This window comes from Procambarus clarkii, chromosome 78 (genome assembly GCF_040958095.1).
Source record: "Procambarus clarkii isolate CNS0578487 chromosome 78, FALCON_Pclarkii_2.0, whole genome shotgun sequence".
NCBI lineage: Eukaryota > Metazoa > Arthropoda > Malacostraca > Decapoda > Cambaridae > Procambarus > Procambarus clarkii.
The window spans coordinates 746,265-890,443 of record NC_091227.1 but is presented as its reverse complement, the minus strand read 5'-3'; positions in this window follow the sequence as shown (position 1 = coordinate 890,443).

The window sequence follows — 144,179 nt, the reverse complement described above, 5'->3', positions numbered from 1 at the left end:
ATAAACGGAAAATCAAGAACATTTTAGTTAATTCTAATGAAAACACATTGATTTTTATAATTTGCATTGGAAACAACATTGTCATATGTCTGTTCTTGGATCTAAATAATACGAAACCTCGCTCTATGATTTGAAGTTAAAATCCTCATATATGGTTAAATATTGACTTTTTTCACGTTTTTCATGTAGTTTGATATAACGTAAATATATTCATTTTTACCAATATTTCGATACTATTTCATGTAGTATCACGATATGTGATTTGGCCTTCAAATCTCAGAATTTCGCATAATATTGCATTTTAAGCAAGTTTTCTTGACTTTTGTTTCGTACGAAAAATCATCGAATTTAGCAATATTTTGACGTTTATCATCCCATTTTCCTTTATGTGACTTAAACAAAATATCATCGAATTAGGCAATATTTTGCCGTTTTCTACGCTTTTGTGAATTTTCAGTCTATGGGTATTAATTCATATATATACGATAAAAATTATGCAAACATATAATTGATTAGATAATAACCTTAAATACTTCATTTTCAATCAACTATTTGTTTCTCGTTAAAATACTGAGTAAGATATTGAAAAGGGGAGTAGTTCGGTTTTTATTACATATATCGACGTTTCAGCCGGAATAGAGCGATTTTCGTGTACATCTTCCATCGGTAATATAAACGGAAATTCAGGAACATTTTAGTTAATACCAATGAAAACACATTGATTTTTATCATTTGTATTGGTAACAACACTGTCATATGTCTTTTCTTGGATCTAAATAATGCGAAACCTCGCTCTATGATTTGAAGTTAAAATCCACATTTATGGTTAAATATTGAATTTTTCACGTTTTTCATGTAGTTTGATATAACGTAAATATATTCATTTTTACCAATATTTCGATACTATTTCATGTAGTATCACGATATGTGATTTGGACTTTAAATCTCAGAATTTCGCATAATATTGCATTTTAAGCAAGTTTTCTTGCCTTTTGTTTCGTACGAAAAATCATCGAATTTAGCAATATTTTGACGTTTATCATCCTCTTTTCCTTTATGTGACTTAAACAAAATATCATCGAATTAGGCAATATTTTGCCGTTTTCCACGTTTTTGTGAATTTTAACTCTATGGGTATTAATTCATATATATACGATAAAAATTATGCAAACACATAATTGATTAGATAATAACCTTAAATACTTCATTTTCAATCAACTATTTGTTTCTCGTTAAAATACTGAGTAAGATATTGAAAAGGGGAGAAGTTCGGTTTTTATTGCATATATCGACGTTTCAGCCGGAATAGAGCGATTTTCGTGTACATCTTCCATCGGTAATATAAACGGAAAATCAGGAACATTTTAGTTAATACCAATGAAAACACATTGATTTTTATCATTTGTATTGGTAACAACACTGTCATATGTCTTTTCTTGGATCTAAATAATGCGAAACCTCGCTCTATGATTTGAAGTTAATATCCTCATATATGGTTAAATATTGACTTTTTTCACGTTTTTCATGTAGTTTGATATAACATAAATATTTCATTTTTACCAATATTTCGATACTATTTCATGTAGTATCACGATATGTGAATTGGCCTTCAAATATCAGAATTTCGCATAATATTGCATTTTAAGCAAGTTTTCTTGCCTTTTGTTTCGTACGAAAAATCATCGAATTTAGCAATATTTTGACGTTTATCATCCCCTTTTCCTTTATGTGACTTAAACAAAATATCATCGAATTAGGCAATATTTTGCCGTTTTCCACGTTTTTGTGAATTTTCAGTCTATGGGTATTAATTCATATATATACGATAAAAATGATGCAAACACATAATTGATTAGATAATAACCTTAAATACTTCATTTTTAATCATCTATTTGTTTCTCGTTAAAATACTGAGTAAGATAATGAAAAGGGGAGAAGTTCGGTTTTTATTGCATATATCGACGTTTCAGCCGGATTAGAGCGGTTTTACGTGTACATCTTCCCTCGGTAATATAAACGGAAAATCAAGAACATTTTAGTTAATTCTAATGAAAACACATTGATTTTTATAATTTGCATTGGAAACAACATTGTCATATGTCTGTTCTTGGATCTAAATAATACGAAACCTCGCTCTATGATTTGAAGTTAAAATCCTCATATATGGTTAAATATTGACTTTTTTCACGTTTTTCATGTAGTTTGATATAACGTAAATATATTCATTTTTACCAATATTTCGATACTATTTCATGTAGTATCACGATATGTGATTTGGCCTTCAAATCTCAGAATTTCGCATAATATTGCATTTTAAGCAAGTTTTCTTGACTTTTGTTTCGTACGAAAAATCATCGAATTTAGCAATATTTTGACGTTTATCATCCCATTTTCCTTTATGTGACTTAAACAAAATATCATCGAATTAGGCAATATTTTGCCGTTTTCTACGCTTTTGTGAATTTTCAGTCTATGGGTATTAATTCATATATATACGATAAAAATTATGCAAACATATAATTGATTAGATAATAACCTTAAATACTTCATTTTCAATCAACTATTTGTTTCTCGTTAAAATACTGAGTAAGATATTGAAAAGGGGAGTAGTTCGGTTTTTATTACATATATCGACGTTTCAGCCGGAATAGAGCGATTTTCGTGTACATCTTCCATCGGTAATATAAACGGAAATTCAGGAACATTTTAGTTAATACCAATGAAAACACATTGATTTTTATCATTTGTATTGGTAACAACACTGTCATATGTCTTTTCTTGGATCTAAATAATGCGAAACCTCGCTCTATGATTTGAAGTTAAAATCCACATTTATGGTTAAATATTGAATTTTTCACGTTTTTCATGTAGTTTGATATAACGTAAATATATTCATTTTTACCAATATTTCGATACTATTTCATGTAGTATCACGATATGTGATTTGGACTTTAAATCTCAGAATTTCGCATAATATTGCATTTTAAGCAAGTTTTCTTGCCTTTTGTTTCGTACGAAAAATCATCGAATTTAGCAATATTTTGACGTTTATCATCCTCTTTTCCTTTATGTGACTTAAACAAAATATCATCGAATTAGGCAATATTTTGCCGTTTTCCACGTTTTTGTGAATTTTAACTCTATGGGTATTAATTCATATATATACGATAAAAATGATGCAAACACATAATTGATTAGATAATAACCTTAAATACTTCATTTTCAATCAACTATTTGTTTCTCGTTAAAATACTGAGTAAGATATTGAAAAGGGGAGAAGTTCTGTTTTTATTGCATATATCGACGTTTCAGCCGGAATAGAGCGATTTTCGTGTACATCTTCCATCGGTAATATAAACGGAAATTCAGGAACATTTTAGTTAATACCAATGAAAACACATTGATTTTTATCATTTGTATTGGTAACAACACTGTCATATGTCTTTTCTTGGATCTAAATAATGCGAAACCTCGCTCTATGATTTGAAGTTAAAATCCTCATATATGGTTAAATATTGACTTTTTTCACGTTTTTCATGTAGTTTGATATAACGTAAATATATTCATTTTTACCAATATTTCGATACTATTTCATGTAGTATCACGATATGTGATTTGGCCTTCAAATCTCAGAATTTCGAATAATATTGCATTTTAAGCAAGTTTTCTTGCCTTTTGTTTCGTACGAAAAATCATCGAATTTAGCAATATTTTGACGTTTATCATCCCCTTTTCCTTTATGTGACTTAAACAAAATATCATCGAATTAGGCAATATTTTGTCGTTTTCCACGTTTTTGTGAATTTTCAGTCTATGGGTATTAATTCATATATATACGATAAAAATGATGCAAACACATAATTGATTAGATAATAACCTTAAATACTTCATTTTCAATCATCTATTTGTTTCTCGTTAAAATACTGAGTAAGATAATGAAAAGGGGGAGAAGTTCGGTTTTTATTGCATATATCGACGTTTCAGCCGGATTAGAGCGGTTTTACGTGTACATCTTCCCTCGGTAATATAAACGGAAAATCAAGAACATTTTAGTTAATTCTAATGAAAACACATTGATTTTTATAATTTGCATTGGAAACAACATTGTCATATGTCTGTTCTTGGATCTAAATAATACGAAACCTCGCTCTATGATTTGAAGTTAAAATCCTCAAATATGGTTAAATATTGACTTTTTTCAAGTTTTTCATGTAGTTTGATATTACGTAAATATATTCATTTTTACCAATATTTCGATACTATTTCATGTAGTATCACGATATGTGATTTGGCCTTCAAATCTCAGAATTTCGCATAATATTGCATTTTAAGCAAGTTTTCTTGACTTTTGTTTCGTACGAAAAATCATCGAATTTAGCAATATTTTGACGTTTATCATCCCATTTTCCTTTATGTGACTTAAACAAAATATCATCGAATTAGGCAATATTTTGCCATTTTCTACGCTTTTGTGAATTTTCAGTCTATGGGTATTAATTCATATATATACGATAAAAATTATGCAAACACATAATTGATTAGATAATAACCTTAAATACTTCATTTTCAATCAACTATTTGTTTCTCGTTAAAATACTGAGTAAGATATTGAAAAGGGGAGTAGTTCGGTTTTTATTACATATATCGACGTTTCAGCCGGAATAGAGCGATTTTCGTGTACATCTTCCATCGGTAATATAAACGGAAATTCAGGAACATTTTAGTTAATACCAATGAAAACACATTGATTTTTATCATTTGTATTGGTAACAACACTGTCATATGTCTTTTCTTGGATCTAAATAATGCGAAACCTCGCTCTATGATTTGAAGTTAAAATCCACATTTATGGTTAAATATTGAATTTTTCACGTTTTTCATGTAGTTTGATATAACGTAAATATATTCATTTTTACCAATATTTCGATACTATTTCATGTAGTATCACGATATGTGATTTGGAGTTTAAATCTCAGAATTTCGCATAATATTGCATTTTAAGCAAGTTTTCTTGCCTTTTGTTTCGTACGAAAAATCATCGAATTTAGCAATATTTTGACGTTTATCATCCTCTTTTCCTTTATGTGACTTAAACAAAATATCATCGAATTAGGCAATATTTTGCCGTTTTCCACGTTTTTGTGAATTTTAACTCTATGGGTATTAATTCATATATATACGATAAAAATGATGCAAACACATAATTGATTAGATAATAACCTTAAATACTTCATTTTCAATCAACTATTTGTTTCTCGTTAAAATACTGAGTAAGATATTGAAAAGGGGAGAAGTTCTGTTTTTATTGCATATATCGACGTTTCAGCCGGAATAGAGCGATTTTCGTGTACATCTTCCATCGGTAATATAAACGGAAATTCAGGAACATTTTAGTTAATACCAATGAAAACACATTGATTTTTATCATTTGTATTGGTAACAACACTGTCATATGTCTTTTCTTGGATCTAAATAATGCGAAACCTCGCTCTATGATTTGAAGTTAAAATCCTCATATATGGTTAAATATTGACTTTTTTCACGTTTTTCATGTAGTTTGATATAACGTAAATATATTCATTTTTACCAATATTTCGATACTATTTCATGTAGTATCACGATATGTGATTTGGCCTTCAAATCTCAGAATTTCGAATAATATTGCATTTTAAGCAAGTTTTCTTGCCTTTTGTTTCGTACGAAAAATCATCGAATTTAGCAATATTTTGACGTTTATCATCCCCTTTTCCTTTATGTGACTTAAACAAAATATCATCGAATTAGGCAATATTTTGTCGTTTTCCACGTTTTTGTGAATTTTCAGTCTATGGGTATTAATTCATATATATACGATAAAAATGATGCAAACACATAATTGATTAGATAATAACCTTAAATACTTCATTTTCAATCATCTATTTGTTTCTCGTTAAAATACTGAGTAAGATAATGAAAAGGGGGAGAAGTTCGGTTTTTATTGCATATATCGACGTTTCAGCCGGATTAGAGCGTTTTTACGTGTACATCTTCCCTCGGTAATATAAACGGAAAATCAAGAACATTTTAGTTAATTCTAATGAAAACACATTGATTTTTATAATTTGCATTGGAAACAACATTGTCATATGTCTGTTCTTGGATCTAAATAATACGAAACCTCGCTCTATGATTTGAAGTTAAAATCCTCAAATATGGTTAAATATTGACTTTTTTCAAGTTTTTCATGTAGTTTGATATTACGTAAATATATTCATTTTTACCAATATTTCGATACTATTTCATGTAGTATCACGATATGTGATTTGGCCTTCAAATCTCAGAATTTCGCATAATATTGCATTTTAAGCAAGTTTTCTTGACTTTTGTTTCGTACGAAAAATCATCGAATTTAGCAATATTTTGACGTTTATCATCCCATTTTCCTTTATGTGACTTAAACAAAATATCATCGAATTAGGCAATATTTTGCCGTTTTCTACGCTTTTGTGAATTTTCAGTCTATGGGTATTAATTCATTATATATACGATAAAAATTATGCAAACACATAATTGATTAGATAATAACCTTAAATACTTCATTTTCAATCATCTATTTGTTTCTCGTTAAAATACTGAGTAAGATAATGAAAAGGGGAGAAGTTCTGTTTTTATTGCATATATCGACGTTTCAGCCGGAATAGAGCGATTTTCGTGTACATCTTCCATCGGTAATATAAACGGAAAATCAGGAACATTTTAGTTAATACTAATGAAAAAACATTGATTTTTATCTTTTGTATTGGAAACAACATTGTCATATGTCTTTTCTTGGATCTAAATAATACGAAACCTCGCTCTATGATTTGAAGTTAAAATCCTCAAATATGGTTAAATAGTGACTTTTTTCACGTTTTTCATGTAGTTTGATACTACGTAAATATATTCATTTTTACCAATATTTAGATTCTATTTCATGTAGTATCACGATATGTGATTTGGCCTTCAAATCTCAGAATTTCGCATAATATTGCATTTTAAGAAAGTTTTCTTGCCTTTTGTTTCGTACGAAAAATCATCGAATTTAGCAATATTTTGACGTTTATCATCCCCTTTTCCTTTATTTGATTTAAACAAAATATCATCGAAATAGGCAATATTTTGCGGTTTTTCCACGTTTTTGTGAATTTTAACTCTATGGGTATTATTTCATATATATACGATAAAAATTATGCAAACACATAATTGATTAGATAATAACCTTAAATACTTCATTTTCAATCAACTATTTGTTTCTCGTTAAAATACTGAGTAAGATATTGAAAAGGGGAGTAGTTCGGTTTTTATTACATATATCGACGTTTCAGCCGGAATAGAGCGATTTTCGTGTACATCTTCCATCGGTAATATAAACGGAAATTCAGGAACATTTTAGTTAATACCAATGAAAACACATTGATTTTTATCATTTGTATTGGTAACAACACTGTCATATGTCTTTTCTTGGATCTAAATAATGCGAAACCTCGCTCTATGATTTGAAGTTAAAATCCACATTTATGGTTAAATATTGAATTTTTCACGTTTTTCATGTAGTTTGATATAACGTAAATATATTCATTTTTACCAATATTTCGATACTATTTCATGTAGTATCACGATATGTGATTTGGACTTTAAATCTCAGAATTTCGCATAATATTGCATTTTAAGCAAGTTTTCTTGCCTTTTGTTTCGTACGAAAAATCATCGAATTTAGCAATATTTTGACGTTTATCATCCTCTTTTCCTTTATGTGACTTAAACAAAATATCATCGAATTAGGCAATATTTTGCCGTTTTCCACGTTTTTGTGAATTTTCAGTCTATGGGTATTAATTCATATATATACGATAAAAATGATGCAAACACATAATTGATTAGATAATAACCTTAAATACTTCATTTTCAATCAACTATTTGTTTCTCGTTAAAATACTGAGTAAGATATTGAAAAGGGGAGAAGTTCTGTTTTTATTGCATATATCGACGTTTCAGCCGGAATAGAGCGATTTTCGTGTACATCTTCCATCGGTAATATAAACGGAAATTCAGGAACATTTTAGTTAATACCAATGAAAACACATTGATTTTTATCATTTGTATTGGTAACAACATTGTCATATGTCTTTTCTTGGATCTAAATAATGCGAAACCTCGCTCTATGATTTGAAGTTAAAATCCTCATATATGGTTAAATATTGACTTTTTCACGTTTTTCATGTAGTTTGATATAACGTAAATATATTCATTTTTACCAATATTTCGATACTATTTCATGTAGTATCACGATATGTGATTTGGCCTTCAAATCTCAGAATTTCGAATAATATTGCATTTTAAGCAAGTTTTCTTGCCTTTTGTTTCGTACGAAAAATCATCGAATTTAGCAATATTTTGACGTTTATCATCCCCTTTTCCTTTATGTGACTTAAACAAAATATCATCGAATTAGGCAATATTTTGTCGTTTTCCACGTTTTTGTGAATTTTCAGTCTATGGGGATTAATTCATATATATACGATAAAAATGATGCAAACACATAATTGATTAGATAATAACCTTAAATACTTCATTTTCAATCATCTATTTGTTTCTCGTTAAAATACTGAGTAAGATAATGAAAAGGGGGAGAAGTTCGGTTTTTATTGCATATATCGACGTTTCAGCCGGATTAGAGCGGTTTTACGTGTACATCTTCCCTCGGTAATATAAACGGAAAATCAAGAACATTTTAGTTAATTCTAATGAAAACACATTGATTTTTATAATTTGCATTGGAAACAACATTGTCATATGTCTGTTCTTGGATCTAAATAATACGAAACCTCGCTCTATGATTTGAAGTTAAAATCCTCAAATATGGTTAAATATTGACTTTTTTCAAGTTTTTCATGTAGTTTGATATTACGTATATATATTCATTTTTACCAATATTTCGATACTATTTCATGTAGTATCACGATATGTGATTTGGCCTTCAAATCTCAGAATTTCGCATAATATTGCATTTTAAGCAAGATTTCTTGCCTTTTGTTTCGTACGAAAAATCATCGAATTTAGCAATATTTTGACGTTTATCATCCCCTTTTCCTTTATGTGACTTAAACAAAATATCATCGAATTAGGCAATATTTTGCCGTTTTCCACGTTTTTGTGAATTTTCAGTCTATGGGTATTAATTCATATATATACGATAAAAATGATGCAAACACATAATTGATTAGATAATAACCTTAAATACTTCATTTTCAATCAACTATTTGTTTCTCGTTAAAATACTGAGTAAGATATTGAAAAGGAGAGAAGTTCTGTTTTTATTGCATATATCGACGTTTCAGCCGGAATAGAGCGATTTTCGTGTACATCTTCCATCGGTAATATAAACGGAAAATCAGGAACATTTTAGTTAATACCAATGAAAACACATTGATTTTTATCATTTGTATTGGTAACAACACTGTCATATGTCTTTTCTTGGATCTAAATAATGCGAAACCTCGCTCTATGATTTGAAGTTAAAATCCTCATATATGGTTAAATATTGACTTTTTTCACGTTTTTCATGTAGTTTGATATAACATAAATATTTTCATTTTTACCAATATTTCGATACTATTTCATGTAGTATCACGATATGTGAATTGGCCTTCAAATCTCAGAATTTCGCATAATATTGCATTTTAAGCAAGTTTTCTTGCCTTTTGTATCGTACGAAAAATCATCGAATTTAGCAATATTTTGACGTTTATCATCCCCTTTTCCTTTATGTGACTTAAACAAAATATCATCGAATTAGGCAATATTTTGCCGTTTTCCACGTTTTTGTGAATTTTCAGTCTATGGGTATTAATTCATATATATACGATAAAAATGATGCAAACACATAATTGATTAGATAATAACCTTAAATACTTCATTTTCAATCATCTATTTGTTTCTCGTTAAAATACTGAGTAAGATAATGAAAAGGGGAGAAGTTCGGCTTTTATTGCATATATCGACGTTTCAGCCGGATTAGAGCGGTTTTACGTGTACATCTTCCCTCGGTAATATAAACGGAAAATCAAGAACATTTTAGTTAATTCTAATGAAAACACATTGATTTTTATAATTTGCATTGGAAACAACATTGTCATATGTCTGTTCTTGGATCTAAATAATACGAAACCTCGCTCTATGATTTGAAGTTAAAATCCTCATATATGGTTAAATATTGACTTTTTTCACGTTTTTCATGTAGTTTGATATAACGTAAATATATTCATTTTTACCAATATTTCGATACTATTTCATGTAGTATCACGATATGTGATTTGGCCTTCAAATCTCAGAATTTCGCATAATATTGCATTTTAAGCAAGTTTTCTTGACTTTTGTTTCGTACGAAAAATCATCGAATTTAGCAATATTTTGACGTTTATCATCCCATTTTCCTTTATGTGACTTAAACAAAATATCATCGAATTAGGCAATATTTTGCCGTTTTCTACGCTTTTGTGAATTTTCAGTCTATGGGTATTAATTCATTATATATACGATAAAAATTATGCAAACACATAATTGATTAGATAATAACCTTAAATACTTCATTTTCAATCATCTATTTGTTTCTCGTTAAAATACTGAGTAAGATAATGAAAAGGGGAGAAGTTCTGTTTTTATTGCATATATCGACGTTTCAGCCGGAATAGAGCGATTTTCGTGTACATCTTCCATCGGTAATATAAACGGAAAATCAGGAACATTTTAGTTAATACTAATGAAAAAACATTGATTTTTATCTTTTGTATTGGAAACAACATTGTCATATGTCTTTTCTTGGATCTAAATAATACGAAACCTCGCTCTATGATTTGAAGTTAAAATCCTCAAATATGGTTAAATAGTGACTTTTTTCACGTTTTTCATGTAGTTTGATACTACGTAAATATATTCATTTTTACCAATATTTAGATTCTATTTCATGTAGTATCACGATATGTGATTTGGCCTTCAAATCTCAGAATTTCGCATAATATTGCATTTTAAGAAAGTTTTCTTGCCTTTTGTTTCGTACGAAAAATCATCGAATTTAGCAATATTTTGACGTTTATCATCCCCTTTTCCTTTATTTGATTTAAACAAAATATCATCGAAATAGGCAATATTTTGCGGTTTTTCCACGTTTTTGTGAATTTTAACTCTATGGGTATTAATTCATATATATACGATAAAAATTATGCAAACACATAATTGATTAGATAATAACCTTAAATACTTCATTTTCAATCAACTATTTGTTTCTCGTTAAAATACTGAGTAAGATATTGAAAAGGGGAGTAGTTCGGTTTTTATTACATATATCGACGTTTCAGCCGGAATAGAGCGATTTTCGTGTACATCTTCCATCGGTAATATAAACGGAAATTCAGGAACATTTTAGTTAATACCAATGAAAACACATTGATTTTTATCATTTGTATTGGTAACAACACTGTCATATGTCTTTTCTTGGATCTAAATAATGCGAAACCTCGCTCTATGATTTGAAGTTAAAATCCACATTTATGGTTAAATATTGAATTTTTCACGTTTTTCATGTAGTTTGATATAACGTAAATATATTCATTTTTACCAATATTTCGATACTATTTCATGTAGTATCACGATATGTGATTTGGACTTTAAATCTCAGAATTTCGCATAATATTGCATTTTAAGCAAGTTTTCTTGCCTTTTGTTTCGTACGAAAAATCATCGAATTTAGCAATATTTTGACGTTTATCATCCCCTTTTCCTTTATGTGACTTAAACAAAATATCATCGAATTAGGCAATATTTTGCCGTTTTCCACGTTTTTGTGAATTTTCAGTCTATGGGTATTAATTCATATATATACGATAAAAATGATGCAAACACATAATTGATTAGATAATAACCTTAAATACTTCATTTTCAATCATCTATTTGTTTCTCGTTAAAATACTGAGTAAGATAATGAAAAGGGGAGAAGTTCGGTTTTTATTGCATATATCGACGTTTCAGCCGGATTAGAGCGGTTTTACGTGTACATCTTCCCTCGGTAATATAAACGGAAAATCAAGAACATTTTAGTTAATTCTAATGAAAACACATTGATTTTTATAATTTGCATTGGAAACAACATTGTCATATGTCTGTTCTTGGATCTAAATAATACGAAACCTCGCTCTATGATTTGAAGTTAAAATCCTCAAATATGGTTAAATATTGACTTTTTTCAAGTTTTTCATGTAGTTTGATATTACGTAAATATATTAATTTTTACCAATATTTCGATACTATTTCATGTAGTATCACGATATGTGATTTGGCCTTCAAATCTCAGAATTTCGCATAATATTGCATTTTAAGCAAGATTTCTTGCCTTTTGTTTCGTACGAAAAATCATCGAATTTAGCAATATTTTGACGTTTATCATCCTCTTTTCCTTTATGTGACTTAAACAAAATATCATCGAATTAGGCAATATTTTGCCGTTTTCCACGTTTTTGTGAATTTTCAGTCTATGGGTATTAATTCATATATATACGATAAAAATGATGCAAACACATAATTGATTAGATAATAACCTTAAATACTTCATTTTCAATCAACTATTTGTTTCTCGTTAAAATACTGAGTAAGATATTGAAAAGGGGAGAAGTTCTGTTTTTATTGCATATATCGACGTTTCAGCCGGAATAGAGCGATTTTCGTGTACATCTTCCATTGGTAATATAAACGGAAATTCAGGAACATTTTAGTTAATACCAATGAAAACACATTGATTTTTATCATTTGTATTGGTAACAACACTGTCATATGTCTTTTCTTGGATCTAAATAATGCGAAACCTCGCTCTATGATTTGAAGTTAAAATCCTCATATATGGTTAAATATTGACTTTTTTCACGTTTTTCATGTAGTTTGATATAACGTAAATATATTCATTTTTACCAATATTTCGATACTATTTCATGTAGTATCACGATATGTGATTTGGCCTTCAAATCTCTGAATTTCGAATAATATTGCATTTTAAGCAAGTTTTCTTGCCTTTTGTTTCGTACGAAAAATCATCGAATTTAGCAATATTTTGACGTTTATCATCCCCTTTTCCTTTATGTGACTTAAACAAAATATCATCGAATTAGGCAATATTTTGCCGTTTTCCACGTTTTTGTGAATTTTCAGTCTATGGGTATTAATTCATATATATACGATAAAAATGATGCAAACACATAATTGATTAGATAATAACCTTAAATACTTCATTTTCAATCATCTATTTGTTTCTCGTTAAAATACTGAGTAAGATAATGAAAAGGGGGAGAAGTTCGGTTTTTATTGCATATATCGACGTTTCAGCCGGATTAGAGCGGTTTTACGTGTACATCTTCCCTCGGTAATATAAACGGAAAATCAAGAACATTTTAGTTAATTCTAATGAAAACACATTGATTTTTATAATTTGCATTGGAAACAACATTGTCATATGTCTGTTCTTGGATCTAAATAATACGAAACCTCGCTCTATGATTTGAAGTTAAAATCCTCAAATATGGTTAAATAGTGACTTTTTTCACGTTTTTCATGTAGTTTGATACTACGTAAATATATTCATTTTTACCAATATTTAGATTCTATTTCATGTAGTATCACGATATGTGATTTGGCCTTCAAATCTCAGAATTTCGCATAATATTGCATTTTAAGAAAGTTTTCTTGCCTTTTGTTTCGTACGAAAAATCATCGAATTTAGCAATATTTTGACGTTTATCATCCCCTTTTCCTTTATTTGATTTAAACAAAATATCATCGAAATAGGCAATATTTTGCGGTTTTTCCACGTTTTTGTGAATTTTAACTCTATGGGTATTAATTCATATATATACGATAAAAATTATGCAAACACATAATTGATTAGATAATAACCTTAAATACTTCATTTTCAATCAACTATTTGTTTCTCGTTAAAATACTGAGTAAGATATTGAAAAGGGGAGTAGTTCGGTTTTTATTACATATATCGACGTTTCAGCCGGAATAGAGCGATTTTCGTGTACATCTTCCATCGGTAATATAAACGGAAATTCAGGAACATTTTAGTTAATACCAATGAAAACACATTGATTTTTATCATTTGTATTGGTAACAACACTGTCATATGTCTTTTCTTGGATCTAAATAATGCGAAACCTCGCTCTATGATTTGAAGTTAAAATCCACATTTATGGTTAAATATTGAATTTTTCACGTTTTTCATGTAGTTTGATATAACGTAAATATATTCATTTTTACCAATATTTCGATACTATTTCATGTAGTATCACGATATGTGATTTGGACTTTAAATCTCAGAATTTCGCATAATATTGCATTTTAAGCAAGTTTTCTTGCCTTTTGTTTCGTACGAAAAATCATCGAATTTAGCAATATTTTGACGTTTATCATCCCCTTTTCCTTTATGTGACTTAAACAAAATATCATCGAATTATGCAATATTTTGCCGTTTTCCACGTTTTTGTGAATTTTCAGTCTATGGGTATTAATTCATATATATACGATAAAAATGATGCAAACACATAATTGATTAGATAATAACCTTAAATACTTCATTTTCAATCAACTATTTGTTTCTCGTTAAAATACTGAGTAAGATATTGAAAAGGAGAGAAGTTCTGTATTTATTGCATATATCGACGTTTCAGCCGGAATAGAGCGATTTTCGTGTACATCTTCCATCGGTAATATAAACGGAAAATCAGGAACATTTTAGTTAATACCAATGAAAACACATTGATTTTTATCATTTGTATTGGTAACAACACTGTCATATGTCTTTTCTTGGATCTAAATAATGCGAAACCTCGCTCTATGATTTGAAGTTAAAATCCTCATATATGGTTAAATATTGACTTTTTTCACGTTTTTCATGTAGTTTGATATAATGTAAATATATTCATTTTTACCAATATTTCGATACTATTTCATGTAGTATCACGATATGTGATTTGGCCTTCAAATCTCAGAATTTCGAATAATATTGCATTTTAAGCAAGTTTTCTTGCCTTTTGTTTCGTACGAAAAATCATCGAATTTAGCAATATTTTGACGTTTATCATCCCCTTTTCCTTTATGTGACTTAAACAAAATATCATCGAATTAGGCAATATTTTGCCGTTTTCCACGTTTTTGTGAATTTTCAGTCTATGGGTATTAATTCATATATATACGATAAAAATGATGCAAACACATAATTGATTAGATAATAACCTTAAATACTTCATTTTCAATCATCTATTTGTTTCTCGTTAAAATACTGAGTAAGATAATGAAAAGGGGAGAAGTTCGGTTTTTATTGCATATATCGACGTTTCAGCCGGATTAGAGCGGTTTTACGTGTACATCTTCCCTCGGTAATATAAACGGAAAATCAAGAACATTTTAGTTAATTCTAATGAAAACACATTGATTTTTATAATTTGCATTGGAAACAACATTGTCATATGTCTGTTCTTGGATCTAAATAATACGAAACCTCGCTCTATGATTTGAAGTTAAAATCCTCAAATATGGTTAAATATTGACTTTTTTCAAGTTTTTCATGTAGTTTGATATTACGTAAATATATTAATTTTTACCAATATTTCGATACTATTTCATGTAGTATCACGATATGTGATTTGGCCTTCAAATCTCAGAATTTCGCATAATATTGCATTTTAAGCAAGATTTCTTGCCCTTTGTTTCGTACGAAAAATCATCGAATTTAGCAATATTTTGACGTTTATCATCCCCTTTTCCTTTATGTGACTTAAACAAAATATCATCGAATTAGGCAATATTTTGCCGTTTTCCACGTTTTTGTGAATTTTCAGTCTATGGGTATTAATTCATATATATACGATAAAAATGATGCAAACACATAATTGATTAGATAATAACCTTAAATACTTCATTTTCAATCAACTATTTGTTTCTCGTTAAAATACTGAGTAAGATATTGAAAAGGGGAGAAGTTCTGTTTTTATTGCATATATCGACGTTTCAGCCGGAATAGAGCGATTTTCGTGTACATCTTCCATTGGTAATATAAACGGAAATTCAGGAACATTTTAGTTAATACCAATGAAAACACATTGATTTTTATCATTTGTATTGGTAACAACACTGTCATATGTCTTTTCTTGGATCTAAATAATGCGAAACCTAGCTCTATGATTTGAAGTTAAAATCCTCATATATGGTTAAATATTGACTTTTTTCACGTTTTTCATGTAGTTTGATATAACGTAAATATATTCATTTTTACCAATATTTCGATACTATTTCATGTAGTATCACGATATGTGATTTGGCCTTCAAATCTCTGAATTTCGAATAATATTGCATTTTAAGCAAGTTTTCTTGCCTTTTGTTTCGTACGAAAAATCATCGAATTTAGCAATATTTTGACGTTTATCATCCCCTTTTCCTTTATGTGACTTAAACAAAATATCATCGAATTAGGCAATATTTTGCCGTTTTCCACGTTTTTGTGAATTTTCAGTCTATGGGTATTAATTCATATATATACGATAAAAATGATGCAAACACATAATTGATTAGATAATAACCTTAAATACTTCATTTTCAATCATCTATTTGTTTCTCGTTAAAATACTGAGTAAGATAATGAAAAGGGGGAGAAGTTCGGTTTTTATTGCATATATCGACGTTTCAGCCGGATTAGAGCGGTTTTACGTGTACATCTTCCCTCGGTAATATAAACGGAAAATCAAGAACATTTTAGTTAATTCTAATGAAAACACATTGATTTTTATAATTTGCATTGGAAACAACATTGTCATATGTCTGTTCTTGGATCTAAATAATACGAAACCTCGCTCTATGATTTGAAGTTAAAATCCTCAAATATGGTTAAATATTGACTTTTTTCAAGTTTTTCATGTAGTTTGATATTACGTAAATATATTCATTTTTACCAATATTTCGATACTATTTCATGTAGTATCACGATATGTGATTTGGCCTTCAAATCTCAGAATTTCGCATAATATTGCATTTTAAGCAAGATTTCTTGCCTTTTGTTTCGTACGAAAAATCATCGAATTTAGCAATATTTTGACGTTTATCATCCCCTTTTCCTTTATGTGACTTAAACAAAATATCATCGAATTAGGCAATATTTTGCCGTTTTCCACGTTTTTGTGAATTTTCAGTCTATGGGTATTAATTCATATATATACGATAAAAATGATGCAAACACATAATTGATTAGATAATAACCTTAAATACTTCATTTTCAATCAACTATTTGTTTCTCGTTAAAATACTGAGTAAGATATTGAAAAGGAGAGAAGTTCTGTTTTTATTGCATATATCGACGTTTCAGCCGGAATACAGCGATTTTCGTGTACATCTTCCATCGGTAATATAAACGGAAAATCAGGAACATTTTAGTTAATACCAATGAAAACACATTGATTTTTATCATTTGTATTGGTAACAACACTGTCATATGTCTTTTCTTGGATCTAAATAATGCGAAACCTCGCTCTATGATTTGAAGTTAAAATCCTCATATATGGTTAAATATTGACTTTTTTCACGTTTTTCATGTAGTTTGATATAACATAAATATTTTCATTTTTACCAATGTTTCGATACTATTTCATGTAGTATCACGATATGTGAATTGGCCTTCAAATCTCAGAATTTCGCATAATATTGCATTTTAAGCAAGTTTTCTTGCCTTTTGTTTCGTACGAAAAATCAACGAATTTAGCAATATTTTGACGTTTATCATCCCCTTTTCCTTTATGTGACTTAAACAAAATATCATCGAATTAGGCAATATTTTGCCGTTTTCCACGTTTTTGTGAATTTTCAGTCTATGGGTATTAATTCATATATATACGATAAAAATGATGCAAACACATAATTGATTAGATAATAACTTTAAATACTTCATTTTCAATCATCTATTTGTTTCTCGTTAAAATACTGAGTAAGATAATGAAATGGGGAGAAGTTCGGTTTTTATTGCATATATCGACGTTTCAGCCGGATTAGAGCGGTTTTACGTGTACATCTTCTCTCGGTAATATAAACGGAAAATCAAGAACATTTTAGTTAATTCTAATGAAAACACATTGATTTTTATAATTTGTATTGGAAACAACATTGTCATATGTCTATTCTTGGATCTAAATAATACGAAACCTCGCTCTATGATTTGAAGTTAAAATCCTCAAATATGGTTAAATATTGACTTTTTTCACGTTTTTCATGTAGTTTGATATTACGTAAATATATTCATTTTTACCAATATTTCGATACTATTTCATGTAGTATCACGATATGTGATTTGGCCTTCAAATCTCAGAATTTCGCATAATATTGCATTTTAAGCAAGTTTTCTTGCCTTTTGTTTCGTACGAAAAATCATCGAATTAAGCAATATTTTGACGTTTATAATCCCCTTTTCCTTTATGTGACTTAAACAAAATATCATCGAATTAGGCAATATTTTGCCGTTTTCCACGTTTTTGTGAATTTTCAGTCTATGGGTATTAATTCATATATATACGATAAAAATGATGCAAACACATAATTGATTAGATAATAACCTTAAATACTTCATTTTCAATCATCTATTTGTTTCTCGTTAAAATACTGAGTAAGATAATGAAAAGGGGAGAAGTTCGGTTTTTATTGCATATATCGACGTTTCAGCCGGATTAGAGCGGTTTTACGTGTACATCTTCCCTCGGTAATATAAACGGAAAATCAAGAACATTTTAGTTAATTCTAATGAAAACACATTGATTTTTATAATTGCATTGGAAACAACATTGTCATATGTCTGTTCTTGGATCTAAATAATACGAAACCTCGCTCTATGATTTGAAGTTAAAATCCTCATATATGGTTAAATATTGACTTTTTTCACGTGTTTCATGTAGTTTGATATAACGTAAATATATTCATTTTTACCAATATTTCGATACTATTTCATGTAGTATCACGATATGTGATTTGGCCTTCAAATCTCAGAATTTCGCATAATATTGCATTTTAAGCAAGTTTTCTTGACTTTTGTTTCGTACGAAAAATCATCGAATTTAGCAATATTTTGACGTTTATCATCCCATTTTCCTTTATGTGACTTAAACAAAATATCATCGAATTAGGCAATATTTTGCCGTTTTCTACGCTTTTGTGAATTTTCAGTCTATGGGTATTAATTCATTATATATACTATAAAAATTATGCAAACACATAATTGATTAGATAATAACCTTAAATACTTCATTTTCAATCATCTATTTGTTTCTCGTTAAAATACTGAGTAAGATAATGAAAAGGGGAGAAGTTCTGTTTTTATTGCATATATCGACGTTTCAGCCGGAATAGAGCGATTTTCGTGTAAATCTTCCATCGGTAATATAAACGGAAAATCAGGAACATTTTAGTTAATACTAATGAAAAAACATTGATTTTTATCATTTGTATTGGAAACAACATTGTCATATGTCTTTTCTTGGATCTAAATAATACGAAACCTCGCTCTATGATTTGAAGTTAAAATCCTCAAATATGGTTAAATAGTGACTTTTTTCACGTTTTTCATGTAGTTTGATACTACGTAAATATATTCATTTTTTACCAATATTTAGATTCTATTTCATGTAGTATCACGATATGTGACTTGGCCTTCAAATCTCAGAATTTCGCATAATATTGCATTTTAAGAAAGTTTTCTTGCCTTTGGTTTCGTACGAAAAATCATCGAATTTAGCAATATTTTGACGTTTATCATCCCCTTTTCCTTTATTTGATTTAAACAAAATATCATCGAAATAGGCAATATTTTGCGGTTTTTTCCACGTTTTTGTGAATTTTCACTCTATGGGTATTATTTCATATATATACGATAAAAATTATGCAAACACATAATTGATTAGATAATAACCTTAAATACTTCATTTTCAATCATCTATTTGTTTCTCGTAAAATAGTGAGTAAGATATTGAAAAGGGGAGAAGTTCGGTTTTTATTGCATATATCGACGTTTCAGCCGGATTAGAGCGGTTTTACGTGTACATCTTCCCTCGGTAATATAAACGGAAAATCAGGAACATTTTAGTTAATTCTAATGAAAACACATTCATTTTTATCATTTGTATTGGAAACAACATTGTCATATGTCTTTTCTTGGATCTAAATAATACGAAACCTCTCTCTATGATTTGAAGTTTAAATCCTCAAATATGGTTAAATATTGACTTTTTTCAAGTTTTTCATGTAGTTTGATATTACGTAAATATATTCATTTTTACCAAAATTTCGATACTATTTCATGTAGTATCACGATATGTGATTTGGCCTTCAAATCTCAGAATTTCGCATAATATTGCATTTTAAGCAAGTTTTCTTGCCTTTTGTTTCGTACGAAAAATCATCGAATTTAGCAATATTTTGACGTTTATCATCCCCTTTTCCTTTATGTGACTTAAACAAAATATCATCGAATTAGGCAATATTTTGCCGTTTTCCACGTTTTTGTGAATTTTCAGTCTATGGGTATTAATTCATATATATACGATAAAAATGATGCAAACACATAATTGATTAGATAATAACCTTAAATACTTCATTTTCAATCATCTATTTGTTTCTCGTAAAATAGTGAGTAAGATATTGAAAAGGGGAGAAGTTCGGTTTTTATTGCATATATCGACGTTTCAGCCGGATTAGAGCGGTTTTACGTGTACATCTTCCCTCGGTAATATAAACGGAAAATCAGGAACATTTTAGTTAATTCTAATGAAAACACATTCATTTTTATCATTTGTATTGGAAACAACATTGTCATATGTCTTTTCTTGGATCTAAATAATACGAAACCTCTCTCTATGATTTGAAGTTAAAATCCTCAAATATGGTTAAATAGTGACTTTTTTCACGTTTTTCATGTAGTTTGATACTACGTAAATATATTGAGTTATACCAATATTTCGATTCTATTTCATGTAGTATCACGATATGTGATTTGGCCTTCAAATCTAAGAATTTCGCATAATATTGCATTTTAAGCAAGTTTTCTTGCATTTTGTTTCGTACGAAAAATCATCGAATTTAGCAATATTTTGACGTTTATCATCCTCTTTTCCTTTATGTGACTTAAACAAAATATCATCAAATTAGGCAATATTTTGCCGTTTTCCATGTTTTTGTGAATTTTCAGTCTATGGGTATTAATTCATATATATACGATAAAAATTATGCAAACACATAATTGATTAGATAATAACCTTAAATACTTCATTTTCAATCAACTATTTGTTTCTCGTTAAAATACTGAGTAAGATATTAAAAAGGGGAGAAGTTCGGTTTTTATTGCATATATCGACGTTTCAGCCGGAATAGAGCGATTTTCGTGTACATCTTCCATCGGTAATATAAACGGAAATTCTGGAACATTTTAGTTAATACCAATGAAAACACATTGATTTTTATCATTTGTATTGGTAACAACACTGTCATATGTCTTTTCTTGGATCTAAATAATGCGAAACCTCGCTCTATGATTTGAAGTTAAAATCCTCAAATATGGTTAAATATTGACTTTTTTCACGTTTTTCATGTAGTTTGATATAACGTAAATATATTCATTTTTACCAATATTTCGATACTATTTCATTTAGTATCACGATATGTGATTTGGCCTTCAAATCTCAGAATTTCGCATAATATTGCATTTTAAGCAAGTTTTCTTGCCTTTTGTTTCGTACGAAAAATCATCGAATTTAGCAATATTTTGACGTTTATCATCCCCTTTTTCCTTTATGTGACTTAAACAAAATATCATCGAATTAGGCAATATTTTGCCGTTTTCCACGTTTTTGTGAATTTTCAGTCTATGGGTATTAATTCATATATATACGATAAAAATGATGCAAACACATAATTGATTAGATAATAACCTTAAATACTTCATTTTCAATCATCTATTTGTTTCTCGTTAAAATACTGAGTAAGATAATGAAAAGGGGAGAAGTTCGGTTTTTATTGCATATATCGACGTTTCAGCCGGATTAGAGCGGTTTTACGTGTACATCTTCCCTCGGTAATATAAACGGAAAATCAAGAACATTTTAGTTAATTCTAATGAAAACACATTGATTTTTATAATTTGCATTTTAAACAACATTGTCATATGTCTGTTCTTGGATCTAAATAATACGAAACCTCGCTCTATGATTTGAAGTTAAAATCCTCAAATATGGTTAAATATTGACTTTTTTCAAGTTTTTCATGTAGTTTGATATTACGTAAATATATTCATTTTTACCAATATTTCGATACTATTTCATGTAGTATCACGATATGTGATTTGACCTTCAAATCTCAGAATTTCGCATAATATTGCATTTTAAGCAAGATTTCTTGCCTTTTGTTTCGTACGAAAAATCATCGAATTTAGCAATATTTTGACGTTTATCATCCCCTTTTCCTTTATGTGACTTAAACAAAATATCATCGAATTAGGCAATATTTTGCCGTTTTCCACGTTTTTGTGAATTTTCAGTCTATGGGTATTAATTCATATATATACGATAAAAATGATGCAAACACATAATTGATTAGATAATAACTTTAAATACTTCATTTTCAATCATCTATTTGTTTCTCGTTAAAATACTGAGTAAGATATTGAAAAGGGGAGAAGTTCTGTTTTTATTGCATATATCGACGTTTCAGCCGGAATAGAGCGATTTTCGTGTACATCTTCCATCGGTAATATAAACGGAAAATCAGGAACATTTTAGTTAATACCAATGAAAACACATTGATTTTTATCATTTGTATTGGTAACAACACTGTCATATGTCTTTTCTTGGATCTAAATAATGCGAAACCTCGCTCTATGATTTGAAGTTAAAATCCTCATATATGGTTAAATATTGACTTTTTTCACGTTTTTCATGTAGTTTGATATAACATAAATATATTCATTTTTACCAATATTTCGATACTATTTCATGTAGTATCACGATATGTGATTTGGCCTTCAAATCTCAGAATTTCACATAATATTGCATTTTAAGCAAGTTTTCTTGCCTTTTGTTTCGTACGAAAAATCATCGAATTTAGCAATATTTTGACGTTTATCATCCCCTTTTCCTTTATGTGACTTAAACAAAATATCATCGAATTAGGCAATATTTTGCCGTTTTCCACGTTTTTGTGAATTTTCAGTCTATGGGTATTAATTCATATATATACGATAAAAATGATGCAAACACATAATTGATTAGATAATAACTTTAAATACTTCATTTTCAATCATCTATTTGTTTCTCGTTAAAATACTGAGTAAGATAATGAAATGGGGAGAAGTTCGGTTTTTATTGCATATATCGACGTTTCAGCCGGATTAGAGCGGTTTTACGTGTACATCTTCTCTCGGTAATATAAACGGAAAATCAAGAACATTTTAGTTAATTCTAATGAAAACACATTGATTTTTATAATTTGTATTGGAAACAACATTGTCATATGTCTATTCTTGGATCTAAATAATACGAAACCTCGCTCTATGATTTGAAGTTAAAATCCTCAAATATGGTTAAATATTGACTTTTTTCACGTTTTTCATGTAGTTTGATATTACGTAAATATATTCATTTTTACCAATATTTCGATACTATTTCATGTAGTATCACGATATGTGATTTGGCCTTCAAATCTCAGAATTTCGCATAATATTGCATTTTAAGCAAGTTTTCTTGCCTTTTGTTTCGTTCGAAAAATCATCGAATTAAGCAATATTTTGACGTTTATAATCCCCTTTTCCTTTATGTGACTTAAACAAAATATCATCGAATTAGGCAATATTTTGCCGTTTTCCACGTTTTTGTGAATTTTCAGTCTATGGGTATTAATTCATATATATACGATAAAAATGATGCAAACACATAATTGATTAGATAATAACCTTAAATACTTCATTTTCAATCATCTATTTGTTTCTCGTAAAATAGTGAGTAAGATATTGAAAAGGGGAGAAGTTCGGTTTTTATTGCATATATCGACGTTTCAGCCGGATTAGAGCGGTTTTACGTGTACATCTTCCCTCGGTAATATAAACGGAAAATCAGGAACATTTTAGTTAATTCTAATGAAAACACATTCATTTTTATCATTTGTATTGGAAACAACATTGTCATATGTCTTTTCTTGGATCTAAATAATACGAAACCTCTCTCTATGATTTGAAGTTAAAATCCTCAAATATGGTTAAATAGTGACTTTTTTCACGTTTTTCATGTAGTTTGATACTACGTAAATATATTGAGTTATACCAATATTTCGATTCTATTTCATGTAGTATCACGATATGTGATTTGGCCTTCAAATCTCAGAATTTCGCATAATATTGCATTTTAAGCAAGTTTTCTTGCATTTTGTTTCGTACGAAAAATCATCGAATTTAGCAATATTTTGACGTTTATCATCCTCTTTTCCTTTATGTGACTTAAACAAAATATCATCAAATTAGGCAATATTTTGCCGTTTTCCACGTTTTTGTGAATTTTCAGTCTATGGGTATTAATTCATATATATACGATAAAAATTATGCAAACACATAATTGATTAGATAATAACCTTAAATACTTCATTTTCAATCAACTATTTGTTTCTCGTTAAAATACTGAGTAAGATATTAAAAAGGGGAGAAGTTCGGTTTTTATTGCATATATCGACGTTTCAGCCGGAATAGAGCGATTTTCGTGTACATCTTCCATCGGTAATATAAACGGAAATTCTGGAACATTTTAGTTAATACCAATGAAAACACATTGATTTTTATCATTTGTATTGGTAACAACACTGTCATATGTCTTTTCTTGGATCTAAATAATGCGAAACCTCGCTCTATGATTTGAAGTTAAAATCCTCAAATATGGTTAAATATTGACTTTTTTCACGTTTTTCATGTAGTTTGATATAACGTAAATATATTCATTTTTACCAATATTTCGATACTATTTCATTTAGTATCACGATATGTGATTTGGCCTTCAAATCTCAGAATTTCGCATAATATTGCATTTTAAGCAAGTTTTCTTGCCTTTTGTTTCGTACGAAAAATCATCGAATTTAGCAATATTTTGACGTTTATCATCCCCTTTTCCTTTATGTGACTTAAACAAAATATCATCGAATTAGGCAATATTTTGCCGTTTTCCACGTTTTTGTGAATATTCAGTCTATGGGTATTAATTCATATATATACGATAAAAATGATGCAAACACATAATTGATTAGATAATAACTTTAAATACTTCATTTTCAATCATCTATTTGTTTCTCGTTAAAATACTGAGTAAGATAATGAAATGGGGAGAAGTTCGGTTTTTATTGCATATATCGACGTTTCAGCCGGATTAGAGCGGTTTTACGTGTACATCTTCTCTCGGTAATATAAACGGAAAATCAAGAACATTTTAGTTAATTCTAATGAAAACACATTGATTTTTATAATTTGTATTGAAAACAACATTGTCATATGTCTATTCTTGGATCTAAATAATACGAAACCTCGCTCTATGATTTGAAGTTAAAATCCTCAAATATGGTTAAATATTGACTTTTTTCACGTTTTTCATGTAGTTTGATATTACGTAAATATATTCATTTTTACCAATATTTCGATACTATTTCATGTAGTATCACGATATGTGATTTGGCCTTCAAATCTCAGAATTTCGCATAATATTGCATTTTAAGCAAGTTTTCTTGCCTTTTGTTTCGTACGAAAAATCATCGAATTTAGCAATATTTTGACGTTTATCATCCTCTTTTCCTTTATGTGACTTAAACAAAATATCATCGAATTAGGCAATATTTTGCCGTTTTCCACGTTTTTGTGAATTTTCAGTCTATGGGTATTAATTCATATATATACGATAAAAATGATGCAAACACATAATTGATTAGATAATAACCTTAAATACTTCATTTTCAATCAACTATTTGTTTCTCGTTAAAATACTGAGTAAGATATTGAAAAGGGGAGAAGTTCTGTTTTTATTGCATATATCGACGTTTCAGCCGGAATAGAGCGATTTTCGTGTACATCTTCCATCGGTAATATAAACGGAAATTCAGGAACATTTTAGTTAATACCAATGAAAACACATTGATTTTTATCATTTGTATTGGTAACAACACTGTCATATGTCTTTTCTTGGATCTAAATAATGCGAAACCTCGCTCTATGATTTGAAGTTAAAATCCTCATATATGGTTAAATATTGACTTTTTTCACGTTTTTCATGTAGTTTGATATAACGTAAATATATTCATTTTTACCAATATTTCGATACTATTTCATGTAGTATCACGATATGTGATTTGGCCTTCAAATCTCAGAATTTCGAATAATATTGCATTTTAAGCAAGTTTTCTTGCCTTTTGTTTCGTACGAAAAATCATCGAATTTAGCAATATTTTGACGTTTATCATCCCCTTTTCCTTTATGTGACTTAAACAAAATATCATCGAATTAGGCAATATTTTGCCGTTTTCCACGTTTTTGTGAATTTTCAGTCTATGGGTATTAATTCATATATATACGATAAAAATGATGCAAACACATAATTGATTAGATAATAACCTTAAATACTTCATTTTCAATCATCTATTTGTTTCTCGTTAAAATACTGAGTAAGATAATGAAAAGGGGAGAAGTTCGGTTTTTATTGCATATATCGACGTTTCAGCCGGATTAGAGCGGTTTTACGTGTACATCTTCCCTCGGTAATATAAACGGAAAATCAAGAACATTTTAGTTAATTCTAATGAAAACACATTGATTTTTATAATTTGCATTGGAAACAACATTGTCATATGTCTGTTCTTGGATCTAAATAATACGAAACCTCGCTCTATGATTTGAAGTTAAAATCCTCAAATATGGTTAAATATTGACTTTTTTCAAGTTTTTCATGTAGTTTGATATTACGTAAATATATTCATTTTTACCAATATTTCGATACTATTTCATGTAGTATCACGATATGTGATTTGACCTTCAAATCTCAGAATTTCGCATAATATTGCATTTTAAGCAAGATTTCTTGCCTTTTGTTTCGTACGAAAAATCATCGAATTTAGCAATATTTTGACGTTTATCATCCCCTTTTCCTTTATGTGACTTAAACAAAATATCATCGAATTAGGCAATATTTTGCCGTTTTCCACGTTTTTGTGAATTTTCAGTCTATGGGTATTAATTCATATATATACGATAAAAATGATGCAAACACATAATTGATTAGATAATAACCTTAAATACTTCATTTTCAATCAACTATTTGTTTCTCATTAAAATACTGAGTAAGATATTGAAAAGGGGAGAAGTTCTGTTTTTATTGCATATATCGACGTTTCAGCCGGAATAGAGCGATTTTCGTGTACATCTTCCATCGGTAATATAAACGGAAAATCAGGAACATTTTAGTTAATACCAATGAAAACACATTGATTTTTATCATTTGTATTGGTAACAACACTGTCATATGTCTTTTCTTGGATCTAAATAATGCGAAACCTCGCTCTATGATTTGAAGTTAAAATCCTCATATATGGTTAAATATTGACTTTTTTCACGTTTTTCATGTAGTTTGATATAACATAAATATATTCATTTTTACCAATATTTCGATACTATTTCATGTAGTATCACGATATGTGATTTGGCCTTCAAATCTCAGAATTTCGCATAATATTGCATTTTAAGCAAGTTTTCTTGCCTTTTGTTTCGTACGAAAAATCATCGAATTTAGCAATATTTTGACGTTTATCATCCCCTTTTCCTTTATGTGACTTAAACAAAATATCATCGAATTAGGCAATATTTTGCCGTTTTCCACGTTTTTGTGAATTTTCAGTCTATGGGTATTAATTCATATATATACGATAAAAATGATGCAAACACATAATTGATTAGATAATAACTTTAAATACTTCATTTTCAATCATCTATTTGTTTCTCGTTAAAATACTGAGTAAGATAATGAAATGGGGAGAAGTTCGGTTTTTATTGCATATATCGACGTTTCAGCCGGATTAGAGCGGTTTTACGTGTACATCTTCTCTCGGTAATATAAACGGAAAATCAAGAACATTTTAGTTAATTCTAATGAAAACACATTGATTTTTATAATTTGTATTGGAAACAACATTGTCATATGTCTATTCTTGGATCTAAATAATACGAAACCTCGCTCTATGATTTGAAGTTAAAATCCTCAAATATGGTTAAATATTGACTTTTTTCACGTTTTTCATGTAGTTTGATATTACGTAAATATATTCATTTTTACCAATATTTCGATACTATTTCATGTAGTATCACGATATGTGATTTGGCCTTCAAATCTCAGAATTTCGCATAATATTGCATTTTAAGCAAGTTTTCTTGCCTTTTGTTTCGTTCGAAAAATCATCGAATTAAGCAATATTTTGACGTTTATAATCCCCTTTTCCTTTATGTGACTTAAACAAAATATCATCGAATTAGGCAATATTTTGCCGTTTTCCACGTTTTTGTGAATTTTCAGTCTATGGGTATTAATTCATATATATACGATAAAAATGATGCAAACACATAATTGATTAGATAATAACCTTAAATACTTCATTTTCAATCATCTATTTGTTTCTCGTTAAAATACTGAGTAAGATAATGAAAAGGGGAGAAGTTCTGTTTTTATTGCATATATCGACGTTTCAGCCGGAATAGAGCGATTTTCGTGTAAATCTTCCATCGGTAATATAAACGGAAAATCAGGAACATTTTAGTTAATACTAATGAAAAAACATTGATTTTTATCATTTGTATTGGAAACAACATTGTCATATGTCTTTTCTTGGATCTAAATATTACGAAACCTCTCTCTATGATTTGAAGTTAAAATCCTCAAATATGGTTAAATAGTGACTTTTTTCACGTTTTTCATGTAGTTTGATACTACGTAAATATATTCATTTTTACCAATATTTAGATTCTATTTCATGTAGTATCACGATATGTGACTTGGCCTTCAAATCTCAGAATTTCGCATAATATTGCATTTTAAGAAAGTTTTCTTGCCTTTTGTTTCGTTCGAAAAATCATCGAATTAAGCAATATTTTGACGTTTATAATCCCCTTTTCCTTTATGTGACTTAAACAAAATATCATCGAATTAGGCAATATTTTGCCGTTTTCCACGTTTTTGTGAATTTTCAGTCTATGGGTATTAATTCATATATATACGATAAAAATGATGCAAACACATAATTGATTAGATAATAACCTTAAATACTTCATTTTCAATCATCTATTTGTTTCTCGTTAAAATACTGAGTAAGATAATGAAAAGGGGAGAAGTTCTGTTTTTATTGCATATATCGACGTTTCAGCCGGAATAGAGCGATTTTCGTGTAAATCTTCCATCGGTAATATAAACGGAAAATCAGGAACATTTTAGTTAATACTAATGAAAAAACATTGATTTTTATCATTTGTATTGGAAACAACATTGTCATATGTCTTTTCTTGGATCTAAATATTACGAAACCTCTCTCTATGATTTGAAGTTAAAATCCTCAAATATGGTTATATAGTGACTTTTTTCACGTTTTTCATGTAGTTTGATACTACGTAAATATATTCATTTTTACCAATATTTAGATTCTATTTCATGTAGTATCACGATATGTGACTTGGCCTTCAAATCTCAGAATTTCGCATAATATTGCATTTTAAGAAAGTTTTCTTGCCTTTGGTTTCGTACGAAAAATCATCGAATTTAGCAATATTTTGACGTTTATCATCCCCTTTTCCTTTATTTGATTTAAACAAAATATCATCGAAATAGGCAATATTTTGCGGTTTTTCCACGTTTTTGTGAATTTTCACTCTATGGGTATTATTTCATATATATACGATAAAAATTATGCAAACACATAATTGATTTGATAATAACCTTAAATACTTCATTTTCAATCATCTATTTGTTTCTCGTAAAATAGTGAGTAAGATATTGAAAAGGGGAGAAGTTCGGTTTTTATTGCATATATCGACGTTTCAGCCGGATTAGAGCGGTTTTACGTGTACATCTTCCCTCGGTAATATAAACGGAAAATCAGGAACATTTTAGTTAATTCTAATGAAAACACATTCATTTTTATCATTTGTATTGGAAACAACATTGTCATATGTCTTTTCTTGGATCTAAATAATACGAAACCTCTCTCTATGATTTGAAGTTAAAATCCTCAAATATGGTTAAATAGTGACTTTTTTCACGTTTTTCATGTAGTTTGATACTACGTAAATATATTGAGTTATACCAATATTTCGATTCTATTTCATGTAGTATCACGATATGTGATTTGGCCTTCAAATCTCAGAATTTCGCATAATATTACATTTTAAGCAAGTTTTCTTGCATTTTGTTTCGTACGAAAAATCATCGAATTTAGCAATATTTTGACGTTTATCATCCTCTTTTCCTTTATGTGACTTAAACAAAATATCATCAAATTAGGCAATATTTTGCCGTTTTCCACGTTTTTGTGAATTTTCAGTCTATGGGTATTAATTCATATATATACGATAAAAATTATGCAAACACATAATTGATTAGATAATAACCTTAAATACTTCATTTTCAATCAACTATTTGTTTCTCGTTAAAATACTGAGTAAGATATTAAAAAGGGGAGAAGTTCGGTTTTTATTGCATATATCGACGTTTCAGCCGGAATAGAGCGATTTTCGTGTACATCTTCCATCGGTAATATAAACGGAAATTCAGGAACATTTTAGTTAATACCAATGAAAACACATTGATTTTTATCATTTGTATTGGTAACAACACTGTCATATGTCTTTTCTTGGATCTAAATAATGCGAAACCTCGCTCTATGATTTGAAGTTAAAATCCTCATATATGGTTAAATATTGACTTTTTTCACGTTTTTCATGTAGTTTGATATAACGTAAATATATTCATTTTTACCAATATTTCGATACTATTTCATTTAGTATCACGATATGTGATTTGGCCTTCAAATCTCAGAATTTCGCATAATATTGCATTTTAAGCAAGTTTTCTTGCCTTTTGTTTCGTACGAAAAATCATCGAATTTAGCAATATTTTGACGTTTATCATCCCCTTTTCCTTTATGTGACTTAAACAAAATATCATCGAATTAGGCAATATTTTGCCGTTTTCCACGTTTTTGTGAATATTCAGTCTATGGGTATTAATTCATATATATACGATAAAAATGATGCAAACACATAATTGATTAGATAATAACTTTAATACTTCATTTTCAATCATCTATTTGTTTCTCGTTAAAATACTGAGTAAGATAATGAAATGGGGAGAAGTTCGGTTTTTATTGCATATATCGACGTTTCAGCCGGATTAGAGCGGTTTTAAGTGTACATCTTCTCTCGGTAATATAAACGGAAAATCAAGAACATTTTAGTTAATTCTAATGAAAACACATTGATTTTTATAATTTGCATTGGAAACAACATTGTCATATGTCTGTTCTTGGATCTAAATAATACGAAACCTCGCTCTATGATTTGAAGTTAAAATCCTCATATATGGTTAAATATTGACTTTTTTCACGTGTTTCATGTAGTTTGATATAACGTAAATATATTCATTTTTACCAATATTTCGATACTATTTCATGTAGTATCACGATATGTGATTTGGCCTTCAAATCTCAGAATTTCGCATAATATTGCATTTTAAGCAAGTTTTCTTGACTTTTGTTTCGTACGAAAAATCATCGAATTTAGCAATATTTTGACGTTTATCATCCTCTTTTCCTTTATGTGACTTAAACAAAATATCATCGAATTAGGCAATATTTTGCCGTTTTCCACGTTTTTGTGAATTTTCAGTCTATGGGTATTAATTCATATATATACGATAAAAATGATGCAAACACATAATTGATTAGATAATAACCTTAAATACTTCATTTTCAATCAACTATTTGTTTCTCGTTAAAATACTGAGTAAGATATTGAAAAGGGGAGAAGTTCTGTTTTTATTGCATATATCGACGTTTCAGCCGGAATAGAGCGATTTTCGTGTACATCTTCCATCGGTAATATAAACGGAAATTCAGGAACATTTTAGTTAATACCAATGAAAACACATTGATTTTTATCATTTGTATTGGTAACAACACTGTCATATGTCTTTTCTTGGATCTAAATAATGCGAAACCTCGCTCTATGATTTGAAGTTAAAATCCTCATATATGGTTAAATATTGACTTTTTTCACGTTTTTCATGTAGTTTGATATAACGTAAATATATTCATTTTTACCAATATTTCGATACTATTTCATGTAGTATCACGATATGTGATTTGGCCTTCAAATCTCAGAATTTCGAATAATATTGCATTTTAAGCAAGTTTTCTTGCCTTTTGTTTCGTACGAAAAATCATCGAATTTAGCAATATTTTGACGTTTATCATCCCCTTTTTCTTTATGTGACTTAAACAAAATATCATCGAATTAGGCAATATTTTGCCGTTTTCCACGTTTTTGTGAATTTTCAGTCTATGGGTATTAATTCATATATATACGATAAAAATGATGCAAACACATAATTGATTAGATAATAACCTTAAATACTTCATTTTCAATCATCTATTTGTTTCTCGTTAAAATACTGAGTAAGATAATGAAAAGGGGAGAAGTTCGGTTTTTATTGCATATATCGACGTTTCAGCCGGATTAGAGCGGTTTTACGTGTACATCTTCCCTCGGTAATATAAACGGAAAATCAAGAACATTTTAGTTAATTCTAATGAAAACACATTGATTTTTATAATTTGCATTGGAAACAACATTGTCATATGTCTGTTCTTGGATCTAAATAATACGAAACCTCGCTCTATGATTTGAAGTTAAAATCCTCAAATATGGTTAAATATTGACTTTTTTCAAGTTTTTCATGTAGTTTGATATTACGTAAATATATTCATTTTTACCAATATTTCGATACTATTTCATGTAGTATCACGATATGTGATTTGACCTTCAAATCTCAGAATTTCGCATAATATTGCATTTTAAGCAAGATTTCTTGCCTTTTGTTTCGTACGAAAAATCATCGAATTTAGCAATATTTTGACGTTTATCATCCCCTTTTCCTTTATGTGACTTAAACAAAATATCATCGAATTAGGCAATATTTTGCCGTTTTCCACGTTTTTGTGAATATTCAGTCTATGGGTATTAATTCATATATATACGATAAAAATGATGCAAACACATAATTGATTAGATAATAACTTTAAATACTTCATTTTCAATCATCTATTTGTTTCTCGTTAAAATACTGAGTAAGATAATGAAATGGGGAGAAGTTCGGTTTTTATTGCATATATCGACGTTTCAGCCGGATTAGAGCGGTTTTACGTGTACATCTTCTCTCGGTAATATAAACGGAAAATCAAGAACATTTTAGTTAATTCTAATGAAAACACATTGATTTTTATAATTTGTATTGGAAACAACATTGTCATATGTCTATTCTTGGATCTAAATAATACGAAACCTCGCTCTATGATTTGAAGTTAAAATCCTCAAATATGGTTAAATATTGACTTTTTTCACGTTTTTCATGTAGTTTGATATTACGTAAATATATTCATTTTTACCAATATTTCGTAATAATATTTCCAATATTTTCATTTTCATGTAGTATCACGATATGTGATTTGGCCTTCAAATCTCAGAATTTCGCATAATATTGCATTTTAAGCAAGTTTTCTTGACTTTTGTTTCGTACGAAAAATCATCGAATTTAGCAATATTTTGACGTTTATCATCCTCTTTTCCTTTATGTGACTTAAACAAAATATCATCGAATTAGGCAATATTTTGCCGTTTTCCACGTTTTTGTGAATTTTCTGTCTATGGGTATTAATTCATATATATACGATAAAAATGATGCAAACACATAATTGATTAGATAATAACCTTAAATACTTAATTTTCAATCAACTATTTGTTTCTCGTTAAAATACTGAGTAAGATATTGAAAAGGGGAGAAGTTCTGTTTTTATTGCATATATCGACGTTTCAGCCGGAATAGAGCGATTTTCGTGTACATCTTCCATCGGTAATATAAACGGAAATTCAGGAACATTTTAGTTAATACTAATGAAAACACATTGATTTTTATCATTTGTATTGGTAACAACACTGTCATATGTCTGTTCTTGGATCTAAATAATGCGAAACCTCGCTCTATGATTTGAAGTTAAAATCCTCATATATGGTTAAATATTGACTTTTTTCACGTTTTTCATGTAGTTTGATATAACGTAAATATATTCATTTTTACCAATATTTCGATACTATTTCATGTAGTATCACGATATGTGATTTGGCCTTCAAATCTCAGAATTTCGAATAATATTGCATTTTAAGCAAGATTTCTTGCCTTTTGTTTCGTACGAGAAATCATCGAATTTAGCAATATTTTGACGTTTATCATCCCCTTTTCCTTTATGTGACTTAAACAAAATATCATCGAATTAGGCAATATTTTGCCGTTTTCCACGTTTTTGTGAATTTTCAGTCTATGGGTATTAATTCATATATATACGATAAAAATGATGCAAACACATAATTGATTAGATAATAACCTTAAATACTTCATTTTCAATCATCTATTTGTTTCTCGTTAAAATACTGAGTAAGATAATGAAAAGGGGAGAAGTTCGGTTTTTATTGCATATATCGACGTTTCAGCCGGATTAGAGCGGTTTTACGTGTACATCTTCCCTCGGTAATATAAACGGAAAATCAAGAACATTTTAGTTAATTCTAATGAAAACACATTGATTTTTATAATTTGCATTGGAAACAACATTGTCATATGTCTGTTCTTGGATCTAAATAATACGAAACCTCGCTCTATGATTTGAAGTTAAAATCCTCAAATATGGTTAAATATTGACTTTTTTCAAGTTTTTCATGTAGTTTGATATTACGTAAATATATTCATTTTTACCAATATTTCGATACTATTTCATGTAGTATCACGATATGTGATTTGACCTTCAAATCTCAGAATTTCGCATAATATTGCATTTTAAGCAAGATTTCTTGCCTTTTGTTTCGTACGAAAAATCATCGAATTTAGCAATATTTTGACGTTTATCATCCCCTTTTCCTTTATGTGACTTAAACAAAATATCATCGAATTAGGCAATATTTTGCCGTTTTCCACGTTTTTGTGAATTTTCAGTCTATGGGTATTAATTCATATATATACGATAAAAATGATGCAAACACATAATTGATTAGATAATAACCTTAAATACTTCATTTTCAATCAACTATTTGTTTCTCGTTAAAATACTGAGTAAGATATTGAAAAGGGGAGAAGTTCTGTTTTTATTGCATATATCGACGTTTCAGCCGGAATAGAGCGATTTTCGTGTACATCTTCCATCGGTAATATAAACGGAAAATCAGGAACATTTTAGTTAATACCAATGAAAACACATTGATTTTTATCATTTGTATTGGTAACAACACTGTCATATGTCTTTTCTTGGATCTAAATAATGCGAAACCTCGCTCTATGATTTGAAGTTAAAATCCTCATATATGGTTAAATATTGACTTTTTTCACGTTTTTCATGTAGTTTGATATAACATAAATATATTCATTTTTACCAATATTTCGATACTATTTCATGTAGTATCACGATATGTGATTTGGCCTTCAAATCTCAGAATTTCGCATAATATTGCATTTTAAGCAAGTTTTCTTGCCTTTTGTTTCGTACGAAAAATCATCGAATTTAGCAATATTTTGACGTTTATCATCCCCTTTTCCTTTATGTGACTTAAACAAAATATCATCGAATTAGGCAATATTTTGCCGTTTTCCACGTTTTTGTGAATTTTCAGTCTATGGGTATTAATTCATATATATACGATAAAAATGATGCAAACACATAATTGATTAGATAATAACTTTAAATACTTCATTTTCAATCATCTATTTGTTTCTCGTTAAAATACTGAGTAAGATAATGAAATGGGGAGAAGTTCGGTTTTTATTGCATATATCGACGTTTCAGCCGGATTAGAGCGGTTTTACGTGTACATCTTCTCTCGGTAATATAAACGGAAAATCAAGAACATTTTAGTTAATTCTAATGAAAACACATTGATTTTTATAATTTGTATTGGAAACAACATTGTCATATGTCTATTCTTGGATCTAAATAATACGAAACCTCGCTCTATGATTTGAAGTTAAAATCCTCAAATATGGTTAAATATTGACTTTTTTCACGTTTTTCATGTAGTTTGATATTACGTAAATATATTCATTTTTACCAATATTTCGATACTATTTCATGTAGTATCACGATATGTGATTTGGCCTTCAAATCTCAGAATTTCGCATAATATTGCATTTTAAGCAAGTTTTCTTGCCTTTTGTTTCGTACGAAAAATCATCGAATTAAGCAATATTTTGACGTTTATAATCCCCTTTTCCTTTATGTGACTTAAACAAAATATCATCGAATTAGGCAATATTTTGCCGTTTTCCACGTTTTTGTGAATATTCAGTCTATGGGTATTAATTCATATATATACGATAAAAATGATGCAAACACATAATTGATTAGATAATAACTTTAAATACTTCATTTTCAATCATCTATTTGTTTCTCGTTAAAATACTGAGTAAGATAATGAAATGGGGAGAAGTTCGGTTTTTATTGCATATATCGACGTTTCAGCCGGATTAGAGCGGTTTTACGTGTACATCTTCTCTCGGTAATATAAACGGAAAATCAAGAACATTTTAGTTAATTCTAATGAAAACACATTGATTTTTATAATTTGTATTGAAAACAACATTGTCATATGTCTATTCTTGGATCTAAATAATACGAAACCTCGCTCTATGATTTGAAGTTAAAATCCTCAAATATGGTTAAATATTGACTTTTTTCACGTTTTTCATGTAGTTTGATATTACGTAAATATATTCATTTTTACCAATATTTCGATACTATTTCATGTAGTATCACGATATGTGATTTGGCCTTCAAATCTCAGAATTTCGCATAATATTGCATTTTAAGCAAGTTTTCTTGCCTTTTGTTTCGTACGAAAAATCATCGAATTTAGCAATATTTTGACGTTTATCATCCTCTTTTCCTTTATGTGACTTAAACAAAATATCATCGAATTAGGCAATATTTTGCCGTTTTCCACGTTTTTGTGAATTTTCAGTCTATGGGTATTAATTCATATATATACGATAAAAATGATGCAAACACATAATTGATTAGATAATAACCTTAAATACTTCATTTTCAATCAACTATTTGTTTCTCGTTAAAATACTGAGTAAGATATTGAAAAGGGGAGAAGTTCTGTTTTTATTGCATATATCGACGTTTCAGCCGGAATAGAGCTATTTTCGTGTACATCTTCCATCGGTAATATAAACGGAAATTCAGGAACATTTTAGTTAATACCAATGAAAACACATTGATTTTTATCATTTGTATTGGTAACAACACTGTCATATGTCTTTTCTTGGATCTAAATAATGCGAAACCTCGCTCTATGATTTGAAGTTAAAATCCTCATATATGGTTAAATATTGACTTTTTTCACGTTTTTCATGTAGTTTGATATAACGTAAATATATTCATTTTTACCAATATTTCGATACTATTTCATGTAGTATCACGATATGTGATTTGGCCTTCAAATCTCAGAATTTCGAATAATATTGCATTTTAAGCAAGTTTTCTTGCCTTTTGTTTCGTACGAAAAATCATCGAATTTAGCAATATTTTGACGTTTATCATCCCCTTTTCCTTTATGTGACTTAAACAAAATATCATCGAATTAGGCAATATTTTGCCGTTTTCCACGTTTTTGTGAATTTTCAGTCTATGGGTATTAATTCATATATATACGATAAAAATGATGCAAACACATAATTGATTAGATAATAACCTTAAATACTTCATTTTCAATAATCTATTTGTTTCTCGTTAAAATACTGAGTAAGATAATGAAAAGGGGAGAAGTTCGGTTTTTATTGCATATATCGACGTTTCAGCCGGATTAGAGCGGTTTTACGTGTACATCTTCCCTCGGTAATATAAACGGAAAATCAAGAACATTTTAGTTAATTCTAATGAAAACACATTGATTTTTATAATTTGCATTGGAAACAACATTGTCATATGTCTGTTCTTGGATCTAAATAATACGAAACCTCGCTCTATGATTTGAAGTTAAAATCCTCAAATATGGTTAAATATTGACTTTTTTCAAGTTTTTCATGTAGTTTGATATTACGTAAATATATTCATTTTTACCAATATTTCGATACTATTTCATGTAGTATCACGATATGTGATTTGACCTTCAAATCTCAGAATTTCGCATAATATTGCATTTTAAGCAAGATTTCTTGCCTTTTGTTTCGTACGAAAAATCATCGAATTTAGCAATATTTTGACGTTTATCATCCCCTTTTCCTTTATGTGACTTAAACAAAATATCATCGAATTAGGCAATATTTTGCCGTTTTCCACGTTTTTGTGAATTTTCAGTCTATGGGTATTAATTCATATATATACGATAAAAATGATGCAAACACATAATTGATTAGATAATAACCTTAAATACTTCATTTTCAATCAACTATTTGTTTCTCGTTAAAATACTGAGTAAGATATTGAAAAGGGGAGAAGTTCTGTTTTTATTGCATATATCGACGTTTCAGCCGGAATAGAGCGATTTTCGTGTACATCTTCCATCGGTAATATAAACGGAAAATCAGGAACATTTTAGTTAATACCAATGAAAACACATTGATTTTTATCATTTGTATTGGTAACAACACTGTCATATGTCTTTTCTTGGATCTAAATAATGCGAAACCTCGCTCTATGATTTGAAGTTAAAATCCTCATATATGGTTAAATATTGACTTTTTTCACGTTTTTCATGTAGTTTGATATAACATAAATATATTCATTTTTACCAATATTTCGATACTATTTCATGTAGTATCACGATATGTGATTTGGCCTTCAAATCTCAGAATTTCGCATAATATTGCATTTTAAGCAAGTTTTCTTGCCTTTTGTTTCGTACGAAAAATCATCGAATTTAGCAATATTTTGACCTTTATCATCCCCTTTTCCTTTATGTGACTTAAACAAAATATCATCGAATTAGGCAATATTTTGCCGTTTTCCACGTTTTTGTGAATTTTCAGTCTATGGGTATTAATTCATATATATACGATAAAAATGATGCAAACACATAATTGATTAGATAATAACTTTAAATACTTCATTTTCAATCATCTATTTGTTTCTCGTTAAAATACTGAGTAAGATAATGAAATGGGGAGAAGTTCGGTTTTTATTGCATATATCGACGTTTCAGCCGGAATAGAGCGATTTTCGTGTAAATCTTCCATCGGTAATATAAACGGAAAATCAGGAACATTTTAGTTAATACTAATGAAAAAACATTGATTTTTATCATTTGTATTGGAAACAACATTGTCATATGTCTTTTCTTGGATCTAAATAATACGAAACCTCGCTCTATGATTTGAAGTTAAAATCCTCAAATATGGTTAAATAGTGACTTTTTTCACGTTTTTCATGTAGTTTGATACTACGTAAATATATTCATTTTTACCAATATTTAGATTCTATTTCATGTAGTATCACGATATGTGACTTGGCCTTCAAATCTCAGAATTTCGCATAATATTGCATTTTAAGAAAGTTTTCTTGCCTTTGGTTTCGTACGAAAAATCATCGAATTTAGCAATATTTTGACGTTTATCATCCCCTTTTCCTTTATTTGATTTAAACAAAATATCATCGAAATAGGCAATATTTTGCGGTTTTTCCACGTTTTTGTGAATTTTCACTCTATGGGTATTATTTCATATATATACGATAAAAATTATGCAAACACATAATTGATTAGATAATAACCTTAAATACTTCATTTTCAATCATCTATTTGTTTCTCGTAAAATAGTGAGTAAGATATTGAAAAGGGGAGAAGTTCGGTTTTTATTGCATATATCGACGTTTCAGCCGGATTAGAGCGGTTTTACGTGTACATCTTCCCTCGGTAATATAAACGGAAAATCAGGAACATTTTAGTTAATTCTAATGAAAACACATTCATTTTTATCATTTGTATTGGAAACAACATTGTCATATGTCTTTTCTTGGATCTAAATAATACGAAACCTCTCTCTATGATTTGAAGTTAAAATCCTCAAATATGGTTAAATAGTGACTTTTTTCACGTTTTTCATGTAGTTTGATACTACGTAAATATATTGAGTTATACCAATATTTCGATTCTATTTCATGTAGTATCACGATATGTGATTTGGCCTTCAAATCTCAGAATTTCGCATAATATTGCATTTTAAGCAAGTTTTCTTGCATTTTGTTTCGTACGAAAAATCATCGAATTTAGCAATATTTTGACGTTTATCATCCTCTTTTCCTTTATGTGACTTAAACAAAATATCATCAAATTAGGCAATATTTTGCCGTTTTCCACGTTTTTGTGAATTTTCAGTCTATGGGTATTAATTCATATATATACGATAAAAAATTATGCAAACACATAATTGATTAGATAATAACCTTAAATACTTCATTTTCAATCAACTATTTGTTTCTCGTTAAAATACTGAGTAAGATATTAAAAAGGGGAGAAGTTCGGTTTTTATTGCATATATCGACGTTTCAGCCGGAATAGAGCGATTTTCGTGTACATCTTCCATCGGTAATATAAACGGAAATTCAGGAACATTTTAGTTAATACCAATGAAAACACATTGATTTTTATCATTTGTATTGGTAACAACACTGTCATATGTCTTTTCTTGGATCTAAATAATGCGAAACCTCGCTCTATGATTTGAAGTTAAAATCCTCATATATGGTTAAATATTGACTTTTTTCACGTTTTTCATGTAGTTTGATATAACGTAAATATATTCATTTTTACCAATATTTCGATACTATTTCATTTAGTATCACGATATGTGATTTGGCCTTCAAATCTCAGAATTTCGCATAATATTGCATTTTAAGCAAGTTTTCTTGCCTTTTGTTTCGTACGAAAAATCATCGAATTTAGCAATATTTTGACGTTTATCATCCCCTTTTCCTTTATGTGACTTAAACAAAATATCATCGAATTAGGCAATATTTTGCCGTTTTCCACGTTTTTGTGAATATTCAGTCTATGGGAATTAATTCATATATATACGATAAAAATGATGCAAACACATAATTGATTAGATAATAACTTTAAATACTTCATTTTCAATCATCTATTTGTTTCTCGTTAAAATACTGAGTAAGATAATGAAATGGGGAGAAGTTCGGTTTTTATTGCATATATCGACGTTTCAGCCGGATTAGAGCGGTTTTACGTGTACATCTTCTCTCGGTAATATAAACGGAAAATCAAGAACATTTTAGTTAATTCTAATGAAAACACATTGATTTTTATAATTTGCATTGGAAACAACATTGTCATATGTCTGTTCTTGGATCTAAATAATACGAAACCTCGCTCTATGATTTGAAGTTAAAATCCTCAAATATGGTTAAATATTGACTTTTTTCAAGTTTTTCATGTAGTTTGATATTACGTAAATATATTCATTTTTACCAATATTTCGATACTATTTCATGTAGTATCACGATATGTGATTTGACCTTCAAATCTCAGAATTTCGCATAATATTGCATTTTAAGCAAGATTTCTTGCCTTTTGTTTCGTACGAAAAATCATCGAATTTAGCAATATTTTGACGTTTATCATCCCCTTTTCCTTTATGTGACTTAAACAAAATATCATCGAATTAGGCAATATTTTGCCGTTTTCCACGTTTTTGTGAATTTTCAGTCTATGGGTATTAATTCATATATATACGATAAAAATGATGCAAACACATAATTGATTAGATAATAACCTTAAATACTTCATTTTCAATCAACTATTTGTTTCTCGTTAAAATACTGAGTAAGATATTGAAAAGGGGAGAAGTTCTGTTTTTATTGCATATATCGACGTTTCAGCCGGAATAGAGCGATTTTCGTGTACATCTTCCATCGGTAATATAAACGGAAAATCAGGAACATTTTAGTTAATACCAATGAAAACACATTGATTTTTATCATTTGTATTGGTAACAACACTGTCATATGTCTTTTCTTGGATCTAAATAATGCGAAACCTCGCTCTATGATTTGAAGTTAAAATCCTCATATATGGTTAAATATTGACTTTTTTCACGTTTTTCATGTAGTTTGATATAACATAAATATATTCATTTTTACCAATATTTCGATACTATTTCATGTAGTATCACGATATGTGATTTGGCCTTCAAATCTCAGAATTTCGCATAATATTGCATTTTAAGCAAGTTTTCTTGCCTTTTGTTTCGTACGAAAAATCATCGAATTTAGCAATATTTTGACGTTTATCATCCCCTTTTCCTTTATGTGACTTAAACAAAATATCATCGAATTAGGCAATATTTTGCCGTTTTCCACGTTTTTGTGAATTTTCAGTCTATGGGTATTAATTCATATATATACGATAAAAATGATGCAAACACATAATTGATTAGATAATAACTTTAAATACTTCATTTTCAATCATCTATTTGTTTCTCGTTAAAATACTGAGTAAGATAATGAAATGGGGAGAAGTTCGGTTTTTATTGCATATATCGACGTTTCAGCCGGATTAGAGCGGTTTTACGTGTACATCTTCTCTCGGTAATATAAACGGAAAATCAAGAACATTTTAGTTAATTCTAATGAAAACACATTGATTTTTATAATTTGTATTGGAAACAACATTGTCATATGTCTATTCTTGGATCTAAATAATACGAAACCTCGCTCTATGATTTGAAGTTAAAATCCTCAAATATGGTTAAATATTGACTTTTTTCACGTTTTTCATGTAGTTTGATATTACGTAAATATATTCATTTTTACCAATATTTCGATACTATTTCATGTAGTATCACGATATGTGATTTGGCCTTCAAATCTCAGAATTTCGCATAATATTGCATTTTAAGCAAGTTTTCTTGCCTTTTGTTTCGTACGAAAAATCATCGAATTAAGCAATATTTTGACGTTTATAATCCCCTTTTCCTTTATGTGACTTAAACAAAATATCATCGAATTAGGCAATATTTTGCCGTTTTCCACGTTTTTGTGAATATTCAGTCTATGGGTATTAATTCATATATATACGATAAAAATGATGCAAACACATAATTGATTAGATAATAACTTTAAATACTTCATTTTCAATCATCTATTTGTTTCTCGTTAAAATACTGAGTAAGATAATGAAATGGGGAGAAGTTCGGTTTTTATTGCATATATCGACGTTTCAGCCGGATTAGAGCGGTTTTACGTGTACATCTTCTCTCGGTAATATAAACGGAAAATCAAGAACATTTTAGTTAATTCTAATGAAAACACATTGATTTTTATAATTTGTATTGAAAACAACATTGTCATATGTCTATTCTTGGATCTAAATAATACGAAACCTCGCTCTATGATTTGAAGTTAAAATCCTCAAATATGGTTAAATATTGACTTTTTTCACGTTTTTCATGTAGTTTGATATTACGTAAATATATTCATTTTTACCAATATTTCGATACTATTTCATGTAGTATCACGATATGTGATTTGGCCTTCAAATCTCAGAATTTCGCATAATATTGCATTTTAAGCAAGTTTTCTTGCCTTTTGTTTCGTACGAAAAATCATCGAATTTAGCAATATTTTGACGTTTATCATCCTCTTTTCCTTTATGTGACTTAAACAAAATATCATCGAATTAGGCAATATTTTGCCGTTTTCCACGTTTTTGTGAATTTTCAGTCTATGGGTATTAATTCATATATATACGATAAAAATGATGCAAACACATAATTGATTAGATAATAACCTTAAATACTTCATTTTCAATCAACTATTTGTTTCTCGTTAAAATACTGAGTAAGATATTGAAAAGGGGAGAAGTTCTGTTTTTATTGCATATATCGACGTTTCAGCCGGAATAGAGCTATTTTCGTGTACATCTTCCATCGGTAATATAAACGGAAATTCAGGAACATTTTAGTTAATACCAATGAAAACACATTGATTTTTATCATTTGTATTGGTAACAACACTGTCATATGTCTTTTCTTGGATCTAAATAATGCGAAACCTCGCTCTATGATTTGAAGTTAAAATCCTCATATATGGTTAAATATTGACTTTTTTCACGTTTTTCATGTAGTTTGATATAACGTAAATATATTCATTTTTACCAATATTTCGATACTATTTCATGTAGTATCACGATATGTGATTTGGCCTTCAAATCTCAGAATTTCGAATAATATTGCATTTTAAGCAAGTTTTCTTGCCTTTTGTTTCGTACGAAAAATCATCGAATTTAGCAATATTTTGACGTTTATCATCCCCTTTTCCTTTATGTGACTTAAACAAAATATCATCGAATTAGGCAATATTTTGCCGTTTTCCACGTTTTTGTGAATTTTCAGTCTATGGGTATTAATTCATATATATACGATAAAAATGATGCAAACACATAATTGATTAGATAATAACCTTAAATACTTCATTTTCAATAATCTATTTGTTTCTCGTTAAAATACTGAGTAAGATAATGAAAAGGGGAGAAGTTCGGTTTTTATTGCATATATCGACGTTTCAGCCGGATTAGAGCGGTTTTACGTGTACATCTTCCCTCGGTAATATAAACGGAAAATCAAGAACATTTTAGTTAATTCTAATGAAAACACATTGATTTTTATAATTTGCATTGGAAACAACATTGTCATATGTCTGTTCTTGGATCTAAATAATACGAAACCTCGCTCTATGATTTGAAGTTAAAATCCTCAAATATGGTTAAATATTGACTTTTTTCAAGTTTTTCATGTAGTTTGATATTACGTAAATATATTCATTTTTACCAATATTTCGATACTATTTCATGTAGTATCACGATATGTGATTTGACCTTCAAATCTCAGAATTTCGCATAATATTGCATTTTAAGCAAGATTTCTTGCCTTTTGTTTCGTACGAAAAATCATCGAATTTAGCAATATTTTGACGTTTATCATCCTCTTTTCCTTTATGTGACTTAAACAAAATATCATCGAATTAGGCAATATTTTGCCGTTTTCCACGTTTTTGTGAATTTTCAGTCTATGGGTATTAATTCATATATATACGATAAAAATGATGCAAACACATAATTGATTAGATAATAACCTTAAATACTTCATTTTCAATCAACTATTTGTTTCTCGTTAAAATACTGAGTAAGATATTGAAAAGGGGAGAAGTTCTGTTTTTATTGCATATATCGACGTTTCAGCCGGAATAGAGCTATTTTCGTGTACATCTTCCATCGGTAATATAAACGGAAATTCAGGAACATTTTAGTTAATACCAATGAAAACACATTGATTTTTATCATTTGTATTGGTAACAACACTGTCATATGTCTTTTCTTGGATCTAAATAATGCGAAACCTCGCTCTATGATTTGAAGTTAAAATCCTCATATATGGTTAAATATTGACTTTTTTCACGTTTTTCATGTAGTTTGATATAACGTAAATATATTCATTTTTACCAATATTTCGATACTATTTCATGTAGTATCACGATATGTGATTTGGCCTTCAAATCTCAGAATTTCGAATAATATTGCATTTTAAGCAAGTTTTCTTGCCTTTTGTTTCGTACGAAAAATCATCGAATTTAGCAATATTTTGACGTTTATCATCCCCTTTTCCTTTATGTGACTTAAACAAAATATCATCGAATTAGGCAATATTTTGCCGTTTTCCACGTTTTTGTGAATTTTCAGTCTATGGGTATTAATTCATATATATACGATAAAAATGATGCAAACACATAATTGATTAGATAATAACCTTAAATACTTCATTTTCAATAATCTATTTGTTTCTCGTTAAAATACTGAGTAAGATAATGAAAAGGGGAGAAGTTCGGTTTTTATTGCATATATCGACGTTTCAGCCGGATTAGAGCGGTTTTACGTGTACATCTTCCCTCGGTAATATAAACGGAAAATCAAGAACATTTTAGTTAATTCTAATGAAAACACATTGATTTTTATAATTTGCATTGGAAACAACATTGTCATATGTCTGTTCTTGGATCTAAATAATACGAAACCTCGCTCTATGATTTGAAGTTAAAATCCTCAAATATGGTTAAATATTGACTTTTTTCAAGTTTTTCATGTAGTTTGATATTACGTAAATATATTCATTTTTACCAATATTTCGATACTATTTCATGTAGTATCACGATATGTGATTTGACCTTCAAATCTCAGAATTTCGCATAATATTGCATTTTAAGCAAGATTTCTTGCCTTTTGTTTCGTACGAAAAATCATCGAATTTAGCAATATTTTGACGTTTATCATCCCCTTTTCCTTTATGTGACTTAAACAAAATATCATCGAATTAGGCAATATTTTGCCGTTTTCCACGTTTTTGTGAATTTTCAGTCTATGGGTATTAATTCATATATATACGATAAAAATGATGCAAACACATAATTGATTAGATAATAACCTTAAATACTTCATTTTCAATCAACTATTTGTTTCTCGTTAAAATACTGAGTAAGATATTGAAAAGGGGAGAAGTTCTGTTTTTATTGCATATATCGACGTTTCAGCCGGAATAGAGCGATTTTCGTGTACATCTTCCATCGGTAATATAAACGGAAAATTAGGAACATTTTAGTTAATACCAATGAAAACACATTGATTTTTATCATTTGTATTGGTAACAACACTGTCATATGTCTTTTCTTGGATCTAAATAATGCGAAACCTCGCTCTATGATTTGAAGTTAAAATCCTCATATATGGTTAAATATTGACTTTTTTCACGTTTTTCATGTAGTTTGATATAACATAAATATATTCATTTTTACCAATATTTCGATACTATTTCATGTAGTATCACGATATGTGATTTGGCCTTCAAATCTCAGAATTTCGCATAATATTGCATTTTAAGCAAGTTTTCTTGCCTTTTGTTTCGTACGAAAAATCATCGAATTTAGCAATATTTTGACGTTTATCATCCCCTTTTCCTTTATGTGACTTAAACAAAATATCATCGAATTAGGCAATATTTTGCCGTTTTCCACGTTTTTGTGAATTTTCAGTCTATGGGTATTAATTCATATATATACGATAAAAATGATGCAAACACATAATTGATTAGATAATAACTTTAAATACTTCATTTTCAATCATCTATTTGTTTCTCGTTAAAATACTGAGTAAGATAATGAAATGGGGAGAAGTTCGGTTTTTATTGCATATATCGACGTTTCAGCCGGAATAGAGCGATTTTCGTGTAAATCTTCCATCGGTAATATAAACGGAAAATCAGGAACATTTTAGTTAATACTAATGAAAAAACATTGATTTTTATCATTTGTATTGGAAACAACATTGTCATATGTCTTTTCTTGGATCTAAATAATACGAAACCTCGCTCTATGATTTGAAGTTAAAATCCTCAAATATGGTTAAATAGTGACTTTTTTCACGTTTTTCATGTAGTTTGATACTACGTAAATATATTCATTTTTACCAATATTTAGATTCTATTTCATGTAGTATCACGATATGTGACTTGGCCTTCAAATCTCAGAATTTCGCATAATATTGCATTTTAAGAAAGTTTTCTTGCCTTTGGTTTCGTACGAAAAATCATCGAATTTAGCAATATTTTGACGTTTATCATCCCCTTTTCCTTTATTTGATTTAAACAAAATATCATCGAAATAGGCAATATTTTGCGGTTTTTCCACGTTTTTGTGAATTTTCACTCTATGGGTATTATTTCATATATATACGATAAAAATTATGCAAACACATAATTGATTAGATAATAACCTTAAATACTTCATTTTCAATCATCTATTTGTTTCTCGTAAAATAGTGAGTAAGATATTGAAAAGGGGAGAAGTTCGGTTTTTATTGCATATATCGACGTTTCAGCCGGATTAGAGCGGTTTTACGTGTACATCTTCCCTCGGTAATATAAACGGAAAATCAGGAACATTTTAGTTAATTCTAATGAAAACACATTCATTTTTATCATTTGTATTGGAAACAACATTGTCATATGTCTTTTCTTGGATCTAAATAATACGAAACCTCTCTCTATGATTTGAAGTTAAAATCCTCAAATATGGTTAAATAGTGACTTTTTTCACGTTTTTCATGTAGTTTGATACTACGTAAATATATTGAGTTATACCAATATTTCGATTCTATTTCATGTAGTATCACGATATGTGATTTGGCCTTCAAATCTCAGAATTTCGCATAATATTGCATTTTAAGCAAGTTTTCTTGCATTTTGTTTCGTACGAAAAATCATCGAATTTAGCAATATTTTGACGTTTATCATCCTCTTTTCCTTTATGTGACTTAAACAAAATATCATCAAATTAGGCAATATTTTGCCGTTTTCCACGTTTTTGTGAATTTTCAGTCTATGGGTATTAATTCATATATATACGATAAAAAATTATGCAAACACATAATTGATTAGATAATAACCTTAAATACTTCATTTTCAATCAACTATTTGTTTCTCGTTAAAATACTGAGTAAGATATTAAAAAGGGGAGAAGTTCGGTTTTTATTGCATATATCGACGTTTCAGCCGGAATAGAGCGATTTTCGTGTACATCTTCCATCGGTAATATAAACGGAAATTCAGGAACATTTTAGTTAATACCAATGAAAACACATTGATTTTTATCATTTGTATTGGTAACAACACTGTCATATGTCTTTTCTTGGATCTAAATAATGCGAAACCTCGCTCTATGATTTGAAGTTAAAATCCTCATATATGGTTAAATATTGACTTTTTTCACGTTTTTCATGTAGTTTGATATAACGTAAATATATTCATTTTTACCAATATTTCGATACTATTTCATTTAGTATCACGATATGTGATTTGGCCTTCAAATCTCAGAATTTCGCATAATATTGCATTTTAAGCAAGTTTTCTTGCCTTTTGTTTCGTACGAAAAATCATCGAATTTAGCAATATTTTGACGTTTATCATCCCCTTTTCCTTTATGTGACTTAAACAAAATATCATCGAATTAGGCAATATTTTGCCGTTTTCCACGTTTTTGTGAATATTCAGTCTATGGGTATTAATTCATATATATACGATAAAAATGATGCAAACACATAATTGATTAGATAATAACTTTAAATACTTCATTTTCAATCATCTATTTGTTTCTCGTTAAAATACTGAGTAAGATAATGAAATGGGGAGAAGTTCGGTTTTTATTGCATATATCGACGTTTCAGCCGGATTAGAGCGGTTTTACGTGTACATCTTCTCTCGGTAATATAAACGGAAAATCAAGAACATTTTAGTTAATTCTAATGAAAACACATTGATTTTTATAATTTGTATTGGAAACAACATTGTCATATGTCTATTCTTGGATCTAAATAATACGAAACCTCGCTCTATGATTTGAAGTTAAAATCCTCAAATATGGTTAAATATTGACTTTTTTCACGTTTTTCATGTAGTTTGATATTACGTAAATATATTCATTTTTACCAATATTTCGATACTATTTCATGTAGTATCACGATATGTGATTTGGCCTTCAAATCTCAGAATTTCGCATAATATTGCATTTTAAGCAAGTTTTCTTGCCTTTTGTTTCGTACGAAAAATCATCGAATTAAGCAATATTTTGACGTTTATAATCCCCTTTTCCTTTATGTGACTTAAACAAAATATCATAGAATTAGGCAATATTTTGCCGTTTTCCACGTTTTTGTGAATTTTCAGTCTATGGGTATTAATACATATATATACGATAAAAATGATGCAAACACATAATTGATTAGATAATAACCTTAAATACTTCATTTTCAATCATCTATTTGTTTCTCGTTAAAATACTGAGTAAGATAATGAAAAGGGGAGAAGTTCGGTTTTTATTGCATATATCGACGTTTCAGCCGGATTAGAGCGGTTTTACGTGTACATCTTCCCTCGGTAATATAAACGGAAAATCAAGAACATTTTAGTTAATTCTAATGAAAACACGTTGATTTTTATAATTTGCATTGGAAACAACATTGTCATATGTCTGTTCTTGGATCTAAATAATACGAAACCTCGCTCTATGATTTGAAGTTAAAATCCTCATATATGGTTAAATATTGACTTTTTTCACGTGTTTCATGTAGTTTGATATAACGTAAATATATTCATTTTTACCAATATTTCGATACTATTTCATGTAGTATCACGATATGTGATTTGGCCTTCAAATCTCAGAATTTCGCATAATATTGCATTTTAAGCAAGTTTTCTTGACTTTTGTTTCGTACGAAAAATCATCGAATTTAGCAATATTTTGACGTTTATCATCCTCTTTTCCTTTATGTGACTTAAACAAAATATCATCGAATTAGGCAATATTTTGCCGTTTTCCACGTTTTTGTGAATTTTCAGTCTATGGGTATTAATTCATATATATACGATAAAAATGATGCAAACACATAATTGATTAGATAATAACCTTAAATACTTCTTTTTCAATCAACTATTTGTTTCTCGTTAAAATACTGAGTAAGATATTGAAAAGGGGAGAAGTTCTGTTTTTATTGCATATATCGACGTTTCAGCCGGAATAGAGCGATTTTCGTGTACATCTTCCATCGGTAATATAAACGGAAATTCAGGAACATTTTAGTTAATACCAATGAAAACACATTGATTTTTATCATTTGTATTGGTAACAACACTGTCATATGTCTTTTCTTGGATCTAAATAATGCGAAACCTCGCTCTATGATTTGAAGCTAAAATCCTCATATATGGTTAAATATTGACTTTTTTCACGTTTTTCATGTAGTTTGATATAACGTAAATATATTCATTTTTACCAATATTTCGATACTATTTCATGTAGTATCACGATATGTGATTTGGCCTTCAAATCTCAGAATTTCGAATAATATTGCATTTTAAGCAAGTTTTCTTGCCTTTTGTTTCGTACGAAAAATCATCGAATTTAGCAATATTTTGACGTTTATCATCCCCTTTTCCTTCATGTGACTTAAACAAAATATCATCGAATTAGGCAATATTTTGCCGTTTTCCACGTTTTTGTGAATTTTCAGTCTATGGGTATTAATTCATATATATACGATAAAAATGATGCAAACACATAATTGATTAGATAATAACCTTAAATACTTCATTTTCAATCATCTATTTGTTTCTCGTTAAAATACTGAGTAAGATAATGAAAAGGGGAGAAGTTCGGTTTTTATTGCATATATCGACGTTTCAGCCGGATTAGAGCGGTTTTACGTGTACATCTTCCCTCGGTAATATAAACGGAAAATCAAGAACATTTTAGTTAATTCTAATGAAAACACATTGATTTTTATAATTTGCATTGGAAACAACATTGTCATATGTCTGTTCTTGGATCTAAATAATACGAAACCTCGCTCTATGATTTGAAGTTAAAATCCTCAAATATGGTTAAATATTGACTTTTTTCAAGTTTTTCATGTAGTTTGATATTACGTAAATATATTCATTTTTACCAATATTTCGATACTATTTCATGTAGTATCACGATATGTGATTTGAACTTCAAATCTCAGAATTTCGCATAATATTGCATTTTAAGCAAGATTTCTTGCCTTTTGTTTCGTACGAAAAATCATCGAATTTAGCAATATTTTGACGTTTATCATCCCCTTTTCCTTTATGTGACTTAAACAAAATATCATCGAATTAGGCAATATTTTGCCGTTTTCCACGTTTTTGTGAATTTTCAGTCTATGGGTATTAATTCATATATATACGATAAAAATGATGCAAACACATAATTGATTAGATAATAACCTTAAATACTTCATTTTCAATCAACTATTTGTTTCTCGTTAAAATACTGAGTAAGATATTTAAAAGGGGAGAAGTTCTGTTTTTATTGCATATATCGACGTTTCAGCCGGAATAGAGCGATTTTCGTGTACATCTTCCATCGGTAATATAAACGGAAAATCAGGAACATTTTAGTTAATACCAATGAAAACACATTGATTTTTATCATTTGTATTGGTAACAACACTGTCATATGTCTTTTCTTGGATCTAAATAATGTGAAACCTCGCTCTATGATTTGAAGTTAAAATCCTCATATATGGTTAAATATTGACTTTTTTCACGTTTTTCATGTAGTTTGATATAACATAAATATATTCATTTTTACCAATATTTCGATACTATTTCATGTAGTATCACGATATGTGATTTGGCCTTCAAATCTCAGAATTTCGCATAATATTGCATTTTAAGCAAGTTTTCTTGCCTTTTGTTTCGTACGAAAAATCATCGAATTTAGCAATATTTTGACGTTTATCATCCCCTTTTCCTTTATGTGACTTAAACAAAATATCATCGAATTAGGCAATATTTTGCCGTTTTCCACGTTTTTGTGAATTTTCAGTCTATGGGCATTAATTCATATATATACGATAAAAATGATGCAAACACATAATTGATTAGATAATAACTTTAAATACTTCATTTTCAATCATCTATTTGTTTCTCGTTAAAATACTGAGTAAGATAATGAAATGGGGAGAAGTTCGGTTTTTATTGCATATATCGACGTTTCAGCCGGATTAGAGCGGTTTTACGTGTACATCTTCTCTCGGTAATATAAACGGAAAATCAAGAACATTTTAGTTAATTCTAATGAAAACACATTGATTTTTATAATTTGTATTGGAAACAACATTGTCATATGTCTATTCTTGGATCTAAATAATACGAAACCTCGCTCTATGATTTGAAGTTAAAATCCTCAAATATGGTTAAATATTGACTTTTTTCACGTTTTTCATGTAGTTTGATATTACGTAAATATATTCATTTTTACCAATATTTCGATACTATTTCATGTAGTATCACGATATGTGATTTGGCCTTCAAATCTCAGAATTTCGCATAATATTGCATTTTAAGCAAGTTTTCTTGCCTTTTGTTTCGTACGAAAAATCATCGAATTAAGCAATATTTTGACGTTTATAATCCCCTTTTCCTTTATGTGACTTAAACAAAATATCATCGAATTAGGCAATATTTTGCCGTTTTCCACGTTTTTGTGAATTTTCAGTCTATGGGTATTAATTCATATATATACGATAAAAATGATGCAAACACATAATTGATTAGATAATAACCTTAAATACTTCATTTTCAATCATCTATTTGTTTCTCGTTAAAATACTGAGTAAGATAATGAAAAGGGGAGAAGTTCTGTTTTTATTGCATATATCGACGTTTCAGCCGGAATAGAGCGATTTTCGTGTAAATCTTCCATCGGTAATATAAACGGAAAATCAGGAACATTTTAGTTAATACTAATGAAAAAACATTGATTTTTATCATTTGTATTGGAAACAACATTGTCATATGTCTTTTCTTGGATCTAAATAATACGAAACCTCGCTCTATGATTTGAAGTTAAAATCCTCAAATATGGTTAAATAGTGACTTTTTTCACGTTTTTCATGTAGTTTGATACTACGTAAATATATTCATTTTTACCAATATTTAGATTCTATTTCATGTAGTATCACGATATGTGACTTGGCCTTCAAATCTCAGAATTTCGCATAATATTGCATTTTAAGAAAGTTTTCTTGCCTTTGGTTTCGTACGAAAAATCATCGAATTTAGCAATATTTTGACGTTTATCATCCCCTTTTCCTTTATTTGATTTAAACAAAATATCATCGAAATAGGCAATATTTTGCGGTTTTTCCACGTTTTTGTGAATTTTCACTCTATGGGTATTATTTCATATATATACGATAAAAATTATGCAAACACATAATTGATTAGATAATAACCTTAAATACTTCATTTTCAATCATCTATTTGTTTCTCGTAAAATAGTGAGTAAGATATTGAAAAGGGGAGAAGTTCGGTTTTTATTGCATATATCGACGTTTCAGCCGGATTAGAGCGGTTTTACGTGTACATCTTCCCTCGGTAATATAAACGGAAAATCAGGAACATTTTAGTTAATTCTAATGAAAACACATTCATTTTTATCATTTGTATTGGAAACAACATTGTCATATGTCTTTTCTTGGATCTAAATAATACGAAACCTCTCTCTATGATTTGAAGTTAAAATCCTCAAATATGGTTAAATAGTGACTTTTTTCACGTTTTTCATGTAGTTTGATACTACGTAAATATATTGAGTTATACCAATATTTCCATTCTATTTCATGTAGTATCACGATATGTGATTTGGCCTTCAAATCTCAGAATTTCGCATAATATTGCATTTTAAGCAAGTTTTCTTGCATTTTGTTTCGTACGAAAAATCATCGAATTTAGCAATATTTTGACGTTTATCATCCTCTTTTCCTTTATGTGACTTAAACAAAATATCATCAAATTAGGCAATATTTTGCCGTTTTCCACGTTTTTGTGAATTTTCAGTCTATGGGTATTAATTCATATATATACGATAAAAATTATGCAAACACATAATTGATTAGATAATAACCTTAAATACTTCATTTTCAATCAACTATTTGTTTCTCGTTAAAATACTGAGTAAGATATTAAAAAGGGGAGAAGTTCGGGTTTTATTGCATATATCGACGTTTCAGCCGGAATAGAGCGATTTTCGTGTACATCTTCCATCGGTAATATAAACGGAAATTCAGGAACATTTTAGTTAATACCAATGAAAACACATTGATTTTTATCATTTGTATTGGTAACAACACTGTCATATGTCTTTTCTTGGATCTAAATAATGCGAAACCTCGCTCTATGATTTGAAGTTAAAATCCTCATATATGGTTAAATATTGACTTTTTTCACGTTTTTCATGTAGTTTGATATAACGTAAATATATTCATTTTTACCAATATTTCGATACTATTTCATTTAGTATCACGATATGTGATTTGGCCTTCAAATCTCAGAATTTCGCATAATATTGCATTTTAAGCAAGTTTTCTTGCCTTTTGTTTCGTACGAAAAATCATCGAATTTAGCAATATTTTGACGTTTATCATCCCCTTTTCCTTTATGTGACTTAAACAAAATATCATCGAATTAGGCAATATTTTGCCGTTTTCCACGTTTTTGTGAATATTCAGTCTATGGGTATTAATTCATATATATACGATAAAAATGATGCAAACACATAATTGATTAGATAATAACTTTAAATACTTCATTTTCAATCATCTATTTGTTTCTCGTTAAAATACTGAGTAAGATAATGAAATGGGGAGAAGTTCGGTTTTTATTGCATATATCGACGTTTCAGCCGGATTAGAGCGGTTTTACGTGTACATCTTCTCTCGGTAATATAAACGGAAAATCAAGAACATTTTAGTTAATTCTAATGAAAACACATTGATTTTTATAATTTGTATTGGAAACAACATTGTCATATGTCTATTCTTGGATCTAAATAATACGAAACCTCGCTCTATGATTTGAAGTTAAAATCCTCAAATATGGTTAAATATTGACTTTTTTCACGTTTTTCATGTAGTTTGATATTACGTAAATATATTCATTTTTACCAATATTTCGATACTATTTCATGTAGTATCATGATATGTGATTTGGCCTTCAAATCTCAGAATTTCGCATAATATTGCATTTTAAGCAAGTTTTCTTGCCTTTTGTTTCGTACGAAAAATCATCGAATTAAGCAATATTTTGACGTTTATAATCCCCTTTTCCTTTATGTGACTTAAACAAAATATCATAGAATTAGGCAATATTTTGCCGTTTTCCACGTTTTTGTGAATTTTCAGTCTATGGGTATTAATACATATATATACGATAAAAATGATGCAAACACATAATTGATTAGATAATAACCTTAAATACTTCATTTTCAATCATCTATTTGTTTCTCGTTAAAATACTGAGTAAGATAATGAAAAGGGGAGAAGTTCGGTTTTTATTGCATATATCGACGTTTCAGCCGGATTAGAGCGGTTTTACGTGTACATCTTCCCTCGGTAATATAAACGGAAAATCAAGAACATTTTAGTTAATTCTAAGGAAAACACATTGATTTTTATAATTTGCATTGGAAACAACATTGTCATATGTCTGTTCTTGGATCTAAATAATACGAAACCTCGCTCTATGATTTGAAGTTAAAATCCTCATATATGGTTAAATATTGACTTTTTTCACGTGTTTCATGTAGTTTGATATAACGTAAATATATTCATTTTTACCAATATTTCGATACTATTTCATGTAGTATCACGATATGTGATTTGGCCTTCAAATCTCAGAATTTCGCATAATATTGCATTTTAAGCAAGTTTTCTTGCCTTTTGTTTCGTACGAAAAATCATCGAATTTAGCAATATTTTGACGTTTATCATCCCCTTTTCCTTTATGTGACTTAAACAAAATATCATCGAATTAGGCAATATTTTGCCGTTTTCCACGTTTTTGTGAATTTTCAGTCTATGGGTATTAATTCATATATATACGATAAAAATGATGCAAACACATAATTGATTAGATAATAACCTTAAATACTTCATTTTCAATCAACTATTTGTTTCTCGTTAAAATACTGAGTAAGATAATGAAAAGGGGAGAAGTTCGGTTTTTATTGCATATATCGACGTTTCAGCCGGAATAGAGCGATTTTCGTGTACATCTTCCATCGGTAATATAAACGGAAATTCAGGAACATTTTAGTTAATACCAATGAAAACACATTGATTTTTATCATTTGTATTGGTAACAACACTGTCATATGTCTTTTCTTGGATCTAAATAATGCGAAACCTCGCTCTATGATTTGAAGTTAAAATCCTCATATATGGTTAAATATTGACTTTTTTCACGTTTTTCATGTAGTTTGATATAACGTAAATATATTCATTTTTACCAATATTTCGATACTATTTCATGTAGTATCACGATATGTGATTTGGCCTTCAAATCTCAGAATTTCGAATAATATTGCATTTTAAGCAAGTTTTCTTGCCTTTTGTTTCGTACGAAAAATCATCGAATTTAGCAATATTTTGACGTTTATCATCCCCTTTTCCTTTATGTGACTTAAACAAAATATCATCGAATTAGGCAATATTTTGCCGTTTTCCACGTTTTTGTGAATTTTCAGTCTATGGGTATTAATTCATATATATACGATAAAAATGATGCAAACACATAATTGATTAGATAATAACCTTAAATACTTCATTTTCAATCATCTATTTGTTTCTCGTTAAAATACTGAGTAAGATAATGAAAAGGGGAGAAGTTCGGTTTTTATTGCATATATCGACGTTTCAGCCGGATTAGAGCGGTTTTACGTGTACATCTTCCCTCGGTAATATAAACGGAAAATCAAGAACATTTTAGTTAATTCTAATGAAAACACATTGATTTTTATAATTTGCATTGGAAACAACATTGTCATATGTCTGTTCTTGGATCTAAATAATACGAAACCTCGCTCTATGATTTGAAGTTAAAATCCTCAAATATGGTTAAATATTGACTTTTTTCAAGTTTTTCATGTAGTTTGATATTACGTAAATATATTCATTTTTACCAATATTTCGATACTATTTCATGTAGTATCACGATATGTGATTTGGCCTTCAAATCTCAGAATTTCGCATAATATTGCATTTTAAGCAAGATTTCTTGCCTTTTGTTTCGTACGAAAAATCATCGAATTTAGCAATATTTTGACGTTTATCATCCCCTTTTCCTTTATGTGACTTAAACAAAATATCATCGAATTAGGCAATATTTTGCCGTTTTCCACGTTTTTGTGAATTTTCAGTCTATGGGTATTAATTCATATATATACGATAAAAATGATGCAAACACATAATTGATTAGATAATAACCTTAAATACTTCATTTTCAATCAACTATTTGTTTCTCGTTAAAATACTGAGTAAGATATTGAAAAGGAGAGAAGTTCTGTTTTTATTGCATATATCGACGTTTCAGCCGGAATAGAGCGATTTTCGTGTACATCTTCCATCGGTAATATAAACGGAAAATCAGGAACATTTTAGTTAATACCAATGAAAACACATTGATTTTTATCATTTGTATTGGTAACAACACTGTCATATGTCTTTTCTTGGATCTAAATAATGCGAAACCTCGCTCTATGATTTGAAGTTAAAATCCTCATATATGGTTAAATATTGACTTTTTTCACGTTTTTCATGTAGTTTGATATAACATAAATATTTTCATTTTTACCAATATTTCGATACTATTTCATGTAGTATCACGATATGTGAATTGGCCTTCAAATCTCAGAATTTCGCATAATATTGCATTTTAAGCAAGTTTTCTTGCCTTTTGTTTCGTACGAAAAATCATCGAATTTAGCAATATTTTGACGTTTATCATCCCCTTTTCCTTTATGTGACTTAAACAAAATATCATCGAATTAGGCAATATTTTGCCGTTTTCCACGTTTTTGTGAATATTCAGTCTATGGGTATTAATTCATATATATACGATAAAAATGATGCAAACACATAATTGATTAGATAATAACTTTAAATACTTCATTTTCAATCATCTATTTGTTTCTCGTTAAAATACTGAGTAAGATAATGAAATGGGGAGAAGTTCGGTTTTTATTGCATATATCGACGTTTCAGCCGGATTAGAGCGGTTTTACGTGTACATCTTCTCTCGGTAATATAAACGGAAAATCAAGAACATTTTAGTTAATTCTAATGAAAACACATTGATTTTTATAATTTGTATTGGAAACAACATTGTCATATGTCTATTCTTGGATCTAAATAATACGAAACCTCGCTCTATGATTTGAAGTTAAAATCCTCAAATATGGTTAAATATTGACTTTTTTCACGTTTTTCATGTAGTTTGATATTACGTAAATATATTCATTTTTACCAATATTTCGATACTATTTCATGTAGTATCACGATATGTGATTTGGCCTTCAAATCTCAGAATTTCGCATAATATTGCATTTTAAGCAAGTTTTCTTGCCTTTTGTTTCGTACGAAAAATCATCGAATTAAGCAATATTTTGACGTTTATAATCCCCTTTTCCTTTATGTGACTTAAACAAAATATCATAGAATTAGGCAATATTTTGCCGTTTTCCACGTTTTTGTGAATTTTCAGTCTATGGGTATTAATACATATATATACGATAAAAATGATGCAAACACATAATTGATTAGATAATAACCTTAAATACTTCATTTTCAATCATCTATTTGTTTCTCGTTAAAATACTGAGTAAGATAATGAAAAGGGGAGAAGTTCGGTTTTTATTGCATATATCGACGTTTCAGCCGGATTAGAGCGGTTTTACGTGTACATCTTCCCTCGGTAATATAAACGGAAAATCAAGAACATTTTAGTTAATTCTAATGAAAACACATTGATTTTTATAATTTGCATTGGAAACAACATTGTCATATGTCTGTTCTTGGATCTAAATAATACGAAACCTCGCTCTATGATTTGAAGTTAAAATCCTCATATATGGTTAAATATTGACTTTTTTCACGTGTTTCATGTAGTTTGATATAACGTAAATATATTCATTTTTACCAATATTTCGATACTATTTCATGTAGTATCACGATATGTGATTTGGCCTTCAAATCTCAGAATTTCGCATAATATTGCATTTTAAGCAAGTTTTCTTGCCTTTTGTTTCGTACGAAAAATCATCGAATTTAGCAATATTTTGACGTTTATCATCCCCTTTTCCTTTATGTGACTTAAACAAAATATCATCGAATTAGGCAATATTTTGCCGTTTTCCACGTTTTTGTGAATTTTCAGTCTATGGGTATTAATTCATATATATACGATAAAAATGATGCAAACACATAATTGATTAGATAATAACCTTAAATACTTCATTTTCAATCAACTATTTGTTTCTCGTTAAAATACTGAGTAAGATAATGAAAAGGGGAGAAGTTCGGTTTTTATTGCATATATCGACGTTTCAGCCGGAATAGAGCGATTTTCGTGTACATCTTCCATCGGTAATATAAACGGAAATTCAGGAACATTTTAGTTAATACCAATGAAAACACATTGATTTTTATCATTTGTATTGGTAACAACACTGTCATATGTCTTTTCTTGGATCTAAATAATGCGAAACCTCGCTCTATGATTTGAAGTTAAAATCCTCATATATGGTTAAATATTGACTTTTTTCACGTTTTTCATGTAGTTTGATATAACGTAAATATATTCATTTTTACCAATATTTCGATACTATTTCATGTAGTATCACGATATGTGATTTGGCCTTCAAATCTCAGAATTTCGAATAATATTGCATTTTAAGCAAGTTTTCTTGCCTTTTGTTTCGTACGAAAAATCATCGAATTTAGCAATATTTTGACGTTTATCATCCCCTTTTCCTTTATGTGACTTAAACAAAATATCATCGAATTAGGCAATATTTTGCCGTTTTCCACGTTTTTGTGAATTTTCAGTCTATGGGTATTAATTCATATATATACGATAAAAATGATGCAAACACATAATTGATTAGATAATAACCTTAAATACTTCATTTTCAATCATCTATTTGTTTCTCGTTAAAATACTGAGTAAGATAATGAAAAGGGGAGAAGTTCGGTTTTTATTGCATATATCGACGTTTCAGCCGGATTAGAGCGGTTTTACGTGTACATCTTCCCTCGGTAATATAAACGGAAAATCAAGAACATTTTAGTTAATTCTAATGAAAACACATTGATTTTTATAATTTGCATTGGAAACAACATTGTCATATGTCTGTTCTTGGATCTAAATAATACGAAACCTCGCTCTATGATTTGAAGTTAAAATCCTCAAATATGGTTAAATATTGACTTTTTTCAAGTTTTTCATGTAGTTTGATATTACGTAAATATATTCATTTTTACCAATATTTCGATACTATTTCATGTAGTATCACGATATGTGATTTGGCCTTCAAATCTCAGAATTTCGCATAATATTGCATTTTAAGCAAGATTTCTTGCCTTTTGTTTCGTACGAAAAATCATCGAATTTAGCAATATTTTGACGTTTATCATCCCCTTTTCCTTTATGTGACTTAAACAAAATATCATCGAATTAGGCAATATTTTGCCGTTTTCCACGTTTTTGTGAATTTTCAGTCTATGGGTATTAATTCATATATATACGATAAAAATGATGCAAACACATAATTGATTAGATAATAACCTTAAATACTTCATTTTCAATCAACTATTTGTTTCTCGTTAAAATACTGAGTAAGATATTGAAAAGGAGAGAAGTTCTGTTTTTATTGCATATATCGACGTTTCAGCCGGAATAGAGCGATTTTCGTGTACATCTTCCATCGGTAATATAAACGGAAAATCAGGAACATTTTAGTTAATACCAATGAAAACACATTGATTTTTATCATTTGTATTGGTAACAACACTGTCATATGTCTTTTCTTGGATCTAAATAATGCGAAACCTCGCTCTATGATTTGAAGTTAAAATCCTCATATATGGTTAAATATTGACTTTTTTCACGTCTTTCATGTAGTTTGATATAACATAAATATTTTCATTTTTACCAATATTTCGATACTATTTCATGTAGTATCACGATATGTGAATTGGCCTTCAAATCTCAGAATTTCGCATAATATTGCATTTTAAGCAAGTTTTCTTGCCTTTTGTTTCGTACGAAAAATCATCGAATTTAGCAATATTTTGACGTTTATCATCCCCTTTTCCTTTATGTGACTTAAACAAAATATCATCGAATTAGGCAATATTTTGCCGTTTTCCACGTTTTTGTGAATTTTCAGTCTATGGGTATTAATTCATATATATACGATAAAAATGATGCAAACACATAATTGATTAGATAATAACTTTAAATACTTCATTTTCAATCATCTATTTGTTTCTCGTTAAAATACTGAGTAAGATAATGAAATGGGGAGAAGTTCGTTTTTTATTGCATATATCGACGTTTCAGCCGGATTAGAGCGGTTTTACGTGTACATCTTCTCTCGGTAATATAAACGGAAAATCAAGAACATTTTAGTTAATTCTAATGAAAACACATTGATTTTTATAATTTGTATTGGAAACAACATTGTCATATGTCTATTCTTGGATCTAAATAATACGAAACCTCGCTCTATGATTTGAAGTTAAAATCCTCAAATATGGTTAAATATTGACTTTTTTCACGTTTTTCATGTAGTTTGATATTACGTAAATATATTCATTTTTACCAATATTTCGATACTATTTCATGTAGTATCACGATATGTGATTTGGCCTTCAAATCTCAGAATTTCGCATAATATTGCATTTTAAGCAAGTTTTCTTGCCTTTTGTTTCGTACGAAAAATCATCGAATTAAGCAATATTTTGACGTTTATAATCCCCTTTTCCCTTATGTGACTTAAACAAAATATCATCGAATTAGGCAATATTTTGCCGTTTTCCACGTTTTTGTGAATTTTCAGTCTATGGGTATTAATTCATATATATACGATAAAAATGATGCAAACACATAATTGATTAGATAATAACCTTAAATACTTCATTTTCAATCATCTATTTGTTTCTCGTTAAAATACTGAGTAAGATAATGAAAAGGGGAGAAGTTCGGTTTTTATTGCATATATCGACGTTTCAGCCGGATTAGAGCGGTTTTACGTGTACATCTTCCCTCGGTAATATAAACGGAAAATCAAGAACATTTTAGTTAATTCTAATGAAAACACATTGATTTTTATAATTTGCATTGGAAACAACATTGTCATATGTCTGTTCTTGGATCTAAATAATACGAAACCTCGCTCTATGATTTGAAGTTAAAATCCTCATATATGGTTAAATATTGACTTTTTTCACGTGTTTCATGTAGTTTGATATAACGTAAATATATTCATTTTTACCAATATTTCGATACTATTTCATGTAGTATCACGATATGTGATTTGGCCTTCAAATCTCAGAATTTCGCATAATATTGCATTTTAAGCAAGTTTTCTTGACTTTTGTTTCGTACGAAAAATCATCGAATTTAGCAATATTTTGACGTTTATCATCCCATTTTCCTTTATGTGACTTAAACAAAATATCATCGAATTAGGCAATATTTTGCCGTTTTCTACGCTTTTGTGAATTTTCAGTCTATGGGTATTAATTCATTATATATACTATAAAAATTATGCAAACACATAATTGATTAGATAATAACCTTAAATACTTCATTTTCAATCATCTATTTGTTTCTCGTTAAAATACTGAGTAAGATAATGAAAAGGGGAGAAGTTCTGTTTTTATTGCATATATCGACATTTCAGCCGGAATAGAGCGATTTTCGTGTAAATCTTCCATCGGTAATATAAACGGAAAATCAGGAACATTTTAGTTAATACTAATGAAAAAACATTGATTTTTATCATTTGTATTGGAAACAACATTGTCATATGTCTTTTCTTGGATCTAAATAATACGAAACCTCGCTCTATGATTTGAAGTTAAAATCCTCAAATATGGTTAAATAGTGACTTTTTTCACGTTTTTCATGTAGTTTGATACTCCGTAAATATATTCATTTTTTACCAATATTTAGATTCTATTTCATGTAGTATCACGATATGTGACTTGGCCTTCAAATCTCAGAATTTCGCATAATATTGCATTTTAAGAAAGTTTTCTTGCCTTTGGTTTCGTACGAAAAATCATCGAATTTAGCAATATTTTGACGTTTACCCTTTTCCTTTATGTGACTTAAACAAAATATCACCGAAATAGGCAATATTTTGCGGTTTTTCCACGTTTTTGTGAATTTTCACTCTATGGGTATTATTTCATATATATACGATAAAAATTATGCAAACACATAATTGATTAGATAATAACCTTAAATACTTCATTTTCAATCATCTATTTGTTTCTCGTAAAATAGTGAGTAAGATATTGAAAAGGGGAGAAGTTCGGTTTTTATTGCATATATCGACGTTTCAGCCGGATTAGAGCGGTTTTACGTGTACATCTTCCCTCGGTAATATAAACGGAAAATCAGGAACATTTTAGTTAATTCTAATGAAAACACATTCATTTTTATCATTTGTATTGGAAACAACATTGTCATATGTCTTTTCTTGGATCTAAATAATACGAAACCTCTCTCTATGATTTGAAGTTAAAATCCTCAAATATGGTTAAATAGTGACTTTTTTCACGTTTTTCATGTAGTTTGATACTACGTAAATATATTGAGTTATACCAATATTTCGATTCTATTTCATGTAGTATCCCGATATGTGATTTGGCCTTCAAATCTCAGAATTTCGCATAATATTGCATTTTAAGCAAGTTTTCTTGCATTTTGTTTCGTACGTAAAATCATCGAATTTAGCAATATTTTGACGTTTATCATCCTCTTTTCCTTTATGTGACTTAAACAAAATATCATCATATTAGGCAATATTTTGCCGTTTTCCACGTTTTTGTGAATTTTCAGTCTATGGGTATTAATTCATATATATACGATAAAAATTATGCAAACACATAATTGATTAGATAATAACCTTAAATACTTCATTTTCAATCAACTATTTGTTTCTCGTTAAAATACTGAGTAAGATATTGAAAAGGGGAGAAGTTCGGTTTTTATTGCATATATCGACGTTTCAGCCAGAAAAGAGCGATTTTCGTGTACATCTTCCATCGGTAATATAAACGGAAATTCAGGAACATTTTAGTTAATACCAATGAAAACACATTGATTTTTATCATTTGTATTGGTAACAACACTGTCATATGTCTTTTCTTGGATCTAAATAATGCGAAACCTCGCTCTATGGTTTGAAGTTAAAATCCTTAAATATGGTTAAATAGTGACTTTTTTCACGTTTTTCATGTAGTTTGATACAACGTAAATATATTCATTTTTACCAATATTTCGATTCTATTTCATGTAGTATCACGATATGTGATTTGGCGTTCAAATCTCAGAATTTTGCATAATATTGCATTTTAAGCAAGTTTTCTTGCATTTTGTTTCGTACGAAAAATCATCGAATTTAGCAATATTTTGACGTTTATCATCTCATTTTCCTTTATGTGACTTAAACAAAATATCATCGAAATAGGCAATATTTTGCGGTTTTTTAACGTTTTTGTGAATTTTCACTCTATGGGTATTATTTCATATATATACGATAAAAATTATGCAAACACATAATTGATTAGATAATAACCTTAAATACTTCATTTTCAATCATCTATTTGTTTCTCGTAAAATAGTGAGTAAGGTATTGAAAAGGGGAGAAGTTCGGTTTTTATTGCATATATCGACGTTTCAGCCGGATTAGAGCGGTTTTACGTGTACATCTTCCCTCGGTAATATAAACGGAAAATCAGGAACATTTTAGTTAATTCTAATGAAAACACATTCATTTTTATCATTTGTATTGGAAACAACATTGTCATATGTCTTTTCTTGGATCTAAATAATACGAAACCTCTCTCTATGATTTGAAGTTAAAATCCTCAAATATGGTTAAATAGTGACTTTTTTCACGTTTTTCATGTAGTTTGATACTACGTAAATATATTGAGTTTTACCAATATTTCGATTCTATTTCATGTAGTATCACGATATGTGATTTGGCCTTCAAATCTCAGAATTTCGCATAATATTGCCTTTTAAGCAAGTTTTCTTGCATTTTGTTTCGTACGAAAAATCATCGAATTTAGCAATATTTTGACGTTTATCATCCTCTTTTCCTTTATGTGACTTAAACAAAATATCATCGAATTAGGCAATATTTTGCCGTTTTCCACGTTTTTGTGAATTTTCAGTCTATGGGTATTAATTCATATATATACGATAAAAATTATGCAAACACATAATTGATTAGATAATAACCTTAAATACTTCATTTTCAATCAACTATTTGTTTCTCGTTAAAATACTGAGTAAGATATTGAAAAGGGGAGAAGTTCGGTTTTTATTGCATATATCGACGTTTCAGCCGGAATAGAGCGATTTTCGTGTACATCTTCCATCGGTAATATAAACGGAAATTCAGGAACATTTTAGTTAATACCAATGAAAACACATTGATTTTTATCATTTGTATTGGTAACAACACTGTCATATGTCTTTTCTTGGATCTAAATAATGCGAAACCTCGCACTATGATTTGAAGTTAAAATCCTCGTATATGGTTAAATATTGACTTTTTCACGTTTTTCATGTAGTTTGATATAACGTAAATATATTCATTTTTACCAATATTTCGATACTATTTCATGTAGTATCACGATATGTGATTTGGCCTTCAAATCTCAGAATTTCGAATAATATTGCATTTTAAGCAAGTTTTCTTGCCTTTTGTTTCGTACGAAAAATCATCGAATTATGCAATATTTTGACGTTTATAATCCCCTTTTCCTTTATGTGACTTAAACAAAATATCATCGAATTAGGCAATATTTTGCCGTTTTCCACGTTTTTGTGAATTTTCAGTCTATGGGTATTAATTCATATATATACGATAAAAATGATGCAAACACATAATTTATTAGATAATAACCTTAAATACTTCATTTTCAATCATCTATTTGTTTCTCGTTAAAATACTGAGTAAGATAATGAAAAGGGGAGAAGTTCGGTTTTTATTGCATATATCGACGTTTCAGCCGGATTAGAGCGGTTTTACGTGTACATCTTCCCTCGGTAATATAAACGGAAAATCAAGAACATTTTAGTTAATTCTAATGAAAACACATTGATTTTTATAATTTGTATTGGAAACAACATTGTCATATGTCTGTTCTTGGATCTAAATAATACGAAACCTCGCTCTATGATTTGAAGTTAAAATCCTCATATATGGTTAAATATTGACTTTTTTCACGTTTTTCATGTAGTTTGATATAACGTAAATATATTCATTTTTACCAATATTTCGATACTATTTCATGTAGTATCACGATATGTGATTTGGCCTTCAAATCTCAGAATTTCGCATAATATTGCATTTTAAGCAAGTTTTCTTGACTTTTGTTTCGTACGAAAAATCATCGAATTTAGCAATATTTTGACGTTTATCATCCCCTTTTCCTTTATGTGACTTAAACAAAATATCATCGAATTAGGCAATATTTTGCCGTTTTCCACGTTTTTGTGAATTTTCAGTCTATGGGTATTAATTCATATATATACGATAAAAATGATGCAAACACATAATTGATTAGATAATAACCTTAAATACTTCATTTTCAATCATCCATTTGTTTCTCGTTAAAATACTGAGTAAGATAATGAAAAGGGGAGAAGTTCGGTTTTTATTGCATATATCGACGTTTCAGCCGGAATAGAGCGGTTTTACGTGTACATCTTCCCTCGGTAATATAAACGAAAAATCAGAAACATTTTAGTTAATTCTAATGAAAACACATTGATTTTTATAATTTGTATTGGAAACAACATTGTCATATGTCTTTTCTTGGATCTAAATAATACGAAACCTCGCTCTATGATTTTAAGGTAAAATCCTCAAATATGGTTAAATAGTGACTTTTTCACGTTTTTCATGTAGTTTGATACTACGTAAATATATTCATTTTTACCAATATTTCGATACTATTTCATGTAGTATCACGATATGTGATTTGGCCTTCAAATCTCAGAATTTCGCATAATATTGCATTTTAAGCAAGATTTCTTGCCTTTTGTTTCGTACGAAAAATCATCGAATTTAGCAATATTTTGACGTTTATCATCCCCTTTTCCTTTATGTGACTTAAACAAAATACCATCGAATTAGGCAATATTTTGCCGTTTTCCACGTTTTTGTGAATTTTCAGTCTATGGGTATTAATTCATATATATACGATAAAAATGATGCAAACACATAATTGATTAGATAATAACCTTAAATACTTCATTTTCAATCAACTATTTGTTTCTCGTTAAAATACTGAGTAAGATAATGAAAAGGGGAGAAGTTCTGTTTTTATTGCATATATCGACGTTTCAGCCGGAATAGAGCGATTTTCGTGTACATCTTCCATCGGTAATATAAACGGAAAATCAGGAACATTTTAGTTAATACTAATGAAAAAACAATGATTTTTATCATTTGTATTGGAAACAACATTGTCATATGTCTTTTCTTGGATCTAAATAATACGAAACCTCGCTCTATGATTTGAAGTTAAAATCCTCAAATATGGTTAAATAGTGACTTTTTTCACGTTTTTCATGTAGTTTGATACTACGTAAATATATTCATTTTTACCAATATTTAGATTCTATTTCATGTAGTATCACGATATGTGATTTGGCCTTCAAATCTCAGAATTTCGCATAATATTGCATTTTAAGCAAGTTTTCTTGCCTTTTGTTTCGTACGAAAAATCATCGAATTTAGCAATATTTTGACGTTTACCCTTTTCCTTTATGTGACTTAAACAAAATATCATCGAAATAGGCAATATTTTGCGGTTTTTCCACGTTTTTGTGAATTTTCACTCTATGGGTATTATTTCATATATATACGATAAAAATTATGCAAACACATAATTGATTAGATAATAACCTTAAATACTTCATTTTCAATCATCTATTTGTTTCTCGTAAAATAGTGAGTAAGATATTGAAAAGGGGAGAAGTTCGGTTTTTATTGCATATATCGACGTTTCAGCCGGATTAGAGCGGTTTTACGTGTACATCTTCCCTCGGTAATATAAACGGAAAATCAGGAACATTTTAGTTAATTCTAATGAAAACACATTCATTTTTATCATTTGTATTGGAAACAACATTGTCATATGTCTTTTCTTGGATCTAAATAATACGAAACCTCTCTCTATGATTTGAAGTTAAAATCCTCAAATATGGTTAAATAGTGACTTTTTTCACGTTTTTCATGTAGTTTGATAATACGTAAATATATTGAGTTATACCAATATTTCGATTCTATTTCATGTAGTATCCCGATATGTGATTTGGCCTTCAAATCTCAGAATTTCGCATAATATTGCATTTTAAGCAAGTTTTCTTGCATTTTGTTTCGTACGAAAAATCATCGAATTTAGCAATATTTTGACGTTTATCATCCCATTTTCCTTTATGTGACTTAAACAAAATATCATCGAATTAGGCAATATTTTGCCGTTTTCTACGCTTTTGTGAATTTTCAGTCTATGGGTATTAATTCATTATATATACGATAAAAATTATGCAAACACATAATTGATTAGATAATAACCTTAAATACTTCATTTTCAATCATCTATTTGTTTCTCGTTAAAATACTGAGTAAGATAATGAAAAGGGGAGAAGTTCTGTTTTTATTGCATATATCGACGTTTCAGCCGGAATAGAGCGATTTTCGTGTACATCTTCCATCGGTAATATAAACGGAAAATCAGGAACATTTTAGTTAATACTAATGAAAAAACATTGATTTTTATCATTTGTATTGGAAACAACATTGTCATATGTCTTTTCTTGGATCTAAATAATACGAAACCTCGCTCTATGATTTGAAGTTAAAATCCTCAAATATGGTTAAATAGTGACTTTTTTAACGTTTTTCATGTAGTTTGATACTACGTAAATATATTCATTTTTACCAATATTTAGATTCTATTTCATGTAGTATCACGATATGTGATTTGGCCTTCAAATCTCAGAATTTCGAATAATATTGCATTTTAAGCAAGTTTTCTTGCCTTTTGTTTCGTACGAAAAATCATCGAATTTTGCAATATTTTGACGTTTATCATCAACTTTTCCTTTATGTGACTTAAACAAAATATCATCGAATTAGGCAATATTTTGCCGTTTTCCACGTTTTTGTGAATTTTCAGTCTATGGGTATTAATTCATATATATACGATAAAAATTATGCAAACACATAATTGATTAGATAATAACCTTAAATACTTCATTTTCAATCAACTATTTGTTTCTCGTTAAAATACTGAGTAAGATATTGAAAAGGGGAGAAGTTCGGTTTTTATTGCATATATCGACGTTTCAGCCGGAATAGAGCGATTTTCGTGTACATCTTCCATCGGTAATATAAACGGAAATTCAGGAACATTTTAGTTAATACCAATGAAAACACATTGATTTTTATCATTTGTATTGGTAACAACACTGTCATATGTCTTTTCTTGGATCTAAATAATGCGAAACCTCGCTCTATGATTTGAAGTTAAAATCCTCGTATATGGTTAAATATTGACTTTTTCACGTTTTTCATGTAGTTTGATATAACGTAAATATATTCATTTTTACCAATATTTCGATACTATTTCATGTAGTATCACGATATGTGATTTGGCCTTCAAATCTCAGAATTTCGAATAATATTGCATTTTAAGCAAGTTTTCTTGCCTTTTGTTTCGTACGAAAAATCATCGAATTATGCAATATTTTGACGTTTATAATCCCCTTTTCCTTTATGTGACTTAAACAAAATATCATCGAATTAGGCAATATTTTGCCGTTTTCCACGTTTTTGTGAATTTTCAGTCTATGGGTATTAATTCATATATATACGATAAAAATGATGCAAACACATAATTTATTAGATAATAACCTTAAATACTTCATTTTCAATCATCTATTTGTTTCTCGTTAAAATACTGAGTAAGATAATGAAAAGGGGAGAAGTTCGGTTTTTATTGCATATAACGACGTTTCAGCCGGATTAGAGCGGTTTTACGTGTACATCTTCCCTCGGTAATATAAACGGAAAATCAAGAACATTTTAGTTAATTCTAATGAAAACACATTGATTTTTATAATTTGTATTGGAAACAACATTGTCATATGTCTGTTCTTGGATCTAAATAATACGAAACCTCGCTCTATGATTTGAAGTTAAAATCCTCATATATGGTTAAATATTGACTTTTTTCACGTTTTTCATGTAGTTTGATATAACGTAAATATATTCATTTTTACCAATATTTCGATACTATTTCATGTAGTATCACGATATGTGATTTGGCCTTCAAATCTCAGAATTTCGCATAATATTGCATTTTAAGCAAGTTTTCTTGACTTTTGTTTCGTACGAAAAATCATCGAATTTAGCAATATTTTGACGTTTATCATCCCCTTTTCCTTTATGTGACTTAAACAAAATATCATCGAATTAGGCAATATTTTGCCGTTTTCCACGTTTTTGTGAATTTTCAGTCTATGGGTATTAATTCATATATATACGATAAAAATGATGCAAACACATAAATGATTAGATAATAACCTTAAATACTTCATTTTCAATCATCCATTTGTTTCTCGTTAAAATACTGAGTAAGATAATGAAAAGGGGAGAAGTTCGGTTTTTATTGCATATATCGACGTTTCAGCCGGATTAGAGCGGTTTTACGTGTACATCTTTCCTCGGTAATATAAACGAAAAATCAGAAACATTTTAGTTAATTCTAATGAAAACACATTGATTTTTATAATTTGTATTGGAAACAACATTGTCATATGTCTTTTCTTGGATCTAAATAATACGAAACCTCGCTCTATGATTTTAAGGTAAAATCCTCAAATATGGTTAAATAGTGACTTTTTCACGTTTTTCATGTAGTTTGATACTACGTAAATATATTCATTTTTACCAATATTTCGATTCTATTTCATGTAGTATCACGATATGTGATTTGGCCTTCAAATCTCAGAATTTTGCATAATATTGCATTTTAAGCAAGTTTTTTGCATTTTGTTTCGTACGAAAAATCATCGAATTTAGCAATATTTTGACGTTTATCATCCCCTTTTCCTTTATGTGACTTAAACAAAATATCATCGAATTAGGCAATATTTTGCCGTTTTCCACGTTTTTGTGAATTTTCAGTCTATGGGTATTAATTCATATATATACGATAAAAATGATGCAAACACATAATTGATTAGATAATAACCTTAAATACTTCATTTTCAATCAACTATTTGTTTCTCGTTAAAATACTGAGTAAGATATTGAAAAGGAGAGAAGTTCTGTTTTTATTGCATATATCGACGTTTCAGCCGGAATAGAGCGATTTTCGTGTACATCTTCCATCGGTAATATAAACGGAAAATCAGGAACATTTTAGTTAATACCAATGAAAACACATTGATTTTTATCATTTGTATTGGTAACAACACTGTCATATGTCTTTTCTTGGATCTAAATAATGCGAAACCTCGCTCTATGATTTGAAGTTAAAATCCTCATATATGGTTATATATTGACTTTTTTCACGTTTTTCATGTAGTTTGATATAACATAAATATTTTCATTTTTACCAATATTTCGATACTATTTCATGTAGTATCACGATATGTGAATTGGCCTTCAAATCTCAGAATTTCGCATAATATTGCATTTTAAGCAAGTTTTCTTGCCTTTTGTTTCGTACGAAAAATCATCGAATTTAGCAATATTTTGACGTTTATCATCCCCTTTTCCTTTATGTGACTTAAACAAAATATCATCGAATTAGGCAATATTTTGCCGTTTTCCACGTTTTTGTGAATTTTCAGTCTATGGGTATTAATTCATATATATACGATAAAAATGATGCAAACACATAATTGATTAGATAATAACTTTAAATACTTCATTTTCAATCATCTATTTGTTTCTCGTTAAAATACTGAGTAAGATAATGAAATGGGGAGAAGTTCGTTTTTTATTGCATATATCGACGTTTCAGCCGGATTAGAGCGGTTTTACGTGTACATCTTCTCTCGGTAATATAAACGGAAAATCAAGAACATTTTAGTTAATTCTAATGAAAACACATTGATTTTTATAATTTGTATTGGAAACAACATTGTCATATGTCTATTCTTGGATCTAAATAATACGAAACCTCGCTCTATGATTTGAAGTTAAAATCCTCAAATATGGTTAAATATTGACTTTTTTCACGTTTTTCATGTAGTTTGATATTACATAAATATATTCATTTTTACCAATATTTCGATACTATTTCATGTAGTATCACGATATGTGATTTGGCCTTCAAATCTCAGAATTTCGCATAATATTGCATTTTAAGCAAGTTTTCTTGCCTTTTGTTTCGTACGAAAAATCATCGAATTAAGCAATATTTTGACGTTTATAATCCCCTTTTCCTTTATGTGACTTAAACAAAATATCATCGAATTAGGCAATATTTTGCCGTTTTCCACGTTTTTGTGAATTTTCAGTCTATGGGTATTAATTCATATATATACGATAAAAATGATGCAAACACATAATTGATTAGATAATAACCTTAAATACTTCATTTTCAATCATCTATTTGTTTCTCGTTAAAATACTGAGTAAGATAATGAAAAGGGGAGAAGTTCGGTTTTTATTGCATATATCGACGTTTCAGCCGGATTAGAGCGGTTTTACGTGTACATCTTCCCTCGGTAATATAAACGGAAAATCAAGAACATTTTAGTTAATTCTAATGAAAACACATTGATTTTTATAATTTGCATTGGAAACAACATTGTCATATGTCTGTTCTTGGATCTAAATAATACGAAACCTCGCTCTATGATTTGAAGTTAAAATCCTCATATATGGTTAAATATTGACTTTTTTCACGTGTTTCATGTAGTTTGATATAACGTAAATATATTCATTTTTACCAATATTTCGATAGTATTTCATGTAGTATCACGATATGTGATTTGGCCTTCAAATCTCAGAATTTCGCATAATATTGCATTTTAAGCAAGTTTTCTTGACTTTTGTTTCGTACGAAAAATCATCGAATTTAGCAATATTTTGACGTTTATCATCCCATTTTCCTTTATGTGACTTAAACAAAATATCATCGAATTAGGCAATATTTTGCCGTTTTCTACGCTTTTGTGAATTTTCAGTCTATGGGTATTAATTCATTATATATACTATAAAAATTATGCAAACACATAATTGATTAGATAATAACCTTAAATACTTCATTTTCAATCATCTATTTGTTTCTCGTTAAAATACTGAGTAAGATAATGAAAAGGGGAGAAGTTCTGTTTTTATTGCATATATCGACGTTTCAGCCGGAATAGAGCGATTTTCGTGTAAATCTTCCATCGGTAATATAAACGGAAAATCAGGAACATTTTAGTTAATACTAATGAAAAAACATTGATTTTTATCATTTGTATTGGAAACAACATTGTCATATGTCTTTTCTTGGATCTAAATAATACGAAACCTCGCTCTATGATTTGAAGTTAAAATCCTCAAATATGGTTAAATAGTGACTTTTTTCACGTTTTTCATGTAGTTTGATACTCCGTAAATATATTCATTTTTTACCAATATTTAGATTCTATTTCATGTAGTATCACGATATGTGACTTGGCCTTCAAATCTCAGAATTTCGCATAATATTGCATTTTAAGAAAGTTTTCTTGCCTTTGGTTTCGTACGAAAAATCATCGAATTTAGCAATATTTTGACGTTTACCCTTTTCCTTTATGTGACTTAAACAAAATATCACCGAAATAGGCAATATTTTGCGGTTTTTCCACGTTTTTGTGAATTTTCACTCTATGGGTATTATTTCATATATATACGATAAAAATTATGCAAACACATAATTGATTAGATAATAACCTTAAATACTTCATTTTCAATCATCTATTTGTTTCTCGTAAAATAGTGAGTAAGATATTGAAAAGGGGAGAAGTTCGGTTTTTATTGCATATATCGACGTTTCAGCCGGATTAGAGCGGTTTTACGTGTACATCTTCCCTCGGTAATATAAACGGAAAATCAGGAACATTTTAGTTAATTCTAATGAAAACACATTCATTTTTATCATTTGTATTGGAAACAACATTGTCATATGTCTTTTCTTGGATCTAAATAATACGAAACCTCTCTCTATGATTTGAAGTTAAAATCCTCAAATATGGTTAAATAGTGACTTTTTTCACGTTTTTCATGTAGTTTGATACTACGTAAATATATTGAGTTATACCAATATTTCGATTCTATTTCATGTAGTATCCCGATATGTGATTTGGCCTTCAAATCTCAGAATTTCGCATAATATTGCATTTTAAGCAAGTTTTCTTGCATTTTGTTTCGTACGTAAAATCATCGAATTTAGCAATATTTTGACGTTTATCATCCTCTTTTCCTTTATGTGACTTAAACAAAATATCATCAAATTAGGCAATATTTTGCCGTTTTCCACGTTTTTGTGAATTTTCAGTCTATGGGTATTAATTCATATATATACGATAAAAATTATGCAAACACATAATTGATTAGATAATAACCTTAAATACTTCATTTTCAATCAACTATTTGTTTCTCGTTAAAATACTGAGTAAGATATTGAAAAGGGGAGAAGTTCGGTTTTTATTGCATATATCGACGTTTCAGCCAGAAAAGAGCGATTTTCGTGTACATCTTCCATCGGTAATATAAACGGAAATTCAGGAACATTTTAGTTAATACCAATGAAAACACATTGATTTTTATCATTTGTATTGGTAACAACACTGTCATATGTCTTTTCTTGGATCTAAATAATGCGAAACCTCGCTCTATGGTTTGAAGTTAAAATCCTTAAATATGGTTAAATAGTGACTTTTTTCACGTTTTTCATGTAGTTTGATACAACGTAAATATATTCATTTTTACCAATATTTCGATTCTATTTCATGTAGTATCACGATATGTGATTTGGCCTTCAAATCTCAGAATTTTGCATAATATTGCATTTTAAGCAAGTTTTCTTGCATTTTGTTTCGTACGAAAAATCATCGAATTTAGCAATATTTTGACGTTTATCATCCCATTTTCCTTTATGTGACTTAAACAAAATATCATCGAAATAGGCAATATTTTGCGGTTTTTTAACGTTTTTGTGAATTTTCACTCTATGGGTATTATTTCATATATATACGATAAAAATTATGCAAACACATAATTGATTAGATAATAACCTTAAATACTTCATTTTCAATCATCTATTTGTTTCTCGTAAAATAGTGAGTAAGGTATTGAAAAGGGGAGAAGTTCGGTTTTTATTGCATATATCGACGTTTCAGCCGGATTAGAGCGGTTTTACGTGTACATCTTCCCTCGGTAATATAAACGGAAAATCAGGAACATTTTAGTTAATTCTAATGAAAACACATTCATTTTTATCATTTGTATTGGAAACAACATTGTCATATGTCTTTTCTTGGATCTAAATAATACGAAACCTCTCTCTATGATTTGAAGTTAAAATCCTCAAATATGGTTAAATAGTGACTTTTTTCACGTTTTTCATGTAGTTTGATACTACGTAAATATATTGAGTTATACCAATATTTCGATTCTATTTCATGTAGTATCCCGATATGTGATTTGGCCTTCAAATCTCAGAATTTCGCATAATATTGCATTTTAAGCAAGTTTTCTTGCATTTTGTTTCGTACGTAAAATCATCGAATTTAGCAATATTTTGACGTTTATCATCCTCTTTTCCTTTATGTGACTTAAACAAAATATCATCAAATTAGGCAATATTTTGCCGTTTTCCACGTTTTTGTGAATTTTCAGTCTATGGGTATTAATTCATATATATACGATAAAAATTATGCAAACACATAATTGATTAGATAATAACCTTAAATACTTCATTTTCAATCAACTATTTGTTTCTCGTTAAAATACTGAGTAAGATATTGAAAAGGGGAGAAGTTCGGTTTTTATTGCATATATCGACGTTTCAGCCAGAAAAGAGCGATTTTCGTGTACATCTTCCATCGGTAATATAAACGGAAATTCAGGAACATTTTAGTTAATACCAATGAAAACACATTGATTTTTATCATTTGTATTGGTAACAACACTGTCATATGTCTTTTCTTGGATCTAAATAATGCGAAACCTCGCTCTATGGTTTGAAGTTAAAATCCTTAAATATGGTTAAATAGTGACTTTTTTCACGTTTTTCATGTAGTTTGATACAACGTAAATATATTCATTTTTACCAATATTTCGATTCTATTTCATGTAGTATCACGATATGTGATTTGGCCTTCAAATCTCAGAATTTTGCATAATATTGCATTTTAAGCAAGTTTTCTTGCATTTTGTTTCGTACGAAAAATCATCGAATTTAGCAATATTTTGACGTTTATCATCCCATTTTCCTTTATGTGACTTAAACAAAATATCATCGAAATAGGCAATATTTTGCGGTTTTTTAACGTTTTTGTGAATTTTCACTCTATGGGTATTATTTCATATATATACGATAAAAATTATGCAAACACATAATTGATTAGATAATAACCTTAAATACTTCATTTTCAATCATCTATTTGTTTCTCGTAAAATAGTGAGTAAGGTATTGAAAAGGGGAGAAGTTCGGTTTTTATTGCATATATCGACGTTTCAGCCGGATTAGAGCGGTTTTACGTGTACATCTTCCCTCGGTAATATAAACGGAAAATCAGGAACATTTTAGTTAATTCTAATGAAAACACATTCATTTTTATCATTTGTATTGGAAACAACATTGTCATATGTCTTTTCTTGGATCTAAATAATACGAAACCTCTCTCTATGATTTGAAGTTAAAATCCTCAAATATGGTTAAATAGTGACTTTTTTCACGTTTTTCATGTAGTTTGATACTACGTAAATATATTGAGTTTTACCAATATTTCGATTCTATTTCATGTAGTATCACGATATGTGATTTGGCCTTCAAATCTCAGAATTTCGCATAATATTGCCTTTTAAGCAAGTTTTCTTGCATTTTGTTTCGTACGAAAAATCATCGAATTTAGCAATATTTTGACGTTTATCATCCTCTTTTCCTTTATGTGACTTAAACAAAATATCATCGAATTAGGCAATATTTTGCCGTTTTCCACGTTTTTGTGAATTTTCAGTCTATGGGTATTAATTCATATATATACGATAAAAATTAGGCAAACACATAATTGATTAGATAATAACCTTAAATACTTCATTTTCAATCAACTATTTGTTTCTCGTTAAAATACTGAGTAAGATATTGAAAAGGGGAGAAGTTCGGTTTTTATTGCATATATCGACGTTTCAGCCAGAAAAGAGCGATTTTCGTGTACATCTTCCATCGGTAATATAAACGGAAATTCAGGAACATTTTAGTTAATACCAATGAAAACACATTGATTTTTATCATTTGTATTGGTAACAACACTGTCATATGTCTTTTCTTGGATCTAAATAATGCGAAACCTCGCTCTATGGTTTGAAGTTAAAATCCTTAAATATGGTTAAATAGTGACTTTTTTCACGTTTTTCATGTAGTTTGATACAACGTAAATATATTCATTTTTACCAATATTTCGATTCTATTTCATGTAGTATCACGATATGTGATTTGGCCTTCAAATCTCAGAATTTTGCATAATATTGCATTTTAAGCAAGTTTTCTTGCATTTTGTTTCGTACGAAAAATCATCGAATTTAGCAATATTTTGACGTTTATCATCCCATTTTCCTTTATGTGACTTAAACAAAATATCATCGAAATAGGCAATATTTTGCGGTTTTTTAACGTTTTTGTGAATTTTCACTCTATGGGTATTATTTCATATATATACGATAAAAATTATGCAAACACATAATTGATTAGATAATAACCTTAAATACTTCATTTTCAATCATCTATTTGTTTCTCGTAAAATAGTGAGTAAGGTATTGAAAAGGGGAGAAGTTCGGTTTTTATTGCATATATCGACGTTTCAGCCGGATTAGAGCGGTTTTACGTGTACATCTTCCCTCGGTAATATAAACGGAAAATCAGGAACATTTTAGTTAATTCTAATGAAAACACATTCATTTTTATCATTTGTATTGGAAACAACATTGTCATATGTCTTTTCTTGGATCTAAATAATACGAAACCTCTCTCTATGATTTGAAGTTAAAATCCTCAAATATGGTTAAATAGTGACTTTTTTCACGTTTTTCATGTAGTTTGATACTACGTAAATATATTGAGTTTTACCAATATTTCGATTCTATTTCATGTAGTATCACGATATGTGATTTGGCCTTCAAATCTCAGAATTTCGCATAATATTGCCTTTTAAGCAAGTTTTCTTGCATTTTGTTTCGTACGAAAAATCATCGAATTTAGCAATATTTTGACGTTTATCATCCTCTTTTCCTTTATGTGACTTAAACAAAATATCATCGAATTAGGCAATATTTTGCCGTTTTCCACGTTTTTGTGAATTTTCAGTCTATGGGTATTAATTCATATATATACGATAAAAATTAGGCAAACACATAATTGATTAGATAATAACCTTAAATACTTCATTTTCAATCAACTATTTGTTTCTCGTTAAAATACTGAGTAAGATATTGAAAAGGGGAGAAGTTCGGTTTTTATTGCATATATCGACGTTTCAACCGGAATAGAGCGATTTTCGTGTACATCTTCCATCGGTAATATAAACGGAAATTCAGGAACATTTTAGTTAATACCAATGAAAACACATTGATTTTTATCATTTGTATTGGTAACAACACTGTCATATGTCTTTTCTTGGATCTAAATAATGCGAAACCTCGCACTATGATTTGAAGTTAAAATCCTCGTATATGGTTAAATATTGACTTTTTCACGTTTTTCATGTAGTTTGATATAACGTAAATATATTCATTTTTACCAATATTTCGATACTATTTCATGTAGTATCACGATATGTGATTTGGCCTTCAAATCTCAGAATTTCGAATAATATTGCATTTTAAGCAAGTTTTCTTGCCTTTTGTTTCGTACGAAAAATCATCGAATTATGCAATATTTTGACGTTTATAATCCCCTTTTCCTTTATGTGACTTAAACAAAATATCATCGAATTAGGCAATATTTTGCCGTTTTCCACGTTTTTGTGAATTTTCAGTCTATGGGTATTAGTTCATATATATACGATAAAAATGATGCAAACACATAATTTATTAGATAATAACCTTAAATACTTCATTTTCAATCATCTATTTGTTTCTCGTTAAAATACTGAGTAAGATAATGAAAAGGGGAGAAGTTCGGTTTTTATTGCATATATCGACGTTTCAGCCGGATTAGAGCGGTTTTACGTGTACATCTTCCCTCGGTAATATAAACGGAAAATCAAGAACATTTTAGTTAATTCTAATGAAAACACATTGATTTTTATAATTTGTATTGGAAACAACATTGTCATATGTCTGTTCTTGGATCTAAATAATACGAAACCTCGCTCTATGATTTGAAGTTAAAATCCTCATATATGGTTAAATATTGACTTTTTTCACGTTTTTCATGTAGTTTGATATAACGTAAATATATTCATTTTTACCAATATTTCGATACTATTTCATGTAGTATCACGATATGTGATTTGGCCTTCAAATCTCAGAATTTCGCATAATATTGCATTTTAAGCAAGTTTTCTTGACTTTTGTTTCGTACGAAAAATCATCGAATTTAGCAATATTTTGACGTTTATCATCCCCTTTTCCTTTATGTGACTTAAACAAAATATCATCGAATTAGGCAATATTTTGCCGTTTTCCACGTTTTTGTGAATTTTCAGTCTATGGGTATTAATTCATATATATACGATAAAAATGATGCAAACACATAATTGATTAGATAATAACCTTAAATACTTCATTTTCAATCATCCATTTGTTTCTCGTTAAAATACTGAGTAAGATAATGAAAAGGGGAGAAGTTCGGTTTTTATTGCATATATCGACGTTTCAGCCGGAATAGAGCGGTTTTACGTGTACATCTTCCCTCGGTAATATAAACGAAAAATCAGAAACATTTTAGTTAATTCTAATGAAAACACATTGATTTTTATAATTTGTATTGGAAACAACATTGTCATATGTCTTTTCTTGGATCTAAATAATACGAAACCTCGCTCTATGATTTTAAGGTAAAATCCTCAAATATGGTTAAATAGTGACTTTTTCACGTTTTTCATGTAGTTTGATACTACGTAAATATATTCATTTTTACCAATATTTCGATACTATTTCATGTAGTATCACGATATGTGATTTGGCCTTCAAATCTCAGAATTTCGCATAATATTGCATTTTAAGCAGATTTCTTGCCTTTTGTTTCGTACGAAAAATCATCGAATTTAGCAATATTTTGACGTTTATCATCCCCTTTTCCTTTATGTGACTTAAACAAAATACCATCGAATTAGGCAATATTTTGCCGTTTTCCACGTTTTTGTGAATTTTCAGTCTATGGGTATTAATTCATATATATACGATAAAAATGATGCAAACACATAATTGATTAGATAATAACCTTAAATACTTCATTTTCAATCAACTATTTGTTTCTCGTTAAAATACTGAGTAAGATAATGAAAAGGGGAGAAGTTCTGTTTTTATTGCATATATCGACGTTTCAGCCGGAATAGAGCGATTTTCGTGTACATCTTCCCTCGGTAATATAAACGGAAAATCAGGAACATTTTAGTTAATTCTAATGAAAACACATTCATTTCTATCATTTGTATTGGAAACAACATTGTCATATGTCTTTTCTTGGATCTAAATAATACGAAACCTCTCTCTATGATTTGAAGTTAAAATCCTCAAATATGGTTAAATAGTGACTTTTTTCACGTTTTTCATGTAGTTTGATACTACGTAAATATATTCATTTTTACCAATATTTCGATTCTATTTCATGTAGTATCACGATATGTGATTTGGCCTTCAAATCTCAGAATTTTGCATAATATTGCATTTTAAGCAAGTTTTTTGCATTTTGTTTCGTACGAAAAATCATCGAATTTAGCAATATTTTGACGTTTATCATCCCATTTTCCTTTATGTGACTTAAACAAAATATCATCGAATTAGGCAATATTTTGCCGTTTTCTACGCTTTTGTGAATTTTCAGTCTATGGGTATTAATTCATTATACATACGATAAAAATTATGCAAACACATAATTGATTAGATAATAACCTTAAATACTTCATTTTCAATCATCTATTTGTTTCTCGTTAAAATACTGAGTAAGATAATGAAAAGGGGAGAAGTTCTGTTTTTATTGCATATATCGACGTTTCAGCCGGAATAGAGCGATTTTCGTGTACATCTTCCATCGGTAATATAAACGGAAAATCAGGAACATTTTAGTTAATACTAATGAAAAAACATTGATTTTTATCATTTGTATTGGAAACAACATTGTCATATGTCTTTTCTTGGATCTAAATAATACGAAACCTCGCTCTATGATTTGAAGTTAAAATCCTCAAATATGGTTAAATAGTGACTTTTTTCACGTTTTTCATGTAGTTTGATACTACGTAAATATATTCATTTTTACCAATATTTAGATTCTATTTCATGTAGTATCACGATATGTGATTTGGCCTTCAAATCTCAGAATTTCGAATAATATTGCATTTTAAGCAAGTTTTCTTGCCTTTTGTTTCGTACGAAAAATCATCGAATTTTGCAATATTTTGACGTTTATCATCAACTTTTCCTTTATGTGACTTAAACAAAATATCATCGAATTAGGCAATATTTTGCCGTTTTCCACGTTTTTGTGAATTTTCAGTCTATGGGTATTAATTCATATATATACGATAAAAATTATGCAAACACATAATTGATTAGATAATAACCTTAAATACTTCATTTTCAATCAACTATTTGTTTCTCGTTAAAAAACTGAGTAAGATATTGAAAAGGGGAGAAGTTCGGTTTTTATTGCATATATCGACGTTTCAGCCGGAATAGAGCGATTTTCGTGTACATCTTCCATCGGTAATATAAACGGAAATTCAGGAACATTTTAGTTAATACCAATGAAAACACATTGATTTTTATCATTTGTATTGGTAACAACACTGTCATATGTCTTTTCTTGGATCTAAATAATGCGAAACCTCGCTCTATGATTTGAAGTTAAAATCCTCGTATATGGTTAAATATTGACTTTTTCACGTTTTTCATGTAGTTTGATATAACGTAAATATATTCATTTTTACCAATATTTCGATACTATTTCATGTAGTATCACGATATGTGATTTGGCCTTCAAATCTCAGAATTTCGAATAATATTGCATTTTAAGCAAGTTTTCTTGCCTTTTGTTTCGTACGAAAAATCATCGAATTATGCAATATTTTGACGTTTATAATCCCCTTTTCCTTTATGTGACTTAAACAAAATATCATCGAATTAGGCAATATTTTGCCGTTTTCCACGTTTTTGTGAATTTTCAGTCTATGGGTATTAATTCATATATATACGATAAAAATGATGCAAACACATAATTTATTAGATAATAACCTTAAATACTTCATTTTCAATCATCTATTTGTTTCTCGTTAAAATACTGAGTAAGATAATGAAAAGGGGAGAAGTTCGGTTTTTATTGCATATATCGACGTTTCAGCCGGATTAGAGCGGTTTTACGTGTACATCTTCCCTCGGTATTATAAACGGAAAATCAAGAACATTTTAGTTAATTCTAATGAAAACACATTGATTTTTATAATTTGTATTGGAAACAACATTGTCATATGTCTGTTCTTGGATCTAAATAATACGAAACCTCGCTCTATGATTTGAAGTTAAAATCCTCATATATGGTTAAATATTGACTTTTTTCACGTTTTTCATGTAGGTTGATATAACGTAAATATATTCATTTTTACCAATATTTCGATACTATTTCATGTAGTATCACGATATGTGATTTGGCCTTCAAATCTCAGAATTTCGCATAATATTGCATTTTAAGCAAGTTTTCTTGACTTTTGTTTCGTACGAAAAATCATCGAATTTAGCAATATTTTGACGTTTATCATCCCCTTTTCCTTTATGTGACTTAAACAAAATATCATCGAATTAGGCAATATTTTGCCGTTTTCCACGTTTTTGTGAATTTTCAGTCTATGGGTATTAATTCATATATATACGATAAAAATGATGCAAACACATAATTGATTAGATAATAACCTTAAATACTTCATTTTCAATCATCCATTTGTTTCTCGTTAAAATACTGAGTAAGATAATGAAAAGGGGAGAAGTTCGGTTTTTATTGCATATATCGACGTTTCAGCCGGATTAGAGCGGTTTTACGTGTACATCTTCCCTCGGTAATATAAACGAAAAATCAGAAACATTTTAGTTAATTCTAATGAAAACACATTGATTTTTATAATTTGTATTGGAAACAACATTGTCATATGTCTTTTCTTGGATCTAAATAATACGAAACCTCGCTCTATGATTTTAAGGTAAAATCCTCAAATATGGTTAAATAGTGACTTTTTCACGTTTTTCATGTAGTTTGATACTACGTAAATATATTCATTTTTACCAATATTTCGATTCTATTTCATGTAGTATCACGATATGTGATTTGGCCTTCAAATCTCAGAATTTTGCATAATATTGCATTTTAAGCAAGTTTTTTGCATTTTGTTTCGTACGAAAAATCATCGAATTTAGCAATATTTTGACGTTTATCATCCCATTTTCCTTTATGTGACTTAAACAAAATATCATCGAATTAGGCAATATTTTGCCGTTTTCTACGCTTTTGTGAATTTTCAGTCTATGGGTATTAATTCATTATATATACGATAAAAATTATGCAAACACATAATTGATTAGATAATAACCTTAAATACTTCATTTTCAATCATCTATTTGTTTCTCGTTAAAATACTGAGTAAGATAATGAAAAGGGGAGAAGTTCTGTTTTTATTGCATATATCGACGTTTCAGCCAGAATAGAGCGATTTTCGTGTACATCTTCCATCGGTAATATAAACGGAAAATCAGGAACATTTTAGTTAATACTAATGAAAAAACATTGATTTTTATCATTTGTATTGGAAACAACATTGTCATATGTCTTTTCTTGGATCTAAATAATACGAAACCTCGCTCTATGATTTGAAGTTAAAATCCTCAAATATGGTTAAATAGTGACTTTTTTCACGTTTTTCATGTAGTTTGATACTACGTAAATATATTCATTTTTACCAATATTTAGATTCTATTTCATGTAGTATCACGATATGTGATTTGGCCTTCAAATCTCAGAATTTCGAATAATATTGCATTTTAAGCAAGTTTTCTTGCCTTTTGTTTCGTACGAAAAATCATCGAATTTTGCAATATTTTGACGTTTATCATCAACTTTTCCTTTATGTGACTTAAACAAAATATCATCGAATTAGGCAATATTTTGCCGTTTTCCACGTTTTTGTGAATTTTCAGTCTATGGGTATTAATTCATATATATACGATAAAAATTATGCAAACACATAATTGATTAGATAATAACCTTAAATACTTCATTTTCAATCAACTATTTGTTTCTCGTTAAAATACTGAGTAAGATATTGAAAAGGGGAGAAGTTCGGTTTTTATTGCATATATCGACGTTTCAGCCGGAATAGAGCGATTTTCGTGTACATCTTCCATCGGTAATATAAACGGAAATTCAGGAACATTTTAGTTAATACCAATGAAAACACATTGATTTTTATCATTTGTATTGGTAACAACACTGTCATATGTCTTTTCTTGGATCTAAATAATGCGAAACCTCGCTCTATGATTTGAAGTTAAAATCCTCGTATATGGTTAAATATTGACTTTTTCACGTTTTTCATGTAGTTTGATATAACGTAAATATATTCATTTTTACCAATATTTCGATACTATTTCATGTAGTATCACGATATGTGATTTGGCCTTCAAATCTCAGAATTTCGCATAATATTGCATTTTAAGCAAGTTTTCTGGACTTTTGTTTCGTACGAAAAATCATCGAATTTAGCAATATTTTGACGTTTATCATCCCCTTTTCCTTTATGTGACTTAAACAAAATATCATCGAATTAGGCAATATTTTGCCGTTTTCCACGTTTTTGTGAATTTTCAGTCTATGGGTATTAATTCATATATATACGATAAAAATGATGCAAACACATAATTGATTAGATAATAACCTTAAATACTTCATTTTCAATCATCCATTTGTTTCTCGTTAAAATACTGAGTAAGATAATGAAAAGGGGAGAAGTTCGGTTTTTATTGCATATATCGACGTTTCAGCCGGATTAGAGCGGTTTTACGTGTACATCTTCCCTCGGTAATATAAACGAAAAATCAGAAACATTTTAGTTAATTCTAATGAAAACACATTGATTTTTATAATTTGTATTGGAAACAACATTGTCATATGTCTTTTCTTGGATCTAAATAATACGAAACCTCGCTCTATGATTTTAAGGTAAAATCCTCAAATATGGTTAAATAGTGACTTTTTCACGTTTTTCATGTAGTTTGATACTACGTAAATATATTCATTTTTACCAATATTTCGATTCTATTTCATGTAGTATCACGATATGTGATTTGGCCTTCAAATCTCAGAATTTTGCATAATATTGCATTTTAAGCAAGTTTTTTGCATTTTGTTTCGTACGAAAAATCATCGAATTTAGCAATATTTTGACGTTTATCATCCCATTTTCCTTTATGTGACTTAAACAAAATATCATCGAATTAGGCAATATTTTGCCGTTTTCTACGCTTTTGTGAATTTTCAGTCTATGGGTATTAATTCATTATATATACGATAAAAATTATGCAAACACATAATTGATTAGATAATAACCTTAAATACTTCATTTTCAATCATCTATTTGTTTCTCGTTAAAATACTGAGTAAGATAATGAAAAGGGGAGAAGTTCTGTTTTTATTGCATATATCGACGTTTCAGCCGGAATAGAGCGATTTTCGTGTACATCTTCCATCGGTAATATAAACGGAAAATCAGGAACATTTTAGTTAATACTAATGAAAAAACATTGATTTTTATCATTTGTATTGGAAACAACATTGTCATATGTCTTTTCTTGGATCTAAATAATACGAAACCTCGCTCTATGATTTGAAGTTAAAATCCTCAAATATGGTTAAATAGTGACTTTTTTCACGTTTTTCATGTAGTTTGATACTACGTAAATATATTCATTTTTACCAATATTTAGATTCTATTTCATGTAGTATCACGATATGTGATTTGGCCTTCAAATCTCAGAATTTCGAATAATATTGCATTTTAAGCAAGTTTTCTTGCATTTTGTTTCGTACGAAAAATCATCGAATTTTGCAATATTTTGACGTTTATCATCAACTTTTCCTTTATGTGACTTAAACAAAATATCATCGAATTAGGCAATATTTTGCCGTTTTCCACGTTTTTGTGAATTTTCAGTCTATGGGTATTAATTCATATATATACGATAAAAATTATGCAAACACATAATTGATTAGATAATAACCTTAAATACTTCATTTTCAATCAACTATTTGTTTCTCGTTAAAATACTGAGTAAGATATTGAAAAGGGGAGAAGTTCGGTTTTTATTGCATATATCGACGTTTCAGCCGGAATAGAGCGATTTTCGTGTACATCTTCCATCGGTAATATAAACGGAAATTCAGGAACATTTTAGTTAATACCAATGAAAACACATTGATTTTTATCATTTGTATTGGTAACAACACTGTCATATGTCTTTTCTTGGATCTAAATAATGCGAAACCTCGCTCTATGATTTGAAGTTAAAATCCTCGTAATATGGTTAAATATTGACTTTTTCACGTTTTTCATGTAGTTTGATATAACGTAAATATATTCATTTTTACCAATATTTCGATACTATTTCATGTAGTATCACGATATGTGATTTGGCCTTCAAATCTCAGAATTTCGAATAATATTGCATTTTAAGCAAGTTTTCTTGCCTTTTGTTTCGTACGAAAAATCATCGAATTATGCAATATTTTGACGTTTATAATCCCCTTTTCCTTTATGTGACTTAAACAAAATATCATCGAATTAGGCAATATTTTGCCGTTTTCCACGTTTTTGTGAATTTTCAGTCTATGGGTATTAATTCATATATATACGATAAAAATGATGCAAACACATAATTTATTAGATAATAACCTTAAATACTTCATTTTCAATCATCTATTTGTTTCTCGTTAAAATACTGAGTAAGATAATGAAAAGGGGAGAAGTTCGGTTTTTATTGCATATATCGACGTTTCAGCCGGATTAGAGCGGTTTTACGTGTACATCTTCCCTCGGTAATATAAACGGAAAATCAAGAACATTTTAGTTAATTCTAATGAAAACACATTGATTTTTATAATTTGTATTGGAAACAACATTGTCATATGTCTGTTCTTGGATCTAAATAATACGAAACCTCGCTCTATGATTTGAAGTTAAAATCCTCATATATGGTTAAATATTGACTTTTTTCACGTTTTTCATGTAGTTTGATATAACGTAAATATATTCATTTTTACCAATATTTCGATACTATTTCATGTAGTATCACGATATGTGATTTGGCCTTCAAATCTCAGAATTTCGCATAATATTGCATTTTAAGCAAGTTTTCTTGACTTTTGTTTCGTACGAAAAATCATCGAATTTAGCAATATTTTGACGTTTATCATCCCCTTTTCCTTTATGTGACTTAAACAAAATATCATCGAATTAGGCAATATTTTGCCGTTTTCCACGTTTTTGTGAATTTTCAGTCTATGGGTATTAATTCATATATATACGATAAAAATGATGCAAACACATAATTGATTAGATAATAACCTTAAATACTTCATTTTCAATCATCCATTTGTTTCTCGTTAAAATACTGAGTAAGATAATGAAAAGGGGAGAAGTTCGGTTTTTATTGCATATATCGACGTTTCAGCCGGATTAGAGCGGTTTTACGTGTACATCTTCCCTCGGTAATATAAACGAAAAATCAGAAACATTTTAGTTAATTCTAATGAAAACACATTGATTTTTATAATTTGTATTGGAAACAACATTGTCATATGTCTTTTCTTGGATCTAAATAATACGAAACCTCGCTCTATGATTTTAAGGTAAAATCCTCAATATATGGTTAAATAGTGACTTTTTTCACGTTTTTCATGTAGTTTGATACTACGTAAATATATTCATTTTTACCAATATTTCGATTACTATTTCATGTAGTATCACGATATGTGATTTGGCCTTCAAATCTCAGAATTTCGCATAATATTGCATTTTAAGCAAGTTTTCTTGACATTTTGTTTCGTACGAAAAATCATCGAATTTAGCAATATTTTGACGTTTATCATCCCATTTTCCTTTATGTGACTTAAACAAAATATCATCGAATTAGGCAATATTTTGCCGTTTTCCTACGCTTTTGTGAATTTTCAGTCTATGGGTATTAATTCATTATATATACGATAAAAATGATGCAAACACATAATTGATTAGATAATAACCTTAAATACTTCATTTTCAATCATCCTATTTGTTTCTCGTTAAAATACTGAGTAAGATAATGAAAAGGGGAGAAGTTCTGTTTTTATTGCATATATCGACGTTTCAGCCGGAATAGAGCGATTTTACGTGTACATCTTCCATCGGTAATATAAACGGAAAATCAGGAACATTTTAGTTAATTACTAATGAAAACACATTGATTTTTATCATTTGTATTGGAAACAACATTGTCATATGTCTTTTCTTGGATCTAAATAATACGAAACCTCGCTCTATGATTTTAAGGTAAAATCCTCAAATATGGTTAAATAGTGACTTTTTCACGTTTTTCATGTAGTTTGATACTACGTAAATATATTCATTTTTACCAATATTTCGATTCTATTTCATGTAGTATCACGATATGTGATTTGGCCTTCAAATCTCAGAATTTCGCATAATATTGCATTTTAAGCAAGTTTTCTTGCATTTTGTTTCGTACGAAAAATCATCGAATTTAGCAATATTTTGACGTTTATCATCCCATTTTCCTTTATGTGACTTAAACAAAATATCATCGAATTAGGCAATATTTTGCCGTTTTCCTACGCTTTTGTGAATTTTCAGTCTATGGGTATTAATTCATTATATATACGATAAAAATTATGCAAACACATAATTGATTAGATAATAACCTTAAATACTTCATTTTCAATCATCTATTTGTTTCTCGTTAAAATACTGAGTAAGATAATGAAAAGGGGAGAAGTTCTGTTTTTATTGCATATATCGACGTTTCAGCCGGAATAGAGCGATTTTACGTGTACATCTTCCATCGGTAATATAAACGGAAAATCAGGAACATTTTAGTTAATACTAATGAAAAAACATTGATTTTTATCATTTGTATTGGAAACAACATTGTCATATGTCTTTTCTTGGATCTAAATAATACGAAACCTCGCTCTATGATTTGAAGTTAAAATCCTCAAATATGGTTAAATAGTGACTTTTTTCACGTTTTTCATGTAGTTTGATACTACGTAAATATATTCATTTTTACCAATATTTAGATTCTATTTCATGTAGTATCACGATATGTGATTTGGCCTTCAAATCTCAGAATTTCGAATAATATTGCATTTTAAGCAAGTTTTCTTGCCTTTTGTTTCGTACGAAAAATCATCGAATTTTAGCAATATTTTGACGTTTATCATCAACTTTTCCTTTATGTGACTTAAACAAAATATCATCGAATTAGGCAATATTTTGCCGTTTTCCACGTTTTTGTGAATTTTCAGTCTATGGGTATTAATTCATATATATACGATAAAAATGATGCAAACACATAATTGATTAGATAATAACCTTAAATACTTCATTTTCGATCATCTATTTGTTTCTCGTTAAAATACTGAGTAAGATAATGAAAAGGGGAGAAGTTCGGTTTTTATTGCATATATCGACGTTTCAGCCGGATTAGAGCGGTTTTACGTGTACATCTTCCCTCGGTAATATAAACGGAAAATCAAGAACATTTTAGTTAATTCTAATGAAAACACATTGATTTTTATAATTTGTATTGGAAACAACATTGTCATATGTCTGTTCTTGGATCTAAATAATACGAAACCTCGCTCTATGATTTGAAGTTAAAATCCTCAAATATGGTTAAATATTGACTTTTTTCAAGTTTTTCATGTAGTTTGATATTACGTAAATATATTCATTTTTACCAATATTTCGATACTATTTCATGTAGTATCACGATATGTGATTTGGCCTTCAAATCTCAGAATTTCGCATAATATTGCATTTTAAGCAAGATTTCTTGCCTTTTGTTTCGTACGAAAAATCATCGAATTTAGCAATATTTTGACGTTTATCATCCCCTTTTCCTTTATGTGACTTAAACAAAATATCATCGAATTAGGCAATATTTTGCCGTTTTCCACGTTTTTGTGAATTTTCAGTCTATGGGTATTAATTCATATATATACGATAAAAATGATGCAAACACATAATTGATTAGATAATAACCTTAAATACTTCATTTTCAATCATCCATTTGTTTCTCGTTAAAATACTGAGTAAGATAATGAAAAGGGGAGAAGTTCGGTTTTTATTGCATATATCGACGTTTCAGCCGGATTAGAGCGGTTTTACGTGTACATCTTCCCTCGGTAATATAAACGGAAAATCAAGAACATTTTAGTTAATTCTAATGAAAACACATTGATTTTTATAATTTGTATTGGAAACAACATTGTCATATGTCTGTTCTTGGATCTAAATAATACGAAACCTCGCTCTATGATTTGAAGTTAAAATCCTCATATATGGTTAAATATTGACTTTTTTCACGTTTTTCATGTAGTTTGATATAACGTAAATATATTCATTTTTACCAATATTTCGATACTATTTCATGTAGTATCACGATATGTGATTTGGCCTTCAAATCTCAGAATTTCGCATAATATTGCATTTTAAGCAAGTTTTCTTGACTTTTGTTTCGTACGAAAAATCATCGAATTTAGCAATATTTTGACGTTTATCATCCCCTTTTCCTTTTTGTGACTTAAACAAAATATCATCGAATTAGGCAATATTTTGCCGTTTTCCACGTTTTTGTGAATTTTCAGTCTATGGGTATTAATTCATATATATACGATAAAAATGATGCAAACACATAATTGATTAGATAATAACCTTAAATACTTCATTTTCAATCATCCATTTGTTTCTCGTTAAAATACTGAGTAAGATAATGAAAAGGGGAGAAGTTCGGTTTTTATTGCATATATCGACGTTTCAGCCGGATTAGAGCGGTTTTACGTGTACATCTTCCCTCGGTAATATAAACGGAAAATCAAGAACATTTTAGTTAATTCTAATGAAAACACATTGATTTTTATAATTTGTATTGGAAACAACATTGTCATATGTCTGTTCTTGGATCTAAATAATACGAAACCTCGCTCTATGATTTGAAGTTAAAATCCTCATATATGGTTAAATATTGACTTTTTTCACGTTTTTCATGTAGTTTGATATAACGTAAATATATTCATTTTTACCAATATTTCGATACTATTTCATGTAGTATCACGATATGTGATTTGGCCTTCAAATCTCAGAATTTCGCATAATATTGCATTTTAAGCAAGTTTTCTTGACTTTTGTTTCGTACGAAAAATCATCGAATTTAGCAATATTTTGACGTTTATCATCCCCTTTTCCTTTTTGTGACTTAAACAAAATATCATCGAATTAGGCAATATTTTGCCGTTTTCCACGTTTTTGTGAATTTTCAGTCTATGGGTATTAATTCATATATATACGATAAAAATGATGCAAACACATAATTGATTAGATAATAACCTTAAATACTTCATTTTCAATCATCTATTTGTTTCTCGTTAAAATACTGAGTAAGATAATGAAAAGGGGAGAAGTTCGGTTTTTATTGCATATATCGACGTTTCAGCCGGATTAGAGCGGTTTTACGTGTACATCTTCCCTCGGTAATATAAACGGAAAATCAAGAACATTTTAGTTAATTCTAATGAAAACACATTGATTTTTATAATTTGTATTGGAAACAACATTGTCATATGTCTGTTCTTGGATCTAAATAATACGAAACCTCGCTCTATGATTTGAAGTTAAAATCCTCAAATATGGTTAAATATTGACTTTTTTCAAGTTTTTCATGTAGTTTGATATTACGTAAATATATTCATTTTTACCAATATTTCGATACTATTTCATGTAGTATCACGATATGTGATTTGGCCTTCAAATCTCAGAATTTCGCATAATATTGCATTTTAAGCAAGATTTCTTGCCTTTTGTTTCGTACGAAAAATCATCGAATTTAGCAATATTTTGACGTTTATCATCCCCTTTACCCTTTATGTGACTTAAACAAAATATCATCGAATTAGGCAATATTTTGCCGTTTTCCACGTTTTTGTGAATTTTCAGTCTATGGGTATTAATTCATATATATACGATAAAAATGATGCAAACACATAATTGATTAGATAATAACCTTAAATACTTCATTTTCAATGAACTATTTGTTTCTCGTTAAAATACTGAGTAAGATATTGAAAAGGGGAGAAGTTCTGTTTTTATTGCATATATCGACGTTTCAGCCGGAATAGAGCGATTTTCGTGTACATCTTCCATCGGTAATATAAACGGAAAATCAGGAACATTTTAGTTAATACCAATGAAAACACATTGATTTTTATCATTTGTATTGGTAACAACACTGTCATATGTCTTTTCTTGGATCTAAATAATGCGAAACCTCGCTCTATGATTTGAAGTTAAAATCCTCGTATATGGTTAAATATTGACTTTTTCACGTTTTTCATGTAGTTTGATATAACGTAAATATATTCATTTTTACCAATATTTCGATACTATTTCATGTAGTATCACGATATGTGATTTGGCCTTCAAATCTCAGAATTTCGAATAATATTGCATTTTAAGCAAGTTTTCTTGCCTTTTGTTTCGTATGAAAAATCATCGAATTATGCAATATTTTGACGTTTATAATCCCCTTTTCCTTTATGTGACTTAAACAAAATATCATCGAATTAGGCAATATTTTGCCGTTTTCCACGTTTTTGTGAATTTTCAGTCTATGGGTATTAATTCATATATATACGATAAAAATGATGCAAACACATAATTTATTAGATAATAACCTTAAATACTTCATTTTCAATCATCTATTTGTTTCTCGTTAAAATACTGAGTAAGATAATGAAAAGGGGAGAAGTTCGGTTTTTATTGCATATATCGACGTTTCAGCCGGATTAGAGCGGTTTTACGTGTACATCTTCCCTCGGTAATATAAACGGAAAATCAAGAACATTTTAGTTAATTCTAATGAAAACACATTGATTTTTATAATTTGTATTGGAAACAACATTGTCATATGTCTGTTCTTGGATCTAAATAATACGAAACCTCGCTCTATGATTTGAAGTTAAAATCCTCATATATGGTTAAATATTGACTTTTTTCACGTTTTTCATGTAGTTTGATATAACGTAAATATATTCATTTTTACCAATATTTCGATACTATTTCATGTAGTATCACGATATGTGATTTGGCCTTCAAATCTCAGAATTTCGCATAATATTGCATTTTAAGCAAGTTTTCTTGACTTTTGTTTCGTACGAAAAATCATCGAATTTAGCAATATTTTGACGTTTATCATCCCCTTTTCCTTTATGTGACTTAAACAAAATATCATCGAATTAGGCAATATTTTGCCGTTTTCCACGTTTTTGTGAATTTTCAGTCTATGGGTATTAATTCATATATATACGATAAAAATGATGCAAACACATAATTGATTAGATAATAACCTTAAATACTTCATTTTCAATCATCCATTTGTTTCTCGTTAAAATACTGAGTAAGATAATGAAAAGGGGAGAAGTTCGGTTTTTATTGCATATATCGACGTTTCAGCCGGATTAGAGCGGTTTTACGTGTACATCTTCCCTCGGTAATATAAACGAAAAATCAGAAACATTTTAGTTAATTCTAATGAAAACACATTGATTTTTATAATTTGTATTGGAAACAACATTGTCATATGTCTTTTCTTGGATCTAAATAATACGAAACCTCGCTCTATGATTTTAAGGTAAAATCCTCAAATATGGTTAAATAGTGACTTTTTCACGTTTTTCATGTAGTTTGATACTACGTAAATATATTCATTTTTATCAATATTTCGATTCTATTTCATGTAGTATCACGATATGTGATTTGGCCTTCAAATCTCAGAATTTTGCATAATATTGCATTTTAAGCAAGTTTTTTGCATTTTGTTTCGTACGAAAAATCATCGAATTTAGCAATATTTTGACGTTTATCATCCCATTTTCCTTTATGTGACTTAAACAAAATATCATCGAATTAGGCAATATTTTGCCGTTTTCTACGCTTTTGTGAATTTTCAGTCTATGGGTATTAATTCATTATATATACGATAAAAATTATGCAAACACATAATTGATTAGATAATAACCTTAAATACTTCATTTTCAATCATCTATTTGTTTCTCGTTAAAATACTGAGTAAGATAATGAAAAGGGGAGAAGTTCTGTTTTTATTGCATATATCGACGTTTCAGCCGGAATAGAGCGATTTTCGTGTACATCTTCCATCGGTAATATAAACGGAAAATCAGGAACATTTTAGTTAATACTAATGAAAAAACATTGATTTTTATCATTTGTATTGGAAACAACATTGTCATATGTCTTTTCTTGGATCTAAATAATACGAAACCTCGCTCTATGATTTGAAGTTAAAATCCTCAAATATGGTTAAATAGTGACTTTTTTCACGTTTTTCATGTAGTTTGATACTACGTAAATATATTCATTTTTACCAATATTTAGATTCTATTTCATGTAGTATCACGATATGTGATTTGGCCTTCAAATCTCAGAATTTCGAATAATATTGCATTTTAAGCAAGTTTTCTTGCCTTTTGTTTCGTACGAAAAATCATCGAATTTTGCAATATTTTGACGTTTATCATCAACTTTTCCTTTATGTGACTTAAACAAAATATCATCGAATTAGGCAATATTTTGCCGTTTTCCACGTTTTTGTGAATTTTCAGTCTATGGGTATTAATTCATATATATACGATAAAAATGATGCAAACACATAATTGATTAGATAATAACCTTAAATACTTCATTTTCGATCATCTATTTGTTTCTCGTTAAAATACTGAGTAAGATAATGAAAAGGGGAGAAGTTCGGTTTTTATTGCATATATCGACGTTTCAGCCGGATTAGAGCGGTTTTACGTGTACATCTTCCCTCGGTAATATAAACGGAAAATCAAGAACATTTTAGTTAATTCTAATGGAAACACATTGATTTTTATAATTTGTATTGGAAACAACATTGTCATATGTCTGTTCTTGGATCTAAATAATACGAAACCTCGCTCTATGATTTGAAGTTAAAATCCTCAAATATGGTTAAATATTGACTTTTTTCAAGTTTTTCATGTAGTTTGATATTACGTAAATATATTCATTTTTACCAATATTTCGATACTATTTCATGTAGTATCACGATATGTGATTTGGCCTTCAAATCTCAGAATTTCGCATAATATTGCACTTTAAGCAAGATTTCTTGCCTTTTGTTTCGTACGAAAAATCATCGAATTTAGCAATATTTTGACGTTTATCATCCCCTTTACCCTTTATGTGACTTAAACAAAATATCATCGAATTAGGCAATATTTTGCCGTTTTCCACGTTTTTGTGAATTTTCAGTCTATGGGTATTAATTCATATATATACGATAAAAATGATGCAAACACATAATTGATTAGATAATAACCTTAAATACTTCATTTTCAATCAACTATTTGTTTCTCGTTAAAATACTGAGTAAGATATTGAAAAGGGGAGAAGTTCTGTTTTTATTGCATATATCGACGTTTCAGCCGGAATAGAGCGATTTTCGTGTACATCTTCCATCGGTAATATAAACGGAAAATCAGGAACATTTTAGTTAATACCAATGAAAACACATTGATTTTTATCATTTGTATTGGTAACAACACTGTCATATGTCTTTTCTTGGATCTAAATAATGCGAAACCTCGCTCTATGATTTGAAGTTAAAATCCTCGTATATGGTTAAATATTGACTTTTTCACGTTTTTCATGTAGTTTGATATAACGTAAATATATTCATTTTTACCAATATTTCGATACTATTTCATGTAGTATCACGATATGTGATTTGGCCTTCAAATCTCAGAATTTCGAATAATATTGCATTTTAAGCAAGTTTTCTTGCCTTTTGTTTCGTACGAAAAATCATCGAATTATGCAATATTTTGACGTTTATAATCCCCTTTTCCTTTATGTGACTTAAACAAAATATCATCGAATTAGGCAATATTTTGCCGTTTTCCACGTTTTTGTGAATTTTCAGTCTATGGGTATTAATTCATATATATACGATAAAAATGATGCAAACACATAATTGATTAGATAATAACCTTAAATACTTCATTTTCAATCATCTATTTGTTTCTCGTTAAAATACTGAGTAAGATAATGAAAAGGGGAGAAGTTCGGTTTTTATTGCATATATCGACGTTTCAGCCGGATTAGAGCAGTTTTACGTGTACATCTTCCCTCGGTAATATAAAAGGAAAATCAAGAACATTTTAGTTAATTCTAATGAAAACACATTGATTTTTATAATTTGTATTGGAAACAACATTGTCATATGTCTGTTCTTGGATCTAAATAATACGAAACCTCGCTCTATGATTTGAAGTTAAAATCCTCATATATGGTTAAATATTGATTTTTTTCACGTTTTTCATGTAGTTTGATATAAAGTAAATATATTCATTTTTACCAATATTCCGATACTATTTCATGTAGTATCACGATATGTGATTTGGCCTTCAAATCTCAGAATTTCGCATAATATTGCATTTTAAGCAAGTTTTCTTGACTTTTGTTTCGTACGAAAAATCATCGAATTTAGCAATATTTTGACGTTTATCATCCCCTTTTCCTTTATGTGACTTAAACAAAATATCATCGAATTAGGCAATATTTTGCCGTTTTCCACGTTTTTGTGAATTTTCAGTCTATGGGTATTAATTCATATATATACGATAAAAATGATGCAAACACATAATTGATTAGATAATAACCTTAAATACTTCATTTTCAATCATCCATTTGTTTCTCGTTAAAATACTGAGTAAGATAATGAAAAGGGGAGAAGTTCGGTTTTTATTGCATATATCGACGTTTCAGCCGGATTAGAGCGGTTTTACGTGTACATCTTCCCTCGGTAATATAAACGAAAAATCAGAAACATTTTAGTTAATTCTAATGAAAACACATTGATTTTTATAATTTGTATTGGAAACAACATTGTCATATGTCTTTTCTTGGATCTAAATAATACGAAACCTCGCTCTATGATTTTAAGGTAAAATCCTCAAATATGGTTAAATAGTGACTTTTTCACGTTTTTCATGTAGTTTGATACTACGTAAATATATTCATTTTTACCAATATTTCGATTCTATTTCGTGTAGTATCACGATATGTGATTTGGCCTTCAAATCTCAGAATTTTGCATAATATTGCATTTTAAGCAAGTTTTTTGCATTTTGTTTCGTACGAAAAATCATCGAATTTAGCAATATTTTGACGTTTATCATCCCATTTTCCTTTATGTGACTTAAACAAAATATCATCGAATTAGGCAATATTTTGCCGTTTTCTACGCTTTTGTGAATTTTCAGTCTATGGGTATTAATTCATTATATATACGATAAAAATTATGCAAACACATAATTGATTAGATAATAACCTTAAATACTTCATTTTCAATCATCTATTTGTTTCTCGTTAAAATACTGAGTAAGATAATGAAAAGGGGAGAAGTTCTGTTTTTATTGCATATATCGACGTTTCAGCCGGAATAGAGCGATTTTCGTGTACATCTTCCATCGGTAATATAAACGGAAAATCAGGAACATTTTAGTTAATACTAATGAAAAAACATTGATTTTTATCATTTGTATTGGAAACAACATTGTCATATGTCTTTTCTTGGATCTAAATAATACGAAACCTCGCTCTATGATTTGAAGTTAAAATCCTCAAATATGGTTAAATAGTGACTTTTTTCACGTTTTTCATGTAGTTTGATACTACGTAAATATATTCATTTTTACCAATATTTAGATTCTATTTCATGTAGTATCACGATATGTGATTTGGCCTTCAAATCTCAGAATTTCGAATAATATTGCATTTTAAGCAAGTTTTCTTGCCTTTTGTTTCGTACGAAAAATCATCGAATTTTGCAATATTTTGACGTTTATCATCAACTTTTCCTTTATGTGACTTAAACAAAATATCATCGAATTAGGCAATATTTTGCCGTTTTCCACGATTTTGTGAATTTTCAGTCTATGGGTATTAATTCATATATATAGGATAAAAATGATGCAAACACATAATTGATTAGATAATAACCTTAAATACTTCATTTTCGATCATCTATTTGTTTCTCGTTAAAATACTGAGTAAGATAATGAAAAGGGGAGAAGTTCGGTTTTTATTGCATATATCGACGTTTCAGCCGGATTAGAGCGGTTTTACGTGTACATCTTCCCTCGGTAATATAAACGGAAAACCAAGAACATTTTAGTTAATTCTAATGAAAACACATTGATTTTTATAATTTGTATTGGAAACAACATTGTCATATGTCTGTTCTTGGATCTAAATAATACGAAACCTCGCTCTATGATTTGAAGTTAAAATCCTCAAATATGGTTAAATATTGACTTTTTTCAAGTTTTTCATGTAGTTTGATATTACGTAAATATATTCATTTTTACCAATATTTCGATACTATTTCATGTAGTATCACGATATGTGATTTGGCCTTCAAATCTCAGAATTTCGCATAATATTGCATTTTAAGCAAGATTTCTTGCCTTTTGTTTCGTACGAAAAATCATCGAATTTAGCAATATTTTGACGTTTATCATCCCCTTTACCCTTTATGTGACTTAAACAAAATATCATCGAATTAGGCAATATTTTGCCGTTTTCCACGTTTTTGTGAATTTTCAGTCTATGGGTATTAATTCATATATATACGATAAAAATGATGCAAACACATAATTGATTAGATAATAACCTTAAATACTTCATTTTCAATCAACTATTTGTTTCTCGTTAAAATACTGAGTAAGATATTGAAAAGGGGAGAAGTTCTGTTTTTATTGCATATATCGACGTTTCAGCCGGAATAGAGCGATTTTCGTGTACATCTTCCATCGGTAATATAAACGGAAAATCAGGAACATTTTAGTTAATACCAATGAAAACACATTGATTTTTATCATTTGTATTGGTAACAACACTGTCATATGTCTTTTCTTGGATCTAAATAATGCGAAACCTCGCTCTATGATTTGAAGTTAAAATCCTCATATATGGTTAAATATTGACTTTTTTCACGTTTTTCATGTAGTTTGATATAACGTAAATATATTCATTTTTACCAATATTTCGATACTATTTCATGTAGTATCACGATATGTGATTTGGCCTTCAAATCTCTAAATTTCGAATAATATTGCATTTTAAGCAAGTTTTCTTGCCTTTTGTTTCGTACGAAAAATCATCGAATTTTGCAATATTTTGACGTTTATCATCAACTTTTCCTTTATGTGACTTAAACAAAATATCATCGAATTAGGCAATATTTTGCCGTTTTCCACGTTTTTGTGAATTTTCAGTCTATGGGTATTAATTCATATATATACGATAAAAATGATGCAAACACATAATTGATTAGATAATAACGTTAAATACTTCATTTTCGATCATCTATTTGTTTCTCGTTAAAATACTGAGTAAGATAATGAAAAGGGGAGAAGTTCGGTTTTTATTGCATATATCGACGTTTCAGCCGGATTAGAGCGGTTTTACGTGTACATCTTCCCTCGGTAATATAAACGGAAAATCAAGAACATTTTAGTTAATTCTAATGAAAACACATTGATTTTTATAATTTGTATTGGAAACAACATTGTCATATGTCTGTTCTTGGATCTAAATAATACGAAACCTCGCTCTATGATTTGAAGTTAAAATCCTCAAATATGGTTAAATATTGACTTTTTTCAAGTTTTTCATGTAGTTTGATATTACGTAAATATATTCATTTTTACCAATATTTCGATACTATTTCATGTAGTATCACGATATGTGATTTGGCCTTCAAATCTCAGAATTTCGCATAATATTGCATTTTAAGCAAGATTTCTTGCCTTTTGTTTCGTACGAAAAATCATCGAATTTAGCAATATTTTGACGTTTATCATCCCCTTTACCCTTTATGTGACTTAAACAAAATATCATCGAATTAGGCAATATTTTGCCGTTTTCCACGTTTTTGTGAATTTTCAGTCTATGGGTATTAATTCATATATATACGATAAAAATGATGCAAACACATAATTGATTAGATAATAACCTTAAATACTTCATTTTCAATCAACTATTTGTTTCTCGTTAAAATACTGAGTAAGATATTGAAAAGGGGAGAAGTTCTGTTTTTATTGCATATATCGACGTTTCAGCCGGAATAGAGCGATTTTCGTGTACATCTTCCATCGGTAATATAAACGGAAAATCAGGAACATTTTAGTTAATACCAATGAAAACACATTGATTTTTATCATTTGTATTGGTAACAACACTGTCATATGTCTTTTCTTGGATCTAAATAATGCGAAACCTCGCTCTATGATTTGAAGTTAAAATCCTCATATATGGTTAAATATTGACTTTTTTCACGTTTTTCATGTAGTTTGATATAACGTAAATATATTCATTTTTACCAATATTTCGATACTATTTCATGTAGTATCACGATATGTGATTTGGCCTTCAAATCTCAAAATTTCGAATAATATTGCATTTTAAGCAAGTTTTCTTGCCTTTTGTTTCGTACGAAAAATCATCGAATTTTGCAATATTTTGACGTTTATCATCAACTTTTCCTTTATGTGACTTAAACAAAATATCATCGAATTAGGCAATATTTTGCCGTTTTCCACGTTTTTGTGAATTTTCAGTCTATGGGTATTAATTCATATATATATACGATAAAAATGATGCAAACACATAATTGATTAGATAATAACGTTAAATACTTCATTTTCGATCATCTATTCGTTTCTCGTTAAAATACTGAGTAAGATAATGAAAAGGGGAGAAGTTCGGTTTTTATTGCATATATCGACGTTTCAGCCGGATTAGAGCGGTTTTACGTGTACATCTTCCCTCGGTAATATAAACGGAAAATCAAGAACATTTTAGTTAATTCTAATGAAAACACATTGATTTTTATAATTTGTATTGGAAACAACATTGTCATATGTCTGTTCTTGGATCTAAATAATACGAAACCTCGCTCTATGATTTGAAGTTAAAATCCTCAAATATGGTTAAATATTGACTTTTTTCAAGTTTTTCATGTAGTTTGATATTACGTAAATATATTCATTTTTACCAATATTTCGATACTATTTCATGTAGTATCACGATATGTGATTTGGCCTTCAAATCTCAGAATTTCGCATAATATTGCATTTTAAGCAAGATTTCTTGCCTTTTGTTTCGTACGAAAAATCATCGAATTTAGCAATATTTTGACGTTTATCATCCCCTTTACCCTTTATGTGACTTAAACAAAATATCATCGAATTAGGCAATATTTTGCCGTTTTCCACGTTTTTGTGAATTTTCAGTCTATGGGTATTAATTCATATATATACGATAAAAATGATGCAAACACATAATTGATTAGATAATAACCTTAAATACTTCATTTTCAATCAACTATTTGTTTCTCGTTAAAATACTGAGTAAGATATTGAAAAGGGGAGAAGTTCTGTTTTTATTGCATATATCGACGTTTCAGCCGGAATAGAGCGATTTTCGTGTACATCTTCCATCGGTAATATAAACGGAAAATCAGGAACATTTTAGTTAATACCAATGAAAACACATTGATTTTTATCATTTGTATTGGTAACAACACTGTCATATGTCTTTTCTTGGATCTAAATAATGCGAAACCTCGCTCTATGATTTGAAGTTAAAATCCTCATATATGGTTAAATATTGACTTTTTTCACGTTTTTCATGTAGTTTGATATAACGTAAATATATTCATTTTTACCAATATTTCGATACTATTTCATGTAGTATCACGATATGTGATTTGGCCTTCAAATCTCAGAATTTCGCATAACATTGCATTTTAAGCAAGTTTTCTTGCCTTTTGTTTCGTACGAAAAATCATCGAATTAAGCAATATTTTGACGTTTATAATCCCCTTTTCCTTTATGTGACTTAAGCAAAATATCATCGAATTAGGCAATATTTTGCCGTTTTCCACGTTTTTGGGAATTTTCACTCTATGGGTATTATTTCATATATATACGATAAAAATTATGCAAACACATAATTGATTAGATAATAACCTTAAATACTTCATTTTCAATCATCTATTTGTTTCTCGTAAAATAGTGAGTAAGATATTGAAAAGGGGAGAAGTTCGGTTTTTATTGCATATATCGACGTTTCAGCCGGATTAGAGCGGTTTTACGTGTACATCTTCCCTCGGTAATATAAACGGAAAATCAGGAACATTTTAGTTAATTCTAATGAAAACACATTCATTTTTATCATTGGATTGGAAACAACATTGTCATATGTCTTTTCTTGGATCTAAATAATACGAAACCTCTCTCTATGATTTGAAGTTTAAATCCTCAAATATGGTTAAATAGTGACTTTTTTCACGTTTTTCATGTAGTTTGATGCTACGTAAATATATTGAGTTATACCAATATTTCGATTCTATTTCATGTAGTATCACGATATGTGATTTGGCCTTCAAATCTCAGAATTTCGCATAATATTGCATTTTAAGCAAGTTTTCTTGCATTTTGTTTCGTACGAAAAATCATCGAATTTAGCAATATTTTGACGTTTATCATCATCTTTTCCTTTCTGTGACTTAAACAAAATATCATCAAATTAGGCAATATTTTGCCGTTTTCCACGTTTTTGTGAATTTTCAGTCTATGGGTATTAATTCATATATATACGATAAAAATTATGCAAACACATTATTGATTAGATAATAACCTTAAATACTTCATTTTCAATCAACTATTTGTTTCTCGTTAAAATACTGAGTAAGATATTGAAAAGGGGAGAAGTTCGGTTTTTATTGCATATATCGACGTTTCAGCCGGAATAGAGCGATTTTCGTGTACATCTTCCATCGGTAATATAAACGGAAATTCAGGAACATTTTAGTTAATACCAATGAAAACACATTGATTTTTATCATTTGTATTGGTAACAACACTGTCATGTCTTTTCTTGGATCTAAATAATGCGAAACCTCGCTCTATGATTTGAAGTTAAAATCCTCATATATGGTTAAATATTGACTTTTTTCACGTTTTTCATGTAGTTTGATATAACGTAAATATATTCATTTTTACCAATATTTCGATACTATTTCATGTAGTATCACGATATGTGATTTGGCCTTCAAATCTCAGAATTTCGAATAATATTGCATTTTAAGCAAGTTTTATTGCCTTTTGTTTCGTACGAAAAATCATCGAATTTAGCAATATTTTGACGTTTATCATCCCCTTTTCCTTTATGTGACTTAAACAAAATATCATCGAATTAGGCAATATTTTGCCGTTTTCCACGTTTTTGTGAATTTTCAGTCTATGGGTATTAATTCATATATATACGATAAAAATGATGCAAACACATAATTGATTAGATAATAACCGTAAATACTTCATTTTCAATCATCTATTTGTTTCTCGTTAAAATACTGAGTAAGATAATGAAAAGGGGAGAAGTTCTGTTTTTATTGCATATATCGACGTTTCAGCCGGAATAGAGCGATTTTCGTGTACATCTTCCATCGGTAATATAAACGGAAAATCAGGAACATTTTAGTTAATACTAATGAAAAAACATTGATTTTTATCATTTGTATTGGAAACAACATTGTCATATGTCTTTTCTTGGATCTAAATAATACGAAACCTCGCTCTATGATTTGAAGTTAAAATCCTCAAATATGGTTAAATAGTGACTTTTTTCACGTTTTTCATGTAGTTTGATACTACGTAAATATATTCATTTTTACCAATATTTAGATTCTATTTCATGTAGTATCACGATATGTGATTTGGCCTTCAAATCTCAGAATTTTGCATAATATTGCATTTTAAGCAAGTTTTCTTGCCTTTTGTTTCGTACGAAAAATCATCGAATTTAGCAATATTTTGACGTTTATCATCCCCTTTTCCTTTATGTGACTTAAACAAAATATCATCGAAATAGGCAATATTTTGCGGTTTTTCCACGTTTTTGTGAATTTTCACTCTATGGGTATTATTTCATATATATACGATAAAAATTATGCAAACACATAATTGATTAGATAATAACCTTAAATACTTCATTTTCAATCATCTATTTGTTTCTCGTAAAATAGTGAGTAAGATATTGAAAAGGGGAGAAGTTCGGTTTTTATTGCATATATCGACGTTTCAGCCGGATTAGAGCGGTTTTACGTGTACATCTTCCCTCGGTAATATAAACGGAAAATCAGGAACATTTTAGTTAATTCTAATGAAAACACATTCATTTTTATCATTTGTATTGGAAACAACATTGTCATATGTCTTTTCTTGGATCTAAATAATACGAAACCTCTCTCTATGATTTGAAGTTTAAATCCTCAAATATGGTTAAATAGTGACTTTTTTCACGTTTTTCATGTAGTTTGATGCTACGTAAATATATTGAGTTATACCAATATTTCGATTCTATTTCATGTAGTATCACGATATGTGATTTGGCCTTCAAATCTCAGAATTTCGCATAATATTGCATTTTAAGCAAGTTTTCTTGCATTTTGTTTCGTACGAAAAATCATCGAATTTAGCAATATTTTGACGTTTATCATCCTCTTTTCCTTTCTGTGACTTAAACAAAATATCATCAAATTAGGCAATATTTTGCCGTTTTCCACGTTTTTGTGAATTTTCAGTCTATGGGTATTAATTCATATATATACGATAAAAATTATGCAAACACATTATTGATTAGATAATAACCTTAAATACTTCATTTTCAATCAACTATTTGTTTCTCGTTAAAATACTGAGTAAGATATTGAAAAGGGGAGAAGTTCGGTTTTTATTGCATATATCGACGTTTCAGCCGGAATAGAGCGATTTTCGTGTACATCTTCCATCGGTAATATAAACGGAAATTCAGGAACATTTTAGTTAATACCAATGAAAACACATTGATTTTTATCATTTGTATTGGTAACAACACTGTCATGTCTTTTCTTGGATCTAAATAATGCGAAACCTCGCTCTATGATTTGAAGTTAAAATCCTCATATATGGTTAAATATTGACTTTTTTCACGTTTTTCATGTAGTTTGATATAACGTAAATATATTCATTTTTACCAATATTTCGATACTATTTCATGTAGTATCACGATATGTGATTTGGCCTTCAAATCTCAGAATTTCAAATAATATTGCATTTTAAGCAAGTTTTATTGCCTTTTGTTTCGTACGAAAAATCATCGAATTTAGCAATATTTTGACGTTTATCATCCCCTTTTCCTTTATGTGACTTAAACAAAATATCATCGAATTAGGCAATATTTTGCCGTTTTCCACGTTTTTGTGAATTTTCAGTCTATGGGTATTAATTCATATATATACGATAAAAATGATGCAAACACATAATTGATTAGATAATAACCTTAAATACTTCATTTTCAATCATCTATTTGTTTCTCGTTAAAATACTGAGTAAGATAATGAAAAGGGGAGAAGTTCTGTTTTTATTGCATATATCGACGTTTCAGCCGGAATAGAGCGATTTTCGTGTACATCTTCCATCGGTAATATAAACGGAAAATCAGGAACATTTTAGTTAATACTAATGAAAAAACATTGATTTTTATCATTTGTATTGGAAACAACATTGTCATATGTCTTTTCTTGGATCTAAATAATACGAAACCTCGCTCTATGATTTGAAGTTAAAATCCTCAAATATGGTTAAATAGTGACTTTTTTCACGTTTTTCATGTAGTTTGATACTACGTAAATATATTCATTTTTACCAATATTTAGATTCTATTTCATGTAGTATCACGATATGTGATTTGGCCTTCAAATCTCAGAATTTTGCATAATATTGCATTTTAAGCAAGTTTTCTTGCCTTTTGTTTCGTACGAAAAATCATCGAATTTAGCAATATTTTGACGTTTATCATCCCCTTTTCCTTTATGTGACTTAAACAAAATATCATCGAAATAGGCAACATTTTGCGGTTTTTCCACGTTTTTGTGAATTTTCACTCTATGGGTATTATTTCATATATATACGATAAAAATTATGCAAACACATAATTGATTAGATAATAACCTTAAATACTTCATTTTCAATCATCTATTTGTTTCTCGTAAAATAGTGAGTAAGATATTGAAAAGGGGAGAAGTTCGGTTTTTATTGCATATATCGACGTTTCAGCCGGATTAGAGCGGTTTTACGTGTACATCTTCCCTCGGTAATATAAACGGAAAATCAGGAACATTTTAGTTAATTCTAATGAAAACACATTCATTTTTATCATTTGTATTGGAAACAACATTGTCATATGTCTTTTCTTGGATCTAAATAATACGAAACCTCTCTATGATTTGAAGTTAAAATCCTCAAATATGGTTAAATAGTGACTTTTTTCACGTTTTTCATGTAGTTTGATACTACGTAAATATATTGAGTTATACCAATATTTCGATTCTATTTCATGTAGTATCACGATATGTGATTTGGCCTTCAAATCTCAGAATTTCGCATAATATTGCATTTTAAGCAAGTTTTCTTGCATTTTGTTTCGTACGTAAAATCATCGAATTTAGCAATATTTTGACGTTTATCATCCTCTTTTCCTTTATGTGACTTAAACAAAATATCATCAAATTAGGCAATATTTTGCCGTTTTCCACGTTTTTGTGAATTTTCAGTCTATGGGTATTAATTCATATATATACGATAAAAATTATGCAAACACATAATTGATTAGATAATAACCTTAAATACTTCATTTTCAATCAACTATTTGTTTCTCGTTAAAATACTGAGTAAGATATTGAAAAGGGGAGAAGTTCGGTTTTTATTGCATATATCGACGTTTCAGCCGGAATAGAGCGATTTTCGTGTACATCTTCCATCGGTAATATAAACGGAAATTCAGGAACATTTTAGTTAATACCAATGAAAACACATTGATTTTTATCATTTGTATTGGTAACAACACTATCATATGTCTTTTCTTGGATCTAAATAATGCGAAACCTCGCTCTATGATTTGAAGTTAAAATCCTCATATATGGTTAAATATTGACTTTTTTCACGTTTTTCATGTAGTTTGATATAACGTAAATATATTCATTTTTACCAATATTTCGATACTATTTCATGTAGTATCACGATATGTGATTTGGCCTTCAAATCTCAGAATTTCGAATAATATTGCATTTTAAGCAAGTTTTCTTGCCTTTTGTTTCGTACGAAAAATCATCGAATTTAGCAATATTTTGACGTTTATCATCAACTTTTCCCTTATGTGACTTAAACAAAATATCATCGAATTAGGCAATATTTTGCCGTTTTCCACGTTTTTGTGAATTTTCAGTCTATGGGTATTAATTCATATATATACGATAAAAATGATGCAAACACATAATTGATTAGATAATAACCTTAAATACTTCATTTTCAATCATCTATTTGTTTCTCGTTAAAATACTGAGTAAGATAATGAAAAGGGGAGAAGTTCGGTTTTTATTGCATATATCGACGTTTCAGCCGGATTAGAGCGGTTTTACGTGTACATCTTCCCTCGGTAATATAAACGGAAAATCAAGAACATTTTAGTTAATTCTAATGAAAACACATTGTTTTTATAATTTGTATTGGAAACAACATTGTCATATGTCTATTCTTGGATCTAAATAATACGAAACCTCGCTCTATGATTTGAAGTTAAAATCCTCAAATATGGTTAAATATTGACTTTTTTCACGTTTTTCATGTAGTTTGATATTACGTAAATATATTCATTTTTACCAATATTTCGATACTATTTCATGTAGTATCACGATATGTGATTTGGCCTTCAAATCTCAGAATTTCGCATAATATTGCATTTTAAGCAAGTTTTCTTGCCTTTTGTTTCGTACGAAAAATCATCGAATTTAGCAATATTTTGACGTTTATCATCCCCTTTTCCTTTATGTGACTTAAACAAAATATCATCGAAATAGGCAATATTTTGCGGTTTTTCCACGTTTTTGTGAATTTTCACTCTATGGGTATTATTTCATATATATACGATAAAAATTATGCAAACACATAATTGATTAGATAATAACCTTAAATACTTCATTTTCAATCATCTATTTGTTTCTCGTAAAATAGTGAGTAAGATATTGAAAAGGGGAGAAGTTCGGTTTTTATTGCATATATCGACGTTTCAGCCGGATTAGAGCGGTTTTACGTGTACATCTTCCCTCGGTAATATAAACGGAAAATCAGGAACATTTTAGTTAATTCTAATGAAAACACATTCATTTTTATCATTTGTATTGGAAACAACATTGTCATATGTCTTTTCTTGGATCTAAATAATACGAAACCTCTCTATGATTTGAAGTTAAAATCCTCAAATATGGTTAAATAGTGACTTTTTTCACGTTTTTCATGTAGTTTGATACTACGTAAATATATTGAGTTATACCAATATTTCGATTCTATTTCATGTAGTATCACGATATGTGATTTGGCCTTCAAATCTCAGAATTTCGCATAATATTGCATTTTAAGCAAGTTTTCTTGCATTTTGTTTCGTACGTAAAATCATCGAATTTAGCAATATTTTGACGTTTATCATCCTCTTTTCCTTTATGTGACTTAAACAAAATATCATCAAATTAGGCAATATTTTGCCGTTTTCCACGTTTTTGTGAATTTTCTGTCTATGGGTATTAATTCATATATATACGATAAAAATTATGCAAACACATAATTGATTAGATAATAACCTTAAATACTTCATTTTCAATCAACTATTTGTTTCTCGTTAAAATACTGAGTAAGATATTGAAAAGGGGAGAAGTTCGGTTTTTATTGCATATATCGACGTTTCAGCCGGAATAGAGCGATTTTCGTGTACATCTTCCATCGGTAATATAAACGGAAATTCAGGAACATTTTAGTTAATACCAATGAAAACACATTGATTTTTATCATTTGTATTGGTAACAACACTATCATATGTCTTTTCTTGGATCTAAATAATGCGAAACCTCGCTCTATGATTTGAAGTTAAAATCCTCATATATGGTTAAATATTGACTTTTTTCACGTTTTTCATGTAGTTTGATATAACGTAAATATATTCATTTTTACCAATATTTCGATACTATTTCATGTAGTATCACGATATGTGATTTGGCCTTCAAATCTCAGAATTTCGAATAATATTGCATTTTAAGCAAGTTTTCTTGCCTTTTGTTTCGTACGAAAAATCATCGAATTTAGCAATATTTTGACGTTTATCATCAACTTTTCCCTTATGTGACTTAAACAAAATATCATCGAAATAGGCAATATTTTGCCGTTTTCCACGTTTTTGTGAATTTTCAGTCTATGGGTATTAATTCATATATATACGATAAAAATGATGCAAACACATAATTGATTAGATAATAACCTTAAATACTTCATTTTCAATCATCTATTTGTTTCTCGTTAAAATACTGAGTAAGATAATGAAAAGGGGAGAAGTTCGGTTTTTATTGCATATATCGACGTTTCAGCCGGATTAGAGCGGTTTTACGTGTACATCTTCCCTCGGTAATATAAACGGAAAATCAAGAACATTTTAGTTAATTCTAATGAAAACACATTGTTTTTATAATTTGTATTGGAAACAACATTGTCATATGTCTATTCTTCGATCTAAATAATACGAAACCTCGCTCTATGATTTGAAGTTAAAATCCTCAAATATGGTTAAATATTGACTTTTTTCACGTTTTTCATGTAGTTTGATATTACGTAAATATATTCATTTTTACCAATATTTCGATACTATTTCATGTAGTATCACGATATGTGATTTGGCCTTCAAATCTCAGAATTTCGCATAATATTGCATTTTAAGCAAGTTTTCTTGCCTTTTGTTTCGTACGAAAAATCATCGAATTAAGCAATATTTTGACGTTTATAATCCCCTTTTCCTTTATGTGACTTAAACAAAATATCATCGAATTAGGCAATATTTTGCCGTTTTCCACGTTTTTGTGAATTTTCACTCTATGGGTATTATTTCATATATATACGATAAAAATAATGCAAACACATAATTGATTAGATAATAACCTTAAATACTTCATTTTCAATCATCTATTTGTTTCTCGTAAAATAGTGAGTAAGATATTGAAAAGGGGAGAAGTTCGGTTTTTATTGCATATATCGACGTTTCAGCCGGATTAGAGCGGTTTTACGTGTACATCTTCCCTCGGTAATATAAACGGAAAATCAGGAACATTTTAGTTAATTCTAATGAAAACACATTCATTTTTATCATTTGTATTGGAAACAACATTGTCATATGTCTTTTCTTGGATCTAAATAATACGAAACCTCTCTCTATGATTTGAAGTTAAAATCCTCAAATATGGTTAAATAGTGACTTTTTTCACGTTTTTCATGTAGTTTGATACTACGTAAATATATTGAGTTATACCAATATTTCGATTCTATTTCATGTAGTATCACGATATGTGATTTGGCCTTCAAATCTCAGAATTTCGCATAATATTGCATTTTAAGCAAGTTTTCTTGCATTTTGTTTCGTACGTAAAATCATCGAATTTAGCAATATTTTGACGTTTATCATCCTCTTTTCCTTTATGTGACTTAAACAAAATATCATCAAATTAGGCAATATTTTGCCGTTTTCCACGTTTTTGTGAATTTTCAGTCTATGGGTATTAATTCATATATATACGATAAAAATTATGCAAACACATAATTGATTAGATAATAACCTTAAATACTTCATTTTCAATCAACTATTTGTTTCTCGTTAAAATACTGAGTAAGATATTGAAAAGGGGAGAAGTTCGGTTTTTATTGCATATATCGACGTTTCAGCCGGAATAGAGCGATTTTCGTGTACATCTTCCATCGGTAATATAAACGGAAATTCAGGAACATTTTAGTTAATACCAATGAAAACACATTGATTTTTATCATTTGTATTGGTAACAACACTGTCATATGTCTTTTCTTGGATCTAAATAATGCGAAACCTCGCTCTATGATTTGAAGTTAAAATCCTCATATATGGTTAAATATTGACTTTTTTCACGTTTTTCATGTAGTTTGATATAACGTAAATATATTCATTTTTACCAATATTTCGATACTATTTCATGTAGTATCACGATATGTGATTTGGCCTTCAAATCTCAGAATTTCGAATAATATTGCATTTTAAGCAAGTTTTCTTGCCTTTTGTTTCGTACGAAAAATCATCGAATTTAGCAATATTTTGACGTTTATCATCAACTTTTCCCTTATGTGACTTAAACAAAATATCATCGAATTAGGCAATATTTTGCCGTTTTCCACGTTTTTGTGAATTTTCATCCTATGGGTATTAATTCATATATATACGATAAAAATGATGCAAACACATAATTGATTAGATAATAACCTTAAATACTTCATTTTCAATCATCTATTTGTTTCTCGTTAAAATACTGAGTAAGATAATGAAAAGGGGAGAAGTTCGGTTTTTATTGCATATATCGACGTTTCAGCCGGATTAGAGCGGTTTTACGTGTACATCTTCCCTCGGTAATATAAACGGAAAATCAAGAACATTTTAGTTAATTCTAATGAAAACACATTGTTTTTATAATTTGTATTGGAAACAACATTGTCATATGTCTATTCTTGGATCTAAATAATACGAAACCTCGCTCTATGATTTGAAGTTAAAATCCTCAAATATGGTTAAATATTGACTTTTTTCACGTTTTTCATGTAGTTTGATATTACGTAAATATATTCATTTTTACCAATATTTCGATACTATTTCATGTAGTATCACGATATGTGATTTGGCCTTCAAATCTCAGAATTTCGCATAATATTGCATTTTAAGCAAGTTTTCTTGCCTTTTGTTTCGTACGAAAAATCATCGAATTAAGCAACATTTTGACGTTTATAATCCCCTTTTCCTTTATGTGACTTAAACAAAATATCATCGAATTAGGCAATATTTTGCAGTTTTCCACGTTTTTGTGAATTTTCACTCTATGGGTATTATTTCATATATATACGATAAAAATAATGCAAAAACATAATTGATTAGATAATAACCTTAAATACTTCATTTTCAATCATCTATTTGTTTCTCGTAAAATAGTGAGTAAGATATTGAAAAGGGGAGAAGTTCGGTTTTTATTGCATATATCGACGTTTCAGCCGGATTAGAGCGGTTTTACGTGTACATCTTCCCTCGGTAATATAAACGGAAAATCAGGAACATTTTAGTTAATTCTAATGAAAACACATTCATTTTTATCATTTGTATTGGAAACAACATTGTCATATGTCTTTTCTTGGATCTAAATAATACGAAACCTCTCTCTATGATTTGAAGTTAAAATCCTCAAATATGGTTAAATATTGACTTTTTTCACGTTTTTCATGTAGTTTGATACTACGTAAATATATTGAGTTATACCAATATTTCGATTCTATTTCATGTAGTATCACGATATGTGATTTGGCCTTCAAATCTCAGAATTTCGCATAATATTGCATTTTAAGCAAGTTTTCTTGCATTTTGTTTCGTAGGTAAAATCATCGAATTGAGCAATATTTTGACGTTTATCATCCTCTTTTCCTTTATGTGACTTAAACAAAATGTCATCAAATTAGGCAATATTTTGCCGTTTTCCACGTTTTTGTGAATTTTCAGTCTATGGGTATTAATTCATATATATACGATAAAAATTATGCAAACACATAATTGATTAGATAATAACCTTAAATACTTCATTTTCAATCAACTATTTGTTTCTCGTTAAAATACTGAGTAAGATATTGAAAAGGGGAGAAGTTCGGTTTTTATTGCATATATCGACGTTTCAGCCGGAATAGAGCGATTTTCGTGTACATCTTCCATCGGTAATATAAACGGAAATTCAGGAACATTTTAGTTAATACCAATGAAAACACATTGATTTTTATCATTTGTATTGGTAACAACACTGTCATATGTCTTTTCTTGGATCTAAATAATGCGAAACCTCGCTCTATGATTTGAAGTTAAAATCCTCATATATGGTTAAATATTGACTTTTTTCACGTTTTTCATGTAGTTTGATATAACGTAAATATATTCATTTTTACCAATATTTCGATACTATTTCATGTAGTATCACGATATGTGATTTGGCCTTCAAATCTCAGAATTTCGAATAATATTGCATTTTAAGCAAGTTTTCTTGCCTTTTGTTTCGTACGAAAAATCATCGAATTTAGCAATATTTTGACGTTTATCATCAACTTTTCCTTTATGTGACTTAAACAAAATATCATCGAATTAGGCAATATTTTGCCGTTTTCCACGTTTTTGTGAATTTTCAGTCTATGGGTATTAATTCATATATATACGATAAAAATGATGCAAACACATAATTGATTCGATAATAACCTTAAATACTTCATTTTCAATCATCTATTTGTTTCTCGTTAAAATACTGAGTAAGATAATGAAAAGGGGAGAAGTTCGGTTTTTATTGCATATATCGACGTTTCAGCCGGATTAGAGCGGTTTTACGTGTACATCTTCCCTCGGTAAAATAAACGGAAAATCAAGAACATTTTAGTTAATTCTAATGAAAACACATTGATTTTTATAATTTGTATTGGAAACAACATTGTCATATGTCTGTTCTTGGATCTAAATAATACGAAACCTCGCTCTATGATTTGAAGTTAAAATCCTCAAATATGGTTAAATATTGACTTTTTTCAAGTTTTTCATGTAGTTTGATATTACGTAAATATATTCATTTTTACCAATATTTCGATACTATTTCATGTAGTATCACGATATGTGATTTGGCCTTCAAATCTCAGAATTTCGCATAATATTGCATTTTAAGCAAGATTTCTTGCCTTTTGTTTCGTACGAAAAATCATCGAATTTAGCAATATTTTGACGTTTATCATCCCCTTTTCCTTTATGTGACTTAAACAAAATATCATCGAATTAGGCAATATTTTGCCGTTTTCCACGTTTTTGTGAATTTTCAGTCTATGGGTATTAATTCATATATATACGATAAAAATGATGCAAACACATAATTGATTAGATAATAACCTTAAATACTTCATTTTCAATCAACTATTTGTTTCTCGTTAAAATACTGAGTAAGATGTTGAAAAGGGGAGAAGTTCTGTTTTTATTGCATATATCGACGTTTCAGCCGGAATAGAGCGATTTTCGTGTACATCTTCCATCGGTAATATAAACGGAAAATCAGGAACATTTTAGTTAATACCAATGAAAACACATTGATTTTTATCATTTGTATTGGTAACAACACTGTCATATGTCTTTTCTTGGATCTAAATAATGCGAAACCTCGCTCTATGATTTGAAGTTAAAATCCTCATATATGGTTAAATATTGACTTTTTTCACGTTTTTCATGTAGTTTGATATAACGTAAATATATTCATTTTTACCAATATTTCGATACTATTTCATGTAGTATCACGATATGTGATTTGGCCATCAAATCTCAGAATTTCGCATAATATTGCATTTTATGCAAGTTTTCTTGCCTTTTGTTTCGTACGAAAAATCATCGAATTTAGCAATATTTTGACGTTTATCATCCCCTTTTCCTTTATGTGACTTAAACAAAATATCATCGAATTAGGCAATATTTTGCCGTTTTCCACGTTTTTGTGAATTTTCAGTCTATGGGTATTAATTCATATATATACGATAAAAATTATGCAAACACATAATTGATTAGATAATAACCTTAAATACTTCATTTTCAATCAACTATTTGTTTCTCGTTAAAATACTGAGTAAGATATTGAAAAGGGGAGAAGTTCGGTTTTTATTGCATATATCGACGTTTCAGCCGGAATAGAGCGATTTTCGTGTACATCTTCCATCGGTAATATAAACGGAAATTCAGGAACATTTTAGTTAATACCAATGAAAACACATTGATTTTTATCATTTGTATTGGTAACAACACTGTCATATGTCTTTTCTTGGATCTAAATAATGCGAAACCTCGCTCTATGATTTGAAGTTAAAATCCTCATATATGGTTAAATATTGACTTTTTTCACGTTTTTCATGTAGTTTGATATAACGTAAATATATTCATTTTTACCAATATTTCGATACTATTTCATGTAGTATCACGATATGTGATTTGGCCTTCAAATCTCAGAATTTCGAATAATATTGCATTTTAAGCAAGTTTTCTTGCCTTTTGTTTCGTACGAAAAATCATCGAATTTAGCAATATTTTGACGTTTATCATCAACTTTTCCCTTATGTGACTTAAACAAAATATCATCGAATTAGGCAATATTTTGCCGTTTTCCACGTTTTTGTGAATTTTCATCCTATGGGTATTAATTCATATATATACGATAAAAATGATGCAAACACATAATTGATTAGATAATAACCTTAAATACTTCATTTTCAATCATCTATTTGTTTCTCGTTAAAATACTGAGTAAGATAATGAAAAGGGGAGAAGTTCGGTTTTTATTGCATATATCGACGTTTCAGCCGGATTAGAGCGGTTTTACGTGTACATCTTCCCTCGGTAATATAAACGGAAAATCAAGAACATTTTAGTTAATTCTAATGAAAACACATTGTTTTTATAATTTGTATTGGAAACAACATTGTCATATGTCTATTCTTGGATCTAAATAATACGAAACCTCGCTCTATGATTTGAAGTTAAAATCCTCAAATATGGTTAAATATTGACTTTTTTCACGTTTTTCATGTAGTTTGATATTACGTAAATATATTCATTTTTACCAATATTTCGATACTATTTCATGTAGTATCACGATATGTGATTTGGCCTTCAAATCTCAGAATTTCGCATAATATTGCATTTTAAGCAAGTTTTCTTGCCTTTTGTTTCGTACGAAAAATCATCGAATTAAGCAACATTTTGACGTTTATAATCCCCTTTTCCTTTATGTGACTTAAACAAAATATCATCGAATTAGGCAATATTTTGCAGTTTTCCACGTTTTTGTGAATTTTCACTCTATGGGTATTATTTCATATATATACGATAAAAATAATGCAAACACATAATTGATTAGATAATAACCTTAAATACTTCATTTTCAATCATCTATTTGTTTCTCGTAAAATAGTGAGTAAGATATTGAAAAGGGGAGAAGTTCGGTTTTTATTGCATATATCGACGTTTCAGCCGGATTAGAGCGGTTTTACGTGTACATCTTCCCTCGGTAATATAAACGGAAAATCAGGAACATTTTAGTTAATTCTAATGAAAACACATTCATTTTTATCATTTGTATTGGAAACAACATTGTCATATGTCTTTTCTTGGATCTAAATAATACGAAACCTCTCTCTATGATTTGAAGTTAAAATCCTCAAATATGGTTAAATATTGACTTTTTTCACGTTTTTCATGTAGTTTGATACTACGTAAATATATTGAGTTATACCAATATTTCGATTCTATTTCATGTAGTATCACGATATGTGATTTGGCCTTCAAATCTCAGAATTTCGCATAATATTGCATTTTAAGCAAGTTTTCTTGCATTTTGTTTCGTAGGTAAAATCATCGAATTGAGCAATATTTTGACGTTTATCATCCTCTTTTCCTTTATGTGACTTAAACAAAATGTCATCAAATTAGGCAATATTTTGCCGTTTTCCACGTTTTTGTGAATTTTCAGTCTATGGGTATTAATTCATATATATACGATAAAAATTATGCAAACACATAATTGATTAGATAATAACCTTAAATACTTCATTTTCAATCAACTATTTGTTTCTCGTTAAAATACTGAGTAAGATATTGAAAAGGGGAGAAGTTCGGTTTTTATTGCATATATCGACGTTTCAGCCGGAATAGAGCGATTTTCGTGTACATCTTCCATCGGTAATATAAACGGAAATTCAGGAACATTTTAGTTAATACCAATGAAAACACATTGATTTTTATCATTTGTATTGGTAACAACACTGTCATATGTCTTTTCTTGGATCTAAATAATGCGAAACCTCGCTCTATGATTTGAAGTTAAAATCCTCATATATGGTTAAATATTGACTTTTTTCACGTTTTTCATGTAGTTTGATATAACGTAAATATATTCATTTTTACCAATATTTCGATACTATTTCATGTAGTATCACGATATGTGATTTGGCCTTCAAATCTCAGAATTTCGAATAATATTGCATTTTAAGCAAGTTTTCTTGCCTTTTGTTTCGTACGAAAAATCATCGAATTTAGCAATATTTTGACGTTTATCATCAACTTTTCCTTTATGTGACTTAAACAAAATATCATCGAATTAGGCAATATTTTGCCGTTTTCCACGTTTTTGTGAATTTTCAGTCTATGGGTATTAATTCATATATATACGATAAAAATGATGCAAACACATAATTGATTCGATAATAACCTTAAATACTTCATTTTCAATCATCTATTTGTTTCTCGTTAAAATACTGAGTAAGATAATGAAAAGGGGAGAAGTTCGGTTTTTATTGCATATATCGACGTTTCAGCCGGATTAGAGCGGTTTTACGTGTACATCTTCCCTCGGTAAAATAAACGGAAAATCAAGAACATTTTAGTTAATTCTAATGAAAACACATTGATTTTTATAATTTGTATTGGAAACAACATTGTCATATGTCTGTTCTTGGATCTAAATAATACGAAACCTCGCTCTATGATTTGAAGTTAAAATCCTCAAATATGGTTAAATATTGACTTTTTTCAAGTTTTTCATGTAGTTTGATATTACGTAAATATATTCATTTTTACCAATATTTCGATACTATTTCATGTAGTATCACGATATGTGATTTGGCCTTCAAATCTCAGAATTTCGCATAATATTGCATTTTAAGCAAGATTTCTTGCCTTTTGTTTCGTACGAAAAATCATCGAATTTAGCAATATTTTGACGTTTATCATCCCCTTTTCCTTTATGTGACTTAAACAAAATATCATCGAATTAGGCAATATTTTGCCGTTTTCCACGTTTTTGTGAATTTTCAGTCTATGGGTATTAATTCATATATATACGATAAAAATGATGCAAACACATAATTGATTAGATAATAACCTTAAATACTTCATTTTCAATCAACTATTTGTTTCTCGTTAAAATACTGAGTAAGATGTTGAAAAGGGGAGAAGTTCTGTTTTTATTGCATATATCGACGTTTCAGCCGGAATAGAGCGATTTTCGTGTACATCTTCCATCGGTAATATAAACGGAAAATCAGGAACATTTTAGTTAATACCAATGAAAACACATTGATTTTTATCATTTGTATTGGTAACAACACTGTCATATGTCTTTTCTTGGATCTAAATAATGCGAAACCTCGCTCTATGATTTGAAGTTAAAATCCTCATATATGGTTAAATATTGACTTTTTTCACGTTTTTCATGTAGTTTGATATAACGTAAATATATTCATTTTTACCAATATTTCGATACTATTTCATGTAGTATCACGATATGTGATTTGGCCATCAAATCTCAGAATTTCGCATAATATTGCATTTTAAGCAAGTTTTCTTGCCTTTTGTTTCGTACGAAAAATCATCGAATTTAGCAATATTTTGACGTTTATCATCCCCTTTTCCTTTATGTGACTTAAACAAAATATCATCGAATTAGGCAATATTTTGCCGTTTTCCACGTTTTTGTGAATTTTCAGTCTATGGGTATTAATTCATATATATACGATAAAAATGATGCAAACACATAATTGATTAGATAATAACCTTAAATACTTCATTTTCAATCATCTATTTGTTTCTCGTTAAAATACTGAGTAAGATAATGAAAAGGGGAGAAGTTCGGTTTTTATTGCATATATCGACGTTTCAGCCGGATTAGAGCGGTTTTACGTGTACATCTTCCCTCGGTAATATAAACGGAAAATCAAGAACATTTTAGTTAATTCTAATGAAAACACATTGATTTTTATAATTTGTATTGGAAACAACATTGTCATATGTCTATTCTTGGATCTAAATAATACGAAACCTCGCTCTATGATTTGAAGTTAAAATCCTCAAATATGGTTATATATTGACTTTTTTCACGTTTTTCATGTAGTTTGATATTACGTAAATATATTAATTTTTACCAATATTTCGATACTATTTCATGTAGTATCACGATATGTGATTTGGCCTTCAAATCTCAGAATTTCGCATAATATTGCATTTTAAGCAAGTTTTCTTGCCTTTTGTTTCGTACGAAAAATCATCGAATTAAGCAATATTTTGACGTTTATAATCCCCTTTTCCTTTATGTGACTTAAACAAAATATCATCGAATTAGGCAATATTTTGCCGTTTTCCACGTTTTTGTGAATTTTCACTCTATGGGTATTATTTCATATATATACGATAAAAATTATGCAAACACATAATTGATTAGATAATAACCATAAATACTTCATTTTCAATCATCTATTTGTTTCTCGTAAAATAGTGAGTAAGATATTGAAAAGGGGAGAAGTTCGGTTTTTATTGCATATATCGACGTTTCAGCCGGATTAGAGCGGTTTTACGTGTACATCTTCCCTCGGTAATATAAACGGAAAATCAGGAACATTTTAGTTAATTCCAATGAAAACACATTCATTTTTATCATTTGTATTGGAAACAACATTGTCATATGTCTTTTCTTGGATCTAAATAATACGAAACCTCTCTCTATGATTTGAAATTAAAATCCTCAAATATGGTTAAATAGTGACTTTTTTCACGTTTTCATGTAGTTTGATACTACGTAAATATATTGAGTTATACCAATATTTCGATTCTATTTCATGTAGTATCACGATATGTGATTTGGCCTTCAAATCTCAGAATTTCGCATAATATTGCATTTTAAGCAAGTTTTCTTGCATTTTGTTTCGTACGAAAAATCATCGAATTTAGCAATATTTTGACGTTTATCATCCTCTTTTCCTTTCTGTGACTTAAACAAAATATCATCAAATTAGGCAATATTTTGCCGTTTTCCACGTTTTTGTGAATTTTCAGTCTATGGGTATTATTTCATATATATACGATAAAAATTATGCAAACACATAATTGATTAGATAATAACCTTAAATACTTCATTTTCAATCATCTATTTGTTTCTCGTAAAATAGTGAGTAAGATATTGAAAAGGGGAGAAGTTCGGTTTTTATTGCATATATCGACGTTTCAGCCGGAATAGAGCGATTTTCGTGTACATCTTCCATCGGTAATATAAACGGAAATTCAGGAACATTTTAGTTAATACCAATGAAAACACATTGATTTTTATCATTTGTATTGGTAACAACACTGTCATATGCCTTTTCTTGGATCTAAATAATGCGAAACCTCGCTCTATGATTTGAAGTTAAAATCCTCATATATGGTTAAATATTGACTTTTTTCACGTTTTTCATGTAGTTTGATATAACGTAAATATATTCATTTTTACCAATATTTCGATACTATTTCATGTAGTATCACGATATGTGATTTGGCCTTCAAATCTCAGAATTTCGAATAATATTGCATTTTAAGCAAGTTTTCTTGCCTTTTGTTTCGTACGAAAAATCATCGAATTTAGCAATATTTTGACGTTTATCATCAACTTTTCCTTTATGTGACTTAAACAAAATATCATCGAATTAGGCAATATTTTGCCGTTTTCCACGTTTTTGTGAATTTTCAGTCTATGGGTATTAATTCATATATATACGATAAAAATGATGCAAACACATAATTGATTAGATAATAACCTTAAATACTTCATTTTCAATCATCTATTTGTTTCTCGTTAAAATACTGAGTAAGATAATGAAAAGGGGAGAAGTTCGCTTTTTATTGCATATATCGACGTTTCAGCCGGATTAGAGCGGTTTTACGTGTACATCTTCCCTCGGTAATATAAACGGAAAATCAAGAACATTTTAGTTAATTCTAATGAAAACACATTGATTTTTATAATTTGTATTGGAAACAACATTGTCATATGTCTGTTCTTGGATCTAAATAATACGAAACCTCGCTCTATGATTTGAAGTTAAAATCCTCAAATATGGTTAAATATTGATTTTTTTCAAGTTTTTCATGTAGTTTGATATTACGTAAATATATTCATTTTTACCAATATTTCGATACTATTTCATGTAGTATCACGATATGTGATTTGGCCTTCAAATCTCAGAATTTCGCATAATATTGCATTTTAAGCAAGATTTCTTGCCTTTTGTTTCGTACGAAAAATCATCGAATTTAGCAATATTTTGACGTTTATCATCCCCTTTTCCTTTATGTGACTTAAACAAAATATCATCGAATTAGGCAATATTTTGCCGTTTTCCACGTTTTTGTGAATTTTCAGTCTATGGGTATTAATTCATATATATACGATAAAAATGATGCAAACACATAATTGATTAGATAATAACCTTAAATACTTCATTTTCAATCAACTATTTGTTTCTCTTTAAAATACTGAGTAAGATATTGAAAAGGGGAGAAGTTCTGTTTTTATTGCATATATCGACGTTTCAGCCGGAATAGAGCGATTTTCGTGTACATCTTCCATCGGTAATATAAACGGAAAATCAGGAACATTTTAGTTAATACCAATGAAAACACATTGATTTTTATCATTTGTATTGGTAACAACACTGTCATATGTCTTTTCTTGGATCTAAATAATGCGAAACCTCGCTCTATGATTTGAAGTTAAAATCCTCATATATGGTTAAATATTGACTTTTTTCACGTTTTTCATGTAGTTTGATATAACGTAAATATATTCATTTTTACCAATATTTCGATACTATTTCATGTAGTATCACGATATGTGATTTGGCCTTCAAATCTCAGAATTTCGCATAATATTGCATTTTAAGCAAGTTTTCTTGCCTTTTGTTTCGTACGAAAAATCATCGAATTTAGCAATATTTTGACGTTTATCATCCTCTTTTCCTTTCTGTGACCTAAACAAAATATCATCAAATTAGGCAATATTTTGCCGTTTTCCACGTTTTTGTGAATTTTCAGTCTATGGGTATTAATTCATATATATACGATAAAAATTATGCAAACACATAATTGATTAGATAATAACCTTAAATACTTCATTTTCAATCATCTATTTGTTTCTCGTAAAATAGTGAGTAAGATATTGAAAAGGGGAGAAGTTCGGTTTTTATTGCATATATCGACGTTTCAGCCGGAATAGAGCGATTTTCGTGTACATCTTCCATCGGTAATATAAACGGAAATTCAGGAACATTTTAGTTAATACCAATGAAAACACATTGATTTTTATCATTTGTATTGGTAACAACACTGTCATATGCCTTTTCTTGGATCTAAATAATGCGAAACCTCGCTCTATGATTTGAAGTTAAAATCCTCATATATGGTTAAATATTGACTTTTTTCACGTTTTTCATGTAGTTTGATATAACGTAAATATATTCATTTTTACCAATATTTCGATACTATTTCATGTAGTATCACGATATGTGATTTGGCCTTCAAATCTCAGAATTTCGAATAATATTGCATTTTAAGCAAGTTTTCTTGCCTTTTGTTTCGTACGAAAAATCATCGAATTTAGCAATATTTTGACGTTTATCATCAACTTTTCCTTTATGTGACTTAAACAAAATATCATCGAATTAGGCAATATTTTGCCGTTTTCCACGTTTTTGTGAATTTTCAGTCTATGGGTATTAATTCATATATATACGATAAAAATGATGCAAACACATAATTGATTAGATAATAACCTTAAATACTTCATTTTCAATCATCTATTTGTTTCTCGTTAAAATACTGAGTAAGATAATGAAAAGGGGAGAAGTTCGCTTTTTATTGCATATATCGACGTTTCAGCCGGATTAGAGCGGTTTTACGTGTACATCTTCCCTCGGTAATATAAACGGAAAATCAAGAACATTTTAGTTAATTCTAATGAAAACACATTGATTTTTATAATTTGTATTGGAAACAACATTGTCATATGTCTGTTCTTGGATCTAAATAATACGAAACCTCGCTCTATGATTTGAAGTTAAAATCCTCAAATATGGTTAAATATTGATTTTTTTCAAGTTTTTCATGTAGTTTGATATTACGTAAATATATTCATTTTTACCAATATTTCGATACTATTTCATGTAGTATCACGATATGTGATTTGGCCTTCAAATCTCAGAATTTCGCATAATATTGCATTTTAAGCAAGATTTCTTGCCTTTTGTTTCGTACGAAAAATCATCGAATTTAGCAATATTTTGACGTTTATCATCCCCTTTTCCTTTATGTGACTTAAACAAAATATCATCGAATTAGGCAATATTTTGCCGTTTTCCACGTTTTTGTGAATTTTCAGTCTATGGGTATTAATTCATATATATACGATAAAAATGATGCAAACACATAATTGATTAGATAATAACCTTAAATACTTCATTTTCAATCAACTATTTGTTTCTCGTTAAAATACTGAGTAAGATATTGAAAAGGGGAGAAGTTCGGTTTTTATTGCATATATCGACGTTTCAGCCGGAATAGAGCGATTTTCGTGTACATCTTCCATCGGTAATATAAACGGAAAATCAGGAACATTTTAGTTAATACCAATGAAAACACATTGATTTTTATCATTTGTATTGGTAACAACACTGTCATATGTCTTTTCTTGGATCTAAATAATGCGAAACCTCGCTCTATGATTTGAAGTTAAAATCCTCATATATGGTTAAATATTGACTTTTTTCACGTTTTTCATGTAGTTTGATATAACGTAAATATATTCATTTTTACCAATATTTCGATACTATTTCATGTAGTATCACGATATGTGATTTGGCCTTCAAATCTCAGAATTTCGCATAATATTGCATTTTAAGCAAGTTTTCTTGCCTTTTGTTTCGTACGAAAAATCATCGAATTTAGCAATATTTTGACGTTTATCATCCTCTTTTCCTTTCTGTGACCTAAACAAAATATCATCAAATTAGGCAATATTTTGCCGTTTTCCACGTTTTTGTGAATTTTCAGTCTATGGGTATTAATTCATATATATACGATAAAAATTATGCAAACACATAATTGATTAGATAATAACCTTAAATACTTCATTTTCAATCATCTATTTGTTTCTCGTAAAATAGTGAGTAAGATATTGAAAAGGGGAGAAGTTCGGTTTTTATTGCATATATCGACGTTTCAGCCGGATTAGAGCGGTTTTACGTGTACATCTTCCCTCGGTAATATAAACGGAAAATCAAGAACATTTTAGTTAATTCTAATGAAAACACATTCATTTTTATCATTTGTATTGGAAACAACATTGTCATATGTCTTTTCTTGGATCTAAATAATACGAAACCTCTCTCTATGATTTGAAGTTAAAATCCTCAAATATGGTTAAATAGTGACTTTTTTCACGTTTTTCATGTAGTTTGATACTACGTAAATATATTGAGTTATACCAATATTTCGATTCTATTTCATGTAGTATCACGATATGTGATTTGGCCTTCAAATCTCAGAATTTCGCATAATATTGCATTTTAAGCAAGTTTTCTTGCATTTTGTTTCGTACGAAAAATCATCGAATTTAGCAATATTTTGACGTTTATCATCCTCTTTTCCTTTCTGTGACCTAAACAAAATATCATCAAATTAGGCAATATTTTGCCGTTTTCCACGTTTTTGTGAATTTTCAGTCTATGGGTATTAATTCATATATATACGATAAAAATTATGCAAACACATAATTGATTAGATAATAACCTTAAATACTTCATTTTCAATCAACTATTTGTTTCTCGTTAAAATACTGAGTAAGATATTGAAAAGGGGAGAAGTTCGGTTTTTATTGCATATATCGACGTTTCAGCCGGAATAGAGCGATTTTCGTGTACATCTTCCATCGGTAATATAAACGGAAATTCAGGAACATTTTAGTTAATACCAATGAAAACACATTGATTTTTATCATTTGTATTGGTAACAACACTGTCATGTCTTTTCTTGGATCTAAATAATGCGAAACCTCGCTCTATGATTTGAAGTTAAAATCCTCATATATGGTTAAATATTGACTTTTTTCACGTTTTTCATGTAGTTTGATATAACGTAAATATATTCATTTTTACCAATATTTCGATACTATTTCATGTAGTATCACGATATGTGATTTGGCCTTCAAATCTCAGAATTTCGAATAATATTGCATTTTAAGCAAGTTTTCTTGCCTTTTGTTTCGTACGAAAAATCATCGAATTTAGCAATATTTTGACGTTTATCATCCCCTTTTCCTTTATGTGACTTAAACAAAATATCATCGAATTAGGCAATGTTTTGCCGTTTTCCACGTTTTTGTGAATTTTCAGTCTATGGGTATTAATTCATATATATACGATAAAAATGATGCAAACACATAATTGATTAGATAATAACCTTAAATACTTCATTTTCAATCAACTATTTGTTTCTCGTTAAAATACTGAGTAAGATATTGAAAAGGGGAGAAGTTCTGTTTTTATTGCATATATCGACGTTTCAGCCGGAATAGAGCGATTTTCGTGTACATCTTCCATCGGTAATATAAACGGAAAATCAGGAACATTTTAGTTAATACCAATGAAAACACATTGATTTTTATCATTTGTATTGGTAACAACACTGTCATATGTCTTTTCTTGGATCTAAATAATGCGAAACCTCGCTCTATGATTTGAAGTTAAAATCCTCATATATGGTTAAATATTGACTTTTTTCACGTTTTTCATGTAGTTTGATATAACGTAAATATATTCATTTTTACCAATATTTCGATACTATTTCATGTAGTATCACGATATGTGATTTGGCCTTCAAATCTCAGAATTTCGCATAATATTGCATTTTAAGCAAGTTTTCTTGCAATTTGTTTCGTACGAAAAATCATCGAATTTAGCAATATTTTGACGTTTATCATCCTCTTTTCCTTTCTGTGACTTAAACAAAATATCATCAAATTAGGCAATATTTTGCCGTTTTCCACGTTTTTGTGAATTTTCAGTCTATGGGTATTAATTCATATATATACGATAAAAATTATGCAAACACATAATTGATTAGATAATAACCTTAAATACTTCATTTTCAATCAACTATTTGTTTCTCATTAAAATACTGAGTAAGATATTGAAAAGGGGAGAAGTTCGGTTTTTATTGCATATATCGACGTTTCAGCCGTAATAGAGCGATTTTCGTGTACATCTTTCATCGGTAATATAAACGGAAATTCAGGAACATTTTAGTTAATACCAATGAAAACACATTGATTTTTATCATTTGTATTGGTAACAACACTGTCATATGTCTTTTCTTGGATCTAAATAATGCGAAACCTCGCTCTATGATTTGAAGTTAAAATCCTCATATATGGTTAAATATTGACTTTTTTCACGTTTTTCATGTAGTTTGATATAACGTAAATATATTCATTTTTATCAATATTTCGATACTATTTCATGTAGTATCACGATATGTGATTTGGCCTTCAAATCTCAGAATTTCGAATAATATTGCATTTTAAGCAAGTTTTCTTGCCTTTTGTTTCGTACGAAAAATCATCGAATTTAGCAATATTTTGACGTTTATCATCCCCTTTTCCTTTATGTGACTTAAACAAAATATCATCGAATTAGGCAATATTTTGCCGTTTTCCACGTTTTTGTGAATTTTCAGTCTATGGGTATTAATTCATATATATACGATAAAAATGATGCAAACACATAATTGATTAGATAATAACCTTAAATACTTCATTTTCAATCATCTATTTGTTTCTCGTTAAAATACTGAGTAAGATAATGAAAAGGGGAGAAGTTCGGTTTTTATTGCATATATCGACGTTTCAGCCGGATTAGAGCGGTTTTACGTGTACATCTTCCCTCGGTAATATAAACGGAAAATCAAGAACATTTTAGTTAATTCTAATGAAAACACATTGATTTTTATAATTTGTATTGGAAACAACATTGTCATATGTCTGTTCTTGGATCTAAATAATACGAAACCTCGCTCTATGATTTGAAGTTAAAATCCTCAAATATGGTTAAATATTGACTTTTTCAAGTTTTTCATGTAGTTTGATATTACGTAAATATATTCATTTTTACCAATATTTCGATACTATTTCATGTAGTATCACGATATGTGATTTGGCCTTCAAATCTCAGAATTTCGCATAATATTGCATTTTAAGCAAGATTTCTTGCCTTTTGTTTCGTTCGAAAAATCATCGAATTTAGCAATATTTTGACGTTTATCATCCCCTTTTCCTTTATGTGACTTAAACAAAATATCATCGAATTAGGCAATATTTTGCCGTTTTCACCTTTTTTGTGAATTTTCAGTCTATGGGTATTAATTCATATATATACGATAAAAATGATGCAAACACATAATTGATTAGATAATAACCTTAAATACTTCATTTTCAATCAACTATTTGTTTCTCGTTAAAATACTGAGTAAGATATTGAAAAGGGGAGAAGTTCTGTTTTTATTGCATATATCGACGTTTCAGCCGGAATAGAGCGATTTTCGTGTACATCTTCCATCGGAAATATAAACGGAAAATCAGGAACATTTTAGTTAATACCAATGAAAACACATTGATTTTTATCATTTGTATTGGTAACAACACTGTCATATGTCTTTTCTTGGATCTAAATAATGCGAAACCTCGCTCTATGATTTGAAGTTAAAATCCTCATATATGGCTAAATATTGACTTTTTTCACGTTTTTCATGTAGTTTGATATAAAGTAAATATATTCATTTTTACCAATATTTCGATACTATTTCATGTAGTATCACGATATGTGATTTGGCCTTCAAATCTCAGAATTTCGCATAATATTGCATTTTAAGCAAGTTTTCTTGCCTTTTGTTTCGTACGAAAAATCATCGAATTTAGCAATATTTTGACGTTTATCATCCCCTTTTCCTTTATGTGACTTAAACAAAATATCATCGAATTAGGCAATATTTTGCCGTTTTCCACGTTTTTGTGAATTTTCAGTCTATGGGTATTAATTCATATATATACGATAAAAATGATGCAAACACATAATTGATTAGATAATAACTTTAAATACTTCATTTTCAATCATCTATTTGTTTCTCGTTAAAATACTGAGTAAGATAATGAAATGGGGAGAAGTTCGGTTTTTATTGCATATATCGACGTTTCAGCCGGATTAGAGCGGTTTTACGTGTACATCTTCTCTCGGTAATATAAACGGAAAATCAAGAACATTTTAGTTAATTCTAATGAAAACACATTGATTTTTATAATTTGTATTGGAAACAACATTGTCATATGTCTATTCTTGGATCTAAATAATACGAAACCTCGCTCTATGATTTGAAGTTAAAATCCTCAAATATGGTTAAATATTGACTTTTTTCACGTTTTTCATGTAGTTTGATATTACGTAAATATATTCATTTTTACCAATATTTCGATACTATTTCATGTAGTATCACGATATGTGATTTGGCCTTCAAATCTCAGAATTTCGCATAATATTGCATTTTAAGCAAGTTTTCTTGCATTTTGTTTCGTACGAAAAATCATCGAATTTAGCAATATTTTGACGTTTATCATCCTCTTTTCCTTTCTGTGACCTAAACAAAATATCATCAAATTAGGCAATATTTTGCCGTTTTCCACGTTTTTGTGAATTTTCAGTCTATGGGTATTAATTCATATATATACGATAAAAATTATGCAAACACATAATTGATTAGATAATAACCTTAAATACTTCATTTTCAATCAACTATTTGTTTCTCGTTAAAATACTGAGTAAGATATTGAAAAGGGGAGAAGTTCGGTTTTTATTGCATATATCGACGTTTCAGCCGGAATAGAGCGATTTTCGTGTACATCTTCCATCGGTAATATAAACGGAAATTCAGGAACATTTTAGTTAATACCAATGAAAACACATTGATTTTTATCATTTGTATTGGTAACAACACTGTCATGTCTTTTCTTGGATCTAAATAATGCGAAACCTCTCTCTATGATTTGAAGTTAAAATCCTCATATATGGTTAAATATTGACTTTTTTCACGTTTTTCATGTAGTTTGATATAACGTAAATATATTCATTTTTACCAATATTTCGATACTATTTCATGTAGTATCACGATATGTGATTTGGCCTTCAAATCTCAGAATTTCGAATAATATTGCATTTTAAGCAAGTTTTCTTGCCTTTTGTTTCGTACGAAAAATCATCGAATTTAGCAATATTTTGACGTTTATCATCCCCTTTTCCTTTATGTGACTTAAACAAAATATCATCGAATTAGGCAATATTTTGCCGTTTTCCACGTTTTTGTGAATTTTCAGTCTATGGGTATTAATTCATATATATACGATAAAAATGATGCAAACACATAATTGATTAGATAATAACCTTAAATACTTCATTTTCAATCATCTATTTGTTTCTCGTTAAAATACTGAATAAGATAATGAAAAGGGGAGAAGTTCGGTTTTTATTGCATATATCGACGTTTCAGCCGGATTAGAGCGGTTTTACGTGTACATCTTCCCTCGGTAATATAAACGGAAAATCAAGAACATTTTAGTTAATTCTAATGAAAACACATTGATTTTTATAATTTGTATTGGAAACAACATTGTCATATGTCTGTTCTTGGATCTAAATAATACGAAACCTCGCTCTATGATTTGAAGTTAAAATCCTCAAATATGGTTAAATATTGACTTTTTTCAAGTTTTTCATGTAGTTTGATATTACGTAAATATATTCATTTTTACCAATATTTCGATACTATTTCATGTAGTATCACGATATGTGATTTGGCCTTCAAATCTCAGAATTTCGCATAATATTGCATTTTAAGCAAGATTTCTTGCCTTTTGTTTCGTACGAAAAATCATCGAATTTAGCAATATTTTGACGTTTATCATCCCCTTTTCCTTTATGTGACTTAAACAAAATATCATCGAATTAGGCAATATTTTGCCGTTTTCCACGTTTTTGTGAATTTTCAGTCTATGGGTATTAATTCATATATATACGATAAAAATGATGCAAACACATAATTGATTAGATAATAACCTTAAATACTTCATTTTCAATCAACTATTTGTTTCTCGTTAAAATACTGAGTAAGATATTGAAAAGGGGAGAAGTTCTGTTTTTATTGCATATATCGACGTTTCAGCCGGAATAGAGCGATTTTCGTGTACATCTTCCATCGGTAATATAAACGGAAAATCAGGAACATTTTAGTTAATACCAATGAAAACACATTGATTTTTATCATTTGTATTGGTAACAACACTGTCATATGTCTTTTCTTGGATCTAAATAATGCGAAACCTCGCTCTATGATTTGAAGTTAAAATCCTCATATATGGTTAAATATTGACTTTTTTCACGTTTTTCGTGTAGTTTGATATAACGTAAATATATTCATTTTTACCAATATTTCGATACTATTTCATGTAGTATCACGATATGTGATTTGGCCTTCAAATCTCAGAATTTCGCATAATATTGCATTTTAAGCAAGTTTTCTTGCAATTTGTTTCGTACGAAAAATCATCGAATTTAGCAATATTTTGACGTTTATCATCCTCTTTTCCTTTCTGTGACTTAAACAAAATATCATCAAATTAGGCAATATTTTGCCGTTTTCCACGTTTTTGTGAATTTTCAGTCTATGGGTATTAATTCATATATATACGATAAAAATTATGCAAACACATAATTGATTAGATAATAACCTTAAATACTTCATTTTCAATCATCTATTTGTTTCTCGTTAAAATACTGAGTAAGATAATGAAAAGGGGAGAAGTTCGGTTTTTATTGCATATATCGACGTTTCAGCCGGATTAGAGCGGTTTTACGTGTACATCTTCCCTCGGTAATATAAACGGAAAATCAAGAACATTTTAGTTAATTCTAATGAAAACACATTGATTTTTATAATTTGTATTGGAAACAACATTGTCATATGTCTGTTCTTGGATCTAAATAATACGAAACCTCGCTCTATGATTTGAAGTTAAAATCCTCAAATATGGTTAAATATTGACTTTTTCAAGTTTTTCATGTAGTTTGATATTACGTAAATATATTCATTTTTACCAATATTTCGATACTATTTCATGTAGTATCACGATATGTGATTTGGCCTTCAAATCTCAGAATTTCGCATAATATTGCATTTTAAGCAAGATTTCTTGCCTTTTGTTTCGTTCGAAAAATCATCGAATTTAGCAATATTTTGACGTTTATCATCCCCTTTTCCTTTATGTGACTTAAACAAAATATCATCGAATTAGGCAATATTTTGCCGTTTTCACCTTTTTTGTGAATTTTCAGTCTATGGGTATTAATTCATATATATACGATAAAAATGATGCAAACACATAATTGATTAGATAATAACCTTAAATACTTCATTTTCAATCAACTATTTGTTTCTCGTTAAAATACTGAGTAAGATATTGAAAAGGGGAGAAGTTCTGTTTTTATTGCATATATCGACGTTTCAGCCGGAATAGAGCGATTTTCGTGTACATCTTCCATCGGAAATATAAACGGAAAATCAGGAACATTTTAGTTAATACCAATGAAAACACATTGATTTTTATCATTTGTATTGGTAACAACACTGTCATATGTCTTTTCTTGGATCTAAATAATGCGAAACCTCGCTCTATGATTTGAAGTTAAAATCCTCATATATGGCTAAATATTGACTTTTTTCACGTTTTTCATGTAGTTTGATATAAAGTAAATATATTCATTTTTACCAATATTTCGATACTATTTCATGTAGTATCACGATATGTGATTTGGCCTTCAAATCTCAGAATTTCGCATAATATTGCATTTTAAGCAAGTTTTCTTGCCTTTTGTTTCGTACGAAAAATCATCGAATTTAGCAATATTTTGACGTTTATCATCCCCTTTTCCTTTATGTGACTTAAACAAAATATCATCGAATTAGGCAATATTTTGCCGTTTTCCACGTTTTTGTGAATTTTCAGTCTATGGGTATTAATTCATATATATACGATAAAAATGATGCAAACACATAATTGATTAGATAATAACCTTAAATACTTCATTTTCAATCATCTATTTGTTTCTCGTTAAAATACTGAATAAGATAATGAAAAGGGGAGAAGTTCGGTTTTTATTGCATATATCGACGTTTCAGCCGGATTAGAGCGGTTTTACGTGTACATCTTCCCTCGGTAATATAAACGGAAAATCAAGAACATTTTAGTTAATTCTAATGAAAACACATTGATTTTTATAATTTGTATTGGAAACAACATTGTCATATGTCTGTTCTTGGATCTAAATAATACGAAACCTCGCTCTATGATTTGAAGTTAAAATCCTCAAATATGGTTAAATATTGACTTTTTCAAGTTTTTCATGTAGTTTGATATTACGTAAATATATTCATTTTTACCAATATTTCGATACTATTTCATGTAGTATCACGATATGTGATTTGGCCTTCAAATCTCAGAATTTCGCATAATATTGCATTTTAAGCAAGATTTCTTGCCTTTTGTTTCGTTCGAAAAATCATCGAATTTAGCAATATTTTGACGTTTATCATCCCCTTTTCCTTTATGTGACTTAAACAAAATATCATCGAATTAGGCAATATTTTGCCGTTTTCACCTTTTTTGTGAATTTTCAGTCTATGGGTATTAATTCATATATATACGATAAAAATGATGCAAACACATAATTGATTAGATAATAACCTTAAATACTTCATTTTCAATCAACTATTTGTTTCTCGTTAAAATACTGAGTAAGATATTGAAAAGGGGAGAAGTTCTGTTTTTATTGCATATATCGACGTTTCAGCCGGAATAGAGCGATTTTCGTGTACATCTTCCATCGGAAATATAAACTGAAAATCAGGAACATTTTAGTTAATACCAATGAAAACACATTGATTTTTATCATTTGTATTGGTAACAACACTGTCATATGTCTTTTCTTGGATCTAAATAATGCGAAACCTCGCTCTATGATTTGAAGTTAAAATCCTCATATATGGCTAAATATTGACTTTTTTCACGTTTTTCATGTAGTTTGATATAAAGTAAATATATTCATTTTTACCAATATTTCGATACTATTTCATGTAGTATCACGATATGTGATTTGGCCTTCAAATCTCAGAATTTCGCATAATATTGCATTTTAAGCAAGTTTTCTTGCCTTTTGTTTCGTACGAAAAATCATCGAATTTAGCAATATTTTGACGTTTATCATCCCCTTTTCCTTTATGTGACTTAAACAAAATATCATCGAATTAGGCAATATTTTGCCGTTTTCCACGTTTTTGTGAATTTTCAGTCTATGGGTATTAATTCATATATATACGATAAAAATGATGCAAACACATAATTGATTAGATAATAACTTTAAATACTTCATTTTCAATCATCTATTTGTTTCTCGTTAAAATACTAAGATAATGAAATGGGGAGAAGTTCGGTTTTTATTGCATATATCGACGTTTCAGCCGGATTAGAGCGGTTTTACGTGTACATCTTCTCTCGGTAATATAAACGGAAAATCAAGAACATTTTAGTTAATTCTAATGAAAACACATTGATTTTTATAATTTGTATTGGAAACAACATTGTCATATGTCTATTCTTGGATCTAAATAATACGAAACCTCGCTCTATGATTTGAAGTTAAAATCCTCAAATATGGTTAAATATTGACTTTTTTCACGTTTTTCATGTAGTTTGATATTACGTAAATATATTCATTTTTACCAATATTTCGATACTATTTCATGTAGTATCACGATATGTGATTTGGCCTTCAAATCTCAGAATTTCGCATAATATTGCATTTTAAGCAAGTTTTCTTGCCTTTTGTTTCGTACGAAAAATCATCGAATTAAGCAATATTTTGACGTTTATAATCCCCTTATCCTTTATGTGACTTAAACAAAATATCATCGAATTAGGCAATATTTTGCCGTTTTCCACGTTTTTGTGAATTTTCAGTCTATGGGTATTAATTCGTATATATACGATAAAAATTATGCAAACACATAATTGATTAGATAATAACCTTAAATACTTCATTTTCAATCATCTATTTGTTTCTCGTTAAAATACTGAGTAAGATAATGAAAAGGGGAGAAGTTCGGTTTTTATTGCATATATCGACGTTTCAGCCGGATTAGAGCGGTTTTACGTGTACATCTTCCCTCGGTAATATAAACGGAAAATCAAGAACATTTTAGTTAATTCTAATGAAAACACATTGATTTTTATAATTTGCATTGGAAACAACATTGTCATATGTCTGTTCTTGGATCTAAATAATACGAAACCTTGCTCTATGATTTGAAGTTAAAATCCTCATATATGGTTAAATATTGACTTTTTTCACGTTTTTCATGTAGTTTGATATAACGTAAATATATTCATTTTTACCAATATTTCGATACTATTTCATGTAGTATCACGATATGTGATTTGGCCTTCAAATCTCAGAATTTCGCATAATATTGCATTTTAAGCAAGTTTTCTTGACTTTTGTTTCGTACGAAAAATCATCGAATTTAGCAATATTTTGACGTTTATCATCCCATTTTCCTTTATGTGACTTAAACAAAATATCATCGAATTAGGCAATATTTTGCCGTTTTCTACGCTTTTGTGAATTTTCAGTCTATGGGTATTAATTCATTATATATACGATAAAAATTATGCAAACACATAATTGATTAGATAATAACCTTAAATACTTCATTTTCAATCATCTATTTGTTTCTCGTTAAAATACTGAGTAAGATAATGAAAAGGGGAGAAGTTCTGTTTTTATTGCATATATCGACGTTTCAGCCGGAATAGAGCGATTTTCGTGTACATCTTCCATCGGTAATATAAACGGAAAATCAGGAACATTTTAGTTAATACTAATGAAAAAACATTGATTTTTATCTTTTGTATTGGAAACAACATTGTCATATGTCTTTTCTTGGATCTAAATAATACGAAACCTCGCTCTATGATTTGAAGTTAAAATCTTCAAATATGGTTAAATAGTGACTTTTTTCACGTTTTTCATGTAGTTTGATACTACGTAAATATATTCATTTTTACCAATATTTAGATTCTATTTCATGTAGTATCACGATATGTGATTTGGCCTTCAAATCTCAGAATTTCGCATAATATTGCATTTTAAGAAAGTTTTCTTGCCTTTTGTTTCGTACGAAAAATCATCGAATTTAGCAATATTTTGACGTTTATCATCCCCTTTTCCTTTATTTGATTTAAACAAAATATCATCGAAATAGGCAATATTTTGCGGTTTTTCCACGTTTTTGTGAATTTTCACTCTATGGGTATTATTTCATATATATACGATAAAAATTATGCAAACACATAATTGATTAGATAATAACCTTAAATACTTCATTTTCAATCATCTATTTGTTTCTCGTAAAATAGTGAGTAAGATATTGAAAAGGGGAGAAGTTCGGTTTTTATTGCATATATCGACGTTTCAGCCGGATTAGAGCGGTTTTACGTGTACATCTTCCCTCGGTAATATAAACGGAAAATCAGGAACATTTTAGTTAATTCTAATGAAAACACATTCATTTTTATCATTTGTATTGGAAACAACATTGTCATATGTCTTTTCTTGGATCTAAATAATACGAAACCTCTCTCTATGATTTGAAGTTAAAATCCTCAAATATGGTTAAATAGTGACTTTTTTCACGTTTCTCATGTAGTTTGATACTACGTAAATATATTGAGTTATACCAATATTTCGATTCTATTTCATGTAGTATCACGATATGTGATTTGGCCTTCAAATCTCAGAATTTCGCATAATATTGCATTTTAAGCAAGTTTTCTTGCATTTTGTTTCGTACGAAAAATCATCGAATTTAGCAATATTTTGACGTTTATCATCCTCTTTTCCTTTCTGTGACCTAAACAAAATATCATCAAATTAGGCAATATTTTGCCGTTTTCCACGTTTTTGTGAATTTTCAGTCTATGGGTATTAATTCATATATATACGATAAAAATTATGCAAACACATAATTGATTAGATAATAACCTTAAATACTTCATTTTCAATCAACTATTTGTTTCTCTTTAAAATACTGAGTAAGATATTGAAAAGGGGAGAAGTTCGGTTTTTATTGCATATATCGACGTTTCAGCCGGAATAGAGCGATTTTCGTGTACATCTTCCATCGGTAATATAAACGGAAATTCAGGAACATTTTAGTTAATACCAATGAAAACACATTGATTTTTATCATTTGTATTGGTAACAACACTGTCATGTCTTTTCTTGGATCTAAATAATGCGAAACCTCGCTCTATGATTTGAAGTTAAAATCCTCATATATGGTTAAATATTGAGTTTTTTCACGTTTTTCATGTAGTTTGATATAACGTAAATATATTCATTTTTACCAATATTTCGATACTATTTCATGTAGTATCACGATATGTGATTTGGCCTTCAAATCTCAGAATTTCGAATAATATTGCATTTTAAGCAAGTTTTCTTGCCTTTTGTTTCGTACGAAAAATCATCGAATTTAGCAATATTTTGACGTTTATCATCCCCTTTTCCTTTATGTGACTTAAACAAAATATCATCGAATTAGGCAATATTTTGCCGTTTTCCACGTTTTTGTGAATTTTCAGTCTATGGGTATTAATTCATATATATACGATAAAAATGATGCAAACACATAATTGATTAGATAATAACCTTAAATACTTCATTTTCAATCATCTATTTGTTTCTCGTTAAAATACTGAATAAGATAATGAAAAGGGGAGAAGTTCGGTTTTTATTGCATATATCGACGTTTCAGCCGGATTAGAGCGGTTTTACGTGTACATCTTCCCTCGGTAATATAAACGGAAAATCAAGAACATTTTAGTTAATTCTAATGAAAACACATTGATTTTTATAATTTGTATTGGAAACAACATTGTCATATGTCTGTTCTTGGATCTAAATAATACGAAACCTCGCTCTATGATTTGAAGTTAAAATCCTCAAATATGGTTAAATAGTGACTTTTTTCACGTTTTTCATGTAGTTTGATACTACATAAATATATTGAGTTATACCAATATTTCGATTCTATTTCATGTAGTATCACGATATGTGATTTGGCCTTCAAATCTCAGAATTTCGCATAATATTGCATTTTAAGCAAGTTTTCTTGCATTTTGTTTCGTACGAAAAATCATCGAATTTAGCAATATTTTGACGTTTATCATCCTCTTTTCCTTTCTGTGACCTAAACAAAATATCATCAAATTAGGCAATATTTTGCCGTTTTCCACGTTTTTGTGAATTTTCAGTCTATGGGTATTAATTCATATATATACGATAAAAATTATGCAAACACATAATTGATTAGATAATAACCTTAAATACTTCATTTTCAATCATCTATTTGTTTCTCGTTAAAATACTGAATAAGATAATGAAAAGGGGAGAAGTTCGGTTTTTATTGCATATATCGACGTTTCAGCCGGATTAGAGCGGTTTTACGTGTACATCTTCCCTCGGTAATATAAACGGAAAATCAGGAACATTTTAGTTAATTCTAATGAAAACACATTCATTTTTATCATTTGTATTGGAAACAACATTGTCATATGTCTTTTCTTGGATCTAAATAATACGAAACCTCTCTCTATGATTTGAAGTTAAAATCCTCAAATATGGTTAAATAGTGACTTTTTTCACGTTTCTCATGTAGTTTGATACTACGTAAATATATTGAGTTATACCAATATTTCGATTCTATTTCATGTAGTATCACGATATGTGATTTGGCCTTCAAATCTCAGAATTTCGCATAATATTGCATTTTAAGCAAGTTTTCTTGCATTTTGTTTCGTACGAAAAATCATCGAATTTAGCAATATTTTGACGTTTATCATCCTCTTTTCCTTTCTGTGACCTAAACAAAATATCATCAAATTAGGCAATATTTTGCCGTTTTCCACGTTTTTGTGAATTTTCAGTCTATGGGTATTAATTCATATATATACGATAAAAATTATGCAAACACATAATTGATTAGATAATAACCTTAAATACTTCATTTTCAATCAACTATTTGTTTCTCTTTAAAATACTGAGTAAGATATTGAAAAGGGGAGAAGTTCGGTTTTTATTGCATATATCGACGTTTCAGCCGGAATAGAGCGATTTTCGTGTACATCTTCCATCGGTAATATAAACGGAAATTCAGGAACATTTTAGTTAATACCAATGAAAACACATTGATTTTTATCATTTGTATTGGTAACAACACTGTCATGTCTTTTCTTGGATCTAAATAATGCGAAACCTCGCTCTATGATTTGAAGTTAAAATCCTCATATATGGTTAAATATTGAGTTTTTTCACGTTTTTCATGTAGTTTGATATAACGTAAATATATTCATTTTTACCAATATTTCGATACTATTTCATGTAGTACCACGATATGTGATTTGGCCTTCAAATCTCAGAATTTCGAATAATATTGCATTTTAAGCAAGTTTTCTTGCCTTTTGTTTCGTACGAAAAATCATCGAATTTAGCAATATTTTGACGTTTATCATCCCCTTTTCCTTTATGTGACTTAAACAAAATATCATCGAATTAGGCAATATTTTGCCGTTTTCCACGTTTTTGTGAATTTTCAGTCTATGGGTATTAATTCATATATATACGATAAAAATGATGCAAACACATAATTGATTAGATAATAACCTTAAATACTTCATTTTCAATCATCTATTTGTTTCTCGTTAAAATACTGAATAAGATAATGAAAAGGGGAGAAGTTCGGTTTTTATTGCATATATCGACGTTTCAGCCGGATTAGAGCGGTTTTACGTGTACATCTTCCCTCGGTAATATAAACGGAAAATCAAGAACATTTTAGTTAATTCTAATGAAAACACATTGATTTTTATAATTTGTATTGGAAACAACATTGTCATATGTCTGTTCTTGGATCTAAATAATACGAAACCTCGCTCTATGATTTGAAGTTAAAATCCTCAAATATGGTTAAATAGTGACTTTTTTCACGTTTTTCATGTAGTTTGATACTACATAAATATATTGAGTTATACCAATATTTCGATTCTATTTCATGTAGTATCACGATATGTGATTTGGCCTTCAAATCTCAGAATTTCGCATAATATTGCATTTTAAGCAAGTTTTCTTGCATTTTGTTTCGTACGAAAAATCATCGAATTTAGCAATATTTTGACGTTTATCATCCTCTTTTCCTTTCTGTGACCTAAACAAAATATCATCAAATTAGGCAATATTTTGCCGTTTTCCACGTTTTTGTGAATTTTCAGTCTATGGGTATTAATTCATATATATACGATAAAAATTATGCAAACACATAATTGATTAGATAATAACCTTAAATACTTCATTTTCAATCATCTATTTGTTTCTCGTTAAAATACTGAATAAGATAATGAAAAGGGGAGAAGTTCGGTTTTTATTGCATATATCGACGTTTCAGCCGGATTAGAGCGGTTTTACGTGTACATCTTCCCTCGGTAATATAAACGGAAAATCAAGAACATTTTAGTTAATTCTAATGAAAACACATTGATTTTTATAATTTGTATTGGAAACAACATTGTCATATGTCTGTTCTTGGATCTAAATAATACGAAACCTCGCTCTATGATTTGAAGTTAAAATCCTCAAATATGGTTAAATATTGACTTTTTTCAAGTTTTTCATGTAGTTTGATATTACGTAAATATATTCATTTTTACCAATATTTCGATACTATTTCATGTAGTATCACGATATGTGATTTGGCCTTCAAATCTCAGAATTTCGCATAATATTGCATTTTAAGCAAGATTTCTTGCCTTTTGTTTCGTACGAAAAATCATCGAATTTAGCAATATTTTGACGTTTATCATCCCCTTTTCCTTTATGTGACTTAAACAAAATATCATCGAATTAGGCAATATTTTGCCGTTTTCCACGTTTTTGTGAATTTTCAGTCTATGGGTATTAATTCATATATATACGATAAAAATGATGCAAACACATAATTGATTAGATAATAACCTTAAATACTTCATTTTCAATCAACTATTTGTTTCTCGTTAAAATACTGAGTAAGATATTGAAAAGGGGAGAAGTTCTGTTTTTATTGCATATATCGACGTTTCAGCCGGAATAGAGCGATTTTCGTGTACATCTTCCATCGGTAATATAAACGGAAAATCAGGAACATTTTAGTTAATACCAATGAAAACACATTGATTTTTATCATTTATATTGGTAACAACACTGTCATATGTCTTTTCTTGGATCTAAATAATGCGAAACCTCGCTCTATGATTTGAAGTTAAAATCCTCATATATGGTTAAATATTGACTTTTTTCACGTTTTTCATGTAGTTTGATATAACGTAAATATATTCATTTTTACCAATATTTCGATACTATTTCATGTAGTATCACGATATGTGATTTGGCCTTCAAATCTCAGAATTTCGCATAATATTGCATTTTAAGCAAGTTTTCTTGCATTTTGTTTCGTACGAAAAATCATCGAATTTAGCAATATTTTGACGTTTATCATCCTCTTTTCCTTTCTGTGACTTAAACAAAATATCATCAAATTAGGCAATATTTTGCCGTTTTCCACGTTTTTGTGAATTTTCAGTCTATGGGTATTAATTCATATATATACGATAAAAATTATGCAAACACATAATTGATTAGATAATAACCTTAAATACTTCATTTTCAATCAACTATTTGTTTCTCGTTAAAATACTGAGTAAGATATTGAAAAGGGGAGAAGTTCGGTTTTTATTGCATATATCGACGTTTCAGCCGTAATAGAGCGATTTTCGTGTACATCTTCCATCGGTAATATAAACGGAAATTCAGGAACATTTTAGTTAATACCAATGAAAACACATTGATTTTTATCATTTGTATTGGTAACAACACTGTCATATGTCTTTTCTTGGATCTAAATAATGCGAAACCTCGCTCTATGATTTGAAGTTAAAATCCTCATATATGGTTAAATATTGACTTTTTTCACGTTTTTCATGTAGTTTGATATAACGTAAATATATTCATTTTTACCAATATTTCGATACTATTTCATGTAGTATCACGATATGTGATTTGGCCTTCAAATCTCAGAATTTCGAATAATATTGCATTTTAAGCAAGTTTTCTTGCCTTTTGTTTCGTACGAAAAATCATCGAATTTAGCAATATTTTGACGTTTATCATCCCCTTTTCCTTTATGTGACTTAAACAAAATATCATCGAATTAGGCAATATTTTGCCGTTTTCCACGTTTTTGTGAATTTTCAGTCTATGGGTATTAATTCATATATATACGATAAAAATGATGCAAACACATAATTGATTAGATAATAACTTTAAATACTTCATTTTCAATCATCTATTTGTTTCTCGTTAAAATACTGAGTAAGATAATGAAAAGGGGAGAAGTTCGGTTTTTATTGCATATATCGACGTTTCAGACGGATTAGAGCGGTTTTACGTGTACATCTTCCCTCGGTAATATAAACGGAAAATCAAGAACATTTTAGTTAATTCTAATGAAAACACATTGATTTTTATAATTTGTATTGGAAACAACATTGTCATATGTCTGTTCTTGGATCTAAATAATACGAAACCTCGCTCTATGATTTGAAGTTAAAATCCTCAAATATGGTTAAATATTGACTTTTTTCAAGTTTTTCATGTAGTTTGATATTACGTAAATATATTCATTTTTACCAATATTTCGATACTATTTCATGTAGTATCACGATATGTGATTTGGCCTTCAAATCTCAGAATTTCGCATAATATTGCATTTTAAGCAAGATTTCTTGCCTTTTGTTTCGTTCGAAAAATCATCGAATTTAGCAATATTTTGACGTTTATCATCCCCTTTTCCTTTATGTGACTTAAACAAAATATCATCGAATTAGGCAATATTTTGCCGTTTTCCACGTTTTTGTGAATTTTCAGTCTATGGGTATTAATTCATATATATACGATAAAAATGATG